Raw genomic sequence first — 144,179 nt, forward strand, 5'->3', positions numbered from 1 at the left:
TGCATAGGTTGTGCATGATAAAGCATTGCATCAATTAGGGAAAAATCTTATAATATAACAAAAAGACTAATGATGTATTATTTTAAGCTATGACTTAAGGGGGATGGCATGTATTACTTTATATGATTGCACCCTAAGGATGAATAAGTTATTGTGGATTGTATTTCTTTTGCAAAGCATCTTAAGGATGTATTTTTGGTTTATTTAATTTTTCTTTTAAGAAAAGACTAATTTTGTAGTGAAAAATTCAAAGGACTATTAGATTGAGGTTATGAAATACGAATGTTTTTCTAGCTATGGATGATAGACTGATTGCCTTGGTTGTGTGTTTGCACAAATGTTCTTGTACTCTTATGGATGGATTTATAGTTACACACTAATTCTAGCACCTTGAAGAAAAATCAATATTTTTCTAGCTATGGATGATAGGATGAGTGCCTTGGTTGTGTATTTGCACAAATATTCTTATACCCTTATGGATGGATTTATAGTTACATACTAATTCTAGCACCTTGAAGGAAAACTCTCAACTTACTGAGACCACCCATCTATGGATGATAGGCTGACTATCTTGGTTGTGTGTTTGCATCAATGTTCTTGTAGCCTTATAGATGGATTTATAGTTACACACTAATTCTGGCACCTTGAAGGAAAAATCTATGCTTACATAGACCACCCATCGGGCCTGTCGAGGATCTCACCCTCTTGTTTTCCTCAAGGGTGTGTTTTAGTTATTTGACTATCCTAGCATGTTTGTGTTTGTATGCAAAGACATCTTCCTTAATTAGCCATTAGCCATTGGTTCCTTTACATAATTTACTATCACAGACACAAGGATAATATCAAACAATCCTTTAAAAGCAATTGTAAAATAATGTATTTATCTTGCATCTTCTCCAAGATGCAATATGAATCCCAACATTCTATTCCTTAATCTAAAACTTGTGTCCAAATCTCAAGTATAAATCCACCCTTATCTAGCGTCAGGATCTTCTAGGAAGTCTATTTTGGGCTCATAGGGTCTAGGCCAATACTTAACACACCTAAGGGATTTAGAGCCAGAACCCCCTAGCACCCTTGTCACCTCCTAGCCCCTAACATCCTCCCTACAAAGAGACCTCTTGCATCTGGGGATGGTCCTAGCCTCTAGTGTAACCAAACCAGCCCCTTAGTGAAGGTATTTTTCCACTAACCTTGGGGGAGGTTTAGTGTGTAACCATAAATCTCCTCATGAGGGCATAAGAACTTTGTATAAATATACAATCAAGTAATTAGGCTATCATCAATAGCTAGAAAAACATTTTTTTTCATAAGAACTATCTAATAATTACTCCAAATACTCCATATATGGATCAAGCGAATTTATCCCTGGACCACAAGAGTCATTGGGAGAAACGACAAGGTGATGAAACTTGTACTAGAGCTCTCAAATAAAAGATCTCTCCTTCTTTCTGCCTTCTTCTTGTCTCCTACCTTTCTCCTACCTCTCTCTCCCTCTACCTATATCTCTCTCTTAGTCCCCTATCTTCTTCTTCCTCTCTCTTCTTCTCTTCTCCTTCTCTATCTTCTTCTCCTTCTCTATCTTCTTCTTCTTCTTCTTCTCTCTCTCTCTCTCTCTCTCTCTCTCTCTCTCTCTACATGCCCATGAATTCAAAATGGAAGGATAGCTATTAAGCCTTTATATCAAGGCTTATATAGCCTTAGCAAAGGCTTTTTAACTCTTTCTTTCCTCCTTCATGATGGATGTCAACTACTAGAACTCTTTCTCTCCTACTCCTTGATGGTTTCGAAGTGGATTGCTAATCGTACAGAGGGTGGATGATCTAGGTAATGTTGGCATCCTTGGTAATTCAATATATGTATACCCTCTATATCACGTGCATTCATGGCCTATTTGTAAATATCCTTATCTATGAGTTTTCCCTTAGTAAAACATAACCCTTATGGGACCCTTTTGCATGTGAAAATTTGTAATAATTGGATTTTAAAAATCTCTTATGTTAAATAAACTTGATATATGCATACATTTATGGCTGACCTCCTTGGGGTTGGCATCAATGATTTCAATGGTGTATGATAATGTGAGGCGGAGGTGGTGGTAAACCAATCGATGGCAACAAATGAGGGAGGTTTTTTTTTTCTTTTTTAAAAAAAATTAAAAGGTCTACAGCCTTAATTTTTCCTCCTCCCCCCGCCCTTAAGCCCTATGTCACATGGCAAGGGCAGGGGGCATTATATACTTCTATACATTATATTTATCACTCATAGTTATATTTATCACACCCGTAACTATTATGAGAATTATACACATCGTATGTCTCCTTTCTTGTAACAACATTCATCATATGTTACATAGCAAATAGATGTTCATTTTCATCTTCATTCTATCCTGAAGGTGATGCATAGTTTCCCTATTGCAATTTACCACTACGGATATCATTCTTTTTAGCATAATGATGAGTTGCAATATGACCTGTTTTGTCATAATAATGACAAATAATACCAAAATTTCTAGAACCTTTGTTCTGTCATCCATCCCTTCCTCTAGAGCTCTCCCTACCTCTAAAGTTTCCACAGCCTCTTGAAACTTGCATTTCACCAAACTTTTGATTTGTCATTCCATACTACGATCTCTTGAAGAGGATTTTCCATGTCCCCTTCTTGAACTTGAGTAAAATACTTGGACCTATTCGCCACTTCTTTCAAATGATTCATCCTACATATTAGTATTTTGAGTAATTATGAGAGAAATCAACTCATCAAAAACTAGAAACAGCTTTTATATATATATAGAAGTTACAAATGATTTTCAAGCCTTCTCATTTTTAGGGCTATCTAAGGTAGACAAAACCAAATATCATCATCATCATGCATTGTATCAATAGCTATTAAGGCATTTAGAATATATCTCACCTTCAAAATATACTTATTTACAAGCATATTTCATTTCTTCAAGGTATTCAACTCTTGCTTGAGTTGAATCTTTTGTGCCTTTATGTTTATTGAAAACATATTCCTAAAGATTGTCCAAGCTGCATGTGAAGTTTTTACATTTTTTATATGTCCCGACATAGTGCTGACAATGAGTCCAGATAGCCAATATATCACCTTTTTGTCTTTTGTATGCCATTCTTTCCACGCCTTTAATTCTTCTGTAATCATAAGATTACTTAGCTTTGGCTCCTTTTCTTCACCTGAAATGAACTCGTAAAAGCCTTTTCCAAGAAATTTTGTCGCATAAAACCTCCGTAATGGATAATTATTCTTGTCCAACTTCTCAATAGTGTTTCCATTATTCTCTTCTATTTTTATAAAACTAATACAAAATAGCAAGCAATTATTCTACAATGTTTTACAATAGGTGCACATCAATACATTAAACAACCTCTTTCACTAACTGCTTAACAGTACATGTAACTTGCAATCTGTTTGCTAATAAAACTTGTGTTGCTTCCTAGAAAATACCACAGAACTTACAGATTTGAAATTTGTAACATGTGTACCCACTTTCAGTCAATATTGTTGAAATCACATTATAACTTGAGACTGTTATCGACAACCTTGCGCTTCTGAAACAGAGCCCAAAATAGCCTTGAATGGGCAAAAAAGTAACGAATAAGCTCTATTTGCACACCACATCTCACATCAATGTGAGATTTTTGTTCTATCCTACTTCCATTGCCTCTATAGAGGCACTATCCAAGAGAAAGAGTGGAAGGGTGGAAGAGATTCTTACTCGTTGCTTGCTCAAATCCTTACTTCATCTTCTTTACTTCAACCTTCAAAACCAACCTCTCTTAATGGCACCGCTTTGATAACATGTCAAGAATTGCGTGGTGGGGGGACTTGCTTGAGTTGTTGTGCCAAACACACACTATACACACAAGAGGAAGCTCACTCAAGAATACAAAAAGAGATATGAAGACCTTCTTTCACCCACTATACTATGTACACAAAGTATAGATAAGATACAACATAAAGAAAAGTGGCCTACTAAGTCAAGCAATGTATAACTAACTATACTAATCAACTAATGCTATAACTATGCCAACTATAGGTAGGTGCAACAAACTAAATATAATAAGTTATAAATCAATGGCCATGTGAGGATCATAATGACTAATGACGTGCTAAGTATAGATGTGCAGACCCATCTAACCAAGCGATTGATCATCAATGTCTACACATGTTGAGCTTGCCATCTCAACATATCACTCATAATTTAGATGTATTATAATATTTTTATTTTTATTTTTTATTTCATAAATTACAATTATAATAGCTTGTTACATGGGCATGTGATCATATTATATTGGAACTGAAAACTTGTTACATAAATTGCTTCATTAAATTAGCTTTAATCCATTGTTGGATATAATCTAAAAAACTTTGACATAATTACTCAAATTTAATTTTAAGGTTTATTTTTTATTTCATAAATTCCAATTGTAATGTAGATTCATTTATGGGCCAGAAAGGTAATAGTACATGTCATTATCTATGGCTATAACCTTGAATCCCTATTGAATAATCCATAAACATTTTTGTCTATATTTAAGGATTAACATTTTCTCTTGGGCAATGATGACTTTTGGTAGGATAATGCATGCTACCCTTGTACCAAAGCTTTAAAGTAGTTGATTACTATCTAAATAATGTTGTTGAAAACTCTCTTCTAAAGTTGTTGCTTCAATTTATATATATTTCTTTCCTCCCCTAACAAGTAATGCTATAACTCTTTCTTGTCCTCCTCTTAGATACACGATTAGAATAATGCACCTTCTTAAAGTATGTACATATTAATTACTTCAATTAATCCCTCTCACCCCTATAACCTTCCAAATTCACAAATCTCTCTCTCTCCTTCTAGATGAAAATACCCCCATAGCTACTTTTCTTATCTTATAACTCACTTTCTTTCTCATAACTATTGTGAAAACCACTAAGATATATTGTGTTTTCTTCTCATGTTTCTTAAACTGAGTAACATTTTAGCAAACTTAGTCTTTTGAATAATCACACACAATCTACCTTAGCTCCACAAATAGTCACCCAATGATAGCATGGTAACCCCATCAGATTTTATTGGATATTTTGTTTAAAACTACACTTAATGCCAATGAATGATCCCTACCTTAGGTCAAAGCTAAGTAATTCCTCTCTTTGGAAATACATTCCCTCTTATTGATGATCTATAAATACTTGCTCTTGATGGCCTCCAACACCCCACCTTGTCAAGTACCCTCTCAGTAGCATATATCTAAAAAGGACGTTGTCGTGCCACTATGCGGACACAGTGTGAAAAACTCTAAAGTGCATCGTAATTCAGCTTTCTTATTAATCTAGAGAATCAATGCCATATTAGTCATTAGTATCAGTGTCCTAGTGTGGATGGTTCAAAAATACTAGATTTTTTGACAAGTTTAGCCTATTTTTGATATTTTTTATATTATTTCTTATAAATATCCAAAATCCATAGACAATTCTAGAATAGGATGACATGTAAAAAGAAACAAGTGGCTTTCAACCATTTTTGGGGGATTTTATGCAAAAAGAAGGATTGGCGAAATTGTGGGACACGCAATTGCAATTTACATGCAGTAAACAACACTCCGAACTAGGAGAAGAAGAATGAGTAATCGGGAGAATTCTGACCAAGTGTCATGTCTTGGTATTTTACCCCCATTTGAAGCCAATGGAAGCATCAGATTAGTGGTCTAGGTAGCAAAGATGAAGCTACTATTTGATGCATGTTTTTTGTCTACAAGGGATTTATCTTCTCAGGATGCAGAAATAAATTAACACGGCTTCACCTCTATGAGTATTCTTCTACATCTTCTATTTCTTCGAACACCTTCTCTTTCATCAATTGATCTCCCTAAATCTCCCTTCACCCTACTATCTCTTACCCCCGTGGTAGACTTTCAACCCCAAACGCTTCAACAGTGGTGAACCCAACGTGAAAGTCAGCAATATGTATGTAAAGATGGGAGATTCTGCAGGTTCAAGTAGTGGTGATGCTTTACAACAGATGATTGCTTTGTTGCAGCAACAAAAACAGCACAGTAGTTGTTGTTACACAACAGATGCAAACTCGGCAAGAAGCAAAAAGAATTGATTCCTTAGATGTGAATGCATTGCAGGCAGTGGGACAATAATTGAAACAGTTTAAGGGTCAAAATGTTTCAGTCTTCATCCAATTGCATGAAGACATGTTGTTTCATGAGGTACTATAGTATGCACAGAGTTGGTATTTCTCCCATTTGGCCATGCATGCATTACATGATCGGATTGATAAGTTACATAGAAGAGATGTTGATTGGGCAACTTTTAAGAAAGCTTTGAGAGAAGAGTTTTTCTTAAAAGATATAGGATTGGTAACTAAAAGGGCATTTACAAATTGGATTGAAAAGCCCAATAAAGGGTTGTTGGCTACTACAGCTTTGCTCTTTCAATTTGAAGTTGATATGCATAGCTAGATGTCAATGAGCAGCAATCATTGGAGAGTCAAAAAATTGATTTGTTTTTTAGGGCTGCAGATCCTATCTTGCAAGAGAATCTGGATGATCATTTAGAAGATGCCTCTTTTTTTTTAAACAGTGCTGAAATCAAATTGGGCTAATGTAACTGAGATAGTGCATATGTTGGTAAAGAGAAAGCGGATGAAATTAAGATGGGGTATAGGCACCACACCTACCAGTGCTCAAAAGGAGGTTGAAGTTATAGCAGAGGCGCCTGTGGCTATGGCAAAATAATCGGCGTTATACATATTGGTCTGGCTCTTAAAGGTGATGCTGTGGACGAGTTAATCAAAGGCATGTGTAATTTGAGGCTGAATTTGACAGAAATCTATGCAAATGTCAAAAATTTGGATGTTAAGGTAGAAGAGAAGGGTGGGCAACAGCCCAAAGACCGTACAAACAAGGGTACAAGAGGAGATGCATTTGGTGTGACCATTTACAGCATGAAAAGCGAGACTATACAGCCTACCATGAAGCAGAAGTGAAAAGGTTAGTCTTTTGGAAAGATGGTAAAATACGTGTAATAGAAACTAGTCTTCCATTAGAGCCAAATTTTGAAAATGGTAGCATGCAGAAGAGGTTGGAAGAGATGGTAGCAAGGACAGCATTTGTTGCCATAGATGCAGCCACATATGGGTTGAGAATTGAAAGGACTAAAGAAGCTCGTAAAGGAGGCATGACTGAAGCAAAATCTCGTGTTTGGATGCAGGCATTAGATTGCATGGAAAAAGGCAAAATAGCATTTGTTACCATAGATGTAGCCACAGATGTAGCCACATATGGGTTGAGAATTGAAAGGACTAAAGAAGCTCGTAAAGGAGGCATGACTGAAGCAAAATCTTGTGTTTGGATGCAGGCATTAGATTACATGGAAAAAGGCAAAACAACAAAGTCTAAATTGGCTGATGCAAGTCAGAGTATACGAGGAAGAATAGGATGGAGTGCACCAATGGATTCGTTTTTAGAATATGCTTATTTGGTTGAGGTTTATAATCAAGAAGCTCTTGTGGAAGAAAAGAGAAGAAGAGACAAGGACACTACTGGTCCTTCCTCTTTAGGCCCATCTAAACGCATAAAATGAAGTAACAAGGAGCAACAAAAAGAGGCTGAATAAGCCATACCTGAGCATGTTATGGAGGATGCATCTCAAGAGAAGAAATAAGAAGGGAAGAAAAGGGGCAAGCAGCCTGGTTAGAAGTTACAATCAAATCTTGAGACTACCATGCAAACCTTAAAAAGGTCCTGGAAGATCACATACTTGGTAGTAGAGTGGAATTCACACTTTGCAAAGTTCTTGGAATCACGAAGCATGAATTTCATGATGCAATCATTGATATGTCAAAACGAAAAAGACAGTTTAATGGTGAAGTTTTGCAAGCATTGATGCAGGTTGACAAAGACATAGAGAAACAACTTTAGAGAAAATATGATGATGCATGAAATGCTTATTTGGAGCAAGCTAATGTTGAAAATGGGTTAAATGGGAGTCTAGACAGCAAACTTGTGGTTGAAATTGGTCTTATGGACAGCAGTAAGCATAAAGAGAAGGTTATGTATCATGGGGATGTCCATCAGCAAGTATATGAAGAAGAGGATGCTCATTTTATTCCAAGCAGTCATTATTCACAAACTCATTGGGCTCGTGCTACAACAGAGACAATTGTTAAAGTGGGAGAAAGAGAGACATCTTGCATAGCTCTCTTGGATCATGGTTCCGAAATCAATGTTATGGCACATACCTTGTATGAGAATGGAGGTTGGACAATTGATGTGGATCCGGTATGGCGCATGCGGGCAGCAAACAATTCATCAGGGGATCTTTATGCGACTTATCCGAATGTACCCGTGACTATTGGAGATGTTAGGGATGAATATCATTTTTTTGTGCAAGATTCATGTAGTTATTTGGTGATTTTTGGGCAGCCCTATATTTCAAAATCAAGGCTGGAAACAAAAATCTTGGATGGTGGTTCTTTGTATGCTTAGGTTCGGAGTAAAGACAATACAAAGGCAGTACATTTTCTCATTGTTTGTGTGAATCATCCCCGCAATCAGGATATAGGCTACGGGATAATCCCATGCCACCTAATGCACGAGAGTTTAAGGGTTTTTAGATAGCACTGCTGTAAGTGGAGGCTATGGTAGTGCCTCTAGGAAGATAATTATGCCTCCAAGAAAGGGGGAAACTATGTTTGTGTCTGGATTGCAAGAATGGATAGCATGCGGCCTTGGCAAACGAGCTGAAGACATATGGTTTGATGACTGCAATGAAGGTATTTCAGGGTTGGTTGATGTTGATACAATGGCTGAAATTTTTGCAGTAATTAATGTTGAAAACAAGGTAGAAAAAGAGGTTATTTATGTTGACACTTTAGAGATGTATGAAGTCATTCAAGAGTTTGTTGAGCATGAATGTTATGGGCTGCAAAACAAGGCTGAAGCAAGGGTAGATACAAAGTACAAAACAATTGCAAAGAAGGTTAAGCATGTGGCTTTGCCTTTACCACCTGAAAGTGATGGGTTGGTTGAAAAAGTGACTCAACATCCTAATTTGCAGGATCCACATAAAGTAGGACATAAATTTACAGCTGAAACTTTACAAAAGCTGAAAATTGGTGATACAAGCTTTCTTTTGCCTACAGAAAGAGCTTGTTTTTTGCAAATGTTGGCAAGGCATGGAAAATCCTTTGCGTTTCAGCCAAATGAAATTGGATGTGTTGATCCATTGCACCTATGGTGATCTTTACAGTACCTCATGTGCCATGGAATTTAAAGCCTATTCTAGTGCCTCATGCATATTTGCCTAAGATGCTGGAGCTTTTAAACGAAAAGATCAGAATGCAGATTTTGGAGCCTTCTTGTAATATTTCCACACAATAAAAGCTAGTTGGTTAGTTCAAAAGTTAGTTAGTCAATTAATAAGTTAGTAAGGTTACTAACTAAAGTAAAAAAATTAACTAATGTTAATAACTAACTAACATTAAAAATAAATAAATAAATAAAACCAAGAGTCATAATCTGATATTTTTCTCAGATTGAAAAGGACCATAGCCATGCTTCACGGAAGTTACAAGGTGAACGAGAGTTATGAGCTATATCAATCACTAATATTAATGTGTATAATATGGATGGTCTAAAAATATTAGATTTTTTGACAAGACTAGTATATTTTAGATATTATTTATTGTAAATATCTTAAAGATATATGAAAATTTCTAGAATTGGATATCATGTAAAAAAAAGGCGAGTGATTTTTTAGCCAGATTTGGAAATTTAATGAAAAAGAAAGGATTGGCGAAATCATGCGCGTCGCAGAGTCTATAGACAGAAAATAGCACTTCAAACAGAGAGAAAAAGAAGGAGTGTTTTGAAAGCTTTCTAACCATGTGTCTTGGCTTGGGGTTTTACCTCCCTTTCTTCAGAGCCAACGAAATCATCAAATTTATGATTTGAGCATCAGATCACTAATTTTTCTAAGATCCCCTCCACAAAGAGCTCTTCTTCTCAGCTACAACCCTTCTTCTCTAATTTACTATAAATAAGAGGCATGGGGAACAGTTATTAGTAGGATACAAGGAGACCCCAAGAGGCTACGAGAGAGAGGTAGAAGGATACCCATCCAAGAGGCTATGAGAAGGAGCATGAGAGAGAGAGGGAGAGGGAGGGAGGGAGGGAGGGAGTTAGCTCAATTCCCCTGTCTTGGTCTTCAACTAAGCCATCTTCTCTTATGCTCTCTCATCTCGAATCTATTCTACCTTCCCTATCTCTCAACCCACTCGTGGATGATGGCTCAAAAGCGACGAAGTAGAAAGACCATGGGGACCACCGCAATCGGTCAAGCGTAACGGGTATCGCCAAAGATATAAGAGTGCCCGAGATTGCCAGAATTGCCACTACAACGGAACATCGGGTGTGGCTAATGCAAGCGTGAGCAAAGACGAAATTCCTAATGTTGCCATGCTACCAAACCAGGTTATTCATTACTAGATTAATATTTCACTACATAAAATAATTATATAAAATATTAGCTTCCATATTTTTCACTTATATGAATTGATAACTCATCTAGAAAGCATACTAGTACAAGCATAAACAATTAATTGTTATGAATTGTAGCTAGATTAATTGAGATTCTAAATCATAGAATCATGTTAGAAATAATTACCAAAAGTTATTATACATATGTCTTTATGCACATTCGATATAGCTAAGGTCAAATGCAACAAGGTTAAGTGTTGACCAATGCTTGTTCTAAAAACTTAATGTCTATTTAAGAGTCCTATAAGTCATCTCGTTGATTTATTTCCATAATATATTTCTTTAAGGAATTTCGCTTATGTTAGGTAAGATAGCCCGAATGGAAAATTCATGCCTTGTTTAACATGTTGTAAGAGATGTACTCAACACTTCTTTATGGGGAGGAGAATCCTCATTAGAATGTAAGGTTACCTTAGGATAAGGTCTACCTTGGCTATGTGAAGCTATAAATTGCACGATGGTGTGATTCTCATTGCATCATTTGTTATACATTTGAAATGACTGTTTGTGTTTGCTAGAATTTAGATCTCTAATTGAAATTATTGACAAATAGAATAAAAGGAAGGATCGCGCTAGGCTACCCCCAAGCTAGCGGGGGAGAGGCCCTACTCCAAGGGGGTCATGGTTATTGCTTCGAGAGGCTTAGACCAGCTCCGTAAGTGAAAGATCTGTCAACAGTAGGGATAGTCTCAGGCAATAGGAAATGTGGGTGCTACAGGGGGCTCTAGCTGTAAATCTTGCATTGTTCCTAGAATCTAACGAGCTCCTTCGTGACTCAGGATGGGGTCTTGAAATCCTCAATACTAGTTACAAGGGTGGAATATTGGTGGGAAAAATACCCTCGTGGAATTCTGTCTATCTTCTGCAAGGTAAAAAAGATAGAAATTGTAATAAGCTTCCAATGTAATAAAGAAGTTTGCTCTATTCAAGGACTGTTTAAATTGTATGCATGTCTGTGAGATAAATTACATGAAGGAACATGTGATTCAATGGACTAATTAAGAAAGCTCATTGTATATGTTCCAATAAATGTGTTGTAGGTATTTAAAAAACTAAAGATAATCTCGTCATCAAAGGAAAGAGGGTGGGTGTAACCCTCGACGGGTCTGTCCAATGGTAGGGTGGTCCCGGTTAGCTGGGAGATTGTCTAAATCGGCAATAGAAATAGGAAGACAATAAATTAACTTAACTAGTCGTTAGATAGAACCAACTTGCATTGTTTTAGGGGGCCGGAGTGGGATTTTGCCTTATGGGCAGGAGGGTTGACATACGGCACTCCCCTCCCTCTCCCACTCTCTTTGAACCAAGTGCAGTGACAAAGTTCGCTTCAAATCGAGTAATCCTGTAAAGTGAGAACTCAAAATTACTGACGCTAACTGGTTGTCTGCTGGGAAACCCATCTGATTTTAGGAACCCGAAAGTCCAGGGGTTGATCCTAGTGGGTTCCAGCTAGAACTCTCCCATTGCGAAGTAGACTTAGTAGGGTCTAGGTCACAAACCCTGTAATGTTCCAAGGGACATCGAGCGGCATCATTTTTGGAAAACCTACTGATGGACTACTAAAAGGTGTGCCGTGGATTGAGACTAGCGGACACCTCACACTTCTTCAGCTCCATATTTGAATCTATGGTTTAAGAATGGTGCTTTGAGGTTTATATAGGATTTACAACCAGTTAATCAAGTCACCATAAGGAATGTTGGATCAAGCCCGATAGTGGATGAATTTGCAGAAGCATTTGCAAGCAAGGCAATTGACTCTATGTTCAATTCCAGCTTGCATTGAAAAGCCAGGATATCACTACCATGACGACACTGCTTGGATTGATTAGGATGTGTAGGCTTCCACAAGGGAGCAACCAATTCAGTGGTGCATATGATGAATGCTATGCATAAAGTTTTGACAGAGTATATTCCTCAATTAACCTTACCCTTTCTTGATGATGTGCCATCAAAGGATGTGATATATAATATGAGAAGAATGAAGAGTTGAATGAGCATGGATGTAGAAGATTTGTGGCTGATCATATTGTTGATTGTGATAGGATTTTGAGCCGTCTTGAAGAAGTGCATTTGATTTTGTCAGGAGAAAAGTCAGTTTTTGGAGTGGAGGAAGTATTAGTTGTTGGGCACATGTGTGGACCATATGGGAGAAATCCCTCACCAGTAAAGATTGATGACATAAGTAGGAGCCGAGAGACATGTTCAAATGTATCTGAGGTGAGAGGATTTTTGGGTGCATGTGCCTTTTACTTTATATGGATTCCGCATTTTGCTCATGTGGCTGAAAGTTTATATTAGCTCTTGAGAAAAGGGCAAAAGTTTTGGTAGGGTAAAAAACATATGAAGGCAGTTCAGAAGTTAAAGAGCTTATTGATTTTGAACCCAACACTAAAGAGAGCAAATTACGAGAATGGGCAGCCTATTATTCTCACCCTAGATATAAGCCCAAATGGCATTGGTTGGGCAGTGGGTTAGGATGATGTTGATGGGAATAGATATGCCGTTGAGTTTGAAGCAAATGTCCTTAATGAATGGCAATGGCGGTATTCTCAAGTCAAAAGAGAGCTTTAGGGTATAGTGACAGCCTCTAAGTGTGATAGGGATTATTTTATGGAATCTCATGTAGTGGTAGAGATTGATTTTCTACTTTTATTGGGCATTATAGTAAATTATTCAACTCGTGATATTGCCATGTTACAATGGATTCTATATATAAAGGAACTTAACTCTGATTTTCAGTATATTACAAATAGAGAAAACCCTGTGGCTGACATGCTTTTACAAGCAAGGTGTGAAGATAAAGAGGAGCTGATGGAAGATGAAGAGGACAATATGATAGGTGTTGAAAACGACTTTATGACAACAAGGAATGAGTATGCAACTGATGTTACCTCAACAAATACAGTAGGTACAACTATTGTAATAGGAATTTCAGTAGTAAGAAAAGAGCTTATAGCCATGGAGAAGAGATGGGCAGTAGAGACAAAGCATCATCAGTATTATGCTTCAGTGAGAACACAATTTTTGAAAGAGTTGTATGAGGATGATTGGCTGAAAATAGGCCAATATCTCAACCTCATAACAAAGAAGACTGAGTGATCTGAAGCTGAATTGAAAAGGATTTAAAAAAAAACCTTATGGGTTTTTCTTGAAAGACAGATATTTATGGAAGCATGCAAAGAAAAAGAGAGGAGCTCCAGTACATGTACTAGGAAATAGGCCTTCTCAACAACATGTGATGCAAGAGTTTCATGAAAGCTTATGGGCTAGACATAGAGAAGTTTGGGGCACATTTTCCAAGATCAAAGACAAGTATTGGTGGAAAAACATGTATAAAGATGTGGAGCATTATGTGGAATCATGCAATGTCTCTCAGATGTATTCCATGGTAAAGCATAAGGATGGGTTGCAACCGACTTATCCATTGTCTATGCATTACAAATGGGTAGTTGATTTGGTTACTATTCTTAAAGATTTATGGAATATGAGATATCTTATGCTTTCATGAGAAGACTTGACAAATCAAGTGGAAGGCTGAGCTCTTAGTACAAAGACTACTCGAGTAGTTTGCAGGTTCTTATTGGGAAGAAGTCTTTTACAAGTATGATTGTGTTGGTAAAGTGGTTGGCTGATAGAGGAGAATTAGATGCAAATGAGGCTCATGACTTCTTTTCATGATTGGGTATCAAGATGGCTTTAACTTCAACCTATAATCCTGAAGCAAATGGAAAAAGTGAAAGAGGTCATCAGCCTAAATTAAGGCATTAGCAAAGTCATGCAAGGACAGGATGAAAGAGTGGCCAAGAATGTTGCTCTTTGCTTTATGGGCTAATAGGACCACTCGTAGTGTAGTGACAGGGTATATGCCTACTGAATTAATGTATGGACAACAGCCAATCATGCCTATTGAGGAGACTATTGCTACTTGGAGTGTTCTACCATGGGAAGAGGGTTTGACTAGAGAAGAGTTGTTGATCCTATGCATTAGACAATTAGAAAGAAGGTCTGAAGACATTAAGACAGCCATGAAAAAGCTGAAGACTGCAAGGACCAAGAACAAGAAGAGGCAAGCGACACAGATTTTGACCCCACGAGCTACACAAGAAGGGGATTGGGTTCTAGTTTATGATAGCAACTTGGAAAATCAACATAATGCCAGTCAAAAGATGGCAAAGTAGTGGTTTGTTCCATATGTGGTAAGGTTTATTTTTTACAATGCTACCTATGCATTAAATGAGATGGATGGGACCGCTCTAAGGATTCAAGTGCTTGGAAAACGTACTAAGCTCTTTAAACATAGGAAGTCTTCAGCATATGAGTTGAAGGAGTTGGATACTGAGCATGAACGTGAGAATATGGAAGAATAAGAGGTAGAAGATGAAGACATTGATATGGCAGAGGATACTTCTTTTGACACTGCAGATCCATAAGACTTTGGTACATATCGAAAGATGTGCAGGTTAAGAGGGGGTAGATGTCGTGCCGCTAGACAGACACAATGTGAAAAAGTCTAGAGTGCATCATCGTTCGGTTTTCTTATTGATCTAGAGAGTCAATGCCATATTAGTCATTAGTATTAGTGTCTGTAGTAGTGTGGATGGTTCAAAAATACTAGATTTTTGGACAAGTTTAGCCTATTTTTGATATTTTAAATATTATTTATTGTAAATATCCAAAATTTGTAGACAACTTCTAGAATAGGATGACATGTAAAAACAAACAAGTGGCTTTCATCCATTTTTGGGAAATTTTACGCAAAAAGAAGGATTGGTGAAATCGTGCAACACGCGCAGACTAGGAGAAGGAGTGATCTAGGAGAATTTTGACAAGTGTCCTGCTATTTTACCCCCCTTTCGGAGCCAATGGAAGGATCAGATTGGGGATCTAGGACACAGAGAAAAAGCTACTATTTGATGCACATTTTTTGTCTACAAGGGATTTATCTTCACAGGATGCAGAAATAAATTGACAGGCTTCACCTCTATGAGTATTCTTCTACATCTTCTATTTCTTTGAACCCCTTCTCTTTCATCAATTGCTCTCCCTGAATCTGCCTTCACCCTAGTGTCTCTTACCCCCATGGTAGACTTTCGACCCCAGACGCTCCAACAATGACGTCTCCTTTCTCTAGCCTATGTAGCTTCATGGACATGAACAAGTTAAACTTATTTTATGGGGGAGATAAGGATGGCAACCATGTATTACTAGTGACCCCTTCAATGCAAATGAGATTACCTAGTTCTCACTAGCAATCTACATATTCAATGTAGATAAGATATGATACCCCTCTCTCTTGAACATGTTTGTCTTGTTGATGATTTGACTACCTCTTGCTTCTGAGTTCCTTTTGTATGTACTTTACTTAGCTATTGTAATGCTACAAATGAATACACTAGTCAATATATCAACAATTTGTATCAGTTCTAGCATTTGGGCTTTCTTTTCATGCTTTGTTTAACACACACACTCATTTAGTAACACCCTTTATACACACGCACACACACACACACATCAAATACAAACCACTTGCATAAACGCACATATTTACACACTTATATGCCAAAAAATCCACTCACCATACACATTATTCTTAAAATATCCACATGTAGTTTATTTTCACTAATAATTTTCACTTAGATCATTTGCACCTATATTCAAAATCTCATTCACACCTAGGTCATTTAGATCATTTGCACCTAGGTCATTTCCCCTTATATCATTCACACGTAGGTCATGTGCACACGTTCCTTCACACCTACTTCATTTTCACTAATAATTTTCACTTAGATCATTTGTACCTATATTAAAAATCTCATTCGCCATACACATTATTCTTAAATTTTCCACATGTAGTTCATTTTCACTAATAATTTTCATTTAGATCATTTGCACCTATATTGAAAATCTCATTTGCACCTAGGTCATTTAGATCCTTTGCACCTAGGTCATTTCCCCTTATATCATTCACACCTAGGTCATGTACACAAGTTCCTTCACACCTACTTCATTATTTCCCTCACATCACTCTCTTATAACACTCACACAAACTAACCCACACTTCACTCTCACAAGCACACTTATCAATCAAGGGTACACTCCATTCTCACAAGCACACTTACCAATCAAGGGTTTTCGTCCTTTTCAAGTCTACTTTTGCATGAGCACCTTGGTTTTGGAAAGGAAGAAAGCTTGCTTTTGCACAACTCACTCTTGTGTATTGAGTCAAAGTGTAGCAAAGGCCTTGAGGACTTGTATGTTTTGGAACTAAAATATTTTCAAAAAAATCATAAAGCCGTGAACTCAAGACAAATCTTCTGAAATTGAGACCAAGTAACCCAAAAACATAATTTGACACATCACAATGACTACAGACATAAAAGTGCATGCCTAGTCTAGAAGCTTTAGATTGATCTTATTGCATGCTTTTGCAAAATAATAAGCTGATCCCCACTTCTTCTAAGCAGTAAAGCCCTAGCTTTGAATTGATCACTACAACATCAACATTTGAATCCCCTCTAGTTTATAGGCCCAATTCTCAAGGCCACACCTCTCAAGGATCCCATTGATCAAGTAATTGACATAGTCAACCAAGAAACTTTAGACCATAAACCTAGTAAAATGGTTGAGCTAGCATTTCCAACCTCTCTTCTAAGGGATGTTTTTTAGAGTCCTTCGAGAGCTACCAAAAAATTACACATTTTGACTATGCTAGACTCTCAAATGAAGACTTGGAAATGACACTCCTGCCTCTTAAGGACCAAGGGATGAGTACTTTTAGCAAGATCATCAAGCACAACGATGGATAGAAAACAAGAACTTCTAATTATGAAATCTAAATTAGATGGTATCAAGAACATCTTGTTGAATGCAAGAACATTAGGATCATCCACTAACACCCTAATGGACCTCATTCAATGCAAGCTCTTTGATCGCAGAGATCTACTCATTATAGGAGCTCACATGGACCAAATATTGCTAATTGGAATGGGAAACATACCTGCCCAACTAGACCAAGCCAAAGTGCCCTTAGTGGCAAAAAATTTTGACAAGTATCATACTAGAGATAACCCCTATTACTTCATAGAGCAATTTGGGCAAGTTTGTGAGGTAAGTAACCTTACAAGAGACACCAACCAAGCTTAAGCTTTTGGGATGTGCATGGGTGAGTGGGCCATACTTGGTTTACTAGCTTGATGCAGTTGAGAAAGCTTCCTTCATAGCCCTTAAGACCTCTCTTCATTAAGAGATTCACAGAAGCGAGATATGGGGATAATCTAATTGTCCAGCTCATGAAAAGCAACGATGGAGAGAGCATGAGAGACTATGTATCCAAATTGACAGGGCCATACAAGAGAATTCCGCTAGCCAAAAAAATAGTTGTTGCCAAAGTAGCCACAAGGTCTTCTATCAAGGGCATTCACAATGAAAATATCTATGAGGCGCTAGCTAGCAACTTTGTGCTTGATCATAAGAATCTCAATGGAGTCTTAGATGAAGCAACTCAAATAAAATACCTACACAAGGAGAGAACTTGAGACAAGGAAGGAAAATGCCTAGAGTCTAAATTGCAAGTTAGTAAAGGAAAACTTGAGATAGAAAACATTGAAACTCAAAATCTCATGGCTGATGTGATGAAACAACAACAACAACTCTTAAAAATGAACAAACCATTCAAGCAAACTCAATTGTGCCACCAAAATGTGTAACGCATACATTGAGTGGTGATTACTTTTGCTATCGGAATGCTCCTAACAAAGTAGGATGACAATTTGTGGGTGGCTTGGGCATGAGGGATCAACCTATAAATCCCCTAGGTGGCTTTCCTACATTGTGCCATATGTAACTTGAGGACTTCCATATCTAAGGCATGGTTTTACCTACTCCCCTAGACCAAAGACATGTAGCTCCTAGAGCTAACATAACCCAGTTTGCATCCCATAGCCTTTGGACATAATCATACCTCATCCACCTAATGATGTCCTAATTCACTACATTGATGATCTTGCTTAGAAACAAGACTAAACCAGTCCACGTGTCTCTTATGATGAGGAGGAAAATGTGGTACTCATGTGACTACCGACCAGTACCAATCATGATGTTGGAAAGAGGTAGAGGGCAAGGCATGATGCAACCTCAACAAATTCTTGTCTATTGGACTTGTAGCCAACCTTAATCACATCTCTACATAGTGCCCTCAGAAACAAGAACAATCAAAGGAGAATGGAGTTGATCAAAGGTGTCCTAAATGCGGAATCATCCACACGTATCTCAATTGCCCAAAGAGGAATGTTAGCACTAGCAAAGCTCTAATACCCACTATTCCTTTGATTCTCTTTATACCAATAATGTTGAACAATGAAGATGTGATTTCCATTTCCATCAATGCCATCACAAGAGCAAAGGCTAATCATGGTGGATCATTATCCCTATCCCATCTCTAGCAATTGGCCCTAACATTGGAAATAAGTATGCAAAGAAGAAAGCTAAGCATGTTGCTCCTCAAGCTAAAGGGTGGAGGAGACATCAATTCCTCGCTCATCATGCTTGCAAGACAAAAGGTTAGATTCAAGTCTTCATCATTCGTTCTTTTTAGGATTAGTTTAAACAATTTTGTCCATCCTCTTTTTAGTTTATTAAGGTTAGATTCAAATCTTCATCATTCATTCTTTTTAGGATTAGTTTAAAAAATTGTCTTTTGTTTTTTTAGTTTATTATAATTAATCAACATCATTAGTTAACGAAAACGCAAAACTTCAACAGACCAAATATTTTGAATGGATGGGGAAATGGCACATTCTCCCATGATTATTTAATCCTGAAGAGATTTGTGCCAACTCTTTGACATGTTATATAGCATGTTTTCTCAAATCATTTATTTTTCTTATTTTTTGAAGTACTGTTATTGTTAATAATATTTTGAACGTATAGTGAAAACGAAAGCCTAACGAACTTTCAATTGTACTGGAAAAAAAAAAGAAATCGTAAATCTTCAACAAAGTGGATATTTTGAATGGATGGGGGAATGGCACCTTCTCCCATAATTATTTAATTACGAAGAGATTTGTGCCAACTCTTCAACATGCTATATAGCATGTTTTCTCATTTCATTTAGTTTTTTTAGTTTTTGAAGTACCATTGTTATTTATTGATTTCATTTATTTATGTTATTAGAATTACTATTAAGAAGAAAAAAATCATCATTTTGCACATCGAAAAAATAAACTATCATTTTTTTAATGAAATTACAAAGTATAGCATATTGTTATGTGAACAAGAGTACTGCAGTTGATCATGTCTTGGGAAGAAAGACAGAAAGAAATTAGTGGTATCACTCTTACCAGACTACACAAAACGAGTTCTCAATGCAAAGCCATTACAGCTTCAACTATTGAGTATCATTGATTCATCCATCTCGGTCTGCAAAATGACAAGAGCGATTGTGAACGAAACCTTGGACCATCAATCTATTCTCAATAACCCTATAATCTCTTGGAATGATGGATCGCTTTCACAGCCATCTACTAGAATATGATGATAACTAAATGTCGATGTCTTGGAAAGAAATACAGAAAGAAATACACAAAACGAGTTCTCAATGCAAAGCCATTACAGCTTCAACTATTGAGAATCATTGATACATCCATCTCGGTCGACAAAATGAAAAGAGTAATTGCAAACAAAACCTTGGACCATCGATCTATTCTCAATAACCCTATACACTCTTGGAATGATGGATGGCTTTCACAGCCATCTACTAGAATTGACTTGACTACCTCTGATATTGTAGATGTGTTTGCTTTCAACATTCTACATAATCCACTGATCCAAAAGTATATGGCTATAGCAAAACATCCACATCCAAGGACACGGCTTTGTATCCTTAGCAAGCAATCCATCAAAAGGATTATAGAGCTCCATCGTAAAAGCTCTCCATTTGACCCAATGCTCTGAGCAGATCATGAGAATGAAAGATGTTGCAGTTTGCTCGAAAATGTAGTCAAGCCAAGCTGACAATAGGCTTTTCAAAGAGCCGATCAGCACGAGTCTACATGCATCATATTACGAAATAATAACTGTCTCGTTGAATGAACAACAACGTTCAAGATGGACAACTTGCCTACAAGAACCTCACCCTACCTAGATATCACCTTAGAAAATGTAGTGTTTTCGTTCTTATTCCCACTTGGGCATGGTGCCTATGATGGCAAGATCTACCTTACCGAATACATCAAGATGCCAGCTTCAACCCTTTTCTTTGTGTACACCTTACACAAGCCTTACATTCTAATTCTATACTAGCTAAAATATGTTGTCTTGATTGCGAACAACACAAGCACAACTTGCCTACAAAGGAACATCGACAACTACAAGCACGCAAACAAGCATAGTTCCAATGAAGAGGTCATCAAGCACATACTACAAGGTGGGCTGAGATCAACAAGTTGGAATGCATCGCAAAGGAGTTTGTCTCGTTGAGTGCACCATTCTCTTCCACACCACCAAGTTCCATCTTTTCTTCAACTAGTATATCCTTGGTAGAGCTGTGTGTGTGTCATTAGGGGCTCCTTACATGCACACATAATCCTATGGTTACATGAGATAAATGTTGCAAATATGACTAACGAGTTATGCATGTACATTCCATCCAACGATGATCAATACAGTTCGACAAGAAAACTAAGAGCCCTCGTCATGGCAAAGCATATTCATAGGTGCCATCGTGCCTACTACATAAGCAAAAGTAATAGCCACGATAAATGCAAGTACGGATTTCTGTATGCCTCATGTGACAATTCAAAACCAACAATAGACCCTACATCTACTACCATCTTGGAGATAAGCACCAAAATATTGTGCCTTATCACCCAACATTACTGCTCCTATGGGGAACGCACATGAATATTCAACAAGCAACAAACTCTTCCATCTCTTACTACCTCCTCAAGCACGCAATGAAGGCAAAGCCGATCAGAAAGATAAACATCTAAACAGAAGATGCCAACAGACTTGGATTGCAAGACTTGGACTCCAACAAGCAGAAATTAATTTCCACCACAATATACTGCATACCAGTGTCACCCACCAAGGCAGTGTTGAATTGCTTACAAATCCCGATAGTCACAAGAAGTGAGGCCATCGAGTAGTACATCAACAGCTACTTTACACAAATACAACAGTGAAAACTCAGGAGGACAAGGAATATCATCATGCACCCTATACACCTTTACTATGCTGGACCATTGGGCTTAGAGCATTTAACATTCTACCACTGTCACAAAAACTACATCACCAAAACCACCAATGCATCCGATCATGAACCCACACCTTTACTATGCTGGACCATTGGGCTTAGAGCATTTAACATTCTACCACTGTCACAAAAACTACAACACCAAAACCACCAATGCATCCGATCACGAACCCACTCTCTGCGACACTTATGGCTGGTACGTTTCACCAATTTTCACCCACGCCACCAAACAGAAGGTTTCTTCTTTAGCACATTATAGTAATGAAAAATCTTCAAGACAGCGAACTAATAAGCACTGAGAACGCGGCACAATCATACTACATCGAGTGCCAACTCCGTGGTCTCGTATCCGACGAGGAAGACCTCAAAATGTTCATCACAGACTACATAGCAAAAGCTCACGACGATAGAGAATATCATCATGCACCATATAGACCTTTACTATGCCCGACCATTGAGCTTAGAGCATTTAACATTCTACCACTGTTACAAAAACTACATCACCAAACCACCAATGCATCTAATCATGAAACCACTCTCCGCTACACTTATGGCAAATAGTGCAAGAGCATATGAGGTTGGTACGTTTCACTGATTTTCACCCACGCCATCAAATAGAAGGTTTCTTCTTCAACACATTACTACAATGAAAAACCTTCAAATCAAAGAATGAAGACAGCACAATCATACTACATCGAGTGCCAACTTCGTGGTTTCGTATCCAAAGACCTCGAATATTCATCAGAAACTACACACAAAGAAACTTGCTCGCCCAACAATGAAAAACCTTCAGATCTAAGAACGAAGACAGCACAATCATACTACATCAAGTGCCAACTTCGTGGTTTCGTATCCGAAGACCTCGAAATGTTCATCACAAACTACACGCAAAGAAACTTGCTCGCCCACCAACTAATGAACATGATCATTCAAAAGATCCATGTCATCAAAGACAACCCAACAACATTCACCATAACTTCTAACTGCAAAAGTGCCATCGCATCAATACAGAGAAAGATGTTACAGCTCATGAAAGAGTTCCGAACAATTCCTAAAAGTACTACAACAACAGAACAAGTTATTTACAACCACCTCATGGATGCAACATACGACACAAGCACAGGAGTAGCTACAACTAGACTTTGCAACCTATGTACCACGGTCCAATACCAATTCAAGATATACCAACATGTGCACAACAATATTCAGTACAGTTGCAAGAGATGGATGAACGCCACATTGCAATAAGAGAAGCTGACACAATCATCATCAATGAGATGAGATATCCATGTTAACAAGGATAACATTCAATATAATAGTACGCTAAGTAGTGAGCATCTGCCAAGGCTCGCTACTCAATCCATTCATCAAGAAACTCATGATATTATTTGGTGATCTTGCACAATTACCACCTATTTGCAACCATCAAACCGAGTTCTACAAACAATATCACATCATGTCCCCGTATAGGACACATACAAAGTGACACTCCAAACCTCAGTTCTGACACACACATACAAAGTGACACTCCAAACCTCAGTTCTGACATGCACACGACTTGCCATTCCTACAGTTTCTATAAGTGATCAAGTATCATTATCCAACAAAGCAAGAGATACATAAATGCTTACGTCAATGCATGATCCACGAGGATATCCAAGATTTCATCGACCAAAAAACAATCATATGCACACACAAGATGTTCGCAAGTATAAGTAGATTCTACACAAATACTACACAACTAAATAAATCCAAACCATCAATGTTCAAATGAATGCAATTGATGAGCCAACATTGCAAACCTGGCTACATAACAAGAACTTCCACAAGATAGACGAGATAACAATTCTGGCGATTGCAATGGTAACTAAGAACATTAACCTCACCATAGATGCAACAAACAGTGCAATGTGTAACACTAACCGTGTCAATACAACAAACGAAAAAATGATGCCAGGAATCCAAGTCACGATACTTTCAATGAACCAACTCACTTTGCGGCACAACAAGCACCAATGCAAGGCACTAAAAAGCAAGTGATACCATAAATCCACGTCCTCTTTGACCTTCACATATACGCAATCACCAATCACAAATCGCAAGGAGCCACCGTGAACCAAAAAGCACTTCTACATATTATAAGTATCTTTGCTCCAAGACTAGTATACATAATCCTCTTGCACATAACTAGAAAAAAAACATTGTGTATCATTGGCCTTCCAAATCCATCTACCTTTTGCTTCAACACCTTTCTTCATATCATGACTCAGGTGAAGCAACAATACAACTCAACAAAAAAAAAAGATTAAACACAAAACATTCTATCACACAACAATCTTATACGCTTCTTGTAGCAAGTAATAAATCAAATGTCTATACCTTCTTTCAAGCATACAATGTCTATACCAATGTATTCTCCAGACAACCATGCTTTCCTCATTTTCTCATTTACAGATACACAACACCCATCAAGGCAAAGATGACTCCGACTGAGGTACACACAAACCAAATGATAACTACTATGTATTTAAAAACTAATAGATTACTTTACCTAACCACATTCATCTATGCATGCAAATGTTCCAACTATACATTCAAAACCACAAGAACATCCACACAACATCCGTAAAGGCAAAGATGACTTCAAATGAGGTACACACAAACCAAATGATAACTATTATGTATTATGTATTTAAAACTAATAGATTACTTTACCTAACCACATTTATCTATGCATACAAATGTTCCAACTATACATTCAAAACCATAGGAACACCCAATGCCCTATCGAAAACGTCCTGCATATACGCAAGATCGCAAGTATATAACGACAAACCAAATGAGAATGGCAAACGTCGCTGGGCAAAAGCCATAATATACATCAATAACTAATGGCCGCTCGAATACATACATAAAACTTCGCAATCTTAATTTTTACTACAAACGCTAACTCACATGCACTTAACATGTAAGGTTCCCCGAATACATACCTAAAGCTTCGCAATCTTAATTTTCACTACAGAGGCCAACTCACATACACTTAACATGTAGGGTTCTACGAATACCTACTTAACCTTGAACTCAAGTACGAAGATACGGTTGACAATCCACTGTGAATAATCACAACCCAAGCGTTATTGGACACAAGAATGAGAAGTAGCCATTACAATCACGGTCATGACAATTTTGCAATAACAATCGAGGTCACATACCTACTGAGCAGAGAGATCTATACCTAAAAAAACTACGTAACATAACCTACGTAACATGCAAGTTCTCAAAGATGGCATCTTCTCAAACTTGTTTTTAAAAAAACTAATAATATCAACTTCTCTCGCAAAAATGTACACAAGCAAACCAACAAAGAAACCAAACTTTTGCTAGCACTACAAGTCTTGCCGCCAACTCAACCACTACAAGTTCCAACCTCAACCACTACAAGTCTTGCCGCCAGCTCAAGTACTTCCATATCGTCTTGCATCGTCCACAACCAAACACTAACACAGATATACAAAATCAAGTACATCATCTACACCATAAGATATAAGAAAAACATAAAGAAGTTCGTAGGACGGACGACGAACATCAAGAAAAGAATCCAACAACGTCAAAGAAATCCCGTCAAAAAAATAAAGAAAGACATAGAAACATTACAACAGTTGGAGGATAACTTCAAGGTTAACATAGCAACAGTTAATAGCATGAACAAAGCTAGGAATTTTCAGCAAGCTACCATCCGTAAGAAAAAATGCAACGGTAACAAGATACAACCTATACGAACGCCCAACAAGATATAAAAAGTATTATTTTTTGAAGAGAGGAAACTTCATTTAACATACCAAAAGAAATGTGAGCGTTCAAAATCATGATAAACGACTCGAACTACATATGCATACATATTCTTCTTTCAACATCTTACATGTATTTAAACAATGCAAAAACTTATCTACAAACGTATTTCGCTTCAAAAACACGATGCACATCTAAACACCAATAAAACTATTACATAATAGACATGCAAAAACTACATATACTTCGTGCTCCTTTACTGAGCTGCACTTGTCAACCTAATTCTCTCTCAGATATCCGTCGAAGCGACTAAAAGACATGTCCGCACGTATCTATACGTCTATACGTATCTATACATGTATTAGAACCAAGAGAGAGAAAAGAGATTGATTGATTTATCTAATGACCAATAGGCATATTTACGGAAGTAGGTCCAATAGCCCATATATATAATATATAATATTATAATAATAACGACGAGAGAGTGAGATGTAGGTCCAATAGCCCATATATATAATATATAATATTATAATAATAACGACGAGAGAGTGAGAGGAGAGAGATGGTGTGCTTATCGAGAAGACAAGTTTTTCAACAGATGGTCAAAATCAGGAGATTTCTCGTGAAACGTCACGACGTTTAGTCTTCCTGCAAACAAAACATTTCATTAGGAACGGCACACAATTTTGAATAGCTCCGGACTTACTGTACAGATATATATGATGTATATTATATTATACACTCGAGTTATGATCAATGGAGCCAATGTCATGTCATCGATACTCCCGCAGCAAACTCAACGATGGACTTGGAAGCTCCGCGGAGCTTCTGAAAATGAGCTGATTTGTCTGGCTGGAAGGGGTCAGCATGGTATTCACACTCCAGGGTGATACGTCCACCTGACAACCACAAGATGGGAAAAATATGCACTTTAGAGAATCCTGAAAATTTATGAAGCTGATACAGAAACAAGCATCAAAACTGCTTAATTGAATGAAGCAAACATCATTGCTCAAAACTGTCTTTCTGCACAATTGGGAACAACTCTCTTTTCTAACATTCTATTCCTCTGCATGATATCATCAGTTTCCCTCTGCATAAAGATACATAAAGATGGCTGGATGCAAAATGGATGCTGACAGTCAAGCTCGCCTCCAACAATCAAAAGAACCACCTACAGAAGTTAGAACATTGGACTGGGCTAAGGTCACACGCTCCAAAACAATGTTGCTTGACCCCCCAAAAGAGTTGTTGCACTTCAGAAGGAAAACATTGACTCTAATTCCCCTGCAAAGCATAAGCTTATTATTGGACCCTCTGTGTAACCCTTTTCTTTTACACTGCAATGTTGATGTTCATTGCATCATTGAGCAACCCGGCTGTCGTACATGCATTGCAGATCCACTGTGTGGTGGAAGATCCAAACCAATGGAAAAAAGGAAGAGGCTTAACCAAAGCTGTTTTTGAGGGGAAAATAGTCGGTTTTATAACCAAAATGCCAACAAAACATCCATCAGCTGGTTTTCATCAAGACGAGCTTAAGCTTCAATCAGTTTTATGAAAATCTTGCCTGGAAAAAATATACTAAAGGACCGTTTTCTGGCGGTCGAAGATCCCCTAACACCCAGTATAACCCAATACACCCTCAACGGCAGGAAGAAAACATCCCACACATTTGCTTCATAGCCTGGCTCTTGGGGCAGTAAAAATCAATCCTCACAGACCACCATGCAAGAATAGAGTTCGCCCTCTAAGCCTGCTACCAAGCACCAGTGTATGCCACATAGCTCCCCTCTTTCATTGTCTTCAACCATACCAAGCAAGTGCCTATCTCACAAAACCCTAGAATTTCCCAATCAGTCTATAATGTGACAAGAGGTCCTAGGATGTTGGTTGTCCAGCCCTTGCTGGAGGGATCAACGTTGCACTTCTCTCCCTCCTATCCCAATACGATGGAAAAGCTACCTCCCATAAGGATCACACACCTCCCAACAATGAGATCATGAGAGTTTTGTCACGAGAGATCTTTGCCATTGTAATGTTGCATTAGGAATACCTTGGCATAGAACACAAAATCCAACCATTGATTGGAATCAAAATAAATTAAGATTTGCTTTTAAGGGTAAAAACATATCTTTTGATGTTGGAGTTGAAATTTGTAGGCAATAAAAGTATATTTCCTTGTACTTACAGCTTTATCAAAGATCTAACAAGGAGTCTAGAACTAAAGAGTCCATCTCAAATAGGAACAAGGACCAAATAGATTTCTAAGAGAAGTACGAAGATTGTTTTGCACACACATTAGTCTCATTCCAGGAGCTTGCCTCCAAATAGGCCACCATATCATGTGAGTCCAACACAACAAGAGAACATTATGAAGCAGGTGAACAAGATGTCAAAGAAGGGTCTTGGTACATGTGTGTGGACTATACTGCTATAGGAACCTTAACAAAATTACTATTCAGAATAAATTTCTCATACCAAGAACTAATGATATCTAGGATAGCTTGGATGAATCCAAAGCATTCAGCAACATTGAGTTGAAGAGTGGCTATTGTAAAATAAGGATTGCTTCTAAAGATATTCATAAAGCAACATTCACAACCACCTTTGGTTTATATCAATTTCTTGTGTTAATATGTGGTCCTACCTACACTCTTCTAGCCTTTAATAGAATGTTAAAAAGAATATTTAGAGCACGTCAAAAATTTATGAATGGCCAGAATTGACCAATATTTATGAACCTCCTAAGTTTCTTAAGATTATTCTCTTACTATAAAAGATTCATTAAATGGTTCGTTGTAGTTGCTTGACCACCAGATTGCAAAAGAAATTTTTTGAAGCTTTGAAAGTCTATGTCACCAAAGGATCTATTTTAATTATACCAAATTAGTCAAATCTTTTCATTATGGAATATGATGCTTCACTATTTTGTATTAGTGTGGCCCTAAACCAAGAATAGCATGCAGTTGTTATGCAAGCAGAAGGCTGCATAGTCAAATCTTTTCTTTATGGAATATGATTGCTTCACTATTTTGTATTAGTGTGGCCCTAAACCCAGAACAGCATACAGTTGTTATGCAAGCAAAAGGCTGCAAAATGCAAAAAAAGAATAGTTGATGGCCACAATTCAAACTTCAAAAGATTGAAGGCACTATCTACTAGGTGGAGAATTTTTCATTAAAATTGAGCATGACACTTTGAGACATTTTCTCCACCAACCAAAGATTTCTGAAAAGCGTATTTAAGTGGCTAACTATTTTGCTTAATGCAACGCTGAGATATTTCATAATCCAAAAACCAACACAAGCTACTTGAGGTCTTGTCAAAAAGGCCTTAAAATTCATGTAGTATCCATGATTCACCATACAAATTTTAGCTATATGCTTCTGAGGAAGATTTTAAAATCATTTGGGAAAATTTACAACTTGGTAAAAAGATGAACCTATGTTATCAAAGATGAATTTTTAAGAGTATAAAAGTTGTGTGCTACTAAAGAATTCAAGCATTATGTTATGAAAGAATATCATGTTGCTCCCTACATGGCCCATCATAGTATTTTGGCCACAATCAAAGTACTTGAAATATATTTGTTTTGGCGAAGTCTTCCTTTCCTTAACAAAGAGAAGAATGTCGGGGAACAAGTTTGTTGCAATGATTTGAACAAGTTTGTTACAAATGATAAGCCTATAAAATAGCAACTGTTATCATCAATGAGGCTTACTAACAAAGTCAAATTGGCAGAAAATTGTTCAAAATTTTGGAAATTTTCATGGGTGCAGTTTGTTACAAATGATAAGCCTATAAAAATAACAACTGTTATCATCATTGAAGCTTACTAACAAAGTCATATTAGCAAAAAATAAATTTTGGGAATTTTCATGGGTGCAACTGGTTATTGCACAAGCCATCCAAATTGGTGGTCTCGTACTGAATCATCAACTCTTTGAGTATGACTTTTGAAAAACAAAAGCAAAGAAGCAACTGTCGATTTGCATATTACGTCTTGACCTTAGCTTGCTAGAAAGATTACAATGTTACATTGAGAAGACTCTTTATTACTTTAAAGGAGAAGGCATGGAGCACTAGGTTTTGTGACAATGTGTGGACTATTTTTATTTATTTGCAGCTTCTAGATCACATGCAATCATGTATTAGACACAAATCTGCAAAGCATTGGTGAGGAGATATACGATCTATATGTGACGAGGTGAATCTATCCTAGCTCACCTAGTGACTTATGCATGAAACAATTTGTGTATCAAACCCTAGATCTCAAGTCAAAAGTTATAAGAAAACACAATGCAACAAAGTATAGGAATTTCATAAGCAAGTGACAAACTAAAAATATAGAGAATTGTAAACCTTTGATATTAGATAGCCGATGCTTCGCCAGGTTCTTCAGTTCGGAAGCTTGGATAGCACACAAGAAAAAAGCAAGAGCAAAGGCTGTGTATGCAAAAAAGCATCGCTATAGTAACAAAAACAAGTCACAAACAAATACACTAAATAGAGCATTGCATACATGTTTTTTAAAGCATACAACCAAGACTTGCCACCGAATGTATATTCAATAGATTCATAAATACACATGGTATTTAGCATAATAGCCCTTCAAGCCAAGGGAGATGAGCCCCTCACACCCCCCCAGGAGAGAGGTTTGCTCCCTCCACACCTCCCTCCAAGAAGGCTAGTGGGAAAGGTCACGCCACAACAAGGCCTTCAAATAAGGACCCAATGTAGTAATGACTCTATACATGTATGTAGCGAGGCTAGCAATGTGTCAATCCCCAGAATGGTTTGTCTCCAACTATCTAGCCACCATTCAGTGTTGAAACCACAACCTACTAGGTAAATGTGTTGCTCATAAATGCCTTCTACTCGTATGGGGGGTTCACAAAGAAAGAGTCAACATTTACCTACATAGTTACATAGGGGTGAACCATTGATCTCCAATAGCCCCCTCAATGTTCACCTTGTAGGTGAATTACTCCTTTGGTCCAATACCATGTTGATGAAGATGTGGCTTCTACACAATTGTCTTTAGGATGACGATACTCCAAATCCACCACTCCATCCCTAATAAGATCCCATACAAAATGATATTGGACTTCAATATGTTTGGTGCAAGCATGAAATACCGGATTTCTTGCAATTGTCATACTTTGATTATCACAAAACACCTTGTAGACTCCTTCTCCACTACTCTCATATCTGCCAAAAGCCTCACATGCAGCAAAATATGCTCCTTTGTTCTCCACTTTAGTCAAAGAGAGAGCAACTATGGAGTGCTTCTTGCTAACCCATAAGATAACATGTCACTAATCATGTCACTAATCTCTTGTTATCTCTGTCTCCTACCCAATTTGAGTCACAAGAGCCAATTAAGATACTCTCACCACATGCGTATACATCTTCTTCGAAATGCTTAAGATAACTTCAAAAGGAGTAACTAGTGTCTTACAATCAACCATATCAAAAGCTTTCAATGGCTCACTTGCATAATTTCTTTGAAAGATAAAGATCATGTCTAGTTCTTGCCAAACTTCAATCCCCAAACAAAAGTGCATAGGTCCAAGATCTATTATCTCGAACTCATTACATAGAACCTCCTTTGTTCAAGAAATCTTCTTATCATGATATTCAGTAAGAGTGAGATGATGAAAAAAACTTCTCTTAAGACCAATACTTATCAAGTACTTGTGAATCCGCTCATTTCAAGCACGTGGTGATTTGTTCAGCCTAACAATGCCTTGTAGAGTCTGCAAACTACCTTCGAAACTTCAAGCTGCAAAGCTAGATGGTTGTTCCACATACACTTCCTCCTTCATTTGCATTATCGACCACCCACAATGTGCAACAAGGTCTAAACTAGTGCAAATAGTAGTCAATCTGACTATAGGAGCAAAAGTGTCTTTGTAATCATAACCTTTTATCTATGCAATCCCTTTGCTAAAAAAGGAGCCTTAATCTTATCCAACAATCCATCAACCTTGTAATTAAATGTGTAGGCCCACTTGATGCTAATTACCTTGCAATTCTTCGGACAATCTGTAAGGTTTTAAGTGTGATTATGCATGATGGAATCATAGTCCATGTGCATAGCTTTCATCATCTTTGAATCTTCCATAGTCTCCTTACGACTACTGGGTTCTTGTATTTTCCTCAATTATGCCATTAATGCATAGTTGAGCAAATGTGATTGAGCCCTTCTTTGCTCCTCTATCCTCTTGGATCAGAGTGCCTCATCTTGAATTTCCTCAATTACCGATGGATCCTTGCCATCCAAGAGTTTACTTACCCACTTAGACAATGACTTCCGAGCTAGCTGACCTACGTCTAATGATTGTGGCTGATGAGTAGGGATTTTTCTGGGTATTAGAAGAAGGATCATCCTCCTCCACTTAATATGGCTACTTCACAAATATTATATCACGATTTATGATAACCTTCCTTTCAAAAGGGACATCTTTGGTATAGCTACAATTTAGGACTTAAATAGCAATCTTTACTACTTCAGTCCAAAACATATTTGGAACATTCTTCCCTTTCAGCATGGTTCTTGCCATCTCTCTACTATGACATGATTCTTTCACTCAGTCGACACCACCAATGGTGAAGGCCTCACCCGCATCGATTGAAGATACGCCCACATTCCATGCTTCCTCATTGGTAGGCATAGGTAGGTATTGGTACTGATATGCTATTTCCTCCCCTTCTAGTGAATCCCCTGCTCATCTTGGCTAGAATCTTGTCCGCGATGTTTTGAGGGATTTCCTTGCATGGAGCAACTTGTACCCCATCTTGGAAAGATATTGAAGAAGTGGGGTCGCACCACTAGTGTAGTGCTTCCTGCAATACTTGCACATCCAATGAGCCGCCACTCTTTGTCTTTTACCGAAGCCAAATGCAATCTGGAGCCGACACCACCAATGGTGGAGGCCTCATTACACATCAATTGAAGATATGCCTAGATTCAATGTCTCCTCATTAGTAGGCATAAGTATTCGTATCAATACGCTATTTCCTCCTCCTCATGGATTTCCCCTCTCACCTTAGTGAGAATCTCGTCTACGGTGTTTTGAGGGATTTCGTTGCATGGAGCAACTTACCCCCTTATTGGACAAATCGAATAGCACCACTTGTGCAACACTTCCAATGGTGGAAGTTGGACTTCTTTGTGTCCCCAACATCCAAGGCCAAGTCAAATAGTCAAAAGTGGATTGGCAACCTGGCTGGAGCATGGAATCCAAGGGGAATGGGGTATGGAATGTCACCCACACGTGGCATCCAAGGCATTGGATGACTCCAAAGTGCCATACAAGTAAACAATAGGCCAAAATCAAAGAGTAGGAGACATTGTGTAGATGTAGGAACACACCTAGATACAGTGGAAAAAATATAGCAGTTTTTATATACCAATCCATATAAATTCATATCATACAGTATCATACAAATCATACCATATAGACCTGTCTGTACCACATACGAGGGCAACTGTGGCTATGCCATCTCTCCAAATCTCACAAATCTCTCACAAGTCTACTCAAAGCCTATATTCTAATACCATGTAAGAAAGCAAGACACAACAAAGTACAAGAGCTATGTAAGCAAATGACAAACAAAGATTATGGAGAACCATAAACTTTGATTATTGTAGATGAGTACAATAGATAGCTAATATTTTCCTAGTATGTGCTTGTGTTAGGAAGCTTCAATAGCACACAAGAAAAATACAATAGCAAAGACTATGTATACAGAAAAGCGTGGTTGTAGCCACAAAAACAAGCCACAAATTGATATGATAAATAGAGTGTTGCATACTGAAAGGTGAGAAGGATTGAAGCTTGCACGAGAGAGCAAGAGCGAGAGAGAGAGAGAGAGAGAGAGAGAGAGAGAGAGAGAGAGAGAGAGAGAGACTTATAATGTGGAAACTACAATAATCACAATGTGTGACCGGCCTTCCCTTTATTCATCTGTCACTAAAAGAATAAAGAATAAAGTGACGGTGACGGGTGCTCGTTGCCTACAATGTGCAGGTGTGGGTACTGTCAATGTAGTACTACACGGGCGGCTAGGCGGAGGCGCCTTTACTCCCAACAACCTCCCACTTAAAGGTAAATCTGCCCCAGTGAGGAGTGAAAAAAAAAAAGATAGTACAACATGTACACATGTACAACAGGATGAGGAAATACATCATCTTATCCCACGCCCATCAAACTCCCGAGGAAGGCAAAGCGCTCTGTAGACATGCTTTTGGTGAGCAAATTTGCAGGATTCTGGTCAGTCAAGATCTTGACAAGGTCAACAGACTTGTCCTCAACAACCCCACGTATGAAGTGATACCTCACCTCAATGTGTTTCGTCTTCGCATGGAAGACCGGATTCTTGGCTAACTAAATAGCACTCATAGAATCCAAATGCAGGGTAGGGATAGCATCAATACTAAGGTCATGAACCAAATGGCCTCCTTGCAAGCCTTAGTGGCTGCAACATACTCGGCCTCTGTAGTAGAAAGGGCCGTGCATTTATGCATCCTAGACATCCATGACATAGCACCTCCAGCATAAGTAAACACATAGCCAAAAGTGGACTTTCTACTGTCTACATGTCCTGCATATCAAAGTCAGTGTACTCCCTCCTATATTCCGGTTGCCATAGCATATACACATATCTACAGTGCCCTTCAGGTACCTCATGATACCCTTCACAACATCCCAATGCTTCTTGCCAGGTGTAGCCATATAGCATGTCACAACACCAATTGCAAAGGCAATATCTAGACGAGTGGCTATCATGGCATACATAAGACTGCCCACTGCCGATACATAGGGAATCTTGGCCACCTCGGCCCTCTACTCATCTGTCTACAGATAATCGACCTGTGATACCTTCATGTAAGAAGGCAATTGACAGCCAATAGGCTTTACGTCTTGCATACGAAAGCGCTCAAGGACTTTATGAATGTACTCCCTCTATGTGATAAGTAGAGGAGTACTTGATGCCTGTTGCGTCTAATGCGCATACCAAGTATGTGAGAGGCTTGTCCCACATCCTTCATCTCAAAGCTCTTCTTGAGCTGAGCCTTAAGAGCATCTAGCTCATCATGATCTTTCCCTGCTAATAGCATGTCATCCACATAGAGTACCAAAATAAAGAAAGATCCATCACGGGCTTTCTTCATATACAAGCACGTATTCATAGCACTATGGCTATAGCACTGTGACTGCATAAAGGCATCGAACTTATGATACCATTCCCTAGGTGCCTGCTTCAGGCCATAAAGACTTTTCTTCAACTTGCACACTAGGTGCTCCCTCCTAGGCTCTGCAAAGCCCTTAGGCTACTCTATGTAAATCTCGTAATGCAAGTCCCCATGTAAGAAAGCCGTCTTGACATCCATTTGGTACAAGTCCAAGTCAAGCTGTGCAACCAAAGCCAAGACTAAGTGCAAGGTGGTTATCTTAACCACAGAAGAGAAGACCTCATCAAAGTCAATACCATGCTCCTGCTTAAAACCCTTTGCTACCAATCTAGCCTTGTATGTCGGCTTGGGGTGTCCAGGGGTACTTTTCAGCTTGTACACTCACACTTGCATGGCAGAGCCTTCTTACCAACAAGCAAGGAAACCAAATTCCAAGTCATATTCTTATGCAAGGAGTCAATCTCAAACTGCATAGCCCTCTTCCAAGAGTGACTATCACCCATGCATATGGCCTCATCATAGGTGAAAGACTCCTACATCTGTAACTAAGGCATAGTGCATGAAGGGTTCAAATCTGTTAGGCGGACATCTATCTCTAGTAGTACGCCGCACTACAGGCTCTACTGCCTGCCCAACAATCTGTCCAACACCCTAGGCCATAAGCATTTGTTGTTGCTGCTATCCAGCTGGCTCTACAGAAGCTCGTGGCTCCTCCTGAAATATAACCCTGCATATCTCCACGACTCTCTCAGGCTGCTTATACATCTTGTCTTCATGGAAGACTACATCATGGCCGCAAATGACTTTCTGCACCTACAAATCCCATAGACGGTAACCCATCTCTCCTTCATCTCCATACCCAAGGAATATGCATTTAACACTCTTAGGATCCAGTTTGTTACGCTTCTCCTTGGATACATGGCAGAATGCCTCACATCCAAAGACACGTAATGATATGCACGGCAGTCATAATTGCCTTAGCCCAAAAGTGCTGGAGTAGGCATGCATGGCTAAGCATATTGCGAACCCTTTCCTAGATGGTCCTATTCATCCGCTCAGCCCTACCATTTTGGAAAGGGTGTAGGGGGCGGCCAACCGACGCTTAATACCCCTCTCATTACATAACTGCTCAAAAGCGCATGAGACATACTCGCTCCCACTATTTGTCCTTAGCCATTTCAACCTATTTCCAAACTGGTTTTCTGCCAAAGTAAGCCATCTCTGAAAAATTGCCAATACATCGAACTTCTACTTTATGGGATAAGCCCATACTTTACATTAAAAATCATCTATGAAAGTAACAAAATATTTCGCACCACCCAAAAACTGATAGGGCATGGGCCCACAGACATCAAAATGTACCAAAGCCAAGGACTCACTCATACGTGACATACCAAACTTCTTATGCGTAGACCTGGTCTACATGCAAAAAAGACAATGATCACAAGAATCAAAATGAGAATAGTCAAGAGGCGATAAGTATTGCAAACCAGAAAGCATTTTCATTTCTTTAACAAACATATGTCTCAAATGAGCATGCCAAAGAGATACATGAGATAAAGACCCCACAAACAAAACATAATCAACTATAGATCCAGAAACAACTAAGGGATAGAGGCAAACATATATCCCAAAGGAGCATACCAAAGAGATACATGAGGTAAAGACCCCACAGACAAAACATGATCAGCTGTAGATCCAGACACAACTAAGGAATAGAGGCTGCAAGGATAGAGGCTGCTAGCCTTGGCACCTCTCGCAAGCACAAGCTTGCCAGGAGTAATCTTCCATACAGAGTCTCCAAAAGATACATGATATCATGCGTCATCAAGCTGTCCAACGGACATGAGACTTCATGTCAATGCAAGTACATGACGTACATCGTGCACAACAAAATTGTTGCCAGAAAAAAACTGCAGCCTAACATCACCAATGCTGACAATCTCAAGAGACCTGTCATCACCCAAGCGCACAAAACTCGAAACAAAACGGTATGAATGGAACTGCTCTCGGCAAGGTGTTAAATGAAATAACGCACCTGAGTCCAAGAGCCAACAATATGCATACATAGAGTGTATCGCTGTCATCTCTGTGAAGCACTAGATAAAGCTACTGCAAGGATACAATTCCCATCACTATTCTCGAGCTGCATAACATTGATCTCTTCAATTTTAACACTTGACTTAGCAGATATGTTGCGATCAGAAGATTTTTCATGCACTTTCTCTTAGCCCTTATCTTTACGCCTTTCATTGTGCAATTCATGACACTGTGGTCTTATGTGGCATTTCTTCCCACAATGATATAATGCCCATCACTATCCTCAAGCTGCATAACATTGATCTCTTCAATTTTAACACTTGACTTAGCAAATATATTGCAATTAGAAGATTTTTCTTGCACTTTCTCTTAACCCTTGTCTTTATGCCTTTCATTGCGCAATTCATGACACTCTGGCCTTATGTGGCATTTCTTCCCAAAATGATGACAAGTCATATTTGCATTTCTCCCACGAGACTTACTGCGTGACTTGGATTGAGATTTATCCGAATCCTGTCCACGGCCATTACCAAGGTCATTCTTTGTATTTCCATCATGTCGACCTCTAACAGTCAAAGCATGAGATACAGGAGAGAGATCCAAATTCTTACAGTTGATCTCTTCCTGCAGAAGAGAGAGAGCTTCTAAGTAGTGGCAGAAGCACATAAGGCAATGCGGAATACATCGCAAGACTCATTAAGAGTTCCAAGCAAGAACAATGGAGTAACATCCTCTTTGAAATAAATACCCTGCGAAACCAAGTTCTTAAGAATAGCATGAAACTAGCTCAAATGAGCTGACATGGTCACATTCTCTTCCATGCGGAGATCCATAGGTTGTTTCAGTCAATACATTTGCCTTGCAAGACTTTACTTGTCATAGAGGTTCGTGATCTTATCCCAAAACTGCCAAGCACTCTGTGCTTCCTCAACCACATTGTAATACACCTATTCAGTGAGAGACAAGATAAGGGTGGACTTACATAACTCATCAAGCTCCATCCATTCATCATTAGTCATAGTTTCAGTTTGCTCTCCACTCAACCTTAGTGGCTTTATTTGCGATTTTCACACCAATACCTGCCAAACTTGGCTCTTCCAATAGGCATAATTCATACCATCAAGCTTAGTGATGTTGAAGATAGCAGTGTCAACGGATAAGATGCTATACTGCAAGCTGAAACAATGGAGACAGTTCAAAACAAGTTGCTGTAAACTGCAGAAAACGACAAACTCAAACAAGGGTCAAAATACATTCCGGAACCATCCACAGCATTTGCCAACCTTCAATTGCATCCCAATAGTCATATGAAACACCCGAGAAGCACCCATGAACAATAGACAAAGCATAAAGTGACTAAATAAGCTTCAGCCCTAGAGTGTACAGCAATGATTTACTGTGTAAAATTGAGTATTTCAGGCCAGTAAATCAGCTCCAGATAATGGCCAATCAATAGGCATGCATTCCCCTAACATTCGGACGCCATTCGAGACCAACTGGGCATCAAATGTCAATGCCAACCACTCATAAACATAACGTGCTGATGTAACACTATTTGTGGCTGCCTGTGGACTCTGGAAAACAGTCCTGGACTGAGATAAATCAGCCCACAAATCAATGTCAATGATAACCACCAATGCCGAGCATCAAGTGGGTGTTCCCAGGTGCCAAATGAAGTGTTTTCAAGCTGCCAATGAGTGCCAAGGGAGGGCTGAAGTAAAAAACGAATTTTGCAGGTCTTCAAGCTGGCCCAAACAAGGCTAATGTTGTTAGGTATGCTGCTAGTCCATGTGGCATTAATGGGGTGGAAGGGGGGCTCAAATAGGGCTTGAAGAAGGCCTACACAAAGCCTTGTCAAGCCGGATCAAGTAGGAGCTAAGATATAAAATGGGGGAGCTCCAATGGTTGGAGCTATGGCTGCCCCTTCCTGCTGTACCTTGCCAACTGAAATAAACACTCAAAAGAATGCTTCAATACCTTTGAAGGAATGCCCTTAGGGTGCCCAAATGGGCCGAGTAGGTGCTCGGGAAGCTGGGGAGTGATCGGAGCTCGAAGGAGTCGCATATGACTACCAAGAGTGAGAACCGATGGTGTAGGGATTCGAATGAATATTGAAGGAGTTACGGACCAAGCAACTATGCTCAAGCAACTATGCTCTGATACTAGTTGAAAGGTGAGAAGGATCGAAGCTTGCACGAGAGAGCAAGAGCAAGAGAGAGAGAGACTCAAGCCGAGTATCGCCCTGTTTCGCGAGAGAGAGAGAGAGAGAGAGTGAGAGACAACGTCTCCGCGTGTGCTGCTCGTGTGACGAAAGACTGCACCTGTGCTATCCTGCCCCGTTTCTGCACAGAGGCAGAGGTCGCCCGTCGCCCCACAGCAAGAGAGAGCGTGCGCGAGCAAGGGAGAGAGATGTCGTGCTTCCCTGCGCCTGCGGACTGTGCCTTCCTTGCCCAGCGGACGTCTGTACCTGCTCGTGCACTGCCTGAGCCCCTTCGTCAGACCAGTGCAAGGTCCGTTCTACCTTGTTCGTGACCTGCCATCGCCTACACGGAAACAACTGGCCTTCGTGGGGAGCCCTACTCTGCGATTAACAGAAAGAAAGAGAGAGAGAGCTGTCAGGATCTGGGAGCGCGTGACTGTGCCCTTGCACCGGACAGCAGGCAGTCTGTGGCCGCAGAGAGAGAGAGAGAGAGAGTGCCCTGCAAATAGTTTCGGATCTCCGGTTAAAGGGGTGATACAACATGACTGGTCTGGACATGGCCTTTATTGACCAAACGGTGGCAGCCCTTGGTCCAAATTCTGAAACAGAGGAACCAGAGGATATGGTTCCTTGCAAGCAGTTTCGGATCTCCGGTTAAAGGGGTGATACAACATGGCTGGTCTGGACATGGCCTTTATTGACCAAACGGTGGCAGCCCTTGGTCTGGATTCTGAAACAGAGGAACCAGAGGATATGGTTCCTTGCACAAAAGAGATGCCATCTAGTCCTGACTTCCAGCCTGCGGGCAAACGCACCAAGCATACTTCGGAAGATACAATGGATCATCAGGAACGTTCTTATGCTCAAGTTGCTTTTGATTCTGTGGATTCTCAGGATGTTGACTGGGAGCATTTGTTGGAGTTCGCCAATACTCTGCTTGGTGATTATGTTCAATATAATCATGAGGCGTTCCCTGACTCGGAAGCTGAAGATATTCTGGAAGCCACTGTGGATCCTAAAAATGTTTTGCGCTCATTTTCAGTGTTTTATGTGTTAGAGATCATAGCCTGTTTAGGCAGCTGCACAGTCAGCAGCAGCAGTCGGACCAGCAGCTGCAGTCGGACTGTGCAGTCGGACTGCCACGTGGCAGTCCGACTGCCTGCAGCCGTTTTTACCAGGCTGCGCCCTATTTCTGGCGCCCCGTTCTAGGTGGTTTTTCGCCTTTTTATTGTCGACGACTTCAGCAATCTACCCATTCTTCTCTGTCGCAGATTACAGACCGGTGCCGTGCAGATTTCTGTCTCTGTTCACAGATTTCAGACAGCAGACAGTGCAGACTGCAGCAGACTTCGAGGTGGACAGCAGGTCGCATCGTCGAGGTGGAGACACGCAGTCCAGCGCACTGCGCCCGTGTATATCTTTGTATTCAGCATTCTTTATACAGCAGATCTTCATTGTACACTGTCTCTTTCTCTCCCTTTTTCTCTCTGCGTTCTCTCTCTCTGAGTCCTACGCTTCCGCACCGCTGCACTCTGACATGGTATCAGAGCAGTGTTTGAGGGCTGACTGAGCGCAGAATCAACCTGAAAAGGAGTTTCCATCACGACACAAATTTGCGTTTTTTGCGTTTAAGGGCAGACAGGAGGGCTGCGCCTTGGAACAAGGCTGAAACGAGTGTGGGCGCACAGGAAAGGAGTACAGGTGGTGGATTTGCTGCTGTTTACTGCTGTTTGACGCGGAGGAAGTTTGAGTTTTCAACCTAAAAGTGCAGGTTTTGCTTTTTCATCGCCTCCGGCGGGTGAAGAAGCTTCGGGACGCGGAAGAGCCTTAGCAAGCTGAGTTTACTCAGTCAGAGGGGGCTGCTTTTGCGTTTGAGAAGGCATTGCAGGTGAAGATGTCTACAGAGATGGACTTGGAGTTCCAGGCGATTATGGACCGGAAGGTGCCTGTCTTACCGGCTCTTCCTACAGATCAGAAGCTCGACGGCGACAACTACCGCATTTGGCGCGTTATGATGTTGGCCATTCTTGAGTCCTATGATTTGGCGGAGTTGGTACAGGAAGATATTGACCGGCCTTCGGTAAGAGATGAGTCCAAACTCTCTTCCGATGCTCGAGTACAGGTGGTGGATTTGCTGTTGTTTACTGCTGTTTGACGCGGAGGAAGTTTGAGTTTTCAACCTAAAAGTGCAGGTTTTGCTTTTTCATCGCCTCCGGCGGGTGAAGAAGCTTCGGGACGCGGAAGAGCCTTAGCAAGCTGAGTTTACTCAGTCAGAGGGGGCTGCTTTTGCGTTTGAGAAGGCATTGCAGGTGAAGATGTCTACAGAGATGGACTTGCAGTTCCAGGCGATTATGGACCGGAAGGTGCCTGTCTTACCGGCTCTTCCTACAGATCAGAAGCTCGACGGCGACAACTACCGCATTTGGCGCGTTATGATGTTGGCCATTCTTGAGTCCTATGATTTGGCGGAGTTGGTACAGGAAGATATTGACCGGCCTTCGGTAAGAGATGAGTCCAAACTCTCTTCCGATGCTCGTGCGGAGTTGGCCAAGGCCCAGTCTCATTGGGACAAACTGAATGCCAGGATTCGATCCTTTCTCTTTCTATCATGCACTACAGCCATGATCGCTCACATCGAGCACTTGACGGTGGCTCGTGAGATATGGCTGGAGCTTGATCAAATGTACAATCGGATGACCCTGATGAAGAGGGTTTCTTTGGAGATACAGATGCGGACCTTGTCCGTCAATAAGTCTTCTTCGCTAAGGGAACACATTAACAAGCTAAGGCAGCTACAGATGCAGGTTCAGAATGCGGGGAAGCCAATTTCCTCCGAAGACATGGCTGGAGCTTGATCAAATGTACAATCGGATGACCCTGATGAAGAGGGTTTCTTTGGAGGTACAAATGCGGACCTTGTCCGTCAATAAGTCTTCTTCGCTAAGGGAACACATTAACAAGCTAAGGCAGCTACAGATGCAGGTTCAGAATGCGGGGAAGCCAATTTCCTCCGAAGACATGGTGATCACACTCTTGTCCCAGTTGCCGCCACGATTCGGTACATTTTACTATGCCCTTATTGCTTCGGGGCGAGAGTCTACTCTTCGGTGGGAAGAGTTGGTTCCTATGGTCTTGGACCAAGAGGAACAGTTAAAGGGACAGAATGCTTCCAAGACGGAGGCATTGACAGGTCAAGCCTCTCAAAAGAAGGGGAAGGACCAAAAGAAGAAGAAGGGGGATAACAAGTCCAAGAAGGACAAGGAGAAGGACAAGGACAAAGACTCCACATGCCATATTTGTGGAAAGACTGGCCATTGGAAGAAGGATTGCCCTGATAAAGACTCGAAGGACACCAAGAAGAAGGAAACCAAGGATTCTGGAGTGGTGCCTGCATCCTCATCAGCTGCATTTCTACATTTAGTTGTCATTGAGGACGCTTCACCGAATGCTTCTGATGCTGCAATGGCGGCTCCCCAATCTCGAGAGTGGATTATTGATAGTGGTGCCTCACGGCACATGACTCCTTCATCAGATGGTGTTGCCCAGCTGCGACCTTCGCGTGGGCAGGTTCTCATTGGAGACAGCTCTTCAGTTTCTATTGCAGGTCGGGGTAAGATGCAGCTTATTCCGGATGGACGAGGTGGCACCTATACCTCAGAGGTTTTGCATGTACCAGGATTAGGGTACCATCTCCTTTCAGTTCATAAGATTTGCTCCCTTGGTCTTTTGGTGGAATTTGACAGTTCTACTGTGCGAGTCCTTGATCGTGAATCGAGGAAGGTTCTATCATCTGGATATGAGGAGAACGGCATTTACAAACTGAAGTCTTCCACTGCCCTCTCTTCTCTTCTTCTTACCTCACAGTCACAGTCTGAATTATGGCATGCTCGGTTTGGTCACCTGAACTATGACTATCTTCGGAAGGCGTCACGTGGACAGCTTGTTCGAGGGTTGCCGGATATAGTGGTGAGCCAGCATCCATGTGTCTCCTGCATACGGGGGAAGCAGCATCGGGATGCCATTCCCCACACAGCTTCGCGGCGGTCTACTTCACCGATGGAGCTAGTATCTACGGATCTATGTGGCCCTATGAGGAATGAGTCCCTGCGTAGGAGCTCGTACTTCATGCTGATCGTGGATGACTATAGCAGGATGACATGGGCCTATTTTTTGACACTAAAATCAAAAGCTTTCTCGCACTTCAAGGATTGGCTTCTCTTTGAGGAGAACCGATCAGGCCGGAAGTTGAAGACCTTGCGATCCGACAAGGGAGGTGAATTTGTGTCTAATGAATTTGCTCGGTTTTGTGCAGATAGAGGAATTCACCAGGAGTTTGCCAATACCAATACTCCTCAAGAAAATGGTATTCTAGAACGGAAGAACCGCAGTGTGATCGAGATGGCGCGCACCATGATGGAGCACCGACAGACCCCTCAGGTTCTGTGGGCCGAGGCTGTGGCTACTGCAGTCCACATCCTTAATCGATCCCCTACTTCGGCCATGGAAGGGATGACTCCATTTGAGGCTTATTTTGGGACGAAGCCAGATGTTTCTTACTTTCGGGTCTTTGGGTGTGATGCCTATGTTCACATTCCCAAGGCTCACCATGACAAATTTGAAGCGGCTTCCCGAAAACAGGTATTTGTTGGCTATAGCTCTCAGTCCCAAGGCTACCGACTGTATGATCCCGTCAAGCAGGATGTATATACTAGCCGTGATGTGCGGTTTGTGGAGGTTCCGGCTTCTTCAACGGGTGAGGAGCATCCCGTTCTTGGAGATCCAAGGGAGAGTTTGGCTCCTTCTACAGTTCCACTAGAGCCTGTGCCGTTTGATTATGATTCTGTTTCTGACACAGAGTCTACTGTTCCACCGGATCCTTCTGAGGAGTTACCACCGGTGGACATTCCAGAGTCTTCTACTGATGGAGAACGACAAGGGAAGGTTCGGCCTCCTCGCTGAGCCCGTGACACACTCCGTGATTCAGGGATCGAGGGGGTTCCTGAGGAGTGGGGACCGCAGGATGGTCCGCGGCGGTCACGGAGGCACCAGGCGCATTCTTCGGAGCTTGTTTGCTCCAATTATTGTTTGATGTCCCGAGTTATGCAGGATCGAGAGCCCACCTCCGTGAAGGAGGCTTTACAGTCCGCCCCATGGAAGAAAGCTATGGAAGCTGAGTTGGAGGCTATTGAGAGGAATGGCACTTGGTCACTTGTGCCACGCCCCCCGAAGAAGAAGGTGATTGGAGTCAAGTGGGTCTTCAAGACCAAATATCTCAGTGATGGTACTTTGGATAAGCACAAGGCTCGCCTTGTTGCTAAGGGTTTTGCCCAGCGCCCAGGGATTGACTGTCATGACACCTTTGCCCCTACAGCTCGTATGGCAACCATTAGAGCTGTTCTTGCTTTGGCTGGCCATAGGAGATGGCCTGTTTATCAGCTAGATGTGAAGTCGGCCTTCCTGAATGGTGATTTGAAGGAGGAGATCTACGTTGAGCAGCCTCCTGGCTTTGGTTCTTCAGATGGGAAAGTCTACAGGTTGAAGAAGGCCCTGTATGGTCTCAAGCAGGCCCCGCGAGCTTGGAACGAGAAGATTGATTCGTTCCTCCAGACTCAGTTGGGATATCGGCGGTCCAAGGCCGATCCGCAGCTGTATGTTCACACTTCCGAGAATGGTTGTGTGCTGTTTGTATTATATGTTGATGATTTGATTGTCACAGGTGATGATGCACAGCAGGTCAAGGAGACAAAGTCAGCTTTACATCGGACGTTCGAGATGACGGATTTGGGGCTACTCCATTTCTTTTTAGGCCATGAGATTTATCAGTCTCAGAGGGGGATCTTTCTCTCCCAACAGAGATATGTACAGGAGCTCTTGGTGACTTTTGAGATGGAAGATTGTCGGGCCCTCTCTACTCCTATGGATCCGAACTGGAAGGCCACTTCCCATTCAGCTTCTCCTTTGGCGGATGCTTCCCGCTATCGACAGTTGATAGGGTCTTTGATTTGGCTTCTCAACACGAGGGTTGATCTATGTTTTGCTGTTGGGCTCTTGGCAGGGTTCATGAGTGAACCTCAAACGGTGCTTTGGCAGGCTGCTCAGAGGATACTTCAGTATCTAAGGGGGACATCTGATTTGGGGATTCATTACCCCGCAGGGACAGATGGGTCAGATCTTGTACTTGCAGGTTGGAGCGACTCGGATTGGGCTGGTGACGTGGACCACAAACGGTCTACAACAGGTTACTGCTTTACTTTGGGTAAAGGTGTTATTTCATGGAGTAGCAAGAAGCAGCCCACGGTAGCCCTTTCGTCTACTGAGGCGGAGTATCGGGCCGCATCTTCCACCACATGCGAGGTTGTGTGGCTTCGGAGATTGTTGGAGGAGCTTGGGTGCCCCCAGACTCGTCTTACATTGCTGCGATGTGACAATGAGAGTTGCATTGCCTTGGCAAGGAATCCTGTTTTTCATGCCCGGACGAAGCACATTGAGATCCAGTACCACTTCATCCGAGAAAAGCTTCTGAATGAGACCATCACTGTGGAGTATTGCAAGACGGAGGATAATCTTGCGGATTTGTTTACGAAGGCGCTTCCTCAGGCTCTACTTCGGCAACATTCCCGATCCCTCGGGCTTTTGCCCTGTCCAGGCTCTGAGAGGGGGTGTTAGAGATCATAGCCTGTTTAGGCAGCTGCACAGTCAGCAGCAGCAGTCGGACCAGCAGCTGCAGTCGGACTGTGCAGTCGGACTGCCACGTGGCAGTCCGACTGCCTGCAGCCGTTTTTACCAGGCTGCGCCCTATTTCTGGCGCCCCGTTCTAGGTGGTTTTTCGCCTATTTATTGTCGACGACTTCAGCAGTCTACCCATTCTTCTCTGTCGCAGATTACAGACCGGTGCCGTGCAGATTTCTGTCTCTGTTCACAGATTTCAGACAGCAGACAGTGCAGACTGCAGCAAACTTCGAGGTGGACAGCAGGTCGCATCGTCGAGGTGGAGACACGCAGTCCAGCGCACTGCGCCCGTGTATATCTTTGTATTCAGCATTCTTTATACAGCAGATCTTCATTGTACACTGTCTCTTTCTCTCCCTTTTTCTCTCTGCGTTCTCTCTCTCTCAGTCCTACGCTTCCGCACCGCTGAGAAGCATCATGCTGATCTGCTGACTAAACTGCCAGTGTTCTGATCGCCATTTGGTCCATGTTGTGCCATGGCGCCCAATGGCGGATTTTCAATGCTTGCTTCAACGCGAATGCCCGGTGTGGGTTGAAGTGGAAAACTGTCCGGCAATTTACTGGCCACTGTTAAAGGATGCCATGGCCATTGTGGGCACTCTTTTGGTTCCCCCGAGCCCAAGGGCCACGAATCGTAACCGTTTGTGTATGCTTTGGGACACGGATCGGAAAAGGCCTGCTTGATTACGTCTTAATTGTTCTGGCATGCATCCTTTGCACTTTCATTTGAAATGGGGTAACTTTACAGGGCATTGTTTTTCAGGTGGAAAATTGGGGAATTTTATGGCAGAGTGTCCAGCGAAGCAATTGACTTGAGATGTTCAACATGTTTTGCCTCCCATGGAAGATATGGTGCTTGATGCGCCCCAGCCACCTAAAGTTTTGGATAAAGGCAAGCAACATGTTTCGGGTTTGGATTCCCGTGTCAAATGACTGGGTAGATGTTCGGGCCAAAAATAAGAAAGGTTTGATGCTCACATGACGGATACTGTGCCTAATGCTTCACAAGATTCCGTGCGTACTTATATGCGCAAGAAAGATATGTTGTCTTCAAACCACACTACTCATGCTACGTTTTCTTCTGCTCCTCGCAATCAACCCAATCGGAAAAGTCTATACGGATGGTTCGAAGGGCCCACTTGCTAAGTTGGCATTTGATGCTAAAGGCAACATGATTACCCCATGGGATCGTCGTTATCCCCGTTCCATCCCCAAGACAGTGGATGCACTGTCTACTTCTAAATATGGCCGTCCGAACTCTTTTGTTGTGTTAGCTGACTTTCTGAATGAGGGAGTCCTTGACATTTTAGCAGAAAAGGTTAAATCGAGGCAAGCTTTGCCCCATTCCCGATTTTCTTTTTGAATACACATGAAGATAGCCACGTGGAATGTGCGAGGATTTTGTTCTCCCAATAAGCAACATGCCATGTGGAGTTTATTGCATGAGAATCAATGGGATGTCTTGTGTGCTCAAGATGCATTATTCTGGCGTGCTTATGATTGTACATGAGAAATATCAGCCTGTTCTTATTAAAACTGATGTGCATGGTCGTTTTGTGGTGATTGAAGTTTTATTTAAAGGAGAGATCTTATGGTTACTTGGGCTCTATGCTCCAAATGATCCTTTATCCCACTGGGATCTTTGGAATAATTTGCAGACCTCCTTGTCACTTGACAGATGGGGTTTGTTGATGGGGGATTTTAATATGAGTGTTGATTCTTCACAGTCCACATCAGAGCATTCGGTGATGGACGCTCCAGAAAGCCGTGTATGGAATGCGTTTGCTCGTGCCGTACTTAAGCAAGATCTCTGGTCATGGCTACACCCTTCTTCTACAGGGTTTACTTTTCACTCTGCGCAGTATACTGCTACATGGTCACGGTTGGACCGCATGTATATTATGCAAGATGATGTTTTTCTTCCTGAGATATTGGAAATGAAAGTGTTGCAACAATATGCCTTGTCGGACCATTTTCCTCTACAACTTGAGATGCTTGTACAACCCATTGCACTTTTTAGACTCCCTTTGCGCTTCAACTCGTCTTATTTACAACATTCAATCTTTCAGGGTTATATGCAGCAATTGATTGATAGATTTTTGTTGGACTTTGCTACAGAGGGCAATGCTTCTTTTGAACGATTGCTCTCTAATGTGCAGCGGGTTGTTCGGCAGTATGGGATTCATCACGCCTCTCTTAGTTGGCGGCATCGACAAGCAACGGAGGAATTACTGGCTTTGGTTCGTTCTCTACTGGTGGAGACTCCATATGATGTATTTTTGTTGTCATTGGCTATGTGTTTGGCTGATCTTATTAAAGAGTTTCAGTTGAAATCTTATCGGCAAGCCAAATTGCAAAATCTGACGGAGAATTTGCAAGATAGTGCTTGTCAGACTCATAAGTTCTTTCGAGCTCTCCATGCCTCTCTTGCTCGAGAGAATATGACTAGACTCCAAGATGCAGAAGGTCAAATGGTCATTGATCCGCAGACTATTGTGAATAAGTGTAGGAATTATTTTCTAGACCTTCTTAGTTCTACTTCTCCACCTTCAGACCAAATTACTCATGCCCACTCAGTTTTCTATGATTTGGTCTGCAATCAGGTTCCACATGACATGCAAACTACTCTAGAGACAGATATTCGTGAGGCGGAGGTCATGGATGTTTTGTTACACTTGCTCAAGGATAAAGTCCCGGTTGGGATGGTCTCACAAATGAGTTCTTTGAGATTTTTGCTACCCAACTGGCGAAACCATTGACGGCTATGTTTCAGCAGGTTTAGGAAACGGGGTTCATGCCTTCCTCATGGAAAGGACTTATTAAACTGCTTCCAAAAGTTCCTTCGCCGTCTATATTGAAACATTAGCGACCAATTTCTTTGATGGGTTCTATGTATAAAATCTTTTCCAAACTAATGGCGAATCGGCTCCATAAGCATCTTCCTGCCATTGTGCATCCTTCCAATATGGTTTCATTAAGGGCCGAAACATTATGCACAATGTCTTAAATGCGCAATTGGCTATTGACTATGCAAGGCATTCTAATCAGAAGGTGATACTGATTCAATTGGACCTAGAAAAGGATTTTGATTATTTAGACTAGTCTTTCATTGCAGAACTTATGTCTACTATGGGCTTTGGTACTCAAGGATAAAAGTCCCGGTTGGGATGGTCTCACAAATGAGTTCTTTGAGATTTTTGCTACCCAACTGGCGAAACCATTGACGGCTATGTTTCAGCAGGTTTGGGAAACGGGGTTCATGCCTTCCTCATGGAAAGGACTTATTAAACTGCTTCCAAAAGTTCCTTCGCCGTCTATATTGAAACATTAGCGACCGATTTCTTTGATGGGTTCTATGTATAAAATCTTTTCCAAACTAATGGCGAATCGGCTCCATAAGCATCTTCCTGCCATTGTGCATCCTTCCAATATGGTTTCATTAAGGGCCGAAACATTATGCACAATGTCTTAAATGCCCAATTGGCTATTGACTATGCAAGGCATTCTAATCAGGAGGTGATACTGATTCAATTGGACCTAGAAAAGGCTTTTGATTATTTAGACTAGTCTTTCATTGCAGAACTTATGTCTACTATGGGCTTTGGTACTCGGATATCTTGTCTGATCTACACCATTAGTGCTGCGGCTTCTTCGCGAGTTATGCTGAAGTGTTACCGAGCCTTTTGTCCTTGCCCGCTTTGTGAGACAAGGTTGGCCTTTGAGTCCTCTCTTTTTTGCCCTTGCGACTCATCCAGTTATTTCGATGTTATCTCATATGGCAGCTTCTACTTAGTTGGCTGGATTGTCTCTTCCTTCTAGAGAGCACTTCATTAGTCAATCCTTGGCTGATAACAGCTTTATGATTCTGTGTGCGGACAAGGATAATCTTCGCAAAGCATTAGATGTTTGGACTCTCTTTGGTCAGGCTTCTAGTCTTCGTATCAATGCTTTGAAATCAGCCATTCTCAGCTGCACGGAGTCGGATTTGCAGTCATTGGACTGGCAGGGAATGGTTGTTCCCCGTGGTTCCATTGTCAAGCATCTTGGGTACCCTTTGGGTGTTGATGTTCCGCCAAAGCAGCTACTAGAGTGGATTTCACAAAAACTGGCGGCTAAGTTTCTGTATTGGAAGTCACAGGCTTGGCCCTTCCATGTTCGCCTCAAAGTGGCTCAAACAATTATGTTGCCAATGCTCACATATTTCTTGCCATTGCTGCCTTGGACTACTACTACATTGAATGCTCTTACTCTGTATATTCATTTCATGTTATGAAAGAAGGATTCCTTGCATGCAGGCATTTCATGGATTTCTTGGTCACATGCATGTACCCCCCAAACGCATGGGTGGTGGGGCTATTTTAGATGCCAAAACTCATATGCTAGCACTCCGTTGGTCTCTTTTTCGCGCCATATGCTTGGTTCATCACCCGTGGGTCGTAATAGACTGTTATTTTCTTGAGGATCACGGGCTTCTGCATGGTAATACCCAAATTCAGAGTTCTTGGTGACATGTTCTTAATGCAGACTCTCGGTTTTCTAGTCCTTCATCATCTCTGGTTGCCCATTTGGTATGTTCCTGGAAACTGGTCCTCTAGAAGGCTCGATGGCATCCAACGGAGGACCGCTTAGGTACTAACTCTTTTCAAATGGAATTGTTGGCAACCTTACGGTTACTTTCTTGGGAAGGCAAACATGAGCTTAGACCAAAATTTAACCGCATGGCACGTTTGGGCTTGACAATATTCAGATGCCACCCTTGCCAGTCACAATGTGTTGATATCGTTTCGTACAGCTAGGAGGCTTTTCAGGATCCCTCGTGGATACAGGGATTTATGGGGACAGCTTTTGATGGTGCTCCAAAGCAGACAATCCTTTCCTGCCCTTGCTTCGGATCATCCCTGGCAGGATTGGGACCTTGCAGGCCGGCTGAATTTAGAAAAGGCTTCAGCTAACCAGGTGTATTATCTTCCATTTGAAGATCATCAATGGCTGGTTACTAAAGCTAATACTGTATGAGGATTGCGTAAATCCTAGTCATGGTGGAGGGTAACTGTGATGGAGGGCTGGTTGAACAAGACACCTTTCAAATGCAAGGTCTTTCTTTGGAGGGTGATGATTGGTGGTCTTCCTCTTGCTTCAACCCTTTCCAAGCGTCGAATCTCCAACGGCAATTGTTTCTTTTGCACCACCAGTGTAGAATCCGCCCGTCATCGATTTATTTCTTGCCCTCTCGCTAAGAAAATCTGGTCATTTTTGTCAGCAGTTTGGCGAGCGGTGGTTGGTTTCTTGCTAAGCCCTTTTGATTGGGTTTTTGTGCAGCCCAAATACCCCACACCGGCACAGCCACATATGAAGATCTTGTTTCACTTTCTTAGATATTGGGGCTGTTGGCACAACTGGACCATTCGGAATGCTTTTCTTTTTGATTCCACCTCTAAAGTTCAAGGGCATATTGCTAGGCTTAAAGGTCTCTTGCATTGGCAGATAGATCTTATTTAGCACTCTGACTTGCTCCCTCGGGAGGGCTTACTTCCCTGGCATATGGCAATTTCCTCTGCGTCTTTGCCCCTTCCCTTTATTTATCTGTCACTAAAAGAATAAAGAATAAAGAATAAAGTGACGGTGACGGGCACACGCCGCCTGTTATTCATCTGTCACTAAAAGAATAAAGAATAAAGTGACGATGGCGGGCACCCGCCACCTGCAGTGTGTATGCACGAGTACTGTCAATGTAATAATACACGGCGGCTAGGCGGAAGCACCTTTAGCCCCAACACATACATGCTTTTTTCGAGCATGTGACCAAAATTGACGACCGGATGTTATTCGGTAGGTCACGTGGTTTGTCTTTAGCTATCTAGCCACCCTCGACCACCATCTGGTGTTGAAACCAAGACCTACTAGATGAATGTGCTGTTGATAAATGCCTTCTCCTCATATAGGAAGCTCACAAAGAAAGTCAGCAATTACCTACATAGTCATATGAGAGGTGAAGCATTGATCTTCAACAAAAGTTTAGTAGAGGTTCAAGATGTCAAAGCCGAACCTACCACTTACAAGTCATTTTGTGACTCAAATGTTTGTCTATTATTCCAAACTTCTGCAAACAAAGTGGTGCACTGCATTACAAGGTTAGGCATTAAAGACAACAAAACATATATGTACTCATGACTAGACATCCTCCATAGACAAGGGCAAGGTATCATGTATTGAGAGACCTCAATACAACTAGCAATCATCAAATATCAAAGCTAGCAAAAATAACAAAAGAACAATTGGACTCATATGGCTAAGATGGAGATAAGAGAGCCCCTACTTTAGGTAACTAGCCTTGTTGTCCTCACAAGGTGAATCACCAACACTTGTGTTGTCTCTTTCCTTCATGGTGCTAAGTCATACAAGTAGGTTGTTCTCATAAGGCCTTGTTGTCCCCACAAGGTAAGTAAACAATACCCATGCTGCTTCTTTCCTTCATGGCTCTTAGTCATGTTCCCATAAAGTGTATAAAGTGTGTATTAGAGAGACCTTCCTTTGATTATATGCAAAATAGGCAACTCCCCTTTTGTTTCCATAAGGTGATTAAAGAAAACTCCTCCTATTGTCTATTCCATTCATGGCTCTAAACCATAAAGTATTTCTTTCTTTTCCTTATCAATCAAAGTCAATTTGTTACCCATGCTGCTTCTTTCCTTTGTGTCTCTTAGCCATGTTCTCATAAAGTGTATAAAGCGTGTATTAGAGAGACCCTCCTTTGGTTCTATGCAACAAAAAACTCTTATTGTCTATTCCATTCATGACTCTAAATCATAAAGTGTTCTTTCTTTTCCAGATCAATCAAAGTTAATTGTTTCCTTTTTTTTCTTTTTGGCTATAGTTAATAAGTGACCAAAACAAAAACTTATTTTAGTGTTTCCGTAGGGTGCATGAAGTATATTGTTTATATAAACTACCTTCATGGCTTTAAGTCAAGTGTAGTTTCTCCATAACATAGTTGCGAAGAAACCCGTTTCATAAGGTTAGGAAACTCATTTCATACCTAGGCATTTCATAAACATATGAAACACCTGTTTTAAGCTTTCACAAATGCCATAGCCTAAATGTCTTGGGACTTGTTTATCATTGATTGATATAGTCTATGTATTGATGGCTTCTTTTACAACTAAAGTTAGTGTTGGGCAAAATGAATAATGTCAATCTATGTTCTCTACATCATGTGGGTCGTCATACAACATATGTATATAAAACTTTCATACTTTATTTCATCTCTAATGAAACCCATTTCTAACATTTTGTGAAACTTGTATGAAACCTGTTTCAAATCTCCCATTTCAAAAACCCTTGGCAACTATGCTCCATAAGGTGAATAAAAGGTGAATCTAGGAAAGACCCTAACTTGCTTCTACTCTAATGGTGGGTAGGAAGCACCTCTCTTGTTATAACTAGTATTATCTACTCTTGCCCGCGTCTGATCTAAATCATGAATAGGAAATCTGAACTACAGCTAGGAGTGCCATATAGTCCTCTTTAAGGGCTGTCCTATAAGTCCTTTGGCAAGTAGGCAGATGTTTACATCCTTTCGAAATTATGAATTATTAGTATATTGTACATCCCCTTCATGTCCTATAGGGCTCTGGCAAGTATGCAGCTGTTTATATCCTTTGGAAATTATGAATTAATGGTGTATTATACACCCCCTAAACTTGACTCTAGCCTTTCACCAAATAAGCTACTTCCTTAGATACAAAACATCCTACACATCAAACAAAAGTGAAAACCACCGATTTTTGTAAATATTAGACATAGTTTGCGAATGAAAGTGACACATGCATACACACACGCACAAACATACGCAAAATTGAACATGCATGACCCTCAAATATGACAGATTCTTAGTCAAGGTTATTCCCCAAAGAAAAACAGAAAACCTTAACATCAAATCCAAAGTACCAATAAACGTGAAAACCAAAGTACCAACCAGGACACAGCCAGGAGAAGGAGAGGAAGAAGCTATATGGCAATCCGAAGTCAAAAAATTCTCTTTCGACTCCAATAAGTTGTCATTGCTCAGAATTTCCTCAGCCTCAATGTATGCTAATGCAACATCTTTGCTTAATTGTTGCATTAAGGTCAAAGCATCTGACCCATGCCCATCATTGAAAATTTCCTGAAAATTAGAAAAAATCTAATAAGCTCTTTTGATTTATATGATCTGCGCTGCATAAAATCAACATATTAGGACATGGCATATGAGCACCGGTACCATAAAGACTTGTAAATCTGTATAGTTACCTCCAAAATAGAGGTTCCATCTTTTTTGGTCAAGAAGGAAGTATCACAAGTTGGGGACTTCCAAGTAGTCAACGGTGAACAAAGTGTTCTGCCATGCATCAAAGTGTATTCGTGAGATAGGCCATGCACTAAAAAGTGAACGGGTATTAGGTTATAATATAAATGTTTCAGACTATCAAGCGGTCTTAAATCAAGGTATATCTAACACTCAATTAAAATCCAGAAGAGTAAACCTCAAAAGCTTGCGAAATATCCATTACTATGCAAGATTAGGCTAAACACCATCTTTGTAACAACCCATGAAGGTTTCCAGACAAGCCTTCAAAGAACCGTCAACCGCAAGTATCCAGAAGAGTGACCTCAAAAGCCTGCGAAATATCCATTACTATGCAAGATTAGGCTAAACACCATCTTTTTAACAACGCATGAAGGTTTCCAGACAAGCCTTCAAAGAGCCGTCAACCGCAAGTATCCAAGTACTTCAATGGGGGCTGGAAAATTACAACTCATATTGTCAGTGTAATCTTCTTTAGTGAGTATCTGCAGTGAGTATGTGGACACAAATGTCCTCGATGCTCCATATTAGAAGCTCACATGTCCTCATATCTGATAAGGCCTCCTAGTGTTCGTGGTCTAGTCACCAGCAGGGAACTAAGGACTAGTTGGGGACTAGACACTAGAAACGCCAGTCTAGTCAAAAGACCATACCGTTAGAAACGGAACTATATGGACTAGAAAACCATGTAAGCTTTACTTTGTTACAAAAGATTGCTCAAACAAGCCTTGCTTCAAAAGATTCCTAACAAGCCCTAAAAACAAGGTTGTAGATGTTGAAGTAGAAATAACCAACAATCGAACAACACCTTAATATGACAGCATGTACAGCAGTGACTAACAAGAAATTCGCTTTCCAAGAATGGATACTGCTCTTTCCTTGCAATGGGAGTGCTTTCTTGAAAAGGAGACAACTTCAGGACGACTTAAACATATAAGAGCGCATGACGAACGCGGGAGCAACGAACATAGGCTTGAACACAACACAATGAACAATGAAAATGGGGAATGGAATCCAGAACAGAAAGCATGAAAATGGGCACAGTACCACCAAGGTAAGCAACACATTAATGACTAGCCACCGTGCCTCCGGTCCCTCTCTCTAAAGATGCAAGGCGATGATTAGATAATATAAATGCGAGTAGGACTAACACATAGCAATTCAGCGAGCAGCCAATGGACCAATCATGTCAACCACAAATGCGGCTGCCCAAAATGTGAAATATGCCACCCGCTATCTAAGGCGCCGCTATTCACACCCTCTATCATAACATGGGTGATCAGCATTATAAAATGTATGATGATGATGATGATGATGATGATGATGCCATACAAGAGACCTCTAGCACCATGGTATATCCAACAACGGCACCAAATAGGGCCATGGTTACCAAAAACTTGAAACAGGAAACAGGAACAAGGTGAGTTGTATGCATAGTACCTGGAACAGGAAACAGGAACAAGAACGAGACTCCGTGAAGCACGGGAACGACCAAGGTCAGGGTCGTAACGGGTGTAGGGGGAAGGGCACATGTCTCAAGTGCCCCCAATGCTCCGAATTGCCCAAATTGCCTTGAATGTCCCAATATTGCCCCAAAGCTCTCAATGCCCCAAAAATGTCACAAATTCCCAAATGCCCTCAATAGCCGTCAGTACTCTAAATTGCTCCAAATATCCCAAAATTGCCTCAATTACCCCAATACCTCCAAAATGCCCCAATCACCCAAAATTTCCTTGAAATTAAGCAATGTAAATGTGTGATTACCTTGGAATTGAAGACAAGGCTGAAATTTGATTTTGATTTACAACAGTTGATGATGCAGCGAATGTAAACCTTGCAAGGACTTATATTTGGCTTGTGACTTGTCTTGACCCTTTTAAGTCTTGAGAGAGAGAGAGAGAGAGATGCATGCACATGTGGCAGGAGTCTGGATCGTGACACAAGCAAGAAGAGAAAAATGAGAAAAACATTAAATTTGGCCAGCACGTTCCGGAACAGCTGTTTCAAAGAGGAAACAGCAGGGAATGGGCCTGGGAACAACAGCAAGGAACATTCCCTGGCTGTTTCACCTCCTTTGAGTGTTTGGAAGCTGTTAGGCCGTTCCTATAGTCCAGAATGGCCGTTCCCTGTTTCTATGGTTGTATGCAATGTCAAGGCTCCATGGAGAAGCTTCTAAGCATGGTGATATACATAAAAAAGAATATAGACACAGAGCTAAAGTAAAGGATGAAAAAGAAGAGGTCAGTGAAAGAAAATAGAGGTGCACGTTAAAAAATGGTGTTGTGTGATCACAAGATCAATGAAGGAAAACAATGGCAAAGACCATACACGAGGACATATTTGCCCCACTCATAAGGTGATAAAACCAATACTGAGACATGAATGGGAGTCTGGAACAAGTGTCTAGTATGATAAATAATCATGAACTCTTTTGCATGTTTGAACCTTAGTGGTTGGACATGAGTGTGGAGCCTCTAATTAGACCAAAAAGGGGCACTTTACTTACCTTAGCCCCATGCTTTTTGGGTCTTGTGTAATGGTGTTGAGGGGGAGAAGTGGGCAAAAGATGGCACTTTTTGCACTGATTTCCAAGGCTGCTTTAACATGGATCCGGAGATAAAATACTTGGGTATGGGCTGCTTTCTGTTAAGGCAGAGATTGGAAGCAATCTTCAAGACTTAACATGGATCTGGAGATAAATTACTTGGGTATGGGCTGCTTTCTGTTAAGGCAGAGATTGGAAGCAATCTTCAAGACATCTCTAAGGTATTCATGGCATATATGAAGCTAAACAAGAATATATTTTTCAGATCTGAACAGGGGCTATTGTGGACTATTTTAAACAGTGTTGTATGCCGGCCGTTACTGTCCATAGAGGGTTCTTATTGTTCTATGCTTGAAGATTGCTCTTTCCTGTGATGTCTATGGAGTCTTCATGCAGCTTTTTTACTACTGTATACACAAGGAAATAGGGCAGGCCGCAGGACTGCTGTTCATAGAGTTCTCTCTCTCATCTATGCCTAAAGATCACTCTTGCTTGTCTCAAAATAGGGGTTCTAGTGGACTGTTTTGACGTTTCTTGCTTCATAGCTAGTATACGACGCAAGAATCAAGATTAAAGTTTGAGGCTGAAAGAAAATTATTTTGGAAACCTAGAACAAGAATTTACATGTCTATATGGGCTGCATAGGTCAAGACTATTCATACAAATACATGGGCCTGTTTTTACGCCACAAATGCATTGTTTAATGTCTAAACTCATTCTAATGCATGCATATGGACTGAATATATTTGGGTTAATACTAGGACATAGCCTCAGTTCTTGGTTCGTATGCTAATGTACATGCTGTATGTAGTTTGGGCTCAAGCTTTTATGCCATAACCATAATCTACAATTAGGTTTCTTACATATATAGGATTTCTATTATTACAAACCTCCTTCTACACATCCAGTCAAATTAGATGGGCATATGGGTCTGTTATTTAGTGAACAGAATGCAACTATGGGTGATCAAGAAAAACATGCCTCGAAGAAGACACCGATGTCGATGTCAACCACAATCACACCAAATCACAAGGAATAAAGATAGTTGAATCTCTTAGTGTATCACAAAAACCCAACAAAACCATGCCATGACTATGGATTCCCTCCCCAAAGCCATCTTTCCAAAGGGATCTTTTGTATAAGTACTAATAAGGAGCAAATCCAACAATGATAAGAAATAGAACTATGGATAGTGTTCATGAGAACTACTTTTCATAGCAGATACAAAAAACTTTTGACCCAAAAGTTTGAAGAGATTTTTAAACTAAACTATATGTATTTGCCATTATTTTAACTAAAATTTTTATAAAAGCTAAGATTTTTAACTCTTCTTTAAAATTTAAAGGTTTTTTGAACTTTTTGCAATTCATTTTACATTAAACCTTGGTTTTTCATGAACATTGACCATAGAAGCAAGCTAGCTCGTAGTTGGCATCCATAGATGGATCCTCCTTTTTTGAAAGTGTACCATTGGAGATGGGAAAAGGCCACTTCTTTTTGCTAGTCTTTTTTGTTTAGTGACTAACTTTTTCTATATATTGTAAGTGAATAAATTAGTTATAACTTGATACTTGGTATTTGTGTAGCTTTCTTTACCCCTCTTTCTCTATCATCAGACAACCTTCCCTTCTCTCACCAATCCCTTCCACTGTCCTCGCATCCCTTCAGGAGTACCTTGCGGTTCGTGCCTACCTTCACCCTTCCTCTTCTACCTCAAGCACTCTATTCCATCATCAAGCCTTGCATTTGGAGCATCTTCCACCTACAGTCACCATCATTTGCTTGGCATCAACACCTTTCTCCTTCAAGCTTCATTTTCACCTCCGTTTTTCAATCTAGAGGTCTTCTCATTTGCTTGACATCATCATCTCTAGCTAAGCAACAGCATCCTAGTCTCTAGCGACAGTCTGCATCACCGAGCGTCAATGATTTCATTACTTGTATATCATAGGAGCTACTAGGACCTGCATTTTTGCAGCATGACAACTCCATCACCTGGCGTCACTCATCTGTCAAACATAGGCTACTCGAACCTGCATTTTTGCAACCCAGCTCATCCTCCATGATCTAGTGTCATCATTATTCACCTAGTATCAGTATCTAGGCTACTCTCCCTACATTCGATAGCTCCGACACTCTGGGATTTGCGTTTTGCTCCCCAATGGCATTAGAGGATGAAGGCAGGTGAGCTTTGAAGTGGAAGCACAAGTGGAAGCAAGAGCTGTGGTGGAAGGGGCAAGAGCAAGAGAGAGAGACACACACAATGTGGGAACTCTAACAGTCACAATGTGTGACCGGCCTTCATAGTAGCAATGGAACAAGAACGGAACAGGAACCGGAGTCGTAAGGGAACGAGAACGAAGCCCCAAGGGGAACGGGAACGTAAGGGGAATGACTTGTACTATATATATAATTTATATATTTTAAACTATTCATTTATATATTTCATAAAAGCTCTTTGAAAACCACATGCACAATTTGCAAAACATGATAGTCTTTTTCATAGATGAAAGGATGGTTACATTGAAATGGCACACAACTTATAAGATCCAAAATAGATGATAATCTAGGATTATAAAAGAGTCAAGAAGCATCAATAACAAGTATAGTTGACAAAATATGGCAACTTGGAATTTGTAAGTCTCTCAAAGTAACCATTGGATCATACATAGCTGCCACTAGCAACAAGATTATCCAAAAGACTATCATCCACATTGTCTAAGAAAGCCATATCATCATCAAAATCAGCATTTGCAAGTTTCAAAGCATCTTGATCATCGGCCATATGTGTAGGGCATAGGTGTCTCCCCATCCTCATCATCAAATAACTCTTCTTCATCAAGAGCTATAAACTTTTCTGCCTTGAGGGAAGCCACATTTGCAGGCAAGCGCAAGTTTGCACTGACAAATATCAAGTCATTCACTTGTTTCGTCCCAAACCTATTCCGCTTTTTAGATGCAACATGCCCAAATACACTCCATAGTTGCTCAATGGGAGAGGAGCTTGCACCTTGAGACAAAATCTGCACTGCCAATGTCTGAAGCTCAAGTGTACGTGCCCCATAATCTTCCCACCACAAGGCAGCCCCAATCTTAAACCAATCTATTTGTGCATCAGCTAACCCAAACCTTCCTAACTTGTTTCTATAAAAACCAAGCTGATCTTTCACCAATCTTCTCTTAGTATCAATGGGAACCAACCTAGAAATCACTTTGTCCCAACCCTACATTACCTCTTCATCCTTCTCTTGACCACACCCTTGGAACTCTAGATCTAATACATATGATGTTGCATGCATAGGTGAGTGATAAGCATTCCATCTTGCCTCACATAAATCTTGGACTTCTTGATACTTTGCATCATCCAAACCAAGCTGTCCTAGCTTCTCAATCATGCGATCTGCCCCCTCATAGACCTTTCCAATGCATGACTCTCGTCCATCTGCAATTCGCATCAAGCACATGATTGGCTTGATGACAATATTAATGCTTTTTAATTCATTCCAAAATGCATGATCTTATATGATTTTCTCCACTGCTATACCAGCCCTTGATCTAGAAGTAGCCCATCCCATCCACTCATTACTTACCACCAATTGCTTCAAGGGTAAGCTTACCCTCTCAAGTCTCTTTGTCATAGTGTCTAAGAGTACTTTAAGAGATCTTTTTTAGGTGATCTCCTACGGAACTCAATAATCCACTCATTACTTACCACCAATTGCTTCAAGGGTAAGCTTACCCTCTCAAGTCTCTTTGTCATAGTGTCTCAGAGTACTTTAAGAGATCTTTTTTAGGTGATCTCCTACGGAACTCAATAAGAATGAAATGATGGCTTTGGATGAAACTGATTATATCCTTGCCCTTTTGGATGAAGGGATCAATCCATGACAAGCTACCAATGTCTTTCAACAAATTGCTCAAACAATGAGCAAAGCATGGGCTGAATGTGATGTGTGGATATCTCTCCTCAAGTCTCATACCTGCTGCCCTATTTGTTCCCTCACCATCAGCAATAAATTGGATTACATTTTCAGCCCCAACTTTTTCAACACCTTCCGCCCATTCCTCCACAAGCTGATCTGCACTTTTTCCTATACTTGAGGCATCAGGCATCATGTGAGGAAATGAATTGCATCTTTCCTTGGGAATAAGCAGCCATCCCATGGATGGACCGTTTTCAAGTATCACTCCACGCATCTGCTATCAAAGAGACACCATTCTTCACCAAACTTTCTTGCACAGTTGCCAAAGCACATTCAATTACATCCTTTTCCTTTTGTAACAAAGTGGTACACAGTGTCTCATATGATGGAGGCTTATAGGTTGGACCATACTGGGCAATCTCTTGGACCATCTCAAGGAAGTAGAGAGATCTTATAACATTGAATGCAACATGATCATGGTAGAAAAACCTTGCCACAGTTGCATCCACCCTATCCTTTTTACGAGGATCCCAAGTTGTTCCCAAGGATTGTTGCTTGCTGCATTTTACATGATGGGATTGTTAGGATGCAAAAGTTCGAAGTCCCCCATGCATGGCTCCATCATCATGACTATATCATCACCTTGTCCACGAAAAAAAGATGCATCAATTGCTTGCTTTTTCCTTGCACATGCTTTGTCTTCTTCACTTGGGTACTTCGCCAAGAGCTACCTTTGCATTTCAGGTGTGATATTTGGGCTTCGATGTCAACATGACATAAGTGTTGCTTCACACGATTGGATCCTCCTATTTTCAATTGCTCACACCTTTTGCATTTCCATTTCTTTGCACCTCCCATTGATGCATAATGGTCCACTTTCTCAACCTCGTCCCACCAACTAGGCTGAGATCACTTATTGCCCAAACGCTTTGATCCCGAGGAAGCCATGACTTCTACAAATTCAAGAATCAAAAGCATTAGTCAACCCTCCTTGAGACTCAGCCTGTTTTAAGAGAGAGAAAGAGACTACTGTGAAAACAGAGCTGTTTTAGAGAGAGAGAGAGAGACCTGTAATTAGTAAAAGAAAAGGCTAATAGCTGTAAACAATAAAATCTGAGGCTCTAAGCTTATTTTGAGAGAGAGAAAGAGAGAGAGAGCGCCGTAATTATTCTAAAATGGGAGGTAGAGAGAGAGAGAGAGAGGAGACTGCAATCCAATGGGCAGTTTTCTCTTACCTAGAGGTTAAAACGAATGCACGCAAGACGCAGCACACAGCGCCTTACTCCCGATAGTCCGACAGTTTACAAGCCAATCGCCACGATCCGGACACCTCGTGGTCACTTTCGGCAGTGCCAACAATACCTATTACTTTTTCGACGTTCCTCTTTGGGAAACAACAACATCCACATTTCCCTTGATGTTCCCCCAACCATTCCCCCTTCACACGCATTCTAGACGGCATTCCCCCACATTCCCCTCCACGTTCCCCCGGCTGTTGCCCCTTCATAGGCCTTTTTCAACGTTCCTCTTTGGGGAACGACAACATCCACATTCCCCCAACCGTTTTCCCTTCACAAGCGTTCCCGGCGGCGTTCCCCCACATTCCCCTCCACGTTCCCCCAGCCGTTGCCCCTTCACAGGCATTCCCCTACAGTGTTCCCCCGTTCCTTTGGCATTTTTCTAGTGTGAAACGCGTTCCCACATTCCCAAGGGGGTGGAGCGGCATTCCCTTGCTACTATGCCGGCCTTCCCTTTATTCAAATATTACTGAAAGAATAAAGAATGAAGTGACAATGATAGGTACCCGTAGCCTACAGTGTGTAAGGATGGGTATTGTTAGTGTAGTAATACACGAGCGGCTAGGCAGAGGCCTTAGTGAGAAGTGAAAAGAAAACAAAAAGACAGTACAACATATATATAGTTACAACAGGATGAGGAGAGATGTTATCTCATCCAACACCCATCAACCTCCTAAGGAAGGCAAAGAGCTCTATATAGAGGCCTTTTATGACAAGTCTGTAGGATTCTGGTCAATTGAGATCTTGGCAAGGTCAACAGACCTATCCTCAATGACCTCACAAATGAAGTGATACCTCACCTCAATGTGTTTCGTCTTCGAATGGAAGACTGGATTCTTGACTAACTAGATAGCCCTCATAGAATCCAAATGCACTGTAAGGATAGCAACCAAACGACCCAACCAAATGGCCTCCTTGCAAGCCTTAATGGCTGCAACATACTCGATCTCTATAGTAGAAACAGCCGTGCATTTCTGCACCCTGGACATCCATGAAACAGCATCTCTAGTAAAAGTAAACACACAACCAGAAGTGGACTTCCTACTATCTGCATGTCTTGCATAGTCAACCAAATGGCCTCCTTGTAAGCCTCTGTGGCTACAACATACTCGGCCTCTGTAGTAGAAAGAGTCGTGCATTTCTATACCCTGAATATCCATGAAACAGCACCTCTAGCAGAAGTGAACATATAGCCAAAAATGGACTTCCTACTATCTGCATGTATTGCATAGTTAGAGTCAGTGTATCCCATGACTCCTGTTTCCTAGCTACCATAACATATGTACATATCAGCAATGCCCTTCATGTACCTCATGATACCATACCCTTCACAACATCCCAATGTCTCTTGCCAAGTGTAGCCATATAACATACCACAACACCAACTGCAAATGCAATATCTGGACGGGTGGCTATCATGACATACATAAGACTGCCCACTACGAATGCATTGGCAATCTTGGCCATTTCCGCCCTCTGCTCATCTATCTACAGACAATCGGCCTATGATACCTTCACATGAGAAGGTAATGGACAGCCAATAGGCCCTCACATCCTGCATACGGAAGTGCTCAAGAACTTTATGAATATATGGATATACTCCTTCTATGACAGATAGACTAGTCCCTAAGACCTGTCACGCATACCAAGTATATGAGAGACATGTCCCAAATCTTTCATCTCAAAGCTCTTCTTGAGCTGCTGAGCCTTAAGAGCATCTAGCTCATCATGAGCTTTCCCTCCTAAAAGCATGTCATCAACATAGAGTACTAAAATCAGTAATGAACCATTAAAAGCTTTCTTTGAGTACAAGCATGGATTTATAGCATTACGGCTGTAGCCCTGTGACTCCGTGAATGCATCAAATTTATGGCACCATTTCCTAGGTGCTTGCTTCAAGCCATAAAGACTCTTCCTCAATCTGCACACTAGGTATTCCCTGCCAAGCTCTGCAAAGCTCTTAGGCTGCTATATGTGTATTTCATAATGCAAGTCCCCATGTAAGAAAGCTGTCTTGACATCTAACTAATACAAGTCCAAGTCAAGCTGTGCAACCAAAGTCAAGACTAAATTGTAGGGTGGTTGTCTTAACCACAGGAGAGAAAACCTCATCAAAGTCAACACTATGCTCCTCCTTAAAACCCTTTGCTACCAATCTAGCCTTGTATGCCAACTTGGGGATACTTTTCAGCTTGTAAACCCACTTGCAAGGCAAAGCCCGCTTACCACTAGATAAGGAAACCAAATCTCACATACGATTATTATGCAACGAGTCAATCTCAGACTGCATAGTTCTCTCCTAAACCAAATCTCACGTACAATTATTATGCAACGAGTCAATCTAGCCTTGTATGCCAACCTGAAGCCCGCTTACCACTAGATAAGGAAACCAAATCTCACGTACGATTATTATGCAATGAGTCAATCTCAGACTGCATAGTTCTCTCCTAGAAGTGAATGTCACCCATGTGCATAGCCTCATCATGGGTGAGAGACTCTCATCCATCTGTAACCGAGACATAATTTATAGAGGGCTCATAACGGTCAGGAGAGCGTCTATCTCCAATAGAACACCTCAATGTAGGCTGTGCTGCTTGTCCAACATCCTATCCTTTGCTACCAATCTAGCCTTGTATGTCAACCTGGGGTGTCTATGGATACTTTTCAACTTGTAGACCCACTTGCAAGGCAAAGCCCACTTACCACTAGACAATGAAACTAAATCCTATATACGATTCTTATGCAACGAGTCAATCCCAAACTGCATAGCCCTCTCTTAGGAGCGACTATCACCCTTGTGCATAGCCTCATCATAGATGAGGCTCTCCTGCATCTGTAACCAAGACATAATTTATGGAGAGCCCATAAAGGTCAGGAGGTCGCCTATCTCCAATAGAACGCCTCAATGCAAGTTGTGTTGCCAGTTCAACATCTTGTCTAACATCTTGGCCATGAGGATCAGTTGCTAGTATAGACTATCTAGCTGGCTGTACAAGAGCATGGGGCTCCTCTTAAAAGATAACCCTACGTATCTCAACAACTTTCTCATGCTACATATGCATTTTATCCTCATGGAATAAAACATCATGGCTGCGGATCACTTTTCGCACCTACGGATCCCAAAGACAATATCCCATCTTATCTGCATCTCCATAGCCAAGGAAAATGCATTTCATACTTTTAGGATCTAGCTTATTACATTTGTCCTTGGACACATGGTAGAAGGCCTCATATCCAAAGACATACAAATGAGCATACGAGGAAGGCTTTCCTAAACCATACCTCCTCTGTAAGCTGGAAGTCAATGCCACTGCAAGGTGACCTATTAAGAAGAAGTGCGGCAATAGAGAATGTCTTAGACCAAAAATGCTATGGTAAGCTTACTTGGCTAAGCATACTGCGGATCCTCTCTTGGATAGTCCTATTCATACACTCAACCATACCATTCTAGAGAGGGATGTAAGGGGCCGTCAATTGACGCTTAATATCCCACTCATCACAAAACTGCTCAAAGGTATGTGTGACGTACTCATCCCCGTTATCAGTCCTTAGGCATTTCAATCTATGCGTATGTGAGACATACTCACCCTCGTTATCAGTTCTTACGCTTAATACCCCACTCATCACAAAACTGCGTAAAGGAATGTCTTAGACCAAAAATGCTATGGTAAGCTTACTTGGCTAAGCATACTGCGGATCCTCTCTTAGATAGTCCTATTCATACACTCAACCATACCATTCTAGAGAGGGATGTAAGGGGCCGTCAATTGACGCTTAATATCCCACTCATCACAAAACTGCTCAAAGGTATGTGAGACGTACTCACCCCCGTTATCAGTCCTTAGGCATTTCAATCTATGCGTATGTGAGACATACTCACCCTCGTTATCGGTTCTTACGCTTAATACCCCACTTATCACAAAACTGCGCAAAGGTATGTGAGACGTACTCACCCCCGTTATCGGTTCTTAGGCATTTCAACCCATGCCCAGACTGATTCTCGACGAGAGCAAGCCAACGATGAAAGACGGCCAAGACATCAGATTTCTGCTTTATGGGATAACCCTAAACCTTACGTGAATCGTCAATAAATGTGACAAAGTATTTCGCACCCCCTAATGACTGCCACGGCATGGATCCACGTACATTTGAATGTACAAGAGCCAAAGGCTCACCCATGCGTGGAATGCCAAACTTTTTATGCAAATTCCTAGTCTACTTGCCATATAAATAATAATCATACGACTCAAAATGCAATTCAGAACCCCTAATGACTGCCAGGGCATGGGTCCACGTTCATTTGAATGTACAAGAGCCAAAGGCTCACCCATGCGTGGAATACCAAACTTTTTATGCAAATTCCTAGTCTACTTGCTATATAAATAATAATCACAGGACTCAAAATGCGAGTAGTCAAAAGACGAAAGATATTGCAAAGCACTAAGCATTTTCATTCTCTTAAGCGACATATGCTCAAGACAACCATGCCAGAGAGATACATGTGAAATAGAACCCACTGACAAAACATGGTCAATAGTACCAAATACAACCAAGGGATAGAGGCTGCCAGACTTGGCACCTCTTGCTGCAAAAACAAGCTTAACACAAGCTATCTTCCATACAAAATCATCAAAGCATATATGATAGCATGCATCATCAACCTACACCCACTCATCACAAAACTGCTCAAAGAAATGTGAGACGTACTCACCCCCGTTATCAGTCCTTAGGTATTTTAATCTATGCGTATGTGAGATATACTCACCCTCGTTATCGGTTCTTACACTTAATACCCCACTCATCACAAAACTGCGCAAAGGTATGTGAAACGTACTCACCCCCGTTATCAATTCTTAAGCATTTCAACCTATGTCCAGACTGATTCTCGACGAGAGCAAGCAAACGATGAAAGACGGTCAAGACATCAAATTTCTGCTTTATGGGATAAGCCCAAACCTTACGTGAGTAATCGTCGATAAATGTGACAAAGTACTTCACACCCCCTAATGACTACCAAGGCATGGGTCCACGTACATTTGAATGTACAAGAGCCAAAGGCTCACCCATGCGTGGAATACCAAACTTTTTATGCAAATTCCTAGTCTACTTGCCATATAAATAATAATCACATGACTCAAAATGCGAGTAGTCAAAAGACGAAAGATATAGCAAAGCACTAAGCATTTTCATTCTCTCGAGTGACATATGCTCAAGACGACCATGCCAGGGAGATACATGTGAAATAGAACCCACTAACAAAACATGGTCAATAGTACCAGATACAACCAAGGGAGGCTGCCAGACTTGGCACCTCTTGCTACAAGAACAAGCTTAACACAAGCTATCTTCCATACAGAATTATCAAAGCATATATGATAACCTGTATCATCAAGCTGTCTACCAGCAGACATAAGGCTTTTAGTTAGTGCGGGTACATGACATACATTATGCAGAATAAAAGTACTACCAGAGAAAAACCATAGAGTGACATCATCAATGCCAACAATAGCAAGAGACCGATCATCACCTAAGTGCACAGTACCAGATACATTGCGATAGGTATAAAACCACTCACAATAGGGGGTCACATAAAAAGACGCATCCGAATCCAAGAGCCAATATTGTGCGTGCATAGACTGAGCCTCGGTCAATTGAGAGGCATCACATGAAGAGGCTGCTAAGATGTAGTCACCATTGGACTCCTCAAGTTGCATGACATTTATCTCCTCAATCTTTACGCTGGACTTTGCAGGTATAATGCTACAACCATTGGATTCCTCTTGCTTTTATCTTTCCCCTTTTTTTTGCGCTTGTCATCGTGCATCTTATGGCACTGCGGCCGTATGTGTCTTGCTTTCCCACATTAATGGCATATAAGATCAAACTTACGTCCACGGGACTTGCTGCATCCACGTGACTTAGACTGGGAGTCCTTTCCATGACGATCATTATCTTTCTTGCCACTTCGGCCACCTCTAACGGATAAAGCATTTGAACTACAACTGCGAGAAGCATCATTGTTTTTCCTGTTAATTTCTTCAATCAAAAGAGCACTCTCTACATCTTTTAATTTCATACAAATCACCGTATATGTCTTGATTTCCCACATTAATGGCATGTAAGATCAGAATTACATCCACGGGACTTGTTGCATCCATGTGACCTAAACCAGGACTTCTTAGAGTCCTTCCCATGACGATCATTATATTTCTTGCCACTTCTACCACCTCTAACGAATAAAGCATGTAAACTGCGAGAAGCATCATTGTTTTTTCTGTTGATTTCTTCAGCCAAAAGAGCACTCTCTACATCTTTCAATTTCAGCCCATCAAATTTGTTGGTATAGATCGCAGTGTGAAATACATCCCAAGACTCAAATAAAGTGCTACGTAGAGACAAAGGATACAATTATCCTGAAACTCAATATCTTGGTAAAGCAAATTCTTCATGATAGAATGAAACTGGCTAAATTGAGCAAACAATGCGGTTCCCTCCTTCATGTGGAGGTCCATCGAGTGTTTAAGCCAATACATCTATGAAGCAAGGCTCTACTTTACATAAAGTTCTTGAATCTTTTCACATTGATTCCATACACTCTGATCTTGATCTTCAACAACATTATTGTGGACCTCTTTAAAGAGTAATAAAATGATAGTAGACTTGCATAGTGCATCTAAATGAGCCCAATCATCATCATCCATGTTCTCGGGATTAATACCTTCGTTTTTAGGTGGCTTAATCTGCAATTTTTGTACCAAAACCTGCCATATTTGAGACTTCCAATAGCCATAGTCGGTGCGTTTTAACTTGGTAATATTAAACAAAGTCGCATCTTTAAGATGACCAACCATAATGAGTCAAACAAATATTTGAGACTTCCAATAGCCATAATTGGTGCCATCTAACTTGACAATGTTAAACAAAGCCATAATGAGTCAAACAAAGGCAAATTATGTAGAAAACAGCCTGTTGTACTTAGCAGTAAACAGGCCAATACCACTACTAAAACAAGCTATTTAAGCCAATACATCTATGAAGCAAGGCTCTGCTTTACATAAAGTTCCTAAATCTTTTCCCATAGATTCCATGCACTCTGATCTTGATCTTCAACAACATTATTGTGGACCTCTTCAAAAGAGTGATAAAATGATAGTAGACTTACATAGTGCATCTAAATGAGCCCAGTCATCATCATCCATGTTCACGGGCTTAATACCTTTGTTTTTTAGTGGCTTAATCTACAATTTCTGCACCAAAACTTGCCATATTTGAGACTTCCAATAGCCATAGTTGGTGCCATCAAACTTGGCAATGTTAAACAAAGTTGTATCTTCGAGATGACCAACCATAATGAGTCAAACAAAGGCAAACTATGTAGAAAACAGCCTGTTGTACTTAACAGTAAACAGGCCAAAACCACTACTAAAACAAGCTGTTTAAGCCAATACATCTATGAAGCAAGGTTCTGCTTTACATAAAGTTCCTGAATCTTTTCCCATAGATTCCATGCACTCTGATCTTGATCTTCAACAACATTATTATGGACCTCTTTAAAGAGTGATAAAATGATAGTAGACTTACATAGTGCATCTAAATGAGCCCAATCATCATCATCCATATTCTCGGGCTTAATACCTTTGTTTTTTAGTGGCTTAATCTGCGATTTCTGCACCAAAACTTGCCATATTTGAGACTTCCAATAGCCATAGTCGGTGCCATCCAACTTGGCAATGTTGAACAAAGTTGTATCTTTGAGATGACCAGCCATAATGAGTCAAACAAGGGCAAACTATGTAGAAAACAGCTTGCTGTAATTAGCAGTAAACAGACCAAAACCACTACTAAAACAAGTTGTTTAAGCCAATATATCTATGAAAGCAAGGCTCTGCTTTACATAAAGTTCTTGAATCTTTTCCTATAGATTCCATGCATTCTGATCTTGATCTTCAACATTATTGTGGACCTCTTCAAAGAGTGCATCTAAATGAGCCCAGTCATCATCATCCATGTTCTCGGTGTCGCAGCACGTAAGGTTGAAGGTCACCACAAGGGTATGGCAAGAAAACTGGACAAGGTAGATAGAGATGTGTCTTCAAAAGATAAGTAGATTACTGTGAATGTTTAAAGGTTCAAGAGGTGCTTCATGGTCAATCACAAGGATTTGAGAGAGAAAAATGTATGGGGGTTCAAAAACTTAGACTCCGAAGAAGGTAGAAATAAGAGAAGGGATAAAGATTTCAAGCCAAGTCCTTGAAGATGATAAAAGAGCTTCCAACTGCATGTTCTTAGCAAAGATCACAAGAGTATTACCTCATAAAATCTATCTCAATCAAGCTGGTTTTCTTGACTGTAATCTCAAGTTATGTATTCAAGTACAATATGCTGTCATGTTTCAAAAACAACTCAGCATAGCATGAATCAACTTTGCATGATGGCATTCAATATAGACTGTTAGGGACAAAAGCTTATGAGTCAATTACAAGGCTTGAAGGGTAAAAGTAACTTGATTCAAGAAAGCTTCAAATAGAGTTCTTGATAAAGATAAGTTACTACAACTAAGAGATAAAGAGAAAAAGCTTCTCTTAATTCAACTCAAAGCATCTATAAATGATCTACAAACATTGCCCTATCATAGGGGCACATAATACTTAAATATTTTACCAAGATGTCTCATGTAGAGCAAGAAATAAATCAAAAGAACACTGTTGTACCTAATTCTCTGAATATGGCTGAAGATATCAACCCCAAATCAGCCCAAAAAGCTTCCAGAATTCACCCCTGATGATAGCATAAACTTTCCCTAACATGGAGTGCATAGATCAACCAAATGCAAAGTGTCTAGTATACCATATGAAGTAATAGATAAGGAAAAGGACCTGGTGTCCACAAAATCACTGTGTGGGCTGCCTTTTTCAGCCCATATACATGGCTTCAACCTTCCAAGAAGGCACTTTGATGAAGTACAAAAACAGCCCCCATGTTCAAGAGCATGTAGAAGCATGTAGAAGTAGGAGAGAAAAAGGAGATCATGTTGCCCTTGACTACCTTGTTATTGGCTACCTATTTCAGCCCAAGCATGAACATAGAGCAATCAAGATGCTCTCTTGATACCTCTTCCACAATGCTTATGCAATGTCAACTTGCACCAAGCAAATCAATGTCAAGTAAGACCAATAAATGATCATCAATCTTCAAAAAGAGAAAGATAAGTGCTGCTGCCCACAATTCTTTGTTTGGGCTGCCTATTTCAGCCCACTTTCTTCACATAATCAAGTCAAGAAGGCTTCTTGACACACCTCTCTTCAAGCTTCTACAATGGTAGCTTGCTGTAAGCTTCCAAGAGCAAGAATGATCATGCCCTTTGATGAGACAAGATGAACTTCAACCCTTCAGATTACAGGTTTGGATAGCCAATAGCAGTCCTCATTCAACTCTTGAACGACTCAAGAGAATAAATTTGATGCCTCTTTTGGCATGGGAGTACAAACTCAGCATATAGAAGAATTCACAGGTCAAGAATAAACCTTCTTCCAGAATCATAAGAGAGCTTTAATGAGCATGGCCTGCTGCCCTTAAATACATAATTCAGCCCTGTTTTACACAACCAAGAGTGGCCTTCCATTTTCGTAAATGCATGGAAAGAGTAGCACTTACATGCCAACTGGAGTCTTCTGCAATTACTTGTGGTTGCATGGCTTGAGCTTTCCCCTTTGTGTGGTGGCTTGGACACCTCAAACACTCCTCCATCCATGGCGCCCTATTGAACCCGAAAAATGCAGCGGAAAAAACGGGCTGTTTGCTGCCCTCGTCTCTCACTTTACTAGTTCATAGATATCATAAGTCACACAAGTGATAATGCAAGACATATACAATGTCCTATGCTTAAAGACATAGTCAACTTCATGAACTTTGGTGGTTTTTCTTTATAATAAACTTGTGAGTCCTGTTTTTGAAGTAACTACGTCACTATCTCATGTAGTCAGGCTCACAACCAAGCCATATAATTGCCCAAAATCACTTATATCATGACATATATAGCATGACTTACAGAACTTTATTTTTCTCAAATAGTGAATGTACTCTTAGAGAGGAGAGGATTCAAACTAGAAGTCATCACATATTGCCAATTAACCAAGTTGAATGTTTCTTCTAAAACAATGAATGATTTATAAAGCATACTTCATGACCTATGGAGTAGACTTAAGTGACTTGGTCTCGTCGAAGCATCAAAGACACCTTACAACTTAAATTGTCCTTACTAAGAGCTAGCAAGGTCAGCATGTAGACAATCAAACTGTAATTTTCACATCATGAGCCTAGAACCCCATGACATCAAGCTTAATACCTTTGTTTTTTAGTGGCTTCATCTGCAATTTCTGCACCAAAACTTGCCATATTTGAGACTTCCCATAGCCATAGTTGGTGCCATCCAACTTGGCAATGTTAAACAAAGCCGTATCTTTGAGATGGCCAGCCATAATGAGTCAAACAAAGGTAAACTATGTAGAAAACAACCTACTGTAATTAGCAGTAAACAAGCCAAAACCATTGCTAAAACAAGCTGAAAATAAAAGAAACTGCTAAAATGACCAGATGTACACCAAATAGTACCAAAAGTACATCAATGTGACATGATTAAGCTCAGTGAATACATCACAGTCCATATAAAACAACTTGCTGTAATAAATCACAGCAATGAGAAAAAGAGACCAAACAGTGAGCTAACAGCGATCCAAAGTCAAGTATGACTGCTAGTCAAATCCTACATGAAGTGGGCATGCAACAAACACCGAGCAGCCAAGAACCATGAGCCAAACACCCAAGTATGTCAAAGCAATCGATGTCAATAGAAAGATACAAGCCCTGGCATAAAGAACTGAGAGAGTAAGCCAATCTAGATATATACCTAACTGATAGGACCTGACAACGGTCAGTGTATGCTCAAAGAGAAGACAAATCAAATCAGCCTAAAAGCATCCAATGCATACAAGTATCTATCAAGAGCATAGACATGTAAGAGATCCCACTCTCATCTACTCAAGAAGCTCAACTTCATAAACCACAAGCTCGATAACATCTAGAGATAGCATGAAGCTTCCACTGGCGAAAAGATCGATGTCAATCGAGCAACAAACTCAAAGATAGCATGTGAATACATAAGGCATCATGGAGCCAAGACCGTATGTCAACGGAGCATCTAGAGCAAGGGATCGGTCAAGTATCACCTATAACATCCAGTATATTATGTAGCAGGTCAAATCTCTAACAACCTAAATAAGCATCCAAGATCTCCAAAGTATGCAAATGAAAACCCAACTAAAGCTCCAAGTGGCAATCAAACACAAACAATGTAAGGAGCATGCATTTCTAACATATGCATCAAAGCATGTACCCAAGGGTCAAGCATAGACCACAAGTATAATGACTATCACAAAGCATGCCATTGTAGATCAATGTCAATCAAATACCAACCAAAATAGAACTCGATCGAAGCTCAAGAGGCCTTCTGGAGCAATACAAGACATATGTCAACCTTCGTATGCATCCGTGTAGTCATATGAGTCACCCGGAAAGCATCGTGCCCACTAGGTAGAGTATATACCGACCAAATAGGGTTCAGCCTTGGTTATGAAAACAGTAAATTCATTCTCAAAACTGAGAAAAATCAATCCTCAAATCAAGCTCAAATCCACTCCAAATCATGGGCATATATACTAATGTACTAGCATCAATGGTATACATTCGTAGTGCATATAGAACACCCAAATCATGGCCAAGAGCAATAGGCATATTAAATTCCCGTTAAAAGAGGTTCAGACCTATTATATACAGCAATGAATACACTGTTAAACCAAGCTATTTTAGTACCAAAATCAGCTCCAAATCTAATCCATCACACAATAGCAAGTTGAAGGTAAAGGTGCTTCTGTCCAACCACCTGTGTATACTACACTGATAATATCCGCACCTGCACACTGCAAGCAGCGGGTGCCCATCACTATTACTTCATTCGTTATTCTTTCAGTGACATTTGAATAAAGGGAAGGCCAAGGCCAATCACACATTGTGATTGTTGGAGTTCCCACATTGTGTGTGTTTCTCTCTCTTGCTCTTGCTCCTTCCACCATTGCTCTAGCTCCTACTCATATTTTCACTTCAGGACTCAGCTCCCTTCAACTAGTATCACAGCCTTCTTCTTCGCAAGCTTGAGCTTAGTCCAGCACACTCTCAGCTTCTGTTCGAATACCTATAGCAGTTATCTATTTATTGGCAACCATAGCCACTCCATTCGAGCTTCCTATCCGTTGCATTCTTCTTGGGCACTCTTTGAGCCTTCTCAAGCAAGTTGGAGCAGCTCCGCATAGCCCTCACCTTGCTGGTGCAGTATCACGTTGCGTGGAGCAAGCCCTTTATTAGCAGCAACTCACGTTTTTCATCTCCTACAACATATCTTTTTCATTGGACAGCTATACAAGCACTTACACACTTGCTTTTGATGCTTGGCATTGATCCTTTCACTCTTGGAATTTCATTTGAGCGCTAAGCTTCAATTTTGGACTATTATAACAATCCAAAGACTGTCATAAAACAAGGCAGCACTTATCTTTTATGTCTACACTCATTGCCATTGTTGGATGATGCCCGGTTGATGCTTATATATTCGGGGATGCTATGTCATTGCTTGGAGTTGATTTTAGACTCATTTAACCACTTCATTGACTCTATTTTGGCTTAGTTTTACTGGTTGTAAATACAAGGCAGCACTCTATTTGATACTTCTATGATCATCTTTGTTGGTCTTATGATACCCGGTTATGCTGGGGTAATATCTATATGTATGGGAATGCTATGCCCGTGTTATGGGTTGAATTTGGAGCTGACTTTGGTACTGAAATAGCTTGGTTTGACAATGTATTCACTGCTATATACAGCAAGGCTGAACCTCTTTTAACAGGAAATTGATATGCCTATTGCTTCTAGCTATGATTCAGGTGTTCTATATACACTACTAATGTATACCATTGATGCTAATACATAGGTATATCATATGCCCATGATTTGAGGTGGCTTTAAGCTTGATTTGAGGACTGATTTACTCAAATTTTATAGTGAATTTATTGCTGTAATAACTACAACTAAAGCCTATTGGGTCATTATATGCTCTACCCTATTGGTCACGGGTGCTTCCAAGGTCACTCATATGACTACATGGATGTATATGGAAGCTGGCACATGTCTTGTATTGCTCCGAAATGCCTTTTAAGCTTCAATCAAGCTCTGTCTTACTTGGCATTTAATTGACATTGCTCTACAGTGGCATGCTTTGTGACAGTCATTATGCTTGACCCTTCAGTACATGCTTTGATACATATGTCAGAAATGCATTCTCCTTACATTGTTTGTGTTTGATTGCCACTTGGAGCTTCACTTGGGCTTTCATTTGCATACTTTGAAACTCTTGGATGCTTATTTGGATTGTCAAAGATTTAACATTGACTGTTATATAATGTACTGGATGTTATAGGTAATGCTTGGTTGATCCCTTGCTCTGGATGCTCCGTTGATATACGGTCTTGGCTCCATGATGCCTTATGTATTCGCGTGCTATCTTTGAGCTTGGTTGCTCAATTAACATTGATCTTTTTGCCAGTGGGAGCTTCATGTTATCTCTAGATATTGCAAAGCTTGTGGTTTATACAGTTGAGCTTCTTCAATAGATGAGACTAGGATCTCTTATATGTCTATGCTCTTGACGGATACTTATATGCATTGGATGCTTTTACGCTAATTTGATTCGTATTCTCTCTTTGAGCATACACCAACCTTTATCAAATATTTGGGTAATTGGCTCATGGTTCTTGGCTACTATAATATTACATACTTGCCTCATGCAGAATCTAACCTGGCAGTCATACTTGACTTCGAATCACTATTAGCACATTGTTTATTCTCTTTTTCTCACTACAATGATTTATTACAACAAGCTGTTTTATACGCACTGTGATGTATTTACTGAGCTTAATCATGTCATTTTAATGTACTTTTGATACTATTTAGTGGACAACTGGCCATTTTAACAATTTCTCTTATTTTCAACTTGCTTTGACAGTAGTTTTGGCTTGTTTACTGCTAATTACAATAGGTTGTTTTTTGCATAGTCTACCATCTCAAAGATACGGCTTTGTTTAACATTGCCAAGTTGGATGGCACCAACTATGGCTACTGAAAGTCTCATATATGGCAAGCTTTGGTGCAGAAATTGCAGATTATGCCACAAAAAAATAAAGATATTAAGCCCGAGAATATGGATGATGATGATGATTGGGCTAATTTAGATACACTATGCAAGTCTACTATCATTTTATCACTCCCTGAAGAGGTCCACAATAATTGTTGAAGATGAAGATGTGCATGGAATCTATGGGAAAAGATTCAAGAACTTTATGCAAAGCAAAGCCTTGCTTCACAAATGTATTGGCTTAAACAATTGATGAATCTCTGCATGGAGTGGACCCCATTGTCTGCTCACTTTAGGCAGTTTCATTCTATCATGAAGAATCTGCTTCGACAGGTATTGAGTTTCAGGATAATCTGCATCCTTTGTTTCTACTTGGCACTTTACCCGAGTCTTGGGATGTAAATTTTACACTACGATCTATACCAACAAACTTAATGGGCTGAAATTGAAAGATGTAGAGAGTGCTCTTTTTATTGAAGAAATTAACAAGAAAAACAATGATGCTTCCCGCAGCTGCAGTTCACATGTTTTATTCGTTAGAGATAGCAAAAGTGGCAAGAAAGATAATGATCGTCATGGGAAGGACTCTCAGAAGTCCCGGTCTAAGTCATGTGGATACAACAAGTCCCGTGGACGCAAGTTGGATCTTACATCTTAGTAGCCTCTTCATGTGATGCCTCTCAACTGACTATATCTTTTCATATGACCCCCTACCATGAGTGGTTTCGTACCTATCACAATGTATCAGGTACTATGTGCTTAGATGATGATCGGTCTCTTGCTATTGATGGCATTGGTGATGTCACTCTATAGTTTCTCTCTAGTAGCACTTTTATTCTACATAATGTACGTCATATACTCGCACTAACTAAAAGCCTTATGTTTGTTGGGCAACTTGATGATGCAAGTTATCATATATACTTTGGTAATTCGGCATGAAAGATAACTTGTGGCAAGCTTGTTCTTGCAACAAGAGGTAGAGAGTGCTCTTTTTATTGAAGAAATTAACAAGAAAAACAATGATGCTTCCCACAGCTGCAGTTCACATGTTTTATCCGTTAGAGGTAGCAAAAGTGGCAAGAAAGATAATGATCATCATGGGAAGGACTCTCAGAAGTCCCGGTCTAAGTCATGTGGATACAACAAGTCCCGTAGACGTAAGTTGGATCTTACATCTTAGTAGCCTCTTCATGTGATGCCTCTCAACTGACTACGTCTTTTCATATGACCCCCTACCATGAGTGGTTTCATACCTATCACAGTGTATCAGGTACTAAGTGCTTAGATGATGATCGGTCTCTTGCTATTGATGGCATTGGTGATGTCACTCTACAGTTTCTCTCTAGTAGCACTTTTATTCTACATAATGTACGTCATGTACTCGCACTAACTAAAAGCCTTATGTTTGTTGGGCAACTTGATGATGCAAGTTATCATATATACTTTGGTAATTCGGCATAAAAGATAACTTGTGGCAAGCTTGTTCTTGCAACAAGAGGTGCCAAGTCTGGCAACCTCTATCCCTTGGTTGTATCTAGTACTATTGACCATGTTTTATCAGTGGATTCTATCCCACATGTATCTCTCTAGCATGCTCGTCTTAAGCATATGTCGCTTAAGGAAATGAAAATGCTTAGTGCTTTCCAATATCTTTCGCGTTTTGACTACTCATATTTTGAGTTGTGTAATCATTGTTTATATAGCAAGCAGACTAGAAATTCGCATAAAAAGTTTGGTATTCCACGCATGGGTAAGCCTTTGACTCTTGTTCATTCAAATGTATGTGGATCCATGCCCTGTCAGTCATTAGGGATGCGAAGTACTTTGTCACATTTCGTGATGATTATTCACGTAAAGTTTGGGCTTATCTCATAAAGCAGACATCTGATATCTTGGCCGTCTTTCAGCGTTGGCTTGCTCTCGCCGAGAATAAGTCTGGGTGTATAGGGCTAAAATGCCTAAGAACTGATAACGAGGGTGAGTATGTCTCACGTGTCTCAGAATAGTTTTGTGACGAGCGGGGTATTAAACGTCAATCGTGTTTGGAATCGACACGCACGAAAAGTGATCTGCAGTCATGACGTTGTGTTCCATGAGAACGAAATGCATATGCAACCTGAGGAAGTTGTTGAGATACGCAGGGTTATCTTTCAAGAGGAGCCTCCTGCACCTGCACAGCTAGCTAGAAAGTTTGCACCAGCAGTTGATCCTTATGGCCAGGATGTTTGATAGGCAGCACAGCTTGCATTGGGATATTCTACTAGAGATAGACTACCTCGTGACCGCCATGAGGACAAAATGCATATGCAACCTAAGAAAGTTGTTGAAATACGCAAGGTTATCTTTCAGAAGGAGCCCCTTGCTCCTGTAGAGCCAGCTAGACAACCTGCACCAGCAACCTATCCTTATGGATAGGATATTGGACAGGCAGCACAGCCTACATTAGGGTATTCTACCCGAGATAGACAACCTCATGACGACTAAAATGCCTTCATAGATTATGTCTTGGTTAAAGATGCAAGAGAACCTCTCACCTTCAATGAGGCTATACGCAGGGGTGGTAACAGTCACTCCTAAAGAGGACTATGCAATCTGAGATTGACTCGTTGCATAACAATCATACGTGGAATTTGATTTCCTTGCCTAGTGGCAAGACAGCTTTGCCTTGCAAGTGGGTATACAAGTTGAAAAGTATCCCTAGATACCCCACGCCAACATACAAGACCAGATTGGTAGCAAAGGGTTTTAAGCAAAAGCATGGTGTTGACTTTGATGAGGTCTTCTCTCCTGTGGGGTTAAGATGACCGCCCTACGCTTAGTTTTGGCTTTGGCTACCCAGCTTGACTTGGACTTGTATTAGTTGAATGTCAAGACAGCTTTCTTACATAGGAACTTGCATGATGGAGCAACCTAAGGGCTTTGCAAAGCTTGGTAGGGAATACCTAGTGTGCAGATTGAGGAAGAGTCTTTATGGCTTGAAGCAGACACCTAGAAACTGGTACCACTAATTTGATGCGTTCATGCAATCACAGGGCTACAACCATAGTGATATGGATCCATGCTTGTATACAAAGAAAGCCTGGTTGGAAACACCTAGTGTGCAGATTGAGGAAGAGTCTTTATGGCTTGAAGCAAGCACCTAGGGAATGGTACCACAAATTTGATGCATTCATGTAGCCATAGGGCTACAACCGTAGTGCTATAAATTTGTGCTTGTATACAAAGAAAGCCCGTAACGATTCATTATTGATTTTGGTACTCTGTGGATGATATGCTTTTAGCAGTGAAAGCTCATGATAAGCTTAATGCTCTTAAGGCTCAGCTCAAGAAGAGCTTTGAGATGAAAGATTTGGGACAAGCCTCTCATATACTTGGTATGCGCATTACGCGTGATAGGTCTCAAGGACTACTCTATCTGTCACAGGAGCATATCCATAAAGTCCTTGAGCACTTCTATATGCAGGATGTGAAGCCTATTATAGAAAAAGTATATCCATAAAGTCTTTAACGCTTCCGTATGCAGGATGTGAAGCCTATTGGCTATCCATTGCCTTTCTATGTAAAGGTATCACATGCCGATTGTACTCAGGTAGATAAGCAAAGGGCCGAGATGGCCAAGATTCCCTATATATCTGCAGTGGACAATCCTTGAGCGCTTCTATATGCAGGATTTGAAGCCTATTACAGAAGGAGTATATCCATAAAGTCTTTAACGCTTCCGTATGCAAGATGTGAAGCCTATTGGCTGTCCATTGCTTTTCCATGTGAAGGTATCACGTGCCGATTGTCCACAAACAGATAAGCAAAGGGCCGAGATGGCCAAGATTCCCTATGTATCCACAGTGAGCACTCTTATGTATGCCATGATAGCCACCCATCCAGATATTACATTTGCAATTGGTGTTATGGCACATTATATGGCTACACCTAGCAAGAGGCATTAGGATGTCATGAAGGATATCATGAGATACCTAAAGGACACTGTTGATATGTGCATATATTATGGTAGCCAGAATATAGAAGTCGTGGAATACACTAAGTCAAACTATGCAAAATATGCAAATAGTAGAAACTCCACTTCTGGCTATGTGTTCACTTTTGCTAGAGATGTTGTTTCATGGATGTCTAGGGTGCAGAAATGCACGGCCCTTTCTACTACAAAGGCCAGAGTCCATGAAGGGTAGGTAGCCAAGATACAAGAGTTGTGGGATACACTAACTCTGACTATGCAAGACATGCAAATAGTAGAGTCCGCTTCTCGCTGTGTTCACTTTTGTTAGAGGTGCTATTTCATGGATGTCCAAGGTGCAGAAAGACACGGCCCTTTCTACTACTATAGAGGCCGAGTAAGTTGCAGCCACTGAGGCTTGCAAGGAGGCCATTTGGTTGGGTCGTTTAATTGTTGGCCTTGGTATTGCAGATTCTAGTGGACTCTCTACAATTTCCATGTCTTGCATAGTCAGAGTCTGTGTATCCCACAACTCGCTATGTATTCACTTTTGTTGGAGGTGCTATTTTATGGATGTCCAAGGTACAGAAAGGCACGGCCCTTTCTACTACCGAGGCCGAGTAAGTTGCAACCACTGAGGCTTGCAAGGAGGCCATTTGGTTGGGTCGTTTGGTTGTTGACCTTGGTATTGTAGATTCTATCCTTACACTGCATTCGAATTCTATGAGTGCTATCCAATTAGCCAAGAATCCGATCTTCCACGCAAAAACGAAACACATTGAGGTGAGGTATCACTTCATTCGTGAGGTCATTGAGAACAAGAATGTTGACTTTGTCAAAATCTCAAAAGACCAGAATACTATAGACTTGCTCACGAAAAGCTTTTGTATAGAGCACTTTGTCTTACTTAGGAGATTGATGGGCGTTGGACGAGATGACATCTTTCCTTGTCCTGTTGTATCCATGTATATGTTGTACTATCTTTTCTTTTTTTTTTCCCTCCTCACTAAGGCAGATTTGCCTTTAAGTGGGAGGTTGTTGGGGGATTTCTTTTCACACCTCACTAAGGCAGATTTGCCTTTAAGTGGAAGGTTGTTGGGGGTTGCTAAAAAAAGGGCTTGTTTCACACAACGTGATGTTGCCCAACAAGATGAGGGTTATGGGGGGCTGCTCCAACTTACTCGAGAAGGCTCAAAGAGTGCCCAAGAAGAATGCAACGGATAGGAAGCTCGAACAGAGTGGCTATGGCTGCCAACAAAGAGATGACTGCTGTAGATATTCAAATGGAAGCTAAGACCAAGCTCGAGCTCGCAAAGAAGAAGGCTCTAATATCATTTGAAGGGACATGAGCCAACCTTGAAGTGGAGGCACGAGTGGGAGCAAGAGCTATGATGCATCCCCGAATATATAAGCATCAACCGAGCATAACCGGTCATCATCCAACCAATGGCAATGAATATAGACATCAAAAATAAGAGCTGCCCTGTTTTATGACAATCTGTGGACTGTTATAACAGTCCAAAACTGAAGCTTAGCACTCAAATTGAATGCCAAGAGTGAAAGGATCAATGCCAAGCATCAAAACCAAGTATATAAGTACTTGTATAGCTACCAATGAAGAAGATATACTATAGGAGATTAAAAACGTGAGTTGTTGCTAATGAATGTAGACATCAAAGATAAGTACTGCCCTGTTTTATGGCAATCTGTGGACTGTTATAACAGTCCAAAACCGAAGCTTAGCACTCAAATTGAATGCCAAGAGTGAAAGGATCAATGCCAAGCATCAAAACCAAGTATATAAGTGCTTGTATAGCTACCCAATGAAGAAGATATACTATAGGAGATTAAAAACGTAAGTTGTTGCTAAAAAAAGGACCTGTTTCACACAACATGGCGCTGCCCAACAATATGAGGGTTATGGGGGGGCTGCTCCAACTTACTCGAGAAGGCTTAAAGAGTACCCAAGAAGAATCCAACGGATAGGAAGCTCAAACGGAGTGGCTATGGCTGCCAACAAAGAGATGACTGCTGTAGATATTCGAATGGAAGCTAAGACCAAGCTCAAGCTCGCAAAGAAAAAGGCTCTAATATCAATTGAAGGGAGATGAGCCAACCCTGAAGTAGGAGCAAGAGCTATGATGGAAGGAGCAAGAGCAAAAGAGAGAGATGCACATAATGTGAAAACTCCAACAGTCACAATGTGTGACCGGCCTTCCCTTTATTTAAATATCACTGAAAGAATAAAGAATGAAATGATATTGATAGGCGCTTGCCGCCTGCAATATGCAAGCGCGGATACTGGCAGTGTAGTAATACACGGGTGGCTAGGCAGAGGCATCTTTACCCCCAACAAAGAGCTTCGGTTTGCTCCCTCGACAACTAGTGATCATCTTCTACATCTTCGACAACATCAAAGGAATGTGATTCACTCCTCTCGAGTGTTGTCTTTTACCTTCCTGTGATTACTTCAATAGCTCAGTGCCCAGAGAACTACGTTTCGCTCCCTTCACTGTGCAGATTTTCACAGGTATTGCCACCTAATTTAGACATGTCAGTGCAATTATCTTTTAAGCTTTGGCTCCGATGTATCAGCTTCTCTTCTCATAGCATGATTCAATGCATCATCACCATGTTCTTGTTTCTGAGTTTCTCTTCTCTCTCAGTGTTTGATGTATATACTCTATGTTCCTCCCCACAAACCCTATTATCTCACTACACTCACTTATTTTGACATGGTTATCCTCATCAAAATCAACCAGAAGATGGAATGGGATACTTAGGATTCGCAAAAGCTCCAAAAACAATGTACATAGCCACTTTTGCATGGGCCATGCTTTCATAACAGTGCTCCATGTTAGATAACCATGGCCATAAAGTTTGTCATTAGTAGAACAAGAGGGAGGAGTTATCTAGAGAGGATGATAAGAGAAAATAAATGAAAGAAGATGAGAAGAGAGACAGTACAACCAAAGCACAGCACATACTACACTACAGGGAGTTCACGCGTAATGTAAAACAAGCTGATCACAAAATAATTATTGCAAAAGGACAAAATTTGATCAAACACAACCAGACAGTGAAATTACAAGCAACAAAACTTGAAAGTACAATCACCCAGTCTATGGGAGTCAAAACACAAATAAAATAGGCATTTAAGAAAATATTGCAGAAAACGAAAACACTGACTATTGGAGACAAAATGCAGGCTAGGAGAATTAACATAAACTGCAAAGGCTAGAAATAGGGCGATCTGCAGCAATCAAGTGTCATCAAGTTGTTGCAAGGAGGTGGCAACAATCAAGGGAAATTAGTGATCAGCAATAGAAGGCCTGTAATCAACTGAGAACAATAGCAAGAGAGTAAATTGTAAAATCTAATACTATGTCAAAAGTGGATGCAGCAATGAAAGTATGAAGAATGCTGAAATAGATTGTTGAACATAAGACAAAAGAGAGAAAAGAGAAAACAGGGCGATTTGCAACAATCAAGTGTCATCAAGCTGCTGTAAGGAGGTGGCAACAATCAAGGGAAATTAGTGATCAGCAATAGAAGGCATGTAATCAACCGAGAACAACAATAAGAGAGTAGATCGTGAAATCTAATACTATGTCAAAAGTGGATGCAGCAATGAAAGCATGAAAGAATGCTGAAATAGATTGTTGAGCATAAGACAAAAGAGAGAAAAGAGAAACCACAAGAACACTACAAAGGAGAACTCAAAGATGTGCTCGCGAAATGGAATCCATATGTCAAACATAAGATGGTCATGTATAAGAGTGAGTCACTAGCTTCGTGGGCACTGGGATTGGCTCCCTCTCTCCACAGAGCATGCATTGGATCTACAAATGATGAATAAATAGGCCCCAAAAATGTCATAAATGGCATCAAATTAGCAGCATATCACACTAGTGACCGCTAAAAAAATACCTAGTAAACTCAATAATGCCCAACATAGCCCAAACTCACAAATGAGCTAACTAGAATACTAACAAAGGCAACCTATGAATGGGGCTGCCTATGCTACTTGCCCATCAAGTAGTTAGGGCAAAGAATGTGGATGGGAGGAAAGTTAGGAGGCCCCTCAACCATCTTCTTTAGAGAAAGAAAAAAGAAAACAGGGCAATTTGTAGCAATCAAGTGTCATCAAGCTATTGTAAGGAGATGGCAACAACCAAGGGAAATCAGTGATCAGCAATAGAAGACATGTAATCAATTGAGAATAACAGCAAGAGAGTAGATCGTGAAATCTAATACTATGTCAAAAGTGGATGCAACAATGAAAGTACGAAAGAATTCTAAAATAGATTGGTAAACATAAGACAAAAGAGAGAAAAGAGAAAACAAAAAAACACTACAAAGGAGAACTCAAAGATATGCTCAGGAAATGGAATCCATATGCCAAACACAAGATGGTTATGTATAACAGTGAGTCACTAGCTTCGTGGGCCCAAAAAATGTCATAAATGGCATCGAATTAGCCCGCTTATCACACTAGTGATCGCTAAAAAAATACCTAATAAACTAAATAATGCCCAACATAGCCTAAACTCACAAATGAGCTAACTAGACCACTAACAAAGGAGGAAACCTATGAATGGGGCTGCCTGTGCTACTTGCCCGTCAAGTAGCTAGGGCAAAGAGTGTGAATGGGAGGAAAGTTAGGAGGTCCCCCAACCATCTTCTTTAGAGAAAGCCCACCTAATAAATCAAAGTTGAAGTGTCCATATCAAGTATGCTGAAGCAATCTCATCCTAAAGCCAATCTTGTCGATAGGTCATGTGAGAAAAAGCCCCACTATCCACGAGGCAAGGCAAACTCAATGATGGTTGGGGTAGCGAATCCTTAGACCCCTCCTCAAGCTTCAAAAGGGGATACTTCTGCCCAACACTTCTCCTTTGGATGAGTGCCCTTCCCACAATGTGGGCAATTGGACTTCTTATTATGTTTCGTGTCCTCTTTCTTGTCATCCTATTTCTTTGCCTTTGGCTTTACCTTTTGCTTCTCTCCTCCCGAACCTGATATGAAAGCCTTCATGCATAGTTACATGGAAAAGAACAGAAAGGCCATGGATTGCCATTCCTGCTATTGCACGAAACGGAAACTAAGAACGGGGAATGGGGATGGGGATGGGGAACCCAAAAATGGTCATTCCACGTGCTATGCTTCATGCCAAAACCACGAGCACCTACCGCTCCGAACTACTCACCACATTTATGGCAGCATTCACGCTAGCGGTAACTTTCTGAGGAGGTGATCACTCTCTCCATTCAATTTTCTATCCCTATCATCAACCTAATCCGATGCCTTCGCTTGACACCTTGGGCTGCATGCAAGAACCAATGAGTCTATTGTGTATTCAGCTTTCATTTTCAAATTAGCAATATGTTCCTTCTCTTCTTTGCATTCATTTCAATCCTGCTTTGCTTCTCTTTCGTTGTGCACTCTCATCGGGGGAGGGTTATGTTTGAATCAAATTTTCAAATTAAATTTCTATGTTCATCATTGTCAATTGAATGTTCTTTTCCATCATTGCCAAATTGAGATGATAAAAATTGGATGCAATCATAATAACTAGATAGATAAGATTGATTGGATCTTCAATTTGGCTCATTCATGGCCAATTAGATGTTTTTATATCCATCATCGTCAATTTCACCTTATTCATGCAAAGGTCCATGAGCCTAATCAACAAGCCACTTTATGGGTTTTGTGATGCTTCCAAGGTATCCAATCTCTCTCAGGTTGGACCAATTCACATTGGGAAAGTGACATAGATATCCAAAGATAAGACTTTAGGTTTCAGTTTCACATCTTTATTGGACTTGGCAACTAGTCCAAGATAGAGTTTTACTTTTAGAAAGACAAACGGCGGAGAGCCAAGAATTTTTTCACCATCAAAATCAACTATGGCAATTAATCTAAGTCCGTTGTTGTTTCTAACAACATGTTTAAGCATTAGAGGGAACCACTTGTTATATAATCTAACCAATTACATAATTTGTGATGATTATCCTATGTCTCTGTTTCCACTAAATGGACTTGTGTATAAAAGTATATTATTTAGATCATCCTCAAAATACCTCAAAACTAATGAATGGGACAAAATTGAATATGCATTGAGCAAATGTCTCTCATAATCAATTTATTGAGTTCACTTATTATAGCACTAAGCTTTTAGTTATCGTATTTAACATGTCCTAATTATATATTGTCTAGTTTCATTATCTAAAAGTAATCCATGCTTGACTTTTTACACAACACATAATCCTTACAATGGAGGGTCGCTTTGCTATATCATTGGTCCTATACCCAACATCCACGCACTGAAATGGTGTGAGTTGATGGTATGGAACATCATTTTGCTACGAGCTTGGCTTGATATGTTGTTAGTGCCACACTCGAGGATCCATCCACAAATCAACACGGTGTGGGTTGGTACATCAATCCTTGCAATGGTAGCTTGGCTTGATATGCTATTGGTCCCATGCTCAAGGGTGAGATGGGCTCAATGTCCATTCTCTAGTCTATAGGAAAATCCACACATCCATTAGGATGGTGTGGACTAACAATATGGAACATCGAAGCTTGTCTTCATGTGTTGTTGATCCCACACTCAAGGATCTATCCACAAACTAAAATGATGTGAGTTAATATATCAATCCTTGCTCAAGGATGGGCCCTTTAGGCTCTATGGCTAGGAGATGGGCTTAACATCTATCCTTTACACCAAAGGCTAGTGCTACATTCCATGTGCATACAGACATTCAATATGGTTGAATGTTCCGTTTAGAATCCATACATTCCACTTGTGGACCATTCAATTCCACCATTGCACCTTGTTTTAAAAAAGTGATCATTGCTAAAAGTAATCTACCCATTAATGCAACCGTGTTTCTTCCCCTCCTACTCACTTTTCTTCTTCCCAAACTACAACTTCAAGTTCCACTTCTCATTCAAACTCCTAGTCTCCTCCCTTAACTCAACCCTTAAAAGGACAACCCTTTCTCTTATCTCATCATCTTCTTCAGCCTTCATCCACCTCCCATTTAATTCAAGCTTCATCTACACTTCAAAATACCATCCATCTGAGTCTCCCTCTCCCTCTCCCTATTTCCCTCCTACCCACTTCTCTTCTTCCCAAACTACAACTTCAAGTTCCACTTCTCATTCAAACTCCTAGTCTCCTCCCTTAACTCAACCCTTAAAAGGGCAACCCTTTCTCTTATCTCATCATCTTCTTCAACCTTCATCCACCTCTTATTTAATTCAAGCTTCATCTACACTTCAACATACCATCCATCTCTATCTCCCTTTCCCTCTCCCACTTTCATCCACATCTTTGCTCTCTCCTCTCCTTGTTCCTCTCCTCTCCCTCTCTCACTCTGTACTTTCCATGATCTATCTTTAGGTTTCATATTTTATGTGTATGTAAGCTAATTTTATATATAATTTTATGTATATTTTTTAACAAAAACACGAAGCAACATTTTTTATTCTTGAAATTTTTTAGTATGTTCCATACCATACACATTCACATATTGAATGTATCGTACAAATCATATGAAACTACCCTGCTAAAAGCTGCCAAAAGCAGCTCCATCTATATAGAGAGATAGTGTGTGCTACGACTCAAGAGCTTGGCCCGATATACTATTGGTCCAATGCTCAAGAGTCCATCCACACATCAAGATGGTGTGGGCTGATAGTATGGAATATCACTCCTTGTGGTGAGAACTTAACCTACTATGTTATTGGGTTCATGCTCAAGGGTCCATCCACACACCAAGATGGTAGGCTATTATAACAATAGGGTACATCGTTCCTTGAGATGGAAGCTTAGCCCAACATGCTAATTGTCGCATAGCATTACTTGTATATCTAGCTGTCCAAGTCCCTTTGAGAGTGCGGCACCAACAGTTACAGCAATCTGCAGCACAACTTGAGGTCCAATACAATCAAAAAGGCAAGGTCAGGCAGGCGCCCTAGGAATTACTGCTAGTCATGAGAAAAATGGGACTGTGATAAGCGGAGCAAGCCACTCACCTCCAAAACAATTCCACAAACACCTAATTTCAAACATAGTCCGCAGCCAAGCGCATCATGAAAATGCATGGAACCTATGAATTCTTGCCCGTGTGCAAGTCTTATGGGGCATGTTACATTTCCAAAGCAATGGGTCAAGTTACAACAAACTTCCAATATGGTACACCCAGTCAAAGCATTTTGAGACCCCCAACTTCAAACCTATAAGGCTTTGTTTAGGGCTTTTCTAGGAAAATAGAACTAAAATCGGCACTAATTTTATCAATATCAAACTCTTCTCTGTGAAAATGTAGAGGTTCTTTTTCACCATTCAATGACACTAAACCTCCATTTCTGGGGAACCATTTTCCAAACCTCCTCCTTGAAAAACCCAGAGGTTTCTTTTTTTCACCATGCCTGATATTGAACCTCAATGTTCGGTGACAATGTGAAGGGATACCCAATATTTTATGTGACAATTGAGTTTTCTATTTGAAATACCTTCAATTTATCTAGATTGAACCTCAAACCATCTAAAAATCCAAATATGTCACACATACATAATACAATGAAAAATGATAGATAACACCTTTTGGCGTTCATCAAATGCTTTTTTTTTTTAAACTTGTTTTGACCGGCAATATGATCATAAACAATCACGACAGCCACCAAGTTCAGGACTTTAATTTTCAACATATTATTATTAAGTCGATTTTGACCTTTAATTTTGAAGTTTTTATTATTGTTCCTACACAAAGGGTTTCGTAGTTCAATTTCTTACCAAGAAGCAACCCACAATTACCCTGGTAGGCAGAAGTGAGAAGGCCTTAGAGAAGCAATACAAAATCCCTACAATCAAGAAAGAAACAGTGCCAAACCCAATCACTTACAAGTTCAAGCCATCTAATTCGGAGAGCCAATCATGATTCAATGGTGTTGATACCCTTGATTCGGGAGCAGGCCCCAGCTTCCTCTCACACGACCTGGGTACTATGATTGATAATGAGCATTTTGGTGAAACCTTATTGAATTTGGAAGACCCAGATCCTAAACCCTTGGATGGGTTCACGGGCTTCGTCTCATGGTGCTCTGTCTCCATCCCAGAGCACAATCTCTGGTCGTTGTTGTGAATCTGTTCCCTCTGCAATTGTCATTGAAAAATCACAAAAATTAAGACCTCACTTCAGAATCACAGGCACCCCTGCTTTTATCCACCCATTCATTATGTCAAGCCCACCTCCAGAAGGGTCAAAGCAAAAGAAGCTCTGCAAGTTATCCCACCTATCATGGGCAGAGGTTGTAAGCACTGACCCCTTATCCATCATTCTGCCTGATTAGAAAATGGAATTACCTTATTGGCTTGCTTTGATTCCTGGGAATTCGCCTGGTTGTGTTCCTCTCTCTTAGTGCCTGTGATAACCTCACTACTTTCAAGGTCACTGCTGGCAAATCTACCCCTGTTTTGGACTTCTTGTGCATATGCCAAACCCTTATCTGCAAGCCTTGAGGATACTTTGCTCTTCAAACAGTAGGGTGGAGAAACAAGCACTGGCTTCTCTTCTAAGGCTTTCAAATGTGACAATGTCTCGGTAATTCCATCCATGCCCAAGCTAACTGTATCTGTTACCTCCGTGCTTGAAAGCAGGTCACTTTTGTCAGCATGCTGCTGAAGTGGGGTAAACCCATCCCGCTGTCGCTTTCGCAATATCGAGGGAGTACTACCAAAACTTCTTGCAGCAATGCGGAGTACTGCCTGAGGGCTCGTGTCTGCATCAGCAGAACAACTCCAATGACTGTTGGATGGAGTAGAATAATTTAACGTGGACATGAACATCTGCCGTACACCAAGAGGGCTGTATGCCTGTTGAAGATAGCCAGAGCTCATTACATCATAGTGGGTGAAAGGCAGCTCCATGTTTGGGAACTTGGGAGGTTCATAGAAGAGTATTTCGGAGTCCTGAACATCTTGACTTCCCTGCCATAGCACTTCCTCTGCCAATTCTTGCTGCTGCTCAGGTGAATGTTCCAACAAAGTTGTTCCAGCACATCTTACTGGATCATCCATGGAGGGAATGTCTAGTAGCTGAAGGCATTCAGCATCGCACATGGGTATGTCCTTTTCATTATGAGCGATAACGTTGAACCTTTCAAATGCACTAGGTGAAGTTTCAGTTGCATGACCCTTCAAAGGAGACCATGAAGTTGTAGAGAGGTGGGATGAAGATTTTAAAGGCGAATACAACTGTCCAGAAGGCACTTGTCCTGGTGCATTAACCAGAAAAAGACCTGATGAGACAATGGCGTTTGGATTACATGGGGGAGATGCTGGCTGCAAGGAGGAATCAACACCCTCAACTTCCATTGAACAGATCTCATTTGATGTTACTAGTGGTTCTGGAATATAAGCATCCAAATCCATCACATCTGGAGCAGCTTGAGTGTGTTGTTCCAGCAGCCTATCCTCACAAGACATTATGTGGCAACCATGAAGCTGTTCTGAAGGTGTAGATAACTCCCTCTGTGATTTTACCTGCTGAAGATGAGGTAGCCGCAACCTGTCATTATTCCCACACCTGGTAGTATCTCCATTTTTCGTATCAAGCATGTCATGCTGACAATGCAGATAGCCAGTAGATATGCTGGACTGAGTAGAGAAGTTTGAGATTACATTTCTATGTGCAAGCTCTTTTTCTACTTCCAGTGATTGTTGATGATAATTGTGGGAAGCTGGCAGAATTTGAGCATTGCCTGTCCGAGTAGTTGGAGGCATGCTGTCAAGCACAGGCTTGGAAACTCCTGCCTCCAACGGCATACTCAATGTACCAGTCACATAAGAGTCCAGTTTCTTTTTAACAGAGCTGTTCCAATGATTTTTTATAGCATTGTCCGTCCTAAGGGAACAAACACAGCAAACATCAGTCAAACTTCAAAAAGGCTTGAAACATGCTTATGGTGACAGGCAAGCTAGGTGAGAAAAGAAAAGATCATGGAACCACACCTTCCAGGTAAGAACTTGGCAATCTCTGCCCACTTGTTTCCATAAATTTCATGAGCTTGAATGAGTGCCATCTCCTCTTGCTGAGTCCATGCCTCCTTTTTTATGTTTGGATTGAGATGATTATGCCATCTATCAGCAGTAGTTGTGAAAAGTATCATTATCAAAGATAAGTGATGGCACCAGCATACATTCACTCATGGGATTCACAATAGATGCAACTAGAACTTATCTGTGATAGTTAGCATACAAAAATATTGCATGCATCTTTGATATACCAAATCTGCAGCTAAATTAACAGACATTGTAGCACGATCATGATACATTAAGACTGCCCAATCAAAGCAAAATGAAACCAGCCTATCATCGTAAAATGAGATGGTGGAAAAGATCTCCTCTAGTCATTTCTGCATTTATTTCAGCTCGACTCGTGCATGGCACTACATTCAGACACATGATTTGAACAATCACATGGTTACTGACGAGACTTGAGTACAAGATTTAATGAAAAAGGTATCAGTGAGCCTCCATGGGTATGCATGAGACTATGATTGGCCAGATCTACTAGATCATTTCTACAAATGTTGTGAAGCTTAGAAGAAAATTTGTCTAGAAGCAGGTGTGCTCTGTAAATCAAGAATGCCACCAAACTCCATAAAACATACAGCATAAAAGGGACAACTGAGACAAAAAACCTTTCTCTGCATTGCTTCCCAATTCGACCTGGTAGAGACTGCGCAATAACTGACCATTTCTTTGCACCAAACCTAGTCACAAGCTCCACTATTTTCTCATCTTCCTGAACAAATATCAAGCCTTCATCATGTTAACATCAAGAAGAAGTGCATGTCCCACCATGACCTATAAAGGAAATAACTATTATGATCACCTCCTTTGTCCACGGTCCCTTCACAAGATCAGGATTCAGAACTTTTTGCCAGCGATGCAGGCACTGCACATCTGTTCGATCCGGTAAGAATGCCGCTGCAAAGCACAACACAGTACACTGTATCATTATTCACTGGGCTAGTTACATCGGTCTAAGGAGGAACTGTGTCATTCATTACGCAAAAGAATCGTTCACTCCATAAGCTAAATGGAATGTGGAGAACATTCTAACTGCAAGTTGAGACCCTACCATCATGAATCTAGTCAAAAGGTGATGGACTTACCAATGGACTGTAGCTTTCACATCTTCACTTAAATTTTATCAGTCACCAACATCAATAAATCTTACTATACAGTGAGGGTAATCTTGAAATCTGATTTTTTCTTGATAACATGCAAGCAGAGGATCAGCTTCTAGTTTCCTCAGAGTTACAAGAACCGAGTGCAAATCATGTGATTGGCTGAAGATCAAGTTAGTTCTCTAACTTGAAGCAGAACAAGGTGAAGCAGAATACCTATTTCCTTCCAATTCTTGCCATTGTAATGCTGAACTGCCCTTCGAAGCTTCTCATCCTGGCAAAATAATTGCATCAATGTAACATTAACTCATAGCACTGCTATTTAGGCTGTTATCCCTTAAACAACTGCATCACTTGGGCCATGACAATGTTGTGTCAGAGACCTTCAATTCATCTTGACATCTGCTGCATAATTCTTGTTGACTGAATCCAGATGTATGATTTCTCACTTACCTCTTCTGGAGTCCATCCACCTTTTGAGGATTTGCGTGTAGGGCCACCTGTGCGTCTGCATGGGCATATAATTATCCAAGACATGAGATTTAAAGTTTGCCAAACTTGTATATTTATACAAGTTTGATGCTTACATCCCAGTAAAACATGGATAGTAGAAGCAGCAGGATTAGATGATAATATTACCCTTGCACAGGTGGTAAGCTATGAACTGTACTGTCACTACAATCAGAAACAGATGAACATGAGGGCGCTGATCTCTTTTCTTCCGAAGCATAGCTCTTCCTTGATTTGATCCCTGCCATTTCTCTGAATAGCCAATAAAATACATGACCCAAATACTTGCAGCTGCAGAAGCCTTAGATCATGGGCTACGCTAAACTGTGAGTCCAAATTCGCTCAGCCAGGATGGAGCCCAGCCCACCATTTGTCAGCAAAGAAGGTGATTCTGATAAGGCGAATGGCATTCTAATGCGCAAGCCAATGGCATGCTAGTGACCAGGCACTCAATCTGGAAGGGGTTAAGTAGAAGAAGGGGAAAAAGAAGGGTTGGGGAGATGTGTAGGGGATAGACAGATGGATAGGGATCGAGAAGCGGAAATTTGCAAGAAGATAGTAGAAGGATCTTTCTGCTGGGGAATGAGGGAGGAAAGCCGGAACCCTACAGGGAATCCTAGTAATGGGGGCCATTAAGGGGAAACAGAGTGGGGTAGAGGAAGCTGAAGGGGAAGGGGAAAGTCCATGGTCTGCCTGCAATGTGGAGACACGCACACAAACAGAAACAGAGCGGCAGAGAAGAGACAGAGACAGAGAGCGAGCTAATGATTGGGGGGGAAGATCAAAGATACGAACAAATGGTAGAGAGATCTAAGACAAAAACGAAAGGCAAAAAATAGGAGATTCAAGCCTGCTCTTCTGTAGATTTGTCTCCTCAGCATGAGCCTCCATCCGCCATAGCCACAGGTTTCTGTGAAGAAGCTCGATGTGAAAGGGGGCTATGGAGAACGCATGTGACGGGATCTAAGCGACCCATTTCACTATCCTCAAATTTTCAAACCTCAAACGGCCTTCCCACCGGCCATAGCCGGTCGTCCGGTCACGTTACGGTGGAGTCAAAAGTGTCTCTGTCTTGGGCGCTCCTCTTGAAGGGTATCGTGGATTGCGTTCCAGGCACAGCTTTTGGGGGGTGGATCAAGGCTTTTTAGGGCGGATTAAGCCAAACATCTTAGAAGGGTTTCACACGCCACAATTTATTGGTATATTAAGGATATAAACATTATGCATTAGGATATAAACGTTACACCAATGATAGGCTTCACATCTGAGCAAGTGCATAATGGTTTGAGAACAAAGGCAAAGTTTTTTGTGCAATGGGTAGACTGAAAGTCTAGTCAAGTGCCTTTCTAGATTCTTTGTCTTTGTGTTTTAGACTCTCGAAAGTTGTTACCCTCCAAAAAAATCGACCCCTTAAGCAAAATCCTAGTGTACTAGAAGGAGTTCATATCATCGTAAGAAATCGATCAACAAGATCCAATAATCAGGAAATCAACCAAGCATTATTTTGTTGGTTCCTCCTACCGCACAATAAAAGATGCAATGATGTGATCTCCTCACAAAAAACTTTCAGGCATCCCCAAGGTAGACCAATTAGGCAAATTGATATTATTATAGCCATTAGAGCACTTGGCAAAGCTACAAAGTCCAAATTTCAAAAGAAAAAACATTGTGTCACAAGACTTACTAAAAGGGAGTAAATATTTGACAATTATTTCTCATGAGACTTACTAGGAGGGAGTAAATATTTTATGGTATTTTTTTTCAATTTTGGTAGATCATGAAATCGATAAACTTCGTGTCTTAAATAAGACATTGTGATGTATTAAGTTATACAAATCACATATAAGTTAACATATATACTATATTAGAATTTAAAGTATCACAAGGACATGAAATTTTGATGCTCTGCTTAGCATTTGATTAAAGAGTTAGCCAAATGTGCAAATGTGCATTGCACATGTGAGGTGTAGGTTCATTATTCCATAGTGTGGGACTTGGGACCCCAAAAAAATAATGAGTGCCAAATGCAAAAGTTGTAACAAGCTATATTAGACAAGTATTAGGTGATAACTAGTGTAAGAATTTGGTCTAGACCATTTAATTAGTCCTAAGTGTCATTGGAGAATTGGCAATAATTACTTAATTAATGTCAATTCTAGGCTAATGAGTGCTCAAGATCACTTGGGTGATCAATTGGCCTAACCAATATAATTGTTGGCTAGTTTAATTATTTTTTTAAGCCATAAATAATTATTAAAATAATTTTTACATTTATTTTTATTAACTTAAATTAATACAAGTGAAAAAATGTTTTTTGAGGTTGGGAGAGAGAGAGAGAGGGAGAGACCATTGTGAAGAAGGAGAATCATGGAAGGAGTTGTTTATTATAGGCAGCCACGAGGGTTCTCACAACATGTAACTTTCTGTAGAGGTTGTCCAATAGTAGACAATAGCCTATAGGGGTTGGCAACAATAGTAGAATGCTTTAGGGTAGCAACGCATGGCAACATTTAATGATATCCAAAATAAGGTAGCAATAGATTTCTCTTCTCCCTCATGGAAGATATCATAATTTTCTCTCTTTTCAACATTATCTCTCATTCTCCGATATATTCCCATTCTTTCTTAGTAAATTCCAGTAAGATCAACCATTGAAGGTAGAGATTTTGACTAATCTCTAAATTTATAACAAAAATTAGGGTTTGCTTCCAAGGCATGGATGAAAAGTTGAATAATAAGTTTTGAGGGATGAGAAAAGGGGTAGATCTGAAAATCAAGCTGAAAAGAGATCAAAACAACAAAGAAATGGCTAGAAAATAATTACATAATGAAGAAAATTAAGGTTTGTGAATAAATGCTTTGATTGCGAACATGAGGGCCACATTGATTAGCACTATTCCAATAGTCAACAATTTGGAAATTAAAAAATTAGGAAGATCCCAAGGAAAAGAAGCCCAAAACATCAATTGATTTAGTGCTAATATTATTAGTGATCAACCTAATGATGATGGTACTAAGGTATGCAGAGTATGGGTAAAATTAGATATCAACATGCATTAATCTTATTTGCTAATGGAACATAAGCCAACTTTTCTCCATGGACGTGGCAACGTGTCTAGGGATGAAAAAGAATGAGATGGCACTCGGAGGAGCAGTTGGTATGGCATGCAAGGGCCATGTAAAGCATGTCACACCACTCATTGGGAAGCTTCACTTACACATTTACGAATATGTGGATAGCAAAGAGTTTTTCATTGCACTGCTTGAGAGTTATGATATCTTGCTTGGTATACCTTGGTGCCATCGTGTGCATATAGTGATTAATTCACATGCTAAAGTGATCATTGTTCATCACAAGGGCAACGCTCATACTTTGGATATAAAATTGAAAGGGGAACCTTTCTCTATTATATTGGCTTTGTTGCCATTTCTAAAGTAATGAAAATTCACCTTTCTGCATACTTGGTCTTCATTAAGGTTGATAATGTAGAAAATGATCATATGTTATTTTTGAAAATGTATATTGATTAGTTTTATCAATCACTTCCAAGGTAGCTATTGCTCGAAATGCCATAAGTGGTATAGATCTTATTCCAAGAAGTAGCCCTCCTAATAAGTCACCCTACATTGTAAAGCATAGCCCACTAAGATGAGATAATGAGTTAGGTGAATGAATTGTTGGAAAAAGGGCTTATTCAATAGCCCAACTCATCTTCCTTTTGTTTTCATGTACTTTTTGTTTAGAAAAAGGATGGATCATAATGTACATGCATTAACTATCATGCTTTGAATAAAATCACAAAAATAAATCACTTTTTGATCCCTTGGATCAATATTATTATGGATAGATTGCAAGGGGTAGTCATATTCAGATGTATTGATTTGAAATGTAGGTATTATCATATTCGTATTAGACGAGAGGATGTACCTAAGGTAGCTTTCAAGACATCTTTTGAGTTGTATGAGTTTCTTGTCATGCCTCTATGAATGCTCCTAGCATATTTAAACTGATAATCGACCACATCTTTAGGCCACATAGGGGATTTATGAGTGCTTTCTTTGATGGTATGATTGTATATTCAAAGAATGAGGTAGATCATAGGTAGTAGTAGCATTTGGACATGGTGTTCAATGAGTTATGTAAGCACAAGCTAGTTGAAAATGACAAGAAAAGTGAATCTTTTTTGGAAGACGTTCACTTTTTGGGGCACATTGTGTCAACTAATGGCATTTGTATGATCGTGCAAAGATTGAGGCGATATGCTCATGGCTACTCTTAAAGAATGTTAACAAGATCTACAATATCTAGGGCCTATGTTTCTATTACAGGAAGTATGTGTACAGTAGCCAAAATCTAAGGCTTATATGACAATGCATCAACTGCCACGCCCTCTTTTCCATCTATGTGCATAATCTGAAAGTGAAACATAGATAAGAAGTTGGCCCATCTCATGTGTTTCTTAGACAACTTTCTAAGAGTCAAAAAGTAGCAATGTTTGATGGTATGTCTGCACTATAAAATTAGCCCCTAAAAGATAGTGTTTCCATATCAAAAGTGCATGAATTATTGAAGGAGATGCAATGGCAGTGGAGAAGGAGAAGAGGAAGATGCCGGAGAGAAGAGCACACACAATGTAGGTGATGTCCAACTGATATGACAGCCTTATTGCACTATCTCATATATATGAATGAAGAATATGGGCGGTCACTATACATGGGCAGGCCAAAAATGCCTTTTATCGCAACAACCTCCCACTAAAAGGCCAATGTGGCTGGGGAGTAAAAACAAAGAAAAGAAAAGAAAAAGACAATGTGAGGAATCATGACATCTCACCCAATGCCCAATCGGAAAGCGAGCTGTGCAAGAAGTGTCGGGAACCTTTGCAGAAGAAGAGTCAAGCATCCCCGAGTCCATGACATCCAGGAGATAAGCAATCCCTCAGCTCCATACAATGGAGCAATCCAAGAATGCTTCTCATGAAGCAAGCACAACTCATCAATGCACGGCTATAAAGCATCAAAGTCACACATAGTATCAGCATGGCGCATACAAGATAGCGAAGAGAAGTCAAACTCTCCAGAGTCAATCACTAAAAGAGAGCCAACATCCCGGACACTAGTCCAACAATGTCTCAAGACTACATGTGGCCTCAGCGAAGTGGAAGACTGACGTATGGCTGGCTGTCCAGCTTGCAAATCTACAAGAAAATGGCTCTCATGAACCTGCAAGGGGTCTAGCAACTGACCACCAACATCCTAACCCTGATTGCTATGCATAGCTATGTCATCTGGGCCAATAAGTGCCTCATTTTCAGCATAAACAGCTTGCTATAATGACACTATAGCTAATGTAAAATCAGCCATAAAGCGTATTGAACGCTCATGAAGAGGCCTGAGAGGTGTCTGCGTTTTAAACCAAGGAGGATACATCTACGTGACATATATTCATGTGGCATACGTACAGATGCCTGGTAGCCAAACATCCTCAAGTAATCATAGGAGGACTGCATGCCACTCCATGCCTCATGGGGCCTGCTGACAAGAGGTCCGAAAGCTGGGAGAGAGAGCATGACTCTCATAATCCATTTGCAAGCACCTAGGCCTGCTACTAGCAAAATCCATAAACCTGTCAAGCATAACTACAACATCCTCAATTTGCACCAAGGGAAAAGCCCAAACACGGTGGGTAGCATGATCAACAAAGGTCACAAAGTACGACGCTCCACCAAGTAATTGGGAAGGCATAGGTCCATATACTGCACAATGGACGAGATCTAGAGGAGCATGCCTCATACGATTGCCATAAGCCACGGGGGCTTTGCAAGGACCAAGAGTACAATCAGGGCAAGCATCAAGATCTATAAGTGACATAGGAGGCAACAATGAGTCTAAACGAGACAAGATCTCCATCTCTCTGTGGCGTGCATATGGCCTAGGCGATAATGCCATAACAATGCATGTGGTATCCAGATAACTGCAACCATAGAATCTCCCACATGAGAGACATACACTGGGTAATGAGAACCAACTCTAGAACCTCTGACCAAAACCAAGTAACCACAATAGATCTTCCATGACCTATCCTGAAGAGAAATAGTATATCCTGCATTATGCAATTGACTGATAGAAATCAAGCTCTTACTGAGCATGGGAATATGTAAAACATCCCTGAGTATAAGAAAAGTCCCATTAGGCAAAGCTAGGTGTATATCCCCAGTACCAACAATAGAATAAGACTGCTCAAGGCCCAAATCAATACATCCGTCGACCTCCGTGTAAGAAGAGAACCATGCTCTATGAGGGGTAACATGACAAGATGCCATAGAGTCCAAAAGCCAATCAAAGGTATGGGCCTGATCATTGAGCAAGTAAGTTGTAGGGAAACTAGATGATAGGAGGGCATGCTCAACTGCATCATCATGGGTAATTGCATGTACCTCACCACTAGAAAGAGTGGTAATACCTGATGCATCGCTGACTCTCTGCTCATGTCGAGTCCGTCTCTGTCTTTGCTGCTCTCTAATCCGTCTAAAGCACTTTCTTTTAACATGCCCAAGCTTTCCACAATGGAAGCATACAACATCTATAACTAAAGAACCTGTAGAAGACGACGAGGAATCCAAGTCATCATGAATAGGGCTATCCATAGCATCCAAGGAGCTCAAGTAGTCGAGGGCTATCCAAACGAAGGGAACCTACTCATAAAGACAATCATTTGCAAATACATCAGTGGTAGAAGCATACTACAAAGGCTCATGAAACCTCAACAAACGGGAGGACATAAAAGCATCAACCAAGGATGCAAAAGCTCCCACATGAAGAAGAGTCGTAGCCAACTGCATGACATAACCAACCACAGTATGGTAAATCATAAGACATCTGTCATAAGAGCATATGGTATTTAGCCATGAAATCAGCCCATAACCATAATGGCAAACATGACTCTACAGTACATCAGACCACATAGTAGCATCTAAGCCAATGCAAGACCGGTAAGTGGCATAAGATCCTGCAATGGTTAAGCTCCAAGAGAAGCCCAAGTATTTATACAACAACATCCAAATAAGTGGCTTTGTAAAGTATATGACAATAGACAAAGTGCATAGCCATGTAAGCATCAAGAGCAACTGCTCTCTGACCTGTATGGGTAAAAGCAACCCAACTAGCATAGAAGCTAGGCAACACAAAAGCAACAAAGCCATAATTGCTAAACCCAAGCACTGTCAAGAAGTCTAGTGATCAAGGAGTAACCCGCAAAGAACCAAGCATCAATGAACAATGAAAGCTCAATAACCAACTGCCAAGACAGTGGAGCAAGCACTGCTCAAATATGTATTTGCATCCAAGTAAATCCAAGATCCATAATTGGGGCATTAAGGGCCAAATAGCATCCAAGCTACATAAGTAATAAGAAAACCAAATGCAAATTGCTCCACAAAATTCTCAAATGCAAGTCGATTCAAGCCCAAACATCTGCCATACTGTAGTCGAACCCAAAAGCATCCACATCAAACATCAGTCCCATAATGGGTAGCATGGGCATAAACCTTGTCAAGTGAAATGTCAGCTGCAAAGAAAATGACAGTGAACCAAGAATTGAACTCTACTCTTTGCTCAAGAAGCATCCGGGAGCATAAATATCAAAGTGGCATCATCCAAATATATCAGCATATCATCCCGAGTAGTCGGGAGCACCCATAGACCATAGGCATAACCAAACTAGAGGTAAAATAACATGTCAACTAAGGTAGCATAAATCCCAATCAGCAATGAAGTGTCCGCATCCAAATCAAGGCTCAATAGTTCTCAAATAGCATATCCGGGCATAAACCATGATGACCAAGCATCAATACATCCAACAGGACACCCGAATGTCAACAAAGAGCATTATGCATAAGCCATCCCTGCTAAAACCTTGCTACCCAAACAATGTACAGCAGTAAATCCCTGCATAAATCGAGCTATGAAAGCTCAAACCAAGTCCCAAAGCATCTCAAAACATTGGGCAAAAATCCCCAAAGCATTTGGGCATCAAATATCAAGCCTCGGGAGCATCACATAAGCTAAGAGCATGATATTTTCTTGCTGTAAATCAACTCAGATCTGTTACAGAAAATTCTGCGATCAGAATTTGGCAGATCTAACATCACCATTGCATCTGGAGCATGTCAAAACCCCAAGGTAGACTCTTACCTTCCCTAAATCGGGTTCTGGATGCCCGAGATATGAGAAAAAATGGGGTTTTTGAGCCAGATTTTAAAACAGGTGCAAAAAAATGTGAGCTGCTACTGTGGGGCCTGCTAGTTATGTTGAGGATAAGGGGGCAAATGGGGGCATACAAGGTACCTAATGAAGCCAATGAACACCTACAAAGAGCCTATGAGGGCCGAGGAGAGGCGGGAGATGAAATCTTACCTTGGGGGAAAGAAGCCATGGCTGGCATTGAAGCTCTAAGGTCTAGGTCTTCAATCCAGGATGAAGTAATGCCGGGCCAAGCTCCACGATCAAGCTCTGATCCAAAGCTCTAATACTCTTTGAAGGGGATGCAATGGCAGTGGAGAAGGAGAAGAGGAAGATGCGGGAGAGAAAAGCACACACAATGTAGGTGCTATCCAATTGATATGACAGCCTTATTGCACTATCTCATATATATGAATGAAGAATATGGGCAGTCACTATACATGTGCAGGCCCAAAGGCCTTTTACCCCAACAATTATAGCAAGTAACTCTTTCTCATAAACTTGCAAATTTTGTTTTGCACCATAGAAAACATGACTCTAATATGCCACAACTTGGAGATTCTGCATTAATTCACCCCTATGTTATTCCTACATGTATCACACTAAACAAAAATGACTTCCTTAGATTAAGCAACACAAGCATAGGATCTAAAGTCATATTTTCTCTTACTTCTCGAATGCTAAAATTTCTACTATTACCTTGTAAAGAATGAGACAAAGATATGAGAGAAAATCTGTAAAGGAGGGAGAAAGTCTAGTCAAGGAGAGAGAAAGACTAAAAGTAGAGAGAGAAATACTAAAAGAAGAGAGAGAGAGAAGAGAAAGCCATGGAAGTTGAAGGAGAAGCTTAGTGATGAAGAGGATCTTGTATTATATGATTGAATGAATGACTAATTAATCATCATACATTTTATACTCAAGTCAACATGACTAGAGCATTTTCTCTCACTAAAATAATGTTGTTTTTTCCCTTCATTAAATCCATCCCCACCTAAAAGTTTTTTCCTTACAAAACAGAAGAGAGCCGATTACAAAGGATTGCTCAATGAGGATGACAGAATACTACTCTATTTACATGATATACAAGAATGGAAGCAAACTAAAGAATCTCCATGAAACTGATTGGAATCCAAGAAGAAGACTAAGTAGACCATATATACATCCATGCTGAGCCATAAAATTGAAGTCTTGGTCAAAACATATTTGTAAAAATCCAATTACAAATAGTAAACAATATGTTATCTACAACAATCCATGTTGGCATAAAACTAAAATAACTTTGGACAAACCTATCCTATTTGAGCACACTATAGGTCATAGAAAGCTCTTGACAAGTACATTTAGCTTATGGAGATCAATTCCTTTGAGAATTGATGAGAATAAAAACTGTTCTAAAATAGTGAGCTATTTGTGAGCTGTCTATAGGGAAACAAGGTCAAATATGTTCATTCTTCAATCATTTCTCCAACCAAAAGTACATGTTTAAGGCAAGGAAATTCCTCCAAAATAGATGCTAATCTCTAATAAGCCTTATCTGAAGGTAAACCTTTCCATTTGATAAGGTGTTCCACTACAAATCTAGTGCAAAGCTTATATTCTTGCTTGCTAATAATCATATATGGAATGTACTAGATAAGTCCCTCTTCATCCATGGGTGGCAGTTTCTCTCAATAATCCACTTGTGAACTAATGAAAGGTTTTAATTGACTCACATGGAAAACATTATGAATCCGGATAGTAGAAGAACATTGCAACTTGTAAGCCAAGTCTCCAATCCTCTTAAGAATCTTGTATGGTCCATAATAGAGATGAGCTAATTTGTTGGAGGAACTTCCTTCAATGAAGCATTGTTAGACGTGGGCACCCTCAAAAGCACTAATTCTCCTACGTGAAACTTTAGAGATCTCCACTCTCATTTGCATAGAGTTTCATCTAGTTTTGTGTCTTCTTGAGGTTTACCTTGCATTGATTGCATTGATGAAGTAGGGCCTACATTCTTTCCAATTCCTCTTTTTATTGGGCATTAATCCTTTCATTGAACATAATTGTAGGGAGGGCACCTTGTAACCATACAAAGCCTCAAAAGGGGAAACTCCTGTACTTGCTTGAGTGGTATTATTGTAAGCAAACTCAACTAGATGTATCCAAGCATCCCATGCTTGCTACATATCATGGCAATAGTGGTTAGCAAAGGTAAGTCTCGAGCCATTTGTTGACCCACTCTGCTTGACCATCAGTTTAGGGATGATAGGTTTTTGATGGAGCTAATTTAGTTACCATAGAACTAAAAAAAGCCTGCCCACAATTACTCATAAATTTCGAGTTATGATCATGCACAATGACTTAAGAACGACCATGTAATCTAAACATATGTTCCATAAATTGACCTACCACTTGATATGCTAAAAACTATATCTTTGTAAGAATAAAATGAGTTGATTTTGTCAACTGATTCACCACCACATAAATACTATTTCACCCCTTCTTGGTTGTACGCAAACTAGTGATAAAGTCCATAGTTATATACATCCATCTTCACTCTAGAATAAGTAATGGCTGCAATAGACCTCTCGATTTATGTGTTGTCCTTGTTGTGCTGCCATGGAAGGTAGTGTGACAAAAATCCTTAACATCGCTCCATAAGCCTTTCCAATGAAAGTTTTTTGAAATCCTATCATAAGTTTTAAAGACCCCTAAATGACTAGTTGTTGGCGAAGAATGCATTTCCTCCATGATTTTCTTCTTGAATGGAGAAGTATAGGGAATAGCAATCTTGCTATGATACCAAATAAGACCATTCTTAAGTTGAAAATGGAAATTTCCCTCCATTAACCGTTGCTATAATTTTTGGAAGAGGCTGAATTTCTCATCTAGAAGATATGCCTTTTGCAAATCTTCAATCCAATCATGATGGAGCTAAGTCAAAGAAGATATTCTATAAGCCCACATCCTTAACAATGAATCTACCACAAAATTATACTTGCTCCTAGTGTAGGTAATGCCAAAATCATATTTTTGGAGAGTAGCCACTTATGTTCTTTGCTTGAGAGTGAGATTAGATAGTGTGAGAAAATACTTGAGTATCATATGGCCACTTCTTACATGGAACCAACTGCCACAAAGATAGTGGTGCCATTTCTTGATAGTATACAAAATAGTCAACATCTCTCCATAAGCCTTTCCAATGAAAGTTTTTTGAAATCCTATCATAAGTTTTAAAGACCCATAAATGACTAGTTGTTGGCAAAGAATGCATTTCCTCCATTATTTTCTTCTTGAATGGAGAAGTATAGGGAATAGCAATCTTGCTATGATACCAAATAAGACCATTCTTAAGTTGAAAATGGAAATTTCCCTCCATTGAGCGTTGCTATAATTTTTGGAAGAGGTTGAATTTCTCATCTAGAAGATATGCCTTTTGCAAATCTTCAATCAATCATGATGGAGCTAAGTCAAAGAAGATACTCCATAAGCCCACATCCTTAACAATGAATCTACCACAAAATTATACTTGCTCCTAGTGTAGGTAATGTCAAAGTCATATTTTTGGAGAGTAGCCACTTATGTTCTTTGCTTGAGAGTGAGGTTAGATAGTGTGAGAAAATACTTGAGTATCATATGGTCACTTTTTACATGGAACCAGTTGCCATAAAGATAGTGGTGCCATTTCTTGACAGTCTACAAAATAGTCAACATCTCCTAGTCATACATATTTATTTCCATCTCCTTGTTGCTTAACTTGCAACTTTCAAATGCAACGACCCATGCACTTGAAGTAAGATAGCACCAATATCCGGTCCATTAGTATCACATTGCGATTAGCAATGGTGTCCCAAAAGAATGCTTCCTTTTTTAACATGTATGTCAATGGTGCACCAATAATCACATAATGCCTGATAATCCTGTAATAGAAAGAGGATAGAATCCATGAAGAGGAGTGGTATTAGTAGTAGCTGTTGGCCATGCACAAACACATTGTACTTTCTTTGGGTCTGCCTAACTCCCCTTTTCACTCACAATGTGTCCCAAGTATTCTACTTCAATTTGAATGAAGGCACACTTTGTCTCCTTGGAAACAAATAGTATATGCTACCTTTAAGACATTAAACATCTTTCTCATGTGGACTAAATAATTATCCAACTATTTATTGTAAATTAGAATTAATCATCAACAAAGGCTAATATAAACTTGAAGAGAAAGGGCTGAAGTATCCCATTCATCAAACTTTGAAAGGTGGCTTGGGCATTCATTAATTCAAATGGCATTACTAGGAAATGATAAAACCCTCTATCTATTGTAAAAGATGACTTCAACTCGTCACCCTCTCTCATCTTGATACGATGATAACCCAATCTCAAATCTATCTTAGTGAAGATCTTTGCCCCCTTAAGCTCATCCAAGAGATCATCAACCCATGGGATAGGGTACCTATTCTTGATGGTAATCTTCTTAACTAATACCATTGGAGAAGCATATTGGGAAGAACTAGGTCTATAAATCCCATCTCCAAAAAGTCGTTGATCTCCTTTGCCACTTTTTCTCTTTCATACTTTAATTGCCTATAAAGGGGTTTATTGACAGCCTTTGAGTTAGGCTCCAAATCTATAGGATGATCAACTGCTCACTTTGGAGGGAGAGTAGTGGGCACCTAAAAAATATGTTTGTACTCCTCCAATAGAGCTTTCAAGTTTGCATCTCTTACTAAATTCTTGGGCTAATATATGGTTTCCATATTGAGATGCAAGACAAAGAATGGAGACCACTTCTTAAGCTCTTTCTTGAGTTTCTTAGTTGTGATAAGCTAAAAATCTAATGTATATTGAACTCCCTCTAAATGTACTAGCTATCCATCACTCACAAACTCCATGTACAACTAAGAGAAGTCTAGTGTGATTTTACCTAATGATTTCAGCTAATCACATCCTAGATAGCATCAATAGGGTCCATTTCTAGTTGATTAAGTCCACTTGCACTTCATAATTCTTGAAGAGACATAAGTGAACCTATGAGCACCTTTGAGTAATAATTTTGTTATCCCCATTGGCTACTTGTACTTTTATTAGATAGTATAATTCAGAAGGTAGACATTTCAAATGATCCATGGCTATTTTATTCATAAAACTATGAGTGCTGCCACTTGTCAACTAAAATGAATATATTCTTCCCTTGGATGCTCCCTTGTATTCTAAGTGTACTTGGACTCCTAAAACTAGTGCAAGCATCCAGAGAGATGGAGTAGGCTAAAGTGGGAATATGAGAGGAATTAGGAATTAAATCTAAGGGAATCAAATGGTACATATCCACTTGGATCAAAAGGAAGACCATTAGGTGGATCATAGAATTGCTCTTGAGCACCCTCCTCATCATATTCTTCAATTTTAGCATAAGACATAATTTTTGGATCCTTATATTCATCCACAATATCTTTAATGACACACATATTATTAACCTTAGCCTTTTTGTATGCACATTTGGAAGCATTATCTAATGTATATTTCTCTCCACACTTAAAACACAAGCCTTTTTCCTTCCTTTCCTTGAATAGGTCCATAGAAATGAGCTTTGGATTACCTTGTGAGTTTGATCTTTAGACTTGTTATCCATATGCTTTTTCTCTATTTTAAAACAATTTGACGGTGTGAAATTACTTTAAGGGCTTAAAGCATTAAATGGTGGATAAACTGGCACTCTTTTTGTATTGCCAACTTGGCCCCACTTTAAAACACTCCTTGGCTATCCATAATTGGGCTAAAATATAGGCTCTCTTCTATATTTTCTTTTATACCTTCCACAAGCTCAATAGCCTTGAAAAGGGTGGTACAGTTTTATGCCATAACTTTAGTCGACAATGAAGGCTCTAGGTCATACATGTACTTATGGAGCTTGGCTTTATCGTTCATGCTCTCCACATACGTAGTGAGATTAAGGAATTGGTTTCTGTAGTCCCGTACATAGGGCCTCTTTCCTCTAGTCTATACCACTTTCTTGTCAAAATTTCTTTCTCAAGTGGAGATACAAAAACTTTAGCCATAAATATCTTGAATGCATCCTAATTTTTCACTAGTATATTCTCTTTCCTAATACACACAAGTGCATGTAAACCCTTTCAAATGTAATGTGGCAAAAGTGGATTTTCATATCATTACTTCTAGGAAATATGTCAAAGTATGACTCGAACTTTGAAATCCATTCCTCTAGATTGGATGGTGAAGATGACTACCCATTGTACTTTGCCAACACTATTTTATCTCTTAACTCTCATTTGTTGAAAGATTGTTGTCCCAAAATAGGCTAATCATGGTTTACACCTATTGAGCCTTCAAAGTTTGATGAAACTCTTCCATAGGGTAGTTGTAAGTTAGATTGAAACCTTCCCAAAGGCAAATGACCCCTTGGCACTTGAGAATTCAGCCCATGTACTTGTGGATGACCACCATTAATGAAATTGGCTACTTAAGCTAGGGAACTCTAATTACCATACTTTTTGGTTCAAATAAAAGCTTGCAATCCCCTCTTCAAGATGAGAACCTCTATATTATAACATATTTAGAATAAAATATCCCATGAATCAATCTTTGAGTGTGAACTGTCTAGTCATGTACCATGTTTTGAGATGTGAGTACCCTGTTTCCATATGTTTGATTGCAATCAATACTCTTTGAGGCTACCAAACCCTATGGGGAGCTACCTAGGACTTATGGGCAACTTGTACCACCTGTACTTCACCTCTACTAATATTGCCATGTACAACATGTACTTCACCTCCATAGATAAAGAATGTACTTGTAATCATCTGTATAAACCATGTAGTGTCTTATAAATGTCATATTTTACCCTATTTTGATCTTCAGGAGGCTTGAGTCTTCATGACCACTTGAATCTTCAATCCTCCATGCATTGTACTTGTGTGAGGGATAAAATGACATGATGAGCTCCCTCCACGAGCTCAAATCACTGGGTGGTAGGCAAAGTTCCCCTTGGGTCAGTTGGTTGCACCCGTTCAAGATCTTCCGTAGTGAGGATGGTCATCCTCTCTTTTGTCTCACTATCTCCCTCAGCATAGACCTTTTTCTTTGATAGGTATGTCAACATGGTAGTGGCATATTGCTCTAATCAATCAACATGATGTGCAGTACTTGAAGTAATCGTTTAGCTCATTCCATGTAATGCAATAGAATGGAAACGGAACCTATAAAATTGATAGGAAAATGGATTTCTCATGCAATGACTCATTGCTTGGCTTACCCTTTACAATGGATTTTCATTTATATTTGCCATGGACAATAAATCATTAGTAAGATATTGGATTAGAGCAATAAATCCAATCAACAAGATATTGGATTAGAGTAATAAATCCAATCAACAATTGACTATTGAACAAAAGAGATTTTATACAATGCCACAATGCTAAGCAAAGGCTTCTAATTCACTAATTAATGAAGCAACAAAGTCCGATTCTTAGAATCAAACTTGGATGCCCGATTTTGGATAATTAGATGGTCTGATTCTTAACAATCGGATGCTCGATGAACTGTTTGATTGGATGCAAGACCATGAATCAAATTCGGACCCCTTGTGACCTGTTTGATTGGATGCATAGGTCATCCAATTCAAACTATTTGCCACCATTAGAAACTCAGACCATCTTGTCTTAGACATTTGGACGCAATGGAGAATCAGACTCACAAAAATTAAATGCTCAAAATTGGACCACCTGGAAATCGAACACATCAAATTTAGACAAATAAAAAATAAAAAAATCGGACCACCCATGCTCAGACGTCCGAATCGGACACCAAAAATTGAACCCTGTTAAATCAGACCAAAAGTCGACAGTGAAAATTGACAGATCCAGCGCATCCCAAGCAAAGCAAAGCACCTTTCATAACAATGAAACCTTTCAGTAGCCCTCCATATGTGTCGAGTAGCTCGTGGAGCCTCCTGACTATGCGTAGTGTGACCTACAGACCTAGAAGCAACACTAGTTGACTCGTTGGCTGTCCACCCTGCTTAGAGTCACAAATCAACCCGTAGACCTCGATTATAATTTGACTGAGTTGAAAGACACAATAGAGGCCCTAGAGACCATTGAGAGTGGCTAGCAATTGAGCTTGGAGCCATATTTGGCAGAGAATGTAGAAGGGAGTGTGAGAGCTGTATCTATCATCCTGCATTCACACCCCACACTGCTTTTGACACTTGAAGTGCACTTAAAAAACCAAAATCCTGATTTTGCACGATGCATAGGAACGAACTCCATGTACACTAGAAGTGTACATAAGTTGAGGGCTGTTTGTAATTAAGAAAGGAATACACTTAGACATAATAAGCAAAACAAACCCACCAATAGGAGATGACCCTCAGGGCTATCAAGAATCCCAATCTGTAGGACCAAGAGAGAGACCTGACACAGAAAGTGAGATGCATAGAAGGATCTACAGCATTGGAGGTGCAACATTGCCTAACTTGATCAATCTCATCAACAACTTGGTGGAGCAAGAGGCCATAGACATGGCTAGAACCAGTGCAAATCACGGAAGCGACGAGTTCAACTTGGGAGATTTCCAAGTCGAAATCTAGCAAATGGTGAGTAAATACGATCTACAAACTTGGATAGACCACCATGGTAGGCCATTAGAGGACATCATCGTAGACCTTGAGGAGGAAGGAAAGTAACATGTAAGGCACGGTAGAATAGAGCATCGCAGCCTACAACCAGGAGCAACAAGCTAGGAAATTGTGGTAGGGCATAGAGATGCAAGAAGTCCAACGCGTGTTAGCTCTAGTGAATAGGAATCGACATGATCTAACATAGAGAGAGAGAGAGAGAGAGAGAGAGAGAGAGAGAGAGAGAGAGAGAGAGAGAGAGAGAGAGAGAGAGAGAGAGAGAGAGAGAGAGAGAGAGAGAGAGAGAGAGAGAGCAGAGGCAGACTTAATACTGAGTGAGCTTCTTATGAAGCGGCTCATTGAAAATACGTCAGTAGAGTAAAGCGCAGTAGCCTTAGTAACCTCATGACTTTGTAGAATTAGGAGTCAACCAGGGCTCCAAGAGCTAATCGAAGATCCCTATAGTCTCAAAGTAGCTAGACAAATACCAACTGGGCAACGATCCATATAGTTTTGTAGAGCAAATCGAGCACGTCTATGAGGCTAATGGCCTCACCGCTCAGCGCTCGCAAACTTTCAGCCTATGCTTAGGCGATAAGGGTAGGACATGGCACATGAGCTTAAACACTGTGAAATGCAACAACTTCAACAACCTCAATAATCTCTTCATTAAAAGATTTTGTGAGGTTGGGTACTCCAACAATCTCATAGTTCGGCTGATGAATGTCAAGTAGAAGGACAAAGAGGACATAGGGGACTATGTAGTCCCTAATGTCAATCTCGTAGTTTGGCTGATGAATGTCAAGCAAAAGGGCAAAGAGGACATTAGGGACTATGTTAACCATGTGCAGAGTCTCTATAAGAGAATCCCAACTAACAAATGACCCACCGAGAGAGCGGTCTTCACAGTCTTTATCAACGGAATACGCAGTGAGGAACTCTACAAGGCCTTGGTAGAGTCAAGAACTAGCAGAAATGAAGATGGAGCTAGCTAGATTGCAAGAAATGGTAAGGATACCTATGCACCCACATGTCCAATGTGTGCATTGCAATGGAAACCACCTCCTAGCAAAGTGTCAAGATCCTTAGTTTTGATCTTGCACCGATTACGGTAGGTTTGGTCATGATGCCATGCACTGTAGACTTCCAAGGAGACTTCCATACTCGCAACCTTACAACTAGTCATACCTATGCCATATAATTTCTTAGGGAGGGGAGGCCCATTAGCTCTTTTAGCACCTAATGAGGTGAGGCTAGCCATCCCTAGGATGGAAATTAACCCTAGAGGCATACCTAGGCCACCTAGACCTTTTGTAACCCACCCACCACTCTAGTCGACTATGTGGAAGAGCCAAATGACGAAGAGGTATATGTGAACCTTTATGTCTCATACAACGAAGAGGGCAATCCGATCCTTATGGACTATCGACCAGTGTCGGTGATGGTGTTAGGTAGAGGTAGAGGTAGAGGACTAGGAGGGCATACCCAAGAGTCAATTGCTTATTGGACTTGTAGTCACCCATGGCACATTTCCTTGTGCTGCCCCGAGAGGGAGTAAGCCAACCAAGAAAAGGCTAACCTTAGATGAGCAGAGTGTGGAATCACCCACCTATTTGCCAATTTCTTGAGATAGAAATCATCCTCCAGTTTGGCAATCATGCCATCAATACCATTGGGGTTGTTTGGAGTTGAAACACTTGACGAAGAGACTACACCCATCCTGTCGCATGTTATGATCCGTGAAGTGGGCTGGCATATCACTGTGCCAAGGCCTAGCAACCTAGATGTAGCCGCAATAAGAAAGAAGAGTCGTAGACAAAGGAAGAAGAAAAGAGAAGCAAAGGTCATGCTTAAAACTAAGAGTGCCACAACACTACTCGCAAGAAAGAAAGTCACAAACACAGGGGCAAAAACATATGCTTCGAAGACTATGGAAAAAGGGAGTGCTAAGGTCGGGGAGTACCCCAATCCAAAGCACCAACTCGAAGCCATAGATAAGGTCAAGGAGTGGGTGAGAGAAGCCCAAGAACACTTAAAGGATGTTGAGCCCATCTTGGAGGATGAAATCGATGATCTCTCTAGTGTGAGCACACTGGTTTCACCTATGTGATGGAAGTCTAGAGATGCAACTGTACCTTAAGCAGTGCCGAACAGATAGAGCTTGAATGCCAGGGGCAAGCAAGTTAGCTAGGGCCATTGGCCAAGGAGCGCAAAATCAGGAGATAAGAAAGCAACTGGCAATCTTCTTATGATGCTAGTAACCACCCTAGTGACTTTGAGTTTAGGAGACTTGCTTAGGCAGCATTCAACATTGTGTGGCAAGAGCTGAAATAGTAGGTGGAAGGACCACTTCAGCAAGGAGCAGTTGACTTGCATGACCATGATGTAGTGATGTAGATACCAAGCTTGACACTGCACTCAGTGCCCAAGTCCTTACATGTCAATGCTTTCTAGGAAGGCATGGAGATGCATGCAGTCTTACCAGTCCTAGCACTAAGAGACACTACAAGGAAAGGAATAGTAGACATGGGGGCAGAAGTTAGTGTGTTTAGCCATGCAGTGCTCTAGACCTGGGGTAGCCCACCTGTTGAGAATGCTAGGTTTAATGTCACACTGGCCAATGGGATGAAGGTCAAACCATTTGGAGTGCTGGCCATTGAAGATCGCAAGAGTCTAGTTCTTAGTAGACTTGATTGCCATGAAGGGAGTCAACTATGATATTTTACTAGGCCTAACTTAGATGTGGAATGCATGAGTCATAGAAGACTCGGGCAAGAGTCTTCTAATCTTCTTATGCTATTGAATGGAAGCAGTGAAGGTAGAGATGGACACGTAGAAGACTATGCCAATCAACCTCGACACCATCTTAGCTATGCTGAAGGGTGATACTCAAGTTAGAAAATCTTACATGCCACTAACAAAGTATATGCCTTACGCTGAGGATGAGCACGATTGGATGTACGTGCTAGCCATGATTGATCTGTCGTTCTCGGACAATGAGGAATACGAACAAGCTACTAACCCAATTGGTGAGCCCAAGGACAAAACCCTCAATGCCATTATGCATGATGGCAAGAAGCCCTAGTAGATGGCCCACCCCTATCACATTCCATATCCTGAACAATAAGCGAGAGCTCCATGAGATCTTAGAGCACTTGACGAACAAGCTACCTGGAAACCTAGCCGCTAATCTCAAACCCCTCAAGGATCTCTTGGACAAACCCGAGTGGAGGTGGATCAAGGTGCAAGATCTAAACTCGATGTACAATTGGGCCTCAGTCTCACTGATGAGAAAGAAATGGAGTTTCTAGACCTAGGAGATGACGAGTAGTCGGATGAGGACAGTTCAGACGATGATATGACGACTGCTATTCTATGAACGAAGACAGTGATGAAGAGGAGGCCAACACAATAGAATACGACACGTATGATCAGGTAATTGAGCCGATCATAGTAGACTCAAAGCCACAAAGTGCCAACACATTTAGAATCAAAAGAGGAGTTTTTAGAACTGAATGCGATCACACTTGGCTAGACCATTTAGGGGTAATAGACTATGGGCAAGCAAGGTTAGTTTCAGAACGGAATCACCATTAGAGCTACGACCATTAGGAGAGGCTCCCTCTTCTAGCAAAGATGGAGAGTTTGATTTTGAGTCAGAAGTAAGCTCAGACAACAACCCTGAGATACCTTGACCTCCTAATACAAAATGCACCAAGGGAGACCTACCAATCCACCTAAGGCACCGATGGTTGAGGAAGGAAAGGAAGAGTCAGTCTAGGGAGTCGGAAGCTAGAGAATAGAAAAAACCACAAGACCTATAGAAATGATTCATGAAGTTCAAGAAAGGCGATAGGATAATGATTTTGCTAGGAGCCAAATGACAAGGGCAAGCAAGCAAGCCGATAGAAGAACTTGCCAAAGTGAAAGAGGTTGATTTGCCTAAATAAGGGGAGATGCTTGGATGACCTATCTTTATAGGTGATGACTAGTGAGCAGGAAGAAGCAAGTCTCACTGCTCTCCTATGAGAATACATAGACATCTTTGCTTGGTCACTCAACAAGCTAAAAGGAGTGGATTTGAGTGTAGTGACTCATAACATCTCCATGACATCTGATGCAACGCGAGTCAAGCAATGACCATATTTGATGAATCCCAAACATGCTCACACTGTCAAAGAGAAAATCGATAAGCTGTTAAGAGTAGGATTCATTTATGAAATTGAGCACATGGATGGGTTTCACCAATCGTGATTGTATTGAAGAAGAATGGAAAGATCAGAGTGTGTGTTAATTATAAGAAAGTTAATGATGCGATAAAGAGAGACAACTATCCATTTCCATACATTGAGCATATGCTCAAAAGAGTAGTTGGCAAAGAAGTCTACAGTTTCCTGGATGGTTCTTAGGTTAGAATTAGGTGTAAGTACATCCTGATGAGACATGCATAAGACCGCATTCGCTACTGAGTGGGGTGTCTTTGCCTACATAGCCATGCCCTTTGGGCTGACAAACTCACTAGCCACATTTCAATGACTCATGTGTGCCATCTTCAAGGACATGCTTCGGCGTAAGCTAGAAGTGTTTGTTGATGACCTATGTATTCACTTGAGCTAGAAAGAACACTTAGACAAAATTAGTGCAATCTTTGAACGATGTAGACTGTATCGTACTCATTGAATCCCCTTAAGTGCCAGTTTTGGTGAAGCATGGATGCATCCTAGGGCACGTGGTGTCCAAGAATGGCATTGCCACTCACTTCTCGAAAGTTAGGGTTATTGTCAAACTTCCATCACCAAATCGATTACAAGGGAGTTTAGTGCTTCTTAGGGCATATAGGATACTATCGACGATTTGTGTTGAACTATACGTTAATCGTCGCTAGACCACTCTACAAACTCTTGCTGCTAATAGTCGAATAGACTGAGGAATGCCAATGGATTGGACCATAATCTTCCATGTTCATATAATTGATATCTCAAAGTCTGATGTGGGAGCTATGTTATGCTAGCCTAGTGAGCACAATTTACACTATGTAGTGAGTTTTGCTAACAGACAACTCATAGATATTGAAATGAACTATTCCATGACTAAGAGAGAAGGTTCAGCCATCGTGTTTATTGTAAAGAAATTTCGGCATTATCTTTTAGCTACGCCTTTTACTTTCTTTGTTGACCATCAAGCCTTGCTCTATCTTGTTAATAAAACTTGCGCTACATAGGGAGCATTGCTCAATGGTTACTTTTGCTTTTAAAATTTTCATGACCACATGTCTCACATACCCACAAGAGAAGCCGTTGGATAAGGTATTGCCGATGATTTCCAAATGCGCATCTCATCAGCCTTCTAGTGAGAAAGATTTATTTAGATCGGACTTGATGCCATATTGGGCCGATGATATAGTCCAAGTGCTTGAATGTGCACTACCCGAAAGACCCATTGAGAAGGACCGACTTAGGTGACTCATCCTCAAAATACAACCCTATCAATTGTGATAGTAGGTTAGCTCTATAGGCTAGGGTAGGACGGCTTGCTACGTAGGTGTGTGCTCATGTGAGTTACTCATGAATATATGTGTGCATCACGTGGGTTCAAAATAAGGTATTTTTAATATACATTTTTTATACATTTTTTACATACAAAGTAATATAATGGAGTTATTTACAGATTGAATAGAAAAGGGTTATGTTTTATTTAAAAAAATTCATAGATAAGGATATTTATAAATAGACCTTGAATACACGTGATTTAGAGGATATACATATAGTAACTTCCCTGAGGGTGTGTGTGTGCACATAAAATGCATGATGTACTTGTAGAAGCACATACCAGAATTGCTGGAGGACACTTCAGTAGAGACACGACATCCGGCAAGGTGCTGCAGTCTCAACTATGGTGGCCTACACTTTTTCAAGGTGTGGCATGATTTTTAAAGCACTGTGATGAGTGCGAACTGACTAAGGTACCTGTTTGCAAGGACACAAGATGGAGCTAACCCCAATCATTGCAAGATAGCCTTTCAAAAAATGAAAAATTGACTTCATCGAGCCGATTACTCCCCCAGCACAATACTTGCAGACCAAATACACCATAGTTGCCATAGATTACCTCACAAAGTGGGTAGAAGCACAAGCCACTAGAAATAATGACGTTAGAACCATAGCTAAGTTCCTTTGGGAGTAGGTGATCTTGCGATTCTCAGCTGCCCTATTGAACTAGTTAGTGATCAAGGCAAGCATTTCATCAATGAAGTGATTGCCTTACAACCCTTATGCGAATGGCCATGTAAAATCTACAAATAAGATCTTATAAATGTCCTGACCAAAGTACTCTTTGCTTCGCATAGTGATTGGGACAACAAGCTGATGGGGCAACCTTATAGGCCTATCAAATAGCCTATAATTGGACTCCCTTTAGGTTGACCTACGGAATTGAAGCCATTTTACTAGTAAAATTCTTTGTTCCTAGCTTGAGAGTACCCATTCAAGAGAGATGGGATGAGAAGGAGGCATGGACAGAATGCCTAGTTGAGCTAGAGTACCTATCAGAGACTCACTTCTAGCTACCCATGCACTGATTTGCGAAAAGGCATGATGTAAGAGCTGGTTTGACAAGCATGTCAAGCAATGAGATTTCCATCAGGGCAACCTTGTAGTGTTACACTTATTGAAAAGCCACAAGCAGAAGATGAAGTTTAGCGGATTAGCTCGCACCATCACCCGAACCAACAATGTGGAGCTCGAGACCCTAGAGGGAGAGGGCATAAGCTTCTTCCATTCACTTTTTGAACTTTATATATACAAACCCTAAAACCCCATGGACACCCATCCTTTTTTTACATGACTGACAATTGTGGCAAGGTCCCTTTTTCTAATTCCCTCTTTTTGCCTCATACCCTAGGCCTATATTCGATTATTCTTTTACAGGTGGCACCGGAGGGAGCCTAGTGCTCTTTTACAAGAGTTTTTGGAGTTTTTGAGGCGCCTTTTACTTAAAACTATGCTTTTGGCCCCGGCTTAGCTTTGGAGACCGCGTGCGTGTCCTTGCTCCTTTTCCATCTTCTTTCTGCTTTTTCATTCGTTCTTCCGCCTTCTCGCCTTGGGGTGAACATTATCCCCTCCGAGATGGGTGCCAGTCCCATGGCACTCTTGTCAACTGTTTGGTGTTTTAAGAGGCAGTTGGAAGAGCAGTCATGTGAGGGCAGGGCAACATGTAGGCTCGGGTGCTCATGGAAGTGTGGTAGTAAGGTTGGTTGGAGAAGTAACGGATAGTTGAGTGGTTGATGGGGGCCTCCAAAGTCGTTGGTTGGGCGTGTTGGTGATGCTTGGAAGGACAGTGTGTGGTGCTCCACCTAAGGAGGGGGTGTCTATTGTAGTGTGGAGTGCATTGTGCTTGTGTTGGTTGAATGGGGAGTTGGGTTTAGCCACAGGGTAGCCTGGGTGATATCCCACACTTTGGGGCCCTATTCGTGCCAGAGATGCAGTGCAAGTAGCTTAGGGTGACAGGTCTAACCATAGGCGAGTGGCCTCCCTAGGTATGTCCTACCCTTTTTGATGGGCCCTAAGCATGAAGTGGGGGAGAAAAAAGGACTAGGGGGTTAGGAGCAGAGCCGGCCGACTGAAGCCACCGGGCACGCCTAACTTGAGGACCTCGAGGTGCAATGATTGTGCTGTATGTGGTGCTGTGTGCTTGTGTAAGTGAGTTGTTTTGGTTATTCCATGCGTAAGGATCCGCTTGCGCGTTTTTTTTCTTTCCGTATTATACTAGTAGAATGACGGCCTATACCTAATCTTCCTTGTCTGATTGAGGCGAAGAAGGGGGTCGGATGGACTTGCTAAAAAATTGATGGCTTTGCATGTACCCTTTGAGGTTCATGTGGATGTAGAGGGAGGTGGTGGAGAGGAAGGGATGGTTGCACCTAATAAACTGGCTGTCGTTCATATCCTCTAGGAGAGCTAGGCAAAAGGAGGGAAGGAGGCTAGATCTCATCATTAGGCATGCCATGGTGCAACTGTCAATGGCATTGGGATCAAAAAAGAGGGGAGGCAAGCCACGCTCTTGTGGGGTCGAGTCCTGCTTGAGTAATAGCTTAAGTAGCCTAAGGTAATTATAGGTAGTTATAAAGGTGGGATCGGGGCAGGAGGAGAAGTCCGTGAGAAGGCGCGCCATGGAATCATTTAGGCTTCCTAAGTCAAAAAGGAGGGCATACTCAAAGGAGGCGGCGTTGGAGTTGTAGATGATGGGGAAATCATGCCGCCCATGGAGGGTGGCAACAAAATCCACACCTACCCTATGAGGATATGCCATGAATGTGGGGTCGTTTCTCTCATAGGGTAGGGTGTTGCAAAACACCATCCAGGCGAGCATGCTAATATCGCAGACTCGTCTCCTCCAAAGAGGTTGGTAGTTGTAGCCCTGTACAATATGTGGTGTTTCGAACACCTTGTCTTGCCAAAACTCTACTTCCTCCATGCCCCACAGAGTGGGGGTCTTCTCTCTTTCTTCCAGCCATTTTTGGCCTAGTCGGCCACCAGTCACGATCACTTCCTCCATTACCTTAATTGGTAGGACCCTCTGTAGGCTGTTAGGCATGAGGAAGCTGAAGGTCCTTTTCATTTTCTTGCTGTTCCCAAATCACCAGCTCCGCGTGGAATCCCACAGGGAGGTCATCGGGGCACGTTTGGAGGGGTGCGAATGGCCGTACGACTGGTTTGGCTCTTAACTGCCTCTTGGTTTCTTCAACTGATTTCCTCCGTCACTTCCTGAGCGCGATTTGTTTTTTCGAGGGCGGATCAATCTATTATTGTTCTTGATCATGCGGCAAGGGGGGTTGTGGGATTATCTCTTCGCTGGTTCTTCTTATAACGAATTCAATGTTAGCCTCCTCCCCTTGCCGGTCTTCTAGTTGCGCTCCTTCCTCAAAGCCGAGTGCGCCCAACCCCTGGGGGGTTAGGCCAGCCAATAGTAGGTACTTTCATTGTTCTTCTAAGCTCAGCCTAACCTCCGCAGGTTGGGGTGGCATCTGTAGCCCTACATGCAAGGCCCTGCATGCGATGCTCAATTTCTTCTACACCACCTCCAACGACTCCTTTCCCTCTGGCCAGGTCGTGTCTAGTAATGTGCTGAGGAAGGCCTGTTGTTGAGCACTGAAGGCTGTCTGGGCAGCGTCCGCTTTGCTTTCTACCGGGATTTTTTCTTTTTCCATTAAAGCGAGGCCCTGTGCTAGTGCCTTCAGCCGTTTCTCATTCTGCACAGCCCATTCCTCTGCCCTTTTGTTCATTCCTTCCATGCTCTCCCCTGGCTTTTGTGCTAGGGTTACAAGCTTCTACTCCTGAGCTTTGAGTTCTCTGCTCATATTCTCATGCTCTTTCCTTCCCAGGTGCAGTTGATCGGTCATAGACTCGATCTCCTTTCGCTGCTGCTCCCTCTCTTGTCTTCTCTCCTCCTCTTTGGCATTTAGTTCCTCCATCATTTGCTCGATGTTGGCAGTTTTCACCTCCAGTTCCCCATGTTGCATCAAGAAGAGCTTGTATTCCCGTTGCATCTGCACCAGTTCTTGATTTTCCTCCTCGAGCTGCTATTTGTAGTTTTCTTCCATGTCTTCCTTGGCCTTTAATTCTTGCTTGAGGTTAAAGATTTGTCGTTGTTGCATGGCTATTGTGTGGGTTTTCTCAAGTTGGAAGGCGGCTACTGACTCCTTTTTCGCCACCAACTCAGCCACAACCATTCTCTTTTCCTCCTTCGCCCTTTCTAATTGGGAGAGTAGCTCAGTGACGTACTCATCGTAATTGGCTGGTGGCGTCTTTGTTGTGTGGGTTGGGGTGGTCGAGGCCTCCACTCTCGGACCCTTTTGGTCCTACCTTGACTCAGCATTTGCGACTGGCCTCTTTTACCCCGTGGCCATGGTTTTTGTGCTCTTTCCTTGGGTCATTTCTTTACTGATAAAATATTGCATCCAGGCCACGAAGTTGGAAACTTCCATGCTGGTGGGGATGCTAGGGGTAAGGATAGTTGGTTCGGTGGAGGGTGCTATGAGGGTGGGGATAGGATGGAGGAGGGCCTTGCCTTTGTCTTCCAGGACAGCGGGCGGCGCAACTTCTGGTATCTACGTGCTAGAGCTAGGCCCTTCGTCCCTTAGCTGGCTCCAGGCTCCTGGATCATCAGCCCTGCATTGTTGCTCAATGGACCAGCATGTGGCTTTGGCCAAGTCCTCCTCCTCCTTCCTTCTCAGTTCCTCTTCTTCCTCCGCAGCTCTTCTTTGCCTTTCTTTTTCGGCCTTCCTGTACTCTTCCTCTAGTTTCTCCTTTTCCTCTTGCTCTTCTCTTTTTCTCTTCTCAGACTCCTATTTTGATGCCTTTTTAGCCCTCTTGACTTGTTCTGTTGTTTCTTCCTCTTCCTATTTCCTATTCTTCTCCCTCTCCTCGGCCTCCTTGAGGGATTGTCTTTTTGCTTTTTCCAAATCCTCTTTCTCCTTCCTACGGCCTTCATCTGGTTTCTTTTTCTTCTACGCTGTCTTCTTCTTGGGTTCCTTGACTTGCTTTTTGCTCAATTGCTCTTCTTGCCCCTGTTCTTCCTTATTAATCTCAGTCCTGTCGCTGGACCTCTCTTGGTCTTGATGAGGGGGTGACCTGTCAGGCGTTTCTCCTTCCCCTTCTTCTGCATCCTGCGTCTCTTTCACTGCCTCCTGGATGAGTGCAGTTAAAATGCTTCCATAGGCAATGAACGAGGCCTTCTTTCTTTTTGTGGCCCTAGAAGTTGGAGACTCTCCTCCTGCGGGTGTGCTTCCTAAAGCTAGTGCTTTAGTCGCCTGGTCGATAGTTTTGTGTACATAGCCATTCTAGTTGACTTCGTGTAGGGTATGAGCCGCTACGTTCTCCAACATAGGCACACTAATTGGGTGCATCAATGCGTTGTAGCACTAGCTAGAGAAGAGCACGTGTACCAGTTTTGCCTGCAATCTGGTTTTCACATCAGGGATGTCCTGGATACTAATGCCGTCATTTGTTAGCACGTCCTCCTTTCTCATCTTTAGCATGGCATAGACATCTCTCTTCTGCTTCTTTTCTATTTTCATCTCCAGTCCCAATGCCTTCTCCACCAAGGCGGGGGTTAAGCGAACCTGCACCTGTTTGGCGTTTTGTTCCCTTCCTATTGTGACGGTGCTACACTCATTGTCGGGGTCATAAGACCTGTGAAATTCCACACACTTTGTGTGGTCAGGTTCTTACGCAAGTTTTTCTAGGTACTTGGTGAAGTTGCATTCTTCAACGACTCTCCTGGATGCCTCCTCCTTGACCACCAAACCTTCTATGTTGTGAGTGGTTCAGAATTTTAGCTAGTTGTAGGCACGGCTCTCCAGAGTGATGCTATACTACACTCTTTTCTCTTCCGCGAATGGAAGTCGGTGGGCATGGTCTTGTTGCGACATCTTTCGTTCCTGTCATAAACCTAGTTTCCATTAGTGATTCCAAATTAACAATTCACAAAAAAAATCATAGACTAAAAAGGAAAGACTTTATGTGTTATTGAATGAAATCCTTAAAATCCTATCCAATGTGGAGCCTTCCCTTTCTGCTTTAACTTTTTGTCTTTTATTTTAAAGTTCTCTTGACATCTTCCTACCTCGCTCATTGTCTACATGCTTATGCGTTTTGCTTGATTTTCACTGGTTTTAATTGATCTCTTTATTCACCTTACTCCCCTTCCCTTCCCAGCTTGAGAAGAATCCTTACTAGGATTGAAGATGTGGGAGGTTGAGGACCTTTGGCAATGGGTCTTAGGAGTCACCGGCATAGGAACCAAGTGTAAAAATCGGGGTTGTACTCTAATTGAGCTGCGCGATCGAGATCAAAGGGGCAAGTGCCAACGTGTGTTATGTAAGTGAGGACATCTGTTAAGAAGTCACCTGAGGCACCGCGGCTAGCAATGTATAGCTCCTCCTCAGTCATTAGGTGATCGAGGTAAGGATGTCCCTTCATGTGCCCTTCTAGGGGATGGTTGCGAAGAGTGGTTAACACTCTGTACGAGGTTGGTGCGATATAAGTGGGGTTGTACTCCGCTGTTTTGATTGTGTGGCGCTGCTCCTGGTTGGTCATGACTCGGCATCCCTCTACTTCCCATTGCAACCTAAGAGTGTACTAGTGCTGCAAGAATGGGGATTCAGTCCGAGCAAGTTGGGATAATTCTGCAATTTCTTGGTCGGTGATGGCAAAAGTGGCTCGCTGATCATATGATGTTATGAGGCACTGTTTGAGGGCTTGCTCTTTAGAGACCTCGCTATTGAGTAATACAGCAGCGGAGTTTTTTGCCTTTGCAAAGGCAAGTTCAAACGTCTCCCAAGAACAAGGCATCGTGCGAATTTCGATTGCAAAAGGCTCGGGCAACAAGCCTAAGTCCAAGCAGTCATAGCTCAGGGCTAGCTCTCTGAAGGTGGCATCAAGCCATCTAATGCAATCAACCACGTCATCCCCTGTATCTTCGGCTAGATCTGAGGCCAGTGTCAAGAATGACTTCTGCTCGTAGTAGGTGGGTTTAAGATGTGCTGGTGGTTGGGGTTTGGTAACACTAGAGCCTTTGACAATGGATAGTTGTGGTTGCGGGTGTGTCTTAGGTTGCGGTTGGGCTTCTTGGTTTAGGGCTGGGGGAGCAGCAGCTACTTCTGATGGACTGCTGCCTTCAAAGTGGATCATTGTAGTTGGATGGACTCTAGTGGGTGATGGGTCATGCGATGGTGCCTATCGTTTGGGCCGGTAGGCTCGTTCGAGTCTCCCGGGCATATATGTAGATGGGCTTGATGGATGTGGGCCTGGAGAGCACTGCGACTTATGGTTTTGAGGTTTGATGGGGCAAGGGGTGATCAAGCTTGGGGGTAGCAAAGGAGTGGCAGTCTTGGCCATGTAGGCTTTAGGGATATATAACCAGGTGTTTCCCTCATAATAGCCTTGCGCGTGCAGGAGGGCTTTGGAGACCCAGCTTCGCTGGATCATGCCTTGATTTTTGTAACTGTGCCTTGGTGTCCTAGGTTTAGAGCTTTGGGTCTTATGAGGTCGTGTGTGATGACTCCTAGGCGACGGTTGCGGCTATTTAGGCCTCCATTGAAAACTAGGTTATTGAGCCTTAGCTTTTGCTACCACGAGTAGTGGTTCTTGAGAGGTGGTGGGTGGTGGCCAGGCACTACCCTTCTCCTTAGAGTCAGATGCTAATAGTTCTATCGGTGGTTGTGTGGACTGTTCCATCGCGCAATCCTTGCTGAAAGGTGTATCAATGTGCATGTTGCCTATGGCGAGGTGAACTTATTGCGACTCATAATTGACATGGCAACGAGTTTGCTTCTTGAAGGTTTATCCAAGCAGCGTCTCCGTGCCTGCATCCTTGGTGTTTGGCAGCACGTAGAAGACCATTGGTACAATTTTAGTCTCGATAGAAACGGCGGCCCTGCACTTGCCAAGGAGTGTATAGGTGCATCCCCCATATGGATTTAACCTGGCGTTAGTGGGTTGTAGTGGAGGTTTGCCAAGTTGTGTCCAATGATCGTGAGTCAAGACATTGCTGTCCGGATGAAGAGATCAGAATCTAGTATTTCTCTCTCCTCCCTCTCTCTCTCCTCTATGGGTTGTTCATGTGTACCATCTTGAAGGAGGAACCGGGAGGGAGAATGAAGGAAGTGGTGATGGAGATTGATGGAGATGTTGAAGATTGATGTGCAGCATTGGATTGAGAGCAATAGAGGCTCCGTTTGCTAGTTATGTAGTCATTCAAGGCGTCTCGGGTTACGTAAAAACACGGTAGGACCATTTTTATGAAGATGCGATGTAGGACAGTTGCAGTGGGGCCTCGGTGTTTCTACCGAGAGGTTGCCTCCCATGTATGTGATTATCATGGCATTTATTGCCAATGTGTAAGGGTTCTCCCTCTGTGGAGTTTATAAAAAGGGAAGCATTGGACTACAAAACTATAAACGCATAGATTAGGCTTTAGGGTAGTTTGTCCTTTAGCAGCAGATAGATGCTCCTGGTCCGCGAGGCCGTGAGGGTGTGTTTGTCTGTCATGAGTATGAGGTCCGGCTAGTGCCATAGCCAGTGCCGGCCCATTTGAGGTCCCATCAGTGGTGCATCTGTCGGGAGCTGCCAACAAGTGGTGGTTCTCGAATCTAGGGTTTTTAGGGACCAAAAAGTTAGTTTATGTCCTCTGACGTCCATGAAGCCAAAATACAAAAAGTAGAACGTGTTGGGAGGGTTAGACGGCGGTTGGAGATTGTAAGTCGCTATTCTCCTCAAAGGAGTAGCCCGATACGCATAAGAGGCAGTGGTCTTAGTAACCCAACTGCTGCACATAGTCCTTTAGGTGCAGAAGGAAGCACAAGTTCTTCCTCTCTTCCACCAAGTCAACCCACTTCAAGTGGGGGTGTTATCCCATTAGTCCAAACTCCTAGTGCCAATCCGATTGTCGTCATGGCAAAACCCATTGCAATTCTTGCAGGGACATCGGATCTGCCAGCTTTAGGAGTGCCTTTGCCCATTTTTAATGGGTTAGCCGAAGAAGATGTGGAGTTTCACATTTGTGAATTCCAAAGATTAATGTTTAATTACCGCATCCAAGATGAGGGACATCTTATGATGTTCTTTAACATGACATTGAAAGGAAGGGCTGCAGTATGGTATCATAGCATAGAGACTAGAACCATAACCATAATCGACCAATTTTATGCAGCTTTCCGAGGAGAATATGCCCCTGAAAGAGGTGGCCAATACTGGTTGCGTGTTTTGAATGTAACACGCCAAGACCCCCATGAGAATGTGAAAGCCTATGCTAAGAAGCTTAAGGAAGTGTTTCATAAGTTACAAACTTACATTTCTATTCCGCCGGTTGCCCAATTGCAATACTTCTTGCATGGATTGGATTTCAATATTCAGGTACAATTGAGCACTGTGCTTTGGCTGATATAGACACCGCCATTAGGTGGGTAGAAGGAGTAGAGTCATGATTACAAACGGCCTACTCCTTGCGAATAAATCTTAATGCGGGTTTAGTACCTGCAGGAAATTTACCATTGATAAATGGAAGTCAAGGGATGCCTATGAATAACCCTAATGGGAGAGGAAGCATGGTTCAAAATGTACCTTTGCTGCTAGCTCCTCCCAGTGTGACTATGCCTATGGCTAGTCAGGTGGCTCCACCAAATGTTGGAGGCCAAGCTTCAAATCCTAATGTTGTTCCTATGAGTCAACAACCAATGCCCAATCAAATTGTTAGGCCAATGGAACGTCGGATAGACGATCAAGGCTATGAGTCGAGTGCCTCTAATTCCCTTTGCGAAGTTAAGGATACGATGAAGCACTACACCGACATGATTTCTGAACAATATCGGTAAATAGCTGTTGACATCAATTTCTTGAAGAAGCAGCAGAATCTGATAGGGAATTGACGCCTTGAAGAGGGTGGTCCCTCAAGATTTTACTGTAAGTGTTGTGGCGGACAACATTTCCCTAGAAACTGTCCAAATGTTAAATGTGATATTTGTGGGAAGTCGGGCCATTTATCCGCTACCTGTTGGAGTAAGATTAGTTTCCTCCAACAAGGGAGTAAACAGCCAGGTCCAGTTAATCATAGAGCGCAAGGTAATAACCTCCAGCAAAACGATGGATCAAGACAAATATTGAAAAGGGGGAAGACCACTATAGAGGAGTTGCCACAAGGCAATGGAGTTAGCCTTATTGAGGCTGTACGCATCAATGGCGCTGAAACCTCTAATCTACGAGCCGTGACAAGAGGCCAAAACGCTAAAGAGGGTGATAAAGATAATGCAAAACCAATCGAGGAAAACCCTAAGCAAGGGGATAAGGGACACAAGTCATGAATCCTGGCGTGGAAGGGGGACCTCTAAGGCCTGTTGACAAAAAAGTTGATCCTAAGAAGGATGAGGAAGTGCCAAGAAAGAAGGCAAGAGCTAAAAAAGAAGCACCAAAGCCGGTCCCGAGACCAAAAGAAAGGATGGTTTGGCGAGAAAAGAGACTTTGGCTATCTATCATGATTTTGATTTAGCAAGTTCTCTTTGCGAAGTCAAACCAGATGGAAACCTCTTACAGTTGATTAAATTATCTCGAGGAGTACGCAAGGAATTCAAGAAGATCCTGCGTATTGGGTATATTGTAGAACCTTTGGGCATAGCACGAGTAGGGGAAGATTGGTTTGATCATGTTGAAAAGAATTGCCCTAGGGTTCCAGCATATATGGATGGAATATTAGTAGAGCATGCTATCGTAGACACTGGGTCCTCCGTCAATATCATGAGTTCAGAGTTGATGGAGAGGTTGGGTCTAGGCATCTTAAAAGAGAGCTCCACCCTTCTTAGAATGGCTGATGATAGTCTAAGGCAACCAGAAGGTTGCGTTACTAAAGTTCTTGTTACAGTTGCAAGTGTAGAATGCTTCTTGGACTTTAGGGTGATAAGATTTGCAAGACGTCCTAGCTATCGAGTCTTGCTAGGCATGCCTTGGATTTTACAAACAGACTGTCAAGTCAATATACCCGCCGGTCGAGTGGTTCTAGGTAGAGGTGCTAATCGAGTAATAGTAGATGCTTACCCTAAGTCTCCCTAGAGTGAGAGAGCTCCTTTATCCTCTACTGAATTAGAAACAGTAGATGATCCATCTGGTAGTGAGACATCATCCAGCGATGAATCTAAAGAGGGGTCCACTACAGAGGATATTTATTAGATAAATCTAAATGAGCCAATAGAGCCGCAAGATAGGATAAGAGACGCGGATGTGATTGAGTTAGACCTTGGCACACCGAATGATTCGTGGCCAATTAAATTGGATTCCATGCTCAGTTCAGCAGAAAGAGAGGACTATGTGTCCTTGATTCAAGAATTCCGTGACATCTTTGCTTGGAGTTATGATCAGTTGAGAGGCATTCCTCCCAGCCTGGCCGTTCATACTATTCCTGTAAAAGAAAGCAGTCGTCATGTGCGTCAGAAAGTACGACATATGCCTTTTGAATTGAGGGACGGGCTATTTGAGGAGTTACAGAAGTTACAAAAAGCTGGTTTAATCTTCCCTGTATAGCACACAGAATGGTGTTCACCAGTTGTGTGGAAGCTTTCACTCAACCGCCAAGACCCATGGACCGCTTATTGTTTCAAGCATTCCAAGCGAGCTCTAATGGCTATCTCTCACCTAGCCGACGCACCGTCGATCCTATGAGTGTAGTGAGCTTACCTTGATGCTTGATCGAGTACCCTCCTCTCTCTTGCACTCCAGTAGCTCCACGATTCTTGATGCTAGCTCAAGCATCCTCAAGCCTCCTTCATCTCCAATCTCCATCCTCCATAGCCATGCGTGCAAGAGAAGAGAAGATAAGAGGAGATGGTGAAGAGCTTCACCCTCTTGATTCCTCACTCCCACACACACTCACTCCCTCACACTCTCACACACCCTCTCTCAAGAGCACACACAAGCAAGAAGGAGAGAAGAAGAGAGGAAGAAGAAGACTCTTTTTGCCACACACCAAAGAATGAGCTTCTCATTCACTTTTCAACTTTATATACAAAACCCTAAATCCGTTTTGGGCGGTCATCCCCTTTTTCCCTTTTTTACATGTCCAGCCATAGCCTAGGCCCTTTTTCCCATTTCCCACCACTCTAATTTCATCCTATTCCCAACTAATGCATATAATTTGCACAGGAGCGAGCCTGGCGCTCTTTTACAAGGATTCGGGAGCGCTTCCATATTTAATGGTGTGCCTTTTACTCTTTTGTTGCCTCGGGGCGACACTGAGGCTTTCTGAGGGTCGTGCTCGAACATTTAAATTTTTCAGGGTCCGGTTACCGGTCAAGGTGCCTTTTTCTGCTTTTATCCTGTGCCTTTTTTGCTATTTCCTTTTTTCCATTTTCCACTCCTCTGTGCTGCGGGAAACACGGTAACATTACCCCCTCCTAGCCAAGTGTCAGCCCCATGGCACTGCGATGGGAAGTAGTGGCTAGTTAGGTGTATTGTGAGGCAGAACTGGTGGGTGGATGACACCGCTTCCAAGGTGATTGTGTGAATGAGAGTTGATGGAGTTTAGTGACGATGACCAGGAGAGATTCCGGCGTGCTTTAGGCTCCATGAAGATGCTCGGCATCTTTCGCACAGTTGTGGCATCCGTTATGTAGCCGGTCGTTTCTTGAGCATCAGAAACACTTGAAGCAATAAGCAATCCCTTAGGAGGATGGTATTGGAGGGATTTATTATGGAGAACCCCCCCTGAACTCTGTCTTGACAAAGATATGGTTTGTCTTTGCATTGAAAATATGTGTCTTTGATTTGAAGGTCTTTGTCTTTGAGTTGAAGGTCTTTGTCTTTGAGTTGAAGGTCTTTGTCTTTGAGTTGAAGATCTTCAGTATTGCATTGAAGATCTTCAACTCTGCATTGAAATTCTTCAGGCTTGTGGAATCAATAAGCGATCCATAGATCTTGAGGCATTGGGGATGCATCTTTGGAAGATGAGGTTCCAAGATCTATGCCAATGGCAGATCTATCTTGACTTGGTTCAATCATGGTAGCCATCAGCAGGCAGATGGCTGGACACTGGCACATGGAAAAAAGTTTTGGTCGTTAAAGAATGGCGTGGGTGATCCTCTTCAGCGGAGTATCCATTTCTTGAAACTCGAACATAACCTGCAAGAAAAGTTGTGCACTCCCTAAGGGGTGTGTCTGCCTCTCCGTGTAGTGTGTGGTGCCCGTGGCAGTGGAACTGGGAGATGGGTCTAACCTTGGGCAAGCCCTTGGTAATGTTCCACACTTGAGGACCCAGTTCGTGCGTCATTGGAGGTGCGGTGCAAGTCTTAGGGTGACAGGTCTGAAAGTCCTGCCCTTGATGTGCCCTTAGTGTGAAGTGGGAAGGGGGATAGGGAAAGCCCTAGGTGCAGTGACTGTGGTGCACTTGTCTCTCTTTAAAAAAAAAAAAAGAGGAAATGATAACCAGGCCTAATTGTCTTCATTGGAATAAGGAGGGGAAGGGGGTCGGATAGATTTGCTAAAAAACTGGCAACTTTGGATGTAATCTTTCATATTCATGCAGGCGTGAAGAGAAGTGGTGGAGAGGAAAGGGTGATTGCACCTAGTGAATTGGCTATCATTCATATCTTCTAGGAGGGCTAGGCAAAAAGAGGGAAGGAGACTAGCCCTCATCATGAGATGAGCCATGGTGCAGTTCTCTATAGCGTTAGGGTCAAAGAATAGGGGAGATAGGCCGCGCTCTTGTGGAGTCGGGTCCTGCTTAAGGAGTAGCCTAAGTAACCTAATATAATTACAAGTTGTTACAAAAGCGGGGTCAGGACATGAGGAGAAATCTGCAAGAAAGTGCGTCATAGACTCATCTAGGCTTTCAGCAGTAAAGAGAAGGGCATGCTCGAAGGATACTACAGTGGAGTTATAAATAATAGGAAAGTCGTACCGCCCATGGAGGGTGGCATCAAAATCCACCCCTACCCTTCGAGGGTACGCCATGTAGGTAGGGTTGTTCCACTCGAACGACAGGGTGTTACAAAACGCCATCCAGGCGAGCATGCTAATGTCGCATACTCGCCTCCTCCACAGGGGTTGGCTTTTGTAGCCCTGTACAGTGTGTGGGACTTCAAAAACTTTTGCCCCGCTTCTATGCCCCAAGAGGTCGAGGTTTTTTCTCGCTCTTCTAGCCATCTTTGCCGCAACTGGCCACTGACCGTGATTACCTCATCCATCACCTTGAGCAGCAGGATCCTCCGCAGACTGTTGGATAGGAGGAAACTAAAGGTGAATGGATCCTTTCCTTGTTCCTGTATCTCCCACAACACCAATTCTGCGTGGAATCTTGCGGGAAGATCATCAGGGCACGGTGGGAGAGGTGCGGATGATAGCACGGCTGGTTTGGCTCTCAGGTGTTTCCTGGCTTCCTCTACCAGCTTTTTGCGTCTTTCCCTAGAGGCGGCTTTTCTTTCGGCAGATGGGTCCTCTTGTGGTGGCTTTTGAGATTGCGGTGAGGGGGGTTGTGGGACTACATCCTCCCTGAATCGGTTCATGTCGATTTTCAGTTCTGCTTCCTCCCCCTGCCATTCTGCCTGTGCTACTTCTTCCTCGAATCCGAGGGCGTCGATTTCCTGGGGGGTTAGGCTGGCCAGCAATAGGTATTTTCGTTGCTTATCCAAGCTCAGCCTAACCTCCACAGGTAAGGGTGGCATCTGCAATCCAGCATGTAAGGCCCTTCATGCCATGCCGAGCTTTCTCTGCGTCACCTTCAACGGCTCTCCTTGCACTGCGTGGGTGGCAACCAGGATGGTGTCGAGGAAGGCTTTCTGTTGAGTGCTGAAGGCCACTTGGGCTGCATCTGCCTTGCTCTCTACAATGATTTTCTCCTTCTCTGCCAGAGCAAGGCGCCACGCCAATGTCTTCACCCTCTTTTCATTGTGCGCATCCCACTCGTCTGCTCTTTTGTTCATCACTTCCCAGCTCTCTCCTTGCTTTAGGGTTAGCATCATGAGTTTCTGCTCATAGTCTTCCAATTCCTTGACTAGACTCTCTTGCTCTTCTTTTTCAGAGGTTAGCTGGTCTGTCACGTGCTCGATTTCCTCTTGATGTTCCTTTATACCTTGTTTTCTCTCTTCATCCCTGGCATTCAGCTCAGCCACAAGTGCATCAATCTGAGCATATTTTGCAGCAAGCTCCTGGTATTGCACTATCAGGAGCTTGTGCTCTCTTTGCATTTTTACTAGCTCCTGTGTCTCCTTTTCGAGCTGCTGTCTCCAGTGCTCCTCCCTCTCATCCTTAGCCTTCATTTCTTGTTTGAGATCTGCGATCTCTCTCTGCTGCATGGCTATCATTCTCATTTTATCCAGCTGAAAGGCGGCCAGTGATTCCTTCTTGGCTGCCAACTTAGCCACGGCTATCTTGCATTCCTCCTTAGCTTTCTCCAATTGGGAGAGCAGCTGGGCGACGTATTTGTCGTAATTAGCCGATGGCGTCATTGTTGTGTGGATGGGCGAGGTTGAGGCTTCGACTTTAGGCCTTTTGGGCTCTTGCCTGGATTCCACATCCGTAGCTGGTCTCTTCTGTCCTGTGGCCGTGGTTTCTGTGCTCTGCCATCTCTTTGTTGATGAAATACTGCATCCACGCCACGAAGTTTGACACGTCGGCACTGGTCGGGATGCTAGGGGTGATGGTGGTGGGTTCAGCAGAAGGCACAAGGAAGGTAGAAATCGGATGAATCGGGGCCTTGCCCTTGCCCTTAGGAATTGGAGGTGGCACAAACTCCGGCACCTGTGTGCTAGACCTTGTCCCCTCTTCTCTACGCGGGCTCAGGTTTCCCAGTTCATCTGCTCGGCTCTGTTGCTCGATGGACTGGCGGGTGGCTTCGGCCAGTTCCTCTTCCTCCTTCCTTCGCAGCTCTTCCTCTTCCTCATTCGCCTTTATCTTCCTTTCCTCCTCCGCTTTTCTCTGCTCTTCCTTCTTTTTCCCTTTTTCTTCTTTTTCCCTCCTTTTCTTCTCTTCTGCTTCTTGTTTCGACGCCTTCTTTGCTTTCTGTAATTCTTCTTTTTCCTTCTCCTCCTCCTGTCTCTTCGTCCTCTCTCTCTCCTTGGCTTCTTTTAGGGACTCTTTCTTTGCCCTTTCCAAGTCTTCTCTCTCCTTCTTTCTGCCTTCGTCATCCTTCTTCTTTCTATACGTCATCTTCCTCTTGGGTTTCATGGTTGTCTTTTTACTAGTCTGTCCCTCCCCTTCTTCTTCTGTCTCAGTTCTATCGGTGGCTTGTCCTGGTGAGGAGGCGACCTCTCTGGCGTTTCTCCTTCTCCTTCTTCCGCCTCCTGTGCTTCCTTCACTACCTCCTGGATGAGTGCAGTCAAGACACCTCCATACCCGATGAAGGAGGCTTTGGAGGAGGCTTTCTTTCTTTCCGTAACTTTAGAAGCCGAAGATTCTCCTCCTGCTGGTCCACTTCCCAGGGCCAACGCTTTGGCCGCCTGATCAATCATTTTTTGCACGTACCCGTTTCAATCCACTTCGTTTAGGGTATGGGCTACTACATTCTCCAGCATCGGTACACTAATTCGATGCATTAATGAATTGTAACGCTGGCTGGAGAAAAGCACATGTATCAGCTTGGCCTGCATCCTGGGTTCTGTGTCAGGGATGTCCTGGATGCTTATGCCGTCATTTGTGAGCACCTCTTGCTTCTTCATTTTCAACATGGCATAAACATTCCTTTTTATTTTCCTCTCCGTCTTTGGTACCAATCCCAAAGCCTTCTCCACCAAGGCTGGGTCTAACCAGACATGTACCTGTTTTGCATCTTCTCCTCTGCCCACTGTTACAATACCACATTCTTGATCCGGGTTGTATGTTCTGAGAAACTCCATGCACTTCAGATGGTCCGGCTCCTGCGAGAACTTTTCTAGATACTTCGTGAGGTTGCATTGTTCCACCACCCTCATGGCTGCTTCCTCCTTGGCCACCATGACTTCTATGTTGTGGATGGTTCGGAATTTGAGCTGGCTGAAGGCGCGGTTCTCTAGATGGATGCGGTATTGCTCCCTTTCCTTGTCTGTGAACGGGAGTAGATGGGCATGGTCTTGTTGTGACATTTTATGCTCCTGCCATAAATTGTAACTTTCATTAGTATTTTCCACATATCAATTCGCTGATTGCGGGAAAATAAAAACTCTATGCTTTTTGAATGAATTCCTTAGCAAGCCATGTAGATTTTCCTTTTTAGACTTGGACCTTTTGCCCTTCACTTCACAGTTTTCCTGCCCATTTTCCTAACCCGTCCATTTTTTCATACTACATGCTTATGCTTTTCACTAGTTTTACTTTAATGTATCCCCTTTGATTCATTTCACCTTACCCCCTCCCCTTCCACCTTGAAAAGAATCCTTCCTAGGATTGAGCATCAAAAGGTTAAGGGCTCTCGGTATGTTGGGGTAGGAGTTACTTTTGAAGGAGCCAAGTATAGAAATTTGGATTGTATTCCAGTTCAGCTGCGTGGTCCAAATCAAAGGGTCGAATTCCTATGTGCGTAATGTATGTGAGAATATATGTGAGGAAGTCACCAGAGTCGACCCAACTCGCAATGTGGAGTTCTTCCTCTGTTAAGAGGCGGTCAAGGTAGGGATGCCCCTTGATATGCTCGTCCATGGGTCGGCCTCGAAGAGTGGTTAACACTCTATACGAGGTGGGTGCGACGTAAGTGGGATCATACTCTGCCGTTTTGATGGCTCGGCGTTGGTCATTATGCGACATCCTTCAACTTCCCATTGCAACCTAAGAGTGTACCACTACCTCAAGAAAGGTGATCCAGTGTTAGCAAGGTGTGATAACTTTGCGATCTCTTGGTCAATGATAGCAGAAGTGGTACGTGGATCGTATGACGTGATGAGGCGCTATCTGATGGCTTGCTCCTTGGAGATCTCGCTTTTGATCAACTCTGCAGCGGAGCGAGAAGCTTTTGCAAATGCGAATTCAAAGGTCTCCCAAGAGCAAGGCATGTTGCGCACTTCCATTGCAAAAGGTTCTTCCAATAGACCTAAGTCCAAGCGGTCGTAGCTAAGGGCTAGCGATACGAAGGTGGCATCGAGTCGTTTAATGCATTCCACCACATCATCCCCAGTGTCCTCCGCAAGGTCAACGGCTAGCGCTAGGAAGGATTTTCGTTCATAGGAGGACGTAAGGCCGACAGGTGGTTGAGGTTTGATAGAACAAGCACTTTTGACAACAAGATGGGCGGTTGGGAGTTTCCTTGAGCCTGCAGTTGGGCTGTTTGGAATATGGGTGGATTAGGGGGGTTAGCCCCAACAGATGGATTGCTGCATTTAGCTTTGCTTTGGGGAGTCGGATTGACTTGGTTGGGTGATGCCTCTTGTGATGGTGGCTGTTGCTTAGGCCGATAGGTTTGTGCGACTCTCTTGGGCCGAAGCGTAGATGAGTCGGATGGTTGGGGCTCTGGAGAGCACTGCGGCCTATGGTTTTGAGGTGTTGTGGGATGTGGGCTGGTCAAGTTTGAGGGTGGCGTATGAATAGTGCCTTTGGTTGTGGGGACCTTAGGGATCCACAGCCAGGTATTTTCCTCGTAGTAGCCTTGCGTATGCAAGAGGGCTTTAGGGACCCATCTTTGCTTGATCATGCGGCGCTTCCTGTGATTGCGTCTTGGCCTCCTAGGTTTAGAGTTCTGGGTCTTATGAGGATAGGAGCGTCAACTCCTAGGCGGTTGTTGCGGCTATTTAGGCACCCATTGAAGGCGAGGCTGTTGGGCCTTAGCTTTGGTTGCTGTGGGTTGCGATTTATGGGAGTCGGGGAGTGGCAGCCGCACACTACCCCCCTCCTTAGTCTTGCCTATGGATGTTTCTACTGGTGGCTTTGCAGACGGTGATAGTGTCATGCAACCCTTGCTGAAAGCTGTGACAATGCGCACGTTGCCTATTGCTAGGTGGATGCGCTGCGACTCATAATCAACATTGCAGTGAGTTTGCTTTTTGAAAGGTCGCCCTAGCAGTGACTCCGTGCCTGTGTCTGTAGCACTTGACAATACGTAGAAAAGCATTGGGACAGTCTCAGACTCGATAGAAACGGCGATTCTGCACTTGCCGAGAAGTGCGTATGAGTGGGCCCCATATGGGTTTAATTTGGCAGTTGTGGGTTGAAGTAGTGGGTTGCCTAGTTGGATTCAATGACTGTGGGCTAAGACATTGACATCTGCGCCCTTGTCGATCAAAGCGTTGAAAGCACATGTTTGCTTGGCAGTGACCGTGATACAGAGGTAAGCGGGTTCAAGGGTCCGAGACCTCTGAATTTCATTTTTTGCTTATGCCCTTTGACTGAGTAAAGGAGCACTAAGTCACCCTGTTCAAACTCGTGCTGCTTGACATGCTTGTCAAACTAGCTCTTGCGTCGGGCTTTCTCATAGATAAGCGCATGGGTGGCTAGAAGATGAGTTTTTGATAGGCGTTCCAACTCGACCAGGCGTTGCATCCATGCCTCCTGCCCTTCCCATGGTTCTTGAAGTGCTATTCTCAGGCTAGGAACGAAGAATTCTAAGGGTAGAATTGCCTTAGTCCCGTAGGTTAGCCTAAAGGGGGTTTGGCTGACAGGCTAAAGGGTAGAATTGCCTCAATCCCGTAGGTCAGCCTAAAGGGGGTAGAATTGCCTCAGTCCCATAGGTTAGCCTAAAGGGGGTTTGGCCGACAGCCGTTTTATAAGCTGTGCGGTAGGCCCACAAGGCTGCCATCAGCTTGTTGTCCCAGTCGCTGCGTGAGGCTGAGACTACTTTAGTCAGGACATTGATAAGAATCTTGTTAGTTGATTCTGCCTGACCATTTGCCTGAGGGTAGTATGGTGAGGATTTGCGATGGACAATGAGAAAGGTGGATAGGAGATGTGCTATCACTTCGTTGATGAAGTGTGTGCCTTGGTCGCTAACCAGTTCGATGGGGCAGTCGAAGCGCGAGATCACTTGCTCCCACAAAAAGTTGGCAATCGTCCTAGCATCATTTTTTCATGTGGCTCTTGCCTCTGCCCATTTTGTGAGGTAATCCATGGCCACAATGATGTACTTGGCTTGTGAGTATTGCGCCGTAGGACTGATGGGCCCTATGAAGTCGATTCCCCATTTTTCGAAGGGTTGGCGAGCAATAATTGGGGTCAGCTCCATTTGATTTTTACGAATCAGGACTTTTGTCCGTTGGCACTCATCACAATGCTTGACGAATTGCTTGGCATCGCGGAAAAGTGTGGGCCACCATAGTTGAGACTCCAGCACCTTCTGTGCTGTTGCGTCTCTATTAAAGTGTCCTCCCGCGATGCCATTGTGTGCCTCTGAGAGCACATCATGCATCTCATGCTCACACACGCATCTACGCAGCAATCCGTCTTACCCCAGCCTATAGAGTTGGCCTGCAATTAGTTGGTAGGGCTGAATCTTCAGGATCAAGCGCCTAAGTTGGGCTTTTTCTATTGGTCGCTCAGATAGTCCGTGCTCGAGCACTTGGACTATGTCGTCCGCCCAATATGGTGTTAGATCAGCCTTAAATAAGTCTCTCTTACTGGACAAGTGGAATAGGTGGGCGTCGAGTAACTCGTCAATGATGCCTTGTCCAGCGGCTTCTCCTGTGGGGATGCATGACATGTGATCAGCCATGTAATGCTATTTTCCCTTTCTCACTACCACAGAGAAGTCGAACTCTAGAAGCAGGAGGAGCCATCGAGTTATGCGCCATGTAGCACAAGGTTTGTTTACTAAATAGAGCAGGGCTTGATGGTCCACGAAAAAGGTGAAGGGTGTGGCCAATAGATAATGCCGGAATTTCTTCACAGCCGAATACCATGGCTAATCCCTCCCTTTTTGTTGTCGAGTAGTTCATCTCCGTCTCAGTGAGTTGTTTGCTAGCAAAGCTCACTAGATAATCCAAGTTGCGCTCACCAGGTTGGCACAACACTGCCCCCACGGCAAACTTAGAAGCATCGATATGCACGTGGAAGGTAATGGTCCAATCTGGGGCTCGTAGAATTGGTGCTGTTGTTAGAGCATTTTTCAATTCTTCGTACGCTTGTTTGCATGCCTCGGTCCACTCGAAGACAATCAGCAGCTTGTACAATGGTCTGGCGATCAGCACGTAGTTTAGTACAAATCACCAATAGTATCCTGTATGGCCTAAGAAGCATTGAACTCCCTTGTAATTAATTGGGGGTGGAAGGTCAACAATAACCCTGACCTTCGAGAAGTCAGTGGCAATGCCGTTCTTCGACACCACGTGCCCTAAGATGCATCCGTGCTTTATCCAAAACTGACACTTCAAGGGGTTCAAGGAGAGACGATATAAGCGGCACCATTCAAAGACTGCGCGGAGTTTGTCTAAGTGTTCGATCCAGGTCGAATGGACACACAGGTCGTCGACAAAGACCTCTAACTCCTTGCAAAGCATGTCTTTAAAGATGGTGCACATGAGGCATTGGAAAGTGGTAGGGGTATTGGACAACCCAAAGGGCGTGACTATGTATGCAAAGACGCCCCACTCAGTGGCAAAGGTGGTCTTGTGCCTGCCTGCAAGATGCACTTGCACCTGGTTGTACCCTGAGAAGCCATCCAGAAAATTGTAGGCTTCCTTGCCTGCCACCCTCTCAAGCATGTGCTCGGTGTACGGCAATGGATAGTTGTCTCTCTTCGTAGCAGCGTTCACCTTCTTGTAATTGACACACACTCGGATTTTTCCATTCTTCATCATCACAATGACTATGGGTGATACCCAGTCTATGTGCTCAATTTCGTAAATGAATCCAGCTCTCATCAGCTTGTCAATTTCCTCTTTGACAGCATGAGCGTGTTTTGGATTCATAGGGTACGGTCGCTCCTTGACCGGCATTGCGCCCGACATCATGGGTATGTTGTGAGTCACAACACTCAGATCTACCCCCTGTAGCTCTTCTAAGGACCAGGCAAACACGTCTATGTACTCTTGCAAGAGAGCGACAAGACTCGTTGCTTCTTTACCAGTCAAGTCGTCGACAATGAACACTGGTCGTGGTGTTCCCCCTTCCTGGGCTAAGTCTACCTCCTTGAGTTTGGCTGGTCCCTCGATTGGTTCGCTCGTCTTCCCTTGATGTTTGGCACCTAACAGAACTACTACCCTATCCCCTTTTTTGAATTTTGTGAAGCGTTTAGGGAGGTCCTACGGCTTTCGCTGTTCTTCTGATTGTGTATCCCTGGGTTGCTTTGCCTTTTCTTGCCTTAACCGTCTGCGCCTCAGGTGGACGGGTAGGTCCCCCTTGGTGCGTCTGGCCATGGGCGGCCTAGGGATCTCTAGATCACTGTCCGAAGTAACTTCCGATTCAGAGTCACCCTCCATCTTCACTAGAAGAGGTGGTCTCCCTTGGTGGCCACAATTCAAATGGTGATTCAATCCTAAGTATTGATGTCGTTCCTGGCTGGGCTAGGCCGGCTTGCTCAAGGTCTATGGCTCCTATGCATTCCAACCAAGCGCGATCACAGTCCATGCGCATGACTCCTAGCTCTACTCTAAGGGTCTGCCTTTCCTGTGGCTTGGAGTCCGCTCGTATCTGCTCAATTTCCCGTCCTTTAGTGTCGTATTCTATGGTATCTACTTCACCCTTGCTCTCATCACTGAAGGATTGGCAGTTTTCATATTCGTCGCTAGAATCTTTGTCATCCGACTGCTCGTTGTCTCCTAGGGCTTAGTATGCCTCGTGTCGTTGGTCAGGAACTAGGGCCAAGTTATACATGAGGTTTAACTCGTGCACCCTGGTCCATTGCCACTTGGATTCCTCTAAGAAATCCTGGAGCGGTTTGAAATTTGCAGCTTGATTGCTAGCTAGCTGGTTCGTTAGGTATTCCAGTATCCCCTGGAGTTCCCTTTTGTTAGATGGTACGTGGAAGGTGACAGGCTTAGGTTTTCCATGGAGGCTTCCTGCCATCATGCAGATTGGTGTAGAGAGTGCTTCGTTAGACTTGCTGATCATTTTGATGGCTTGCTCATGTGCCTCACGATCTGAGAATGGCATGTCGATTGTAGCAAGAACGTGCATCGAATCCCGCTCATCCTCTGGGCATGGGATATACTTGGTCAAGGGCCCATAGGGCTTCTTGACTTGAGTATTTTCCTTGAGCATAGCAGAGATGGCGTCTAGGTCGACTGGTGAGGTCTTCCAAGTCTCCATCTCTATCCTTACGGCATTCGTTCTATTGCCAAGGAAGATCAAGCCGTTACCCCAATCTTCGATGACTCTAGCATTGAGCATCCAGGGTCGGCCTAATAGGATGTGGTAGTCCACTCCCTTCATGACTATAAAGTCAACAGAGAACTGGACAACTGTGATCTTCACTGGCCAATTCTTTAGTACCCCAAATGGCTTCACTCTCATACCATTTGCTAACGTGACATTAAACCTAGCAGTTTCGACAGGCGGGTTTCCCCAAGTTTGGAGCACTGCATGGCTAAGCACACTAACCCCAGCTCCCGTGTCTACGATTCCCTTTCTTGTGGTGTCACCTAAGGCTAGGACCGTTAAGACCGCGTGCATCTCAGAGCCTTCCCAAAAGGCGTTGACATGCAAGGATTTAGGCACGGAGTGCAACGTCAAACTCGGTAATTGCGTTTCTGCATCATGGTCTTGAGGGTCTGTCGTGACCTGCTCCTATGACGCTTCGACCCACTGCTTAAGATCTTGCCATAGGGTAAGATGCTGCTTAAGCAGATCTCCCAGGCTAAGTGTTACAGGGGTGGTCATTAGCGTGGTCAGGAGGTCGTTGGATACTCATCCTTTCCCTAACCTAGATTGTCCGGGCCAATGGCCACGGCTGATCTGTGGCTCTGTCGTGTCGAGGCTTGGTCTTAGCGGCACTGCTGGTGGCGCAGTTGCTTCTGTCGACTTAGGTTGAGGAGATGATATTGGCGTGCTTACGCTAGAGAGATTATCGATCTCGTCCTCCATGATGGGCTCAGCGTCTTTGAGATGCTGTTGAGCCTCCTTCACCCATTCCTTCACCTTTTCTATGGCCTCTAATTGTCGCTTCGGATGCGGGTATTCCCCTACCTTAGCTCTTCCCTTTTCGGCCATCTTAGGGGCTGAAGTCTTTGCCTCTGTGTCTGAAACCTTCTTTCCAGCAGGCAGAGTCGTAACACTCTCAGTTTTTAGTGCGACTTTAGCTTTCGATCTCTTCTTCTTCCGCCTGCGGCTTTTCTTTCCTATCAAGGCTCCGTCAATGTTGCTAGGTCCTGGCAGAGAGATGCCGGCCTGCTTTGTTTGGGCTTGGGTCATGACCCGCAATGGAATAGGTGTGGCCTCCCCATCGAGGTTTTCGACACCAAACAGCCCCAATGGGACAGATGGCAAGTTGGCTGAGGTAGAGGATGGCTTTCACTTTGGAAAATCTATGAAAAGATGGGTGATTCCGCACTCTGCGCACCTTTGCTCAGCCTTATCCCTGTTTTGCTGCTCTCTCTCAGGGCAGCATGATGAGACATGGCCAGAGTGACCGCAAGTCCAACAGGTGACTGGATCCCGCGCCTGCTCTCCTAGGCCTCTACCTCGTCCTCGTCCTAACGCCATTACCAGAACGAGTCGATAATCCATGAGGACCGCGTTGCCCTCGTCGTCGTGTGAGATGTAAGGGTATATGTAGGTCTCTTCATCATTCAGCTCCTCCACGTAGTGTACTGGAGCGTCGCTCGGTGGGTGGGTCACGTAAGGACCAGGTGGTCTAAGAATGCCTGTAGGATTGATGTCCATTCTAGGGGTAGTTGGTTTCATATCGTTACGCGCGGAAAGAGCCAATGGGGCTCCCCTTCCGAAGAATGGTTGTGGCCTGTTCGCTAGGTAAGGCTGGTCATAGGGTTGCGAGTGTGGAAGTCTTCTTGGTAATCTACAATGCGCGACATCATGGCTGAACCTACCGTAGTTAGCACAAGGTTTTGACCTAGGGTCTTGACACTCGGCTGGCAAGTGGTTTCCTCCACAGTATACGCATTGGATGTGCAGGCGCGTTGGTCATCTCAACATGTCTTGTAACTTGGCTAATTCCATTTTGACCTCAGCCAAGCCTTGGTCTGTCTCGGTGGCCTTCCCCTTATCTTGGGATGATGGAATTGACTGCTCACTAGAGGCTGACGTTCTCTCTGAGCTTTTGAGTTGGTCTCCTCTAGATTTGAGCTCCTGGAGCTCTGCTCTTTCAGCTGATCATCGACTCTGATGGCTTCCTTAAATACTCTAGGCACCACGTCCCGTTGCAAGCTTGAATTGCCTGCCAAAGCCTTATATAACTCCTCATCTCGAATTCCACTGATGAATACAGTCGAAACTGCTCTGTCAGTCGCCCAGAGAGATTCTCTTAAAGAGACTCCTCACATGGGTCACGTAGTCGCGGATGTCCTTCTCTTTCTGCTTGATGTTCATCAAGCGCACTAGCAGGTTATCGAAGTATCCGGGCTTGGCGAATCTCTTGAGATCCTTGAGGTCATTGAAGTTGGCTCGCTCTCTGCAGCATGTAAGCTCGTATACCACATTCTACCCTTGTCGCCTAGGCAAAGCCCGAATGCTTGCGAGCGTTGAGTTTGGTCGTTGAGGCCATTAGCTTTGCAGACTTGCTCAAACTGCTCAACAAAGTTGTATGGGTCGTCATGCGGTTGGTACTTATCGAGTTGCTTGGCAACAATCGGTATTTTGGCCTGGCTTTTTGAGCCTTGGTTCGCCCCTAATTCTGTGAGCAACAACGTCGGTAGTGCGATGGCACTCTGCTCTACTACGGTGTTATCGAGTAGCCATTTCATGAGGAGTTTACTCAACGTCAAGTCTCCCTCCAGTGCTCTCTCATGGTCCGTTCGGTTTCGGCCAGCCAAGTTCAGCACTCGCTGCACCTCCTGCAGCTCCATGCTTTGCCTTTGGCTCCTAGCCTGCTGATCCCTATTGTACTCAGCTATTCCCTGCAATGCCTTGCGGGCTAGCCTTCTCTCCTCCTCTAGATCTTCAATGATTGCGTCTACTATCCTACCGCAGTGCTCATACCGGGCGTGTGTGTTGTAACTGCTCACCAGCTCTGCTGGATAGCATCTGGGAATACACTCAAATCAAGCTCCTCGTTAGAGCGATGGTCTGAGCTTTCTTCCGTCATGGTCAAGTTCTCGCGCTCCACTATGCCGTCGGTCAGGTTGAATAGACTTGACAGGTCCTCGTCGTTGGCGCTCCTTGCTTGGTCCTACTCTGCGCCTTGATGGTTTGTCTATGTCTTGGGTCTTCTCCTATTGGTGGGTTCCTTGAGTGGTTTATCTGAGTGAGTTCCTTTGGTTATTGAATACAAACCTCAATTTATGGTCACTCGGTGCGTGTGTCATTTCTCATGCACTTATGCCCAATCAGGCTTTCAGCTTTCTTAAGTGTACTTCAAGTGTGGAGATTCAATGCGAGTGTAGCAAGCAATTCCTCAGCGTCTTACCCACTCTCACTTATTTCGGGCCTGATAGGCTTGTAGATCCATTTTCTGGCCGTTTTGTCAGGGTTTAGGGTTTTCTCGTATGTTGCCTCGTTCGTTTTGGTCAATCGGGTTTTACAGCTCCGCGGCTTGCGTCTAAGTCCTTGGGTCTCGCAACTGTCCACTTCTAGCTGCTAAGCGGCTGCGCACTACAATTTCTCTTATCACGTGTGCCAGAATCAAGTTTTGAGTGCCCGAAGGGTTTCGACAGTTTGCGCTGTTGCGTATTTGCCGGGTCAGGTCAATTTTCTAAAAAATTTGACAAAAAAGTTGCACTCAGACTAACTGGTCCGAATTGCAGGGTCTGAGTAGGTCACTCGAACGGGCCGAAGCACAGGGCCGAGGGCCGAATTTGAAACTTGGATGGTTTTGATTCAGATGGGCCGAAAGGAAAATTCGGACGAGGTGATTCGGACGGGCTGAACGGCGCTTGGCCGAGGGCCGAATTCGGGATGTGGCCGAGGGCCGAATTTGAGACTCGGACGCCGAATGTGCCACGTGGCAAAAAGCTTTGACTTAGACGGCTAAATGAGTTGACTCGGACAGTTGCCTCGGACGGTGTCCAAGGTTTGACTAGGGTTTGGCTGAGTGGGCCGAGTGACAAGAGGCTGAGGGCCGATTCTGGGACTCGGCCTAGGAAAGGCCACTTGGACAGGCCGAATGCGGCGTGCGTAACCTGCGTGAACGCGATTTTGATCGTTTTACCAAATTTAGGCCAGTGCCATGGTCATGCACTTCTAGATCCTATCTAGAGAAGTAGAGGGAGAGATTCGTATACCTGAACGGGCTGGTAGGTGCGTCGGTGATGCGATCGAATCGATACAGGCCGGAGCTCTCTATCTCTCTCTCTCTCTCTCTGTCTCTCTCTCACTAAAATGGCACAAATGAGCTCTCCCTTGGCCTCCTGGCTCTTATATGCCTTTCCAAGTGTGGCGTTGATGCCCCCACTCATTCACTTGCCGATCTTAGGCATCACTAGCGAGCATTTTACCCATTTTGCACGATTTTTGCCCTGTTTTGCCCTGTTTTGAAACAGTATACCCTACCCTTTTCCGGTTCGATTTCCTAACTCTTACCTACGCTAAATGCAACAAAGATCGAAGGCAAAAAATTGAAATAGATTCTCCATGCTTTCCAATCATCAAACACCAAAATATCCCAAAATACTTACTTGTTTTGAAGATAAAAAACACCCAAACTTCCTACCTATCTCAAGCTCTGTTTCGGGGATGAATCCATTGGTCCCGGCAATGGAACCAAAATGTGGGAGTTTTCACTCAACCGCCAAGACCCATGGACCGCTTATTGTTTCAAGCGTTCCAAGCGAGCTCTAATGGCTATCTCTCACCTAGCCGACGCGCCGTCGATCCTACGAGTGTAGTGAGCTTACCTTGATGCTTGATTGAGTACCCTCCTCTCTTTTGCACTCTGTTAGCTCCACGATTCTTGATGCTAGCTCAAGCATCCTCAAGCCTCCTCCATCTCCAAGCTCCATCCTCCATAGCCGCGCACGCAAGAGAAGAGAAGAGAAGAGAAGAGAAGAAGAGAAGAGGAGATGGTGAAGAGCTTCACCCTCTTGATCCCTCACTCCCACACACACTCACTCCCTCACACTCTCACACTCCCTCTCTCAAGAGCACACACAAGCAAGAAGGAGAGAAGAAGAGAGGAAGAAGAAGACTCTTTTTGCCACACACTAAAGAATGAGCTTCTCATTCACTTTTCAACTTTATATACAAAACCCTAAATCCCTTTTGGGCGGTCATCCCCTTTTTCCCTTTTTTACATGGCCGGCCGTAGCCTAGGCCATTTTTCCCATTTCCCACCACTCTAATTTCATCATATTCCCAACTAATGCGTACAATTTGTACAGGAGCGAGCCTGGCACTCTTTTACAAGGATTCGAGAGCGCTTCCATATTTAATGGTGTGCCTTTTACTCTTTTGTTGCCTCGGGGTGACACTGAGACTTTCTGAGGGTCATGCCTGAACATTTAAATTTTTCAAGGTCTGGTCACTAGTCAAGGTGCCTTTTTTTGCTTTTATCCTGTGCCTTTTTTGCTATTTCCTTTTTTCCGTTTTTCACTCCTTTGTACTACGGGAAACACGATAACAAGTTGTTATCAGGAAGAAGAAAAATAACCAGATCTGACTATGTGTAGATTTTAGAGAGCTAAATAAGCAAACGGTTAAGGATTACTACCAGTTGCCATTTATTGACCATATTTTGGATCAATTAGCTGGTAGGGAAATATATTCGTTTATGGATTGTTTTGCAGGATACAACCAGATAGCAATTGCAGAAGAGGACAAGTTGAAAACAACTTTTATTACTGTCTTTGGTACTTTTGCGTACCATGTGATGGCCTTTGGATTGTGCAATGCACCTGGATCATGGCAACGAACATCAGACAAGACCTTTGGCGACATCTCCCCAGATGAGTTGAAAGTATTTATTGATGACCTAGGGGCAGCCACTGTAAGGGAAAGGATGTTGATTATTTTAAGAAAATGCTTTGAGCGCTGCAGAAAATTTTGTATCGCTCTTAACCCACGGAAA

At 42.0% G+C, this 144,179-nt stretch overlaps 1 protein-coding gene and 1 pseudogene across 2 annotated transcripts; both read right to left on the reverse strand.

The window, feature by feature from the left end:
• Positions 1-26,040: 26,040 nt before the first annotated feature.
• Positions 26,041-93,890, reverse strand: LOC148024680 (transcription factor MYB3R-1-like). Of its 2 annotated transcripts, XM_087694330.1 has the most exons (12): positions 92,918-93,890; positions 92,732-92,786; positions 92,495-92,552; positions 91,981-92,075; positions 91,787-91,890; positions 91,095-91,223; positions 89,448-90,987; positions 88,987-89,237; positions 54,063-54,150; positions 53,749-53,937; positions 26,340-26,498; positions 26,041-26,247 (listed from the first exon to the last, which is right to left on the reverse strand). In XM_087694330.1, the coding sequence occupies exons 1-11, from the start codon at positions 93,034-93,036 to the stop codon at positions 26,373-26,375; spliced, it is 2,754 nt and encodes a 917-aa protein (XP_087550456.1). In that variant the 5' UTR covers positions 93,037-93,890; the 3' UTR covers positions 26,041-26,247; positions 26,340-26,372. The 2 variants fall into 2 exon arrangements, with proteins under 2 accessions (XP_087550456.1, XP_087550455.1); XM_087694329.1 differs by having other exon boundaries at positions 26,041-26,498.
• Positions 59,311-60,405, reverse strand: LOC148024681 (uncharacterized; annotated as a pseudogene).
• Positions 93,891-144,179: the final 50,289 nt, after the last annotated feature.

Source organism: Lygodium microphyllum, chromosome 15 (genome assembly GCF_053477565.2).
Source record: "Lygodium microphyllum isolate KBCC chromosome 15, Lygodium_microphyllum_v1.1.10, whole genome shotgun sequence".
Taxonomy (NCBI): Eukaryota; Viridiplantae; Streptophyta; class Polypodiopsida; order Schizaeales; family Lygodiaceae; genus Lygodium; species Lygodium microphyllum.

Coding starts and splice junctions, on each gene's coding strand:
- LOC148024680 (XM_087694330.1), bottom strand. CDS start 93,036: ATGGCAGGGATCAAATCAAGGAAGAGCTATGCTTCGGAAGAAAAGAGA. Junction 92,787..92,917: donor AGCTTACCACCTGTGCAAGG/GTAATATTATCA, acceptor ATGCCCATGCAG/ACGCACAGGTGGCCCTACAC. Junction 91,891..91,980: donor AGGGACCGTGGACAAAGGAG/GTGATCATAATA, acceptor ATATTTGTTCAG/GAAGATGAGAAAATAGTGGA.